Genomic DNA, 118032 nt, shown 5'->3' with positions numbered 1-118032 from the left:
TGCTGTTTGCTGTTTTAGGCTGTGTTTTAAGCTGTTTCTAGGCGGCTCTTTTAGGCTGCTTGATGCTGGTTGCTGGTTCTTCCTGCTTTCTGCCATGCCAGTGGAAAGCTTGCAGTTTGCTAGTCTGAAGATGTGACTCAGAGCATCTTCTGAATCTGGAGTCATGAGTTGAGAATCAACCCTAGGAGAGCATGAGAGCATAAACCAGGAGCTCTCTTCCAGTGGAACCTTTTCAAAGCCGGACCGGCCGACTCACTCATTAATACCAGATCCAGACTCCAGCTCCTCACCTCAGCACATCGGACTCCATTCTCTGCAAGAAGCCACCTCAGGGAGCAAGCAAGTATTCGTACAAAACTTTCATCAACTTGCTTAAACCCTGGTGCTTTCATGATTTGTAACTTCAATTGGCAATTTAGAACTAAGCTGTTGTACCGTTGATCTGACTCACTGCTTCTCAGGCAACAGTCAGCTCATCTGTTTATCAGGTTTTTTCATACTCATAACTGCACAATAGATAACTCTGCATCATGCATTTCAGTCATTCACTAGCCATAGCCTTGTGTACCAGTTTCCCTTTTCCTCTTGTGTCTTGTTTGTAAAATGTTGAGGTGTTTAGTACTTGTAGCTGTAGTATTAGAAATGAGCGTATATGTAACTAAAGTGAACTTGTTTGTGTTTTCTTGTGCTTGCATCTCAGTGACTTGACCTTAAAAGACCTATACCCTTAAAAAACCATAATTAAGATAAATAACAATCACAATTCTAATTGACCTCTCTTGTGTGTCCAACAAGGAGGACTATTCCCCTATTATTATACCTACTCTAATATGAGTTATGTCACTGGACGAATAATTTCATGGTGGAGTTGTGCACAATAATAATTCATAATTCACGCCATAAAATCATTAAGATATTTGAGTGCACAAATTCCTACACCATTTTAATTGCACATTTGTTATTCAAATACATTATTTTAATTAAATCATAGGTTTTACCCCCTATACCACTCCCTAATAATCAACAAAAGAGCCCATCATGCCAAATACAGTCAAAGGCCTTTTTGAAATCTAAAAACCATGAATACATTTTATTTTTATTTTGGTACACGTGTGTTAAACACAGCACACATACATTAACCAATCTAACCCCTACTCCTACTCTAAAGGTCAGAGGTAATGTAACTCCCATGAACACTTTACACAGCACTCATGTTCCTGTCCAAAAGTTTTTTAAAATCTATTTTAAGTTCATCAATCTGTGCACTCAGTTTATGATTTTGTTTGCAGAGTAAGGAAACAAGAAGCTGTTGTTTTTTTATGAGCTAGCGCCACCAGCAGGAAACAAACATGACCAAAACAGATATCAAACAGCTGATTTATTCATCTGACTCATAGAATAATGTTTTAACAATGATTACATTTTAAAGGTTTTGAAATAAACAACAATGAAATGTAAACTCATTAAAGCTTCACTTGAACAGCTGAAGAAGAAGAAGTGAATATTTAAACAAGTCAAAAGAAAAACCTGTCAAACATCTGGTTGCAGAAAAAGCTCATGCTTGGTCCTAGCAGCTGTGGTTGCCATGACGACACATCATCATACAGTCTCTGCTGATGGAAAGCTCACAATTTTAAAAAACAGGATATGTGGTGGCTGTGATGGGAAACCTGCTGGGTCATCCATCACTGTAGGACTGATTAAAATACAGTTTGTATGGAATCCCAGTCTGACCTCTGACATCATTGGCACCAAAGACATCACAGCACTGAAGTGGCTCTGTGTTTAAACTTCCAATTAACATAATTAAAATAGTAATAATGAAAAAGAAAGTAATGACCTGTCTGCTTAATGGAAAGGCAAAGTCATGATGGAAGGATGAAAGATAAACTAATTTTTTGTTGTTTCCTAAAAGTTTGGGAAAAGTTTTTATTTGTCCTAACAGCGGAGGATGCTCTTTATTATGCATCATCACAAAACGTTAAGACACATTCAGATGAATTTCATTGGTATCAGCTTATTTTCAAATGCATTCATCTTAATCTTCCTTGTTGCTTAAAACAATTCTTTGTTTCGCTCTAATCAGATCCTCTTTATGAATCTCTTTGTCTCCTTGGGAGTTGGTAACAATTTATGTTTCAGGCTCTTTCTGATTGGAATAATTTACCTGTATTTGTTTGTTGTCATTAAGTGGTTGATTTAAATATGATTGTTCTCTTAACACAAATAGCACGTTTTCAAAATCTAATTACCATTAAATTAAATTCAATTGTCTGTAAAACCACCAAAAACAAATCCTGAATCCACCTTAAACTCATTTAAACTAGTTTCAAGCTTTCTTTGAGTTACTTTAAATGCTGTTACTTTTCCCCCATTGACGATGTTACGCTACTCACACTTTCAGCAATTCCATGACTTGGATCAACATGAAACTCAAGTTGAAAAATGAAAACGCTTCCAGGGTAGAAGTAATCTACAACCAAGCACTGAGCTTAAAAATTGGTCACATGGGCCGCTAATGGCAAAGACACTGATTCTAAAGTTACAGCTGGCAGACCTCAGTTTGTAGAGAAACTCAGGATAGAACAACACTGTTATTAAAGGCATGAAGAGACGGGGGACACCACTGATCTGCCTCTAAAACATGTTCAACACAATGTTGAGTGACTGCATCGGTGGGATTTTAAGGACCTACCATGAGCAAAATTTTTCCCACATTGTTCACACCAGTACGGCTTCTCTCCCGTGTGCATGCGTTGGTGCCGTTTTAGATTACTGTCTTGAGAGAAAGTTTTCCCACATTGCTCACACCAGTACGGCTTCTCTCCAGTGTGAATGCGTTGGTGCCTTTTTAGAGTACTGTCTGTAGTGAAAGTTCTCCCACATTGCTCACACCAGTATGGCTTCTCTCCAGTGTGAATGCGTTGGTGCCTTTTTAGATTACTGTCTGTAGTGAAAGTTCTCCCACAGTGTTCACACCAGTACGGCTTCTCTCCAGTGTGAATGCGTTGGTGGCTTATTAGATTACTGTCTTTAGTAAAAGTTTTCCCACATAGTTCACACCGGTACGGCTTCTCTCCAGTGTGGATACGTTGGTGGACTGTCAGATGACTGACTGTAGTGAAAGTGTTCCCACACTGCTCACAGCTGTACGGCTTTTCTCCAGTATGAATGTATTGGTGGCTTTTTAGATTACTGTATTCAGAGAAAGTTTTCCCACATTGTTCACACCGGTACGGCTTCTCTCCAGTGTGAATGCGTTGGTGGCTTTTTAGATGAGTGACTGTATTGAAAGCTTTCCCACACTGGTCACAGCTTGGACGTTTCTCTCCTGTATGAACTTTCTGATGAATCTTTAAATATTTCGATGTCGTGAAGGCTTTGTTACAGTGCTGACAGCAGTGATGTTTGAGTCTCTGTCTTCTTGTTTGTTTCTATGACAACAGACAAACACACAGAGTAAGAGAGAGAGAGAGAGATGACATGGTGGAGCGTGTGATCTAAAACCATAAATAGAGTTGCATTATGGTAAATGTAGGACCCAGAGACAATCTGTGAAACTTCACTTCTTCTTTCCCGTTTGTTTCATAATTTGTAATACATTTTTTCGTAATAAATACCTGCCCAATCATATTTAAGAGAAAGATGATTGACGTGGCTATCTGGCCAAGCTGACTTCACAATACTTACTCTCCCCCATGAGAAAACAATGCACTGCACTTTGCTTTTAGCTAGAATGAGAATTCAAATTAGCCTGATATGGTTTGAAAGTTACTGTGTTAAGCTAATTAGCAGACTTGGGTACACCATCCAAATCTGTATTAATCACGGAGTGGATAAGTAGCTCAAAAGTGTAGCATAGCAATGCCAATGCTAACCGTTTCATGTAAGTAAATGAAAGATGCCAAAGCACTTAGTTTCGTAGTCTGGAAGGTATAGTTCAATAAAAACAGATATGTGTGGTCTACTCTAGTCTGCTAGTTAGCCAATTAGTCAAGATAACTAGTAGACCACTGGGGTAATTGATAATAAGCTCAAAAGTATTGAATAGAAAAGCTAATGCTAACCATGTCATGTAAGTGCATGGAAGACGCTAAAATGATTAGCATCATACTCCGGGAGGTATAGTTAAATAAAAACACAGATTTGGGTGGTCTAACTTGTTTTGCTAGTTAGTCGATTAGTCAAGCTTTCTAACCAAGTAGGGTCTATTTGATAAATTTGGTATTTTATTCCATATCAGCAAAACATTTTACTGAATGAATAGAAAATTAAGTGGTACTTAAGCTGAAAGTGAACTGACAATCAAACGTGATCTGAACACGCCCAAGCAGTCCTGAGAAATTGTTTGAGCAGCCAAATGAGCTGTTTTTGAGCTAAGTTTTCTAATTAGTTATGAATGTTAATTTTCATTCAGATTTTTGTGGATGCTTAATGAGACACTCAACTTTGATATCATATATGTATTTTTGTGATTTTTTTGTCTTTTGTTGTGCGCCGCTCCCACAAGAGGCGGGCTTTTACACATATGATGTACTGCGCATGCGCTGTGAAGGGAACCGCAAAAGTCTTTGAACATAAAGTAAACATTACAGCATTATTTTCTAACTTTGTTAATATTACTCAACAAGGTGAGACCAGGAAAAACTGACGAGGCTGAAGTTGGCTTCCGATTCACAGCCTCCGATTGTAATTTTCCAGTCCACCTTAACAGTGGCATAACACCTGTAGATGGCGTTGTTCGGTCATTTTCGAGCTAATTCATGAAGTGAATAACGTAACAAATAGTGGGGAATAAAATGAGGATGATTAGTAGACTGTAATTGTCCTAATTTCTGATCATTTTAACTGTAGCATATTTTTCTTTTTGCCTTTACTCAGGGTAAACTGCTTTTCAGTCTTATTGCTATCTCTGCCTATTTGCTGTGGTCTTATCTGCTCAATATTAAAACGCCTAAACAAAGTAATACTCCAGTATGACAGGAGATGTCAAAGGGTATCACAATCCTGAGTTTCATTCATTTTTACTGTAGTATTTTCTCTTAATGATCTCAAACCCTTTGTGAAATTTGTGAAAATGCAAAAAAAGGCGATTTCACTGCTTTTTTTCCCCATCCAGACCACATTAGACCAGGTCCAGATCAAAAACCACTAGACTTTGACCTGTCAAACCTGGACTAGATTATCATGGAGACTCCAGAGACTCATTAAAACACAGTTTCGGATTTGTGAAACTTTTATTCTATTTGTGAAAATGCAAAAAGGGGCGATTTCACTGATTTTCTCCCATCCAGGCCACATTAGACCAGGTCCAGATCACAAACCACTATACTTAGACCTGTCAAAGCTGTGCATCGGAAGCCAACTTTCGTAGTCTTTACATCCGATGAACTCCGTGAACACAAAGCCTAGAACTGTTTTAGTTTCCTTTTCTTCAGACTTTCTTTCAAACAACAAAATGAGACACACGGACCCTCGGGACTCATCCTCGTGTCTTTAGGCTCGTTATGAAGCCGTTTAATCATGAAAGTGAGCATCAAGTGAGTTGCTAGATTTACGAGCCCCACTCGCATTTTACAGGCCCTTGCAATCGGGCTAGCCTTATTGTTGAACCATGCAAGTTTCAATCGTGTGCTTTGACTTTTATTAGTGGTGGTGCCCTTTGGTGTACATTTGGATAACAGATTTAAAAATATTTACCAGAACAGGAACCCCGGGATTCCACCGGGCGTTCCGGCTCCGACGCGGTTTTGCTCCGTCCTCTGCACAGCCCCCTATTCCACCGGGAGCGTGTCAGAAGCGGAGCGTCTTCTCTATGGGGAAGTCTTCCGCCGTTTAAAGTCAGTTGCACTCCTACTACAGTAATTACAACAGCTTAGTCAAGGCTGATAAAGTAACTTAAGGCTACCGTAGTTACTGCAGTAGCAGGGCAACTAAACTGCTCAAATTTAACTTGCTCAGCTTTCGTTGATTTGGTCATTTTCCTTGATTTTTGTGCTTCTACTGTGGTTAATTAGGCTACGTAGTTAAATGGTTTCTTTGTTCGTCTGTTTTAATTGCGTTTATTGTTGATATACGACTAGGACTCTGCACGGGGTGTTTCATTTTGAAAATTTACCGGATGCTCAATGCCGCTTCGGTGTCTGACTTCCTGCCCAGCTCGATCCGCTCTGTGCTGCTTGTCGCGGCCTCCGTAAGAACCAGTCTAGACACCCATCTTCAGCTCAGCGGAGCGGAGAGCTGCTTCTGAATTTAGGGGTAAGTCATCTAGATACAGCTGTACGTTCCTTACCAGTTGACATGAGGCCGGTTTTATACGAAGGCATGAACACTGACCTGTTCATTGGTGGTAGCACAGGGTGAGCCCGATTCTTCCATTTTAACGGGGTTTTTGGTAAGGTGCTCCAGGTTCTGGTTCTCCTCCATTCTGCTCTTGTGGTCGCCCTGAACGTAGAAATCCAGCAGGACTCTCTGACTGAGGGACTGCGTTCCTGTTCAGTTATAAATATCACCTCCGTGTTCTCGCGATCTCACAGCATCTCGCGGTCATTTGAATTTAGTTTGAGATGAACTGCATAGTTACCGTTACTAAGGTGGCGGATTAAAAAAAAAAAAAAAAAGAAAAGAAAAAATCAAAATGGCTCTTTGATTTCCTTCAGATAAATCATACTGGACTGCAGCTTTGGGACAAAAGAATAATACAGAATAATGAGGTAAAAGAAGTTTCTTATAAACTAATTTCTTAGAATACCCCCTGTAAAAACATATGTTGTAGAAAGATTTGAAGTTTAACAGCATGTAATGTGTTTTTTGTAATTCCTGCCCTGAAAAACGTGAATTTTGGAAACTTCCCGTGGACTAAAAAAATCTTAAAATGTGAATTTAAGGAATTTAAAGGACTTGCCTTCTACTCTAATGACACTAGAAATAATGAAATGGTTTAATGTGTCCTTTTATTTGACTGGGAAAACGTTTTACTCATAAAAGTAAATATTCAGCAAACAAACCGTCATTTATTTATTTAAAAAAACATCAGCTAAACACATCAGAAACCTATTGAAATAAAGTCAAAAGAACAATTCATACCTTAACATTTTATTTGTATTGCTTGTCTTTTCTATTCATGTATGAATGTTTATGAACACTTAAACTAGAATAAAAGTACAGAAGTATTTGTTGCAAAATATACTTAAAAAGTCAAAAGTGCTCATTATACAAACTGGTTTTCTAATATTTATTATTAGTGCTGATTCATTGCAGCATTTTAATATGGTGAATGCAGAACTAATTTTAAAGATTTATACTGTACAAGTATACAAGTATTTGTTACAAATTTCTTTACTGCGACAGAAAACGATCCTTTAATGTCACAGTGAAAACAGATCTATACAAAGTGATCTAAATTCATTACAAATATAAAGAATATATGTAAAATACATGTAGTGGGGTAGAAAATACAACATTTCCCTCTGAAATATGGTGCAGTAGAAGTAACAAAAATTAGAAATACTCAAGTAAAGTACTTTTAAATTGTAGTTAAATGCAGTACTTGAGTACATGTGCTTATTTACATTTGTGCACTGAAGCAGAACAATGAGGAGATGTGGACGACTCAGACTGTAATGATCTAAACCTGTTTACCATCTCTGCTGCTGAGTGAACAAAGATCAGAAAGATCAGGGACATTAAAGTCCAAGTGTGCTTCAAACAAAGTATTTATCAGTAAACAGTAAACTGAATTATTTGGACTGTTGATCAGACAAAACAAGACATATTTATATTTTCTGACATTTTATGAACAACTAATTTCCTCAAAACTTATAATACTGATAGTGAACTATGCTGACATTGTTCAGTGTCAGATTTAACAGGCTGTGCAGATCTCTGCAGCTTTATACCAGGATGTTCTTTTTTATGCACCATCACAAAATGTTGGACACATTCAGATGAATTTCATTGGCATCAGCTTATTTTCAAATACATTCATCTTAATTTTCCTTGTTATTTAAAACAATTCTATGTTTCGCTCTGATCAGATCCTCTTTATGATTCTCTTTGTCTCCTAGGAAGTTGTTGAAAAAGCGCTAATGTTTCAGGCTCTTTCTGATTGGAATAATTTAACTGTAAATATTGTTCGCTGTCATTAAGTGGTTGATTTAAAAATATTTTGTTCTCTTGAAACAAATTGCACGTTTTCAAAATCTAATTACTATTAAACTGAACTCAATCGTCTGAACAACCACCAGAACGAAATCCTGAATCCACCTTAAACTCATTTAAACTAATTTCAAGCTTTCTTTAAGTTACTTTAAATGCTGTTACTTTTTCCCCCATTAACAATGTTTCGCTACTCACATTTTCAGCAATTCTATGACTTGGATCAACATGAAACTAAAGTTGAAAAATGAAAAAACTCCCAGAGTAGAAGTGAGCTATGACCAATCACTGTGCTTAAAAATTGGTCACATGGGCCGCTAATGGCATAGATGCTGGTTCTTAAGTTAAAGTTGGCATCTCTCAGTTTGTAGAGAAACTCAGGATAAAACAACACCGTTATTAAAGGCATGAAGAGACGGGTGGACACCACTGATATGCCTCTAAAACATGTTCACCATGATGCTGAGTGACTGCATCTGTGTTTTTTTAAGGAACTACCATGAGTGAAAGTTTTCCCACATTGCTCACACTCGTACGGCTTCTCTCCAGTGTGAATGCGTTGGTGGCTTTTTAGCCATCTGTCTGTAGTGAAAGTTTTCCCACATTGTTCACAGTTGTATGGTTTCTCTCCAGTATGAATGCGTTAGTGGATTTTTAGATCACTGCCTGTAGTGAAAGTTTTCCCACATTGTTCACAGCTGTATGGTTTCTCTCCAGTATGAATGCATTGGTGCCGTTTTAGATTACCTTCTATAGTGAAAGTTTTCCCACATTCATCACAGTAGTGCGGTTTCTCTCCAGTGTGAATGCATTGGTGGATTTTTAGATGACTGCCTCTAGTGAAGAATTTCCCACATTGGTCACACCAGTACGGCTTCTCTCCAGTGTGAATGCGTTGGTGGATTTCTAGACCACTGCCTGTAGTGAAAGTTCTCCCACATTGCTCACAGCTGTATGGTTTCTCTCCAGTATGAATGCATTGGTGCCGTTTTAGATTACCTTCTATAGTGAAAGTTTTCCCACATTCGTCACAGTAGTGCGGTTTCTCTCCAGTGTGAATGCGTTGGTGGGTTTTTAGATGACTGCCTCTAGTGAAGAATTTCCCACATTGGTCACACCAGTACGGCTTCTCTCCAGTGTGAATGCGTTGGTGGATTTTTAGACCACTGCCTGTAGTGAAAGTTCTCCCACATTGCTCACAGCTGTACGGTTTCTCTCCGGTGTGAATGCATTGGTGGATTTTTAGACCACTGCCTGTAGTGAAAGTTCTTCCACATTGCTCACAGCTGTATGGTTTCTCTCCATTGTGAATGCGTTGGTGCCGTTTTAGATTACCGTCTGTAAAGTTCTCCCACATTTGTCACAGCTGTACGGCTTCTCTCCAGTGTGAATATGTTGGTGGATTTTTAGACTACTATCGTGAGAGAAAGTTTTCCCACATTTCTCACACCAGTACGGCTTCTCTCCAGTGTGAATACGTTGGTGGACTTTTAGATGACTGACTGTATTGAAAGCTTTCCCACACTGGTCACAGCTTGGACGTTTCTCTCCTGTATGAACTTTCTGATGAATCTTTAAATGTCTTGATGTCGTGAAGGCTTTGTCACAGTGCTGACAGCAGTGATGTTTGAGTCCTTTTCTTCCTGTTTGTTTCTATGACAACAGACAAACACACAGAGAAAGAGAGAGAGAGATGACATGGTGGAGCAAGTGATCTAAAACTATAAAATGTTACATTAATGGTAAATGTAGGACCCACAGTGTTTGAAGCTTGCCACAGACTAAGTCAGGATATCTAGACCTCTCCTGACCTTTGTGTAAACAGTATTAGTTTTTCCCCATTCAGTAAAATGAAATATGAACATTGACAGTAAAAAAATGAGAAAAACAAAACAATCAGACAATTGCAGACAGATTGATAAATAGATCTAGGACAGCTAACATCAGAATTTGAGTACATTTTTGCCATTTTTTTCTGGAGTGAAGTAGAGACGACTAATAAATGTAAAGCGCTGCAAATGGAGGAGTAAATGCCATCAATAATGAGATCCTACATAGTGTCCATACATGTCAACATTGGGCTTTGAAAATAACGGTGACTTTCTTGGACCCCACCTGACCATCATTTTTGAATTATGAAAAGGGTTTCCTCTCTTGGCTTTTTGTAGGTGTCTCATCCGTTTCGTTAAGGTAGAATTACTGAGGTCAACATTTTAACAGCTTAAGAAATCATCATGTTAATTAAAGCTGCAAGCAGCGATGAACGGGCCTTCGCACCCTTGCGCACGTCAGGGCGTGGCGAAGTTGAAGGGCTTCTGTCACAGGCATCTAGATGTTTTCAGACCTGGGCTGACAGGTCGGACTTAAACATGAAAAGTTTGGTGCAGACTGGAGCATTTACAATAAAGTTATAGCAACTTCTTCTGTCATGGCGAAACATCAAATCTCAACAGTGCGAGGATGAGAATTTTCTGCAGGGTGAGACATGTCTGCCTTGCTCACACCTGTGTCAAAATGATGCAAGTTTTGGGCCCATTCACTTGAATATCAATTAGGAAATTGAAAACTCTTGATGAGTTTGTGTGTAAAACAAATTAATTTCCTAACTGTCATCAAGTCTATTTTTAGAAAAGACTTTTAACCCACATGACCTGGTCAAAGTTTGATTGACATGTGTACTGTCAGGTGTGTAGAGACAATAAGTAACTGCAGCTGGACACAGAAAAATACTCATATATTTGAATGGAGAGTGTGAGTGAACCACTAGGTGCTTGGACCCTAATAAAGGAAAAACTGCAGTACAGAGCTACAAATTTTAGTTTTGATTGTATTTTTCTACAGCACTTCATCACTAAACTGTCACCCTCACTCCATTTTTTTCCCTTCCCCTCATAGGTCATCCCCACTACTGAATTATAAATATAAGACCTATAATTATTGTAAAATAAATGATAATAACACCAAACTCATACAAAGTTTGTATTTAATGTACTGTGTGTACATAGACCTTTCTGCTGTATCCTACAAAAATGAGCTGCATTCAACTCCCACACCAGTGGCGGCTGGTGACTCAAAAAATTGGGGAGAACAGGAGGAAAACCAACATACCGCATCAAACTATATCACTGTCACCCACATGATGAAATCGGAGGGGTGGGGGGAAATTTTATATGCCAATAAAACAATTTGCTTGAGTGGTGTAGAGGCTGCTTCTTTAAAAGACATTTAGCATTTAGGCAACATATTGTTTCTAAACAAAGAAGTGCTCATTTTAGCCATGGAGTGGTTCAGGATGTGTCATTTTACCAACAAAGTGAAATTCAAATTCAAATTTAATCTTTATTTAAGTAAATGAAAAGGAACAAAGACACAGAGTGTCATAGAAGAGAAGCAACAAACATCCTTGTATACCGCAACTGCTTTGACCGATCCCGTATATTTCACCGAACACCATTCTTTTCATCAGCCCAGTTTCTTTCAAATAATGGAAAAATAAATAAACAAACAACAATATTTCACTAAACACTAGTTTCTTTCATAATGGAATAGACTGCCTAAGCTGATCTCAAATACATTTTTCAGACTCAGTTGTTCCACCTCAAAGCTTCCCTCTTTTCCTCTAATGATTCTCGTTGTCTACAGTATTCTTGACAGTGACAAATTATATGCTGCACTGATTTCTCTATTTGAGTGCTCATATAATCATGACGGATGTTTGCCTATTAGCTAGAGTTTTACTTAGTTTGGTGTGTCCAACTCTCAGTCTTGTTAAAGTGCAATGTACGACATTCAGCCCCACTAGATGTTGCATTAGAGCAACAGCATCCCAGACAAAAACAAATGTACGTGTGGTTTATTTAATAAAGGAAAGAAGAAAGCGGCATCTGAACACACAGCTCACAAAACTGCGATCAAACTGTCAAACTAGGCAGTGCTGATCAAATATGGATCAAGATTCTGTTCCTCCTTTTTCATATTTTAGTGTACTCTTTAGCTGTAATATGAGAAACTTTGTGACCCGGCTGCAGGGAGGACAGAGAGGGTTACACATGCGCTAACATGCCGGCTCATTCATTACCATACACGCGCAACGGGACCGGCTTCCAGATCAAAGAACAGAGAAGCGTGGATAACAACACACATGGACGGAGTGTGACTTCATTCTCTGCTCAGGACACCACTACTTCACTATATCTTTACATAGCAAATATTTGTTTGCTGACATTTAGTGGGGCTAAATATCATGTTTATGCTTACTGAGCCCATTTCTGGCTGCACTGCATAAAAGGTGTCATCCTGTTTGCTGTATCCCAACTGTGCTGCCACTCTTCAATGATCTTTCTTTTGATTATTCCTTTTGCTTCAGATTTACTGAGTGTACTGATATCCACATAAATGTTATCATAAAATTCATATTTTCAAATATGCACAGCATTTCATATATCTGAATATCTATAGTCTCCCTACTGTGAGGTGTAAATGACTGCTGTGACATTAATGCAGAACACAAATCTGTACACAGAATAACCTTCTTACTTGTAACTCATCTATCCACTGTAATGCTGTTGCTAGTGCCATCCTCTCGACTGTGAAAACTGACAAATGATCCGATGTTCTTCTTTTAACAGAAAATTGTAAGGCCGGTATACTAAAAGCAAAACCTGTGCTCCCTGTGTTCAGATCCATCTGTATGGGACCGATAATGTACTTTTACTTAAGTAGGGTTTTCCATGCAGGACTTTTACTTGTAATTGAGTATTTTTACATTGCTGTATTGGTACTTTTACTTAGGTAAAGGATCTGAATACTTCTTCCAACACTACAGATATGTTTGAAACATGGACTACATGCCACCTGTTAGCAGCGCTTAAGGCACAGTGAAGCTTAGTATCTGACATTAACTAGAAATCCTGTTCAGGAACATTTAAGATGTCTGATTTCAGTTTGTCTTTTGTTGTGTGCGCTCCCGCGAAAGGCGGGATTTTACATACGATGTATTGCGCATGCGCCATGCGCTGCGCGGGGGACCGCAAACATAAAGAAAACATTACAATATTATTTTCTAACTTTGTTCATATTACTCGCAACAAGGTGAAACCAGGAAACACTCAGACTTTTGTAGTTTTTACGCCCGAAAACTCCATGAAAACAAAGCCTGGAAGTGTTTTAGTTTCCTTTTTTTCAGACTTTATTTCAAACAAGATTGAGACACACGGACCCTCAAGACTCATCCTCGTGTCTTTAGCCTCGTTACGAAGCCGTTTTATCATGAAATCATGAACACTGACCTGTTTATCGTTGGTAGTACACGGTGAGCTTGATTCTTCCCTTTTAACGGGGTTGTCGGTTAGGTGCTCCGGGTTCTGGTTCACCTCCATTCTGCTCTTGTGGTCTTGTGGCGTCTCGCGGTCATTTGAACTTCGTTTGAGATGAACTGAGCCTTCGCTAAGCCCCGCCCTGCATGGTTACCGTTACTAAGGTGGCGGATTTTTAAAAAAAAAAAAAACAAAAAACAAAAAACAAAAGGGCTCCTTGATTTCCTTCACATAAATTATACTAGACTGCAGCTTTGGGACAAATGAATAATAAAGAATAATGAAGTAAAAGAAGTTTCTTAATAAAATAAAAACCTAATTTCTCAGAATACACCCTGTAAAACATATATTGTAAAGAGATTTGAAGTTTAACAGGATGTAATGTGTGTTTTTTGTAATTCCTGCCCTAAAACACTTTGAATTTTGGAAACTTCTTGTGGACTAAAAAAAAAAAGTGAATTTAAAGGACTTACCTTCTACTCTACTGACACCAGAAATAATGAAATGGTTTAATGTCAGTCCTTTCATTTTACTGGGAAAATGTTTTATTCATTGAAATAAATATTCAGCAAACAAACCACTATTTATTTCAAAAATGAACTAAAAACATCAGAAACCTATTGGGTAAAAAAGTCAAAAGAACAATTCATACCTTAAGATTTAATTGTATTGCTTGTCTTTTCTATTAATTTATGAATGTTTATGTACACTTACATTAGAATGAAAGTACAGAAGTATTTGTTGCAAAGTGTACTTAAAATGTCAAAAGTACTCATGGATTTTCTAATATTTATTATATATTATTGGAATATTAGTACTGAGTCATTGCAGCATTTTACTATGGTGAATGCAGAGCTAATTTTAAAGATTTATACTGTTGCATAGTCTCAATTAGTGTTTTACATTTAAAATGTTAATCTGAAAAGTGGCTAAAGCTGTGAAAGAAATGCAGTGGAGTAAAAATACAATAACACAATACAATACATAGAATTTGTTACAAAATTTAAAGAACTAATAGTAAAAAGGAACTCATCCTAGAGAATGGCTCTACTCAGGGTTTTATTTTATATCTTTTATGGTTTATTGTTTTACAACATTGAATTAAAGGATATTCGATGTGGATTTTTTTTTTTACTGTGATCAACAGAAAAAGATCATTTAAGGACACAGTGAAAACAGATCTCTACAAAGTGATCTAAATTCATGACAAATGTAAAATACATGTAGTGGAGTAGAAAATACAACATTTCCATCTGAAATATGGTGCAGAAGTCACAAAAATTGGAAATACTCAAGTACCTTTAAATTGTAGTTAAATGCAGTACCTGAGTACATGCACTTATTTACATTTGAACACTGAAGCTGAACAATGAGGAGATGTGGACGACCCAGACTGTAATAATCTAAACCTGTTTACCGTCTCTGCTGCTGACTGAACAAAGATCAGAAAGATCAGGGACATTAAAGTCTAAGTGTGCTTCAAACAAAGTACTTGTCAGGTCGTCACACAGAGTCTGAAAACTCCTCTAACATTTCACACCTTTCTGACCTCACAGTCGTTGAATCCAACAATTCAACTATTTCTGGAACCTTTGAAGTTTTTCTGTGTCACATGACAGTAAACTGAATTATTTGGGGATTTTGGACTGTTGATCAGACAAAACAAGACATTTGAAGACGACACCTTAAACTGCAAGAAATAAACATTTTTCAGTATTTTCATATTTTCTTACATTTTATGAACAACTAGTTGCCTCAAAACCTATATTACTGATAGTGAACTATGCTGATATTGCTAAACATCAGATTTAACAGGCTGTGCAGATCTCTAGGATTTGTATCAGGATGTTTCTTTTTTATGCACCACCACAAAATGTTGGACATTTTCAGATGAATTTCATTGGCATCAGCTTATTTTCAAATGTATTTATTTGAACTTTCCTCGTTGCTTAAAACAATTCTATGTTTCGCTCTGATCAGATCCTCTTTATGATTCTCTTTGTCTCCTAGGAAGTTGTTGAAAAAGCGCTAATGTTTCAGGCTCTTTCTGATTGGAATAATTTAACTGTAAATATTGTTCGCTGTCATTAAGTGGTTGATTTAAAAATATTTTGTTCTCTTGAAACAAATTGCACATTTTCAAAATCTAATTACTATTAAACTGAACTCAATCGTCTGAACAACCACCTGAACGAAATCCTGAATCCACCTTAAACTCATTTAAACTAATTTCAAGCTTTCTTTAAGTTGCTTTAAATGCTGTTACTTTTCCCCCATTAACAATGTTACGCTACTCACACTTTCAGCAATTCTATGACTTGGATCAACATGAAACTCAAGTTGAAAAATGAAAAAACTCCCAGAGTAGAAGTGAGCTATGACCAATCACTGTGCTTAAACTTTGGTCACATGGGCCGCTAATGGCATAGATGCTGCTTCTTAAGTTAAAGTTGGCATCTCTCAGTTTGTAGAGAAACTCAGGATAGAACAACACCGTTATTAAAGGCATGAAGAGACGGGTGGACACCACTGATCTGCCTCTAAAACATGTTCAACACGATGCTGAGTGACTGCATCTGTGTTTTTTTAAGGAACTACCATGAGTGAAAATTTTCCCACATTGCCCACACCAGTACGGCTTCTCTCCAGTGTGAATGCGTTGGTGCCTTTTTAGAGTACTGTCTGTAGTGAAAGTTCTCCCACATCGTTCACACCAGTATGGCTGCTCTCCAGTGTGAATGCGTTGGTGGCTTTTTAGAGTGCTGTCTTGAGAGAAAGTTTTCCCACATTGTTCACACCAGTATGGCTTCTCTCCAGTGTGAATGCGTTGGTGCCTTTTTAGAGTACCGTCTTGAGAGAAAGTTTTCCCACATTGTTCACACCAGTAAGGCTTCTCTCCAGTGTGAATGCGTTGGTGGATTTTTAGAGTACTGTCTGTAGTGAAAGTTCTCCCGCATTGTTCACACCAGTATGGCTGCTCTCCAGTGTGAATGCGTTGGTGCCGTTTTAGAGTGCTTTCGTGAGAGAAAGTTTTCCCACATTGCCCACACCAGTACGGCTTCTCTCCAGTGTGAATGCGTTGGTGCCTTTTTAGAGTACTGTCTGTAGTGAAAGTTCTCCCACATTGTTCACACCAGTATGGCTGCTCTCCAGTGTGAATGCGTTGGTGCCTTTTTAGATTACTTTTTCTGGTGAAAGCTTTCCCACATTGCTCACAGTTGTACTGCTTCTCTCCAGTGTGAATGTGTCGATGGATATTTAGATGAGTGACTGTATTGAAAGTTTTCCCACATTGTTCACACCAGTATGGCTTCTCTCCAGTGTGAATGCATTGGTGCCTTTTTAGATTACCGTCTTGAGAGAAAGTTTTCCCACATTGTTCACACCAGTAAGGCTTCTCTCCAGTGTGAATGCGTTGGTGGATTTTTAGATGATTTTTTCCAGTGAAAGCTTTCCCACATTGCTCACAGCTGTATGGATTCTCTCCAGTGTGAATGCGTTGGTGCCTTTTTAGATTACTTTTTCTAGTGAAAGCTTTCCCACATTGCTCACAGTTGTACGGCTTCTCTCCAGTGTGAATGTGTCGATGGATATTTAGATGAGTGACTGTATTGAAAGTTTTCCCACATTGCTCACAGTTGTGCGGTTTCTCTCTAGTGTGAATACGTTGGTGGACTTTTAGATGAATGACTGTATTGAAAGCTTTCCCACACTGGTCACAGCTTGGACGTTTCTCTCCTGTATGAACTCTCTGATGAATCTTTAAATATTTCGATGTCGTGAAGGCTTTGTCACAGTGCTGACAGCAGTGATGTTTGAGTCTCTGTCTTCCTGTTTGTTTCTATGGCAACAGACAAACACACAGAGAAAGAGAGAGAGATGACATGGTGGAGCGAGTGATCTAAAACCATAAATAGAGTTGCATTATGGTAAATGTAGGACCCAGAGACAATCTGTGACACTTCACTTCTTCTTTCCCGTTTGTTTCATTGACAGCTGTACAGACTGGTGGAGCAGGTGGTGAATTGATGAATGATGAAAGCAGCTGAATGTAGCACGCAACTATTGCTTGTTTGATTTTGTCATTTGAAGTATGAATTGAATTTATTATTTGAAGTTTTGCACTTGGCAGTTTATCTTTGCAATCGTTTTTATATTTGTATTAAGTATTCATTTAACCTTTGTCTTAGTAGAGAGAGACAGTTCAGAGTAGTAAATGTTTACATTTGATTCAGTATGATTTTTTTTCCCTTGAGACCTTAAGTGTCTATTGCAGTCAAATGGAAAGAGTAACTAAAAACAGCAATCTAGAATCAGATCTATGTATGTATTGAACTGAGAACTGATTATGATTCAGAAATCGGTTGTGAATCAAATCGTGACCCTGATAATTGGAATCAAATTGAAATGTGAAATTTCCTGAATGGTGCACCTCTAATAACTATATCCCGCCTACTGTGAGGTGTAACTGACGGCAGTGACATTAATGCAGAAGACAAAACTGTACACAGAATAATCTTTTTACTTGTAACTCACCTGTACACTGTAATGCTGTTGCAACTACCATCCTGATGACTGTGAAAACTGACAAATGATCTGATGTCCTTCTTTAAACAGAAATGTGTAAGGCCGGTATACTAAAAGCAAAACCTGTGCTCCCTGTGTTCAGATCCATCTGTATGGGACCGATAATGTACTTTTACTTAAGTAGGGTTTTTCATGCAGGAGTTTTACTTGTAATTGAGTATTTTTACATTGCTGTATTGGTACTTTTACTTAGGTACAGGATCTCTATCCTTCTTCCAACATTGCAGATATGTTTGAAACATGGACTATCTACCACGTGTTAGCAGCGCTGAAGGCACAGTGAAGCTCAGTATCTGTCATTTACGAGAAATCCTGTTCAGAAACATTTAAAATGTCTTATTACAGTTTGTCTTTTGTTGTGCGCGCTCCCGCGAAAGGCGGGATTTTACTACGATGTACTGCGCGTGCGCAACGCGGGGGAACGTAAAAGTCCTCAAACCTAGAACATTATTTTCTAACTTTGTTCATATTACTCACAACAAGGTGAAACCAGAAAACACCGAGACCTTTTGTAGTTTTTACGCCCGACAAACTCCGTGAACACAAAGCCCGGAAGTGTTTTAGTTTTCTATTTTTTTCTTTCAAACAACAGAATGAGACACATGGACCCTCGTGACTCGTTCTCGTGTCTTTGGTCTCATCATGAAGTCATGAACACTGACCTGTTTATCGGTGGTAGCACAGGGTGATCCTGATTCTTCCCTTTTAACAGGGTTGTTGGTAAGGTGCTCTGGGTTCTGGTTCTCCTCCATTCTGCTCTTGTGGTGGCCCTGGACGTAGAAATTCAGCAGGACTGTCTCTGACTGAGGGACTGCTTCTCTGTCCAGTCAAAAATATCACCTCCGTGTTCTCGCGATATCACAGCGTCTCGCGGTCACTTGGAGCTCGTGTGAGATGAACTGAACCTTCGCTAAGCCCCGCCCTGCATAGTTACCGTTACTAAGGTGGCGGATTTTTAAAAAAATCAAAATGGCTTCTTTATTTCCTTCAGATAAATTATACTGGACTGCAGCGTTGGGACAAATGAATAATAAACAATAATGAGGTAAAAGACGTTTCTTATAAACTAATTTCTCAGAATACACCCTGTAAAAACATATGTTGCACAAAGATTTGAAGTTTAACAGCATGTAATGTGTGCTTTTTGTAATTCCTGACTTGGAAAAACTTGAATTTTGAAAACTTCCTGTGGACTAAAAAAACTTTTACTGTGAATTTAAAGAACTTAAAAGGACTTACCTTCTACTCTACTGACACTAGAAACAACAACATATTTAATATTTTACTCATAAAAGTAAATGTTCAGCAAACAAAACAACTATTTATTTATTTAAATAATGAACTAAAAACATCAGAAACTTATTGAAAAACAGTCAAAAGAACAATTCATACCTTAAAATGTTATTTGTATTGCTTGTCTTTTCTGTTAATGTATGAATGCTTATGTACACATACATTAGAATAAAAGTACAGAAATATCTGTTGCAAAATGTACTAAACATATCAAAAGTAAAAGTACTCATTATACAAAATGGTTTTCTAATATTTATTTTTCAGTAATAGATCCAATACTCCAAAACTTGAATATTAGTACTGATTCATTGCAGCATTTTAATATAGTGAATGCAGAGCTAATTTAAAAGATTTATACTGTTCCATAGTCTCAATTAATGTTTTACATTTAAAATATTGACCTGAAAAGCAGCTACAGCTGTGACATAAATTTAGTGGAGTAAAAATACAATAACACAATACAATAAAAAGTGTTTGTTACAAAATTGAAAGCTTTAAAAGTAAAAGTACTCATTCTTGAGAATGGCTCCACTCAGTGTTTCACTATATATCTTTTATAGTATTGCCTTCTTGCCTTCTCTTTCAGCTCATTCAGAGCCATCCCAAAATGTCCCGTGGAATTGATATTCAAGCCTAAATATGTCAAATGTTTTGTATGCTCAATTTATATATTTCCTAATGTGAATTTATTTTTCAGGGAATTGGTTTGTTTTTCAAGGGTCAATATTTTGGTCTTCTCCATTTTTACAGTTAGTGCCCATGCTTGACTGAACTTGTGGAGGATGTCCAGGCTCTGCTGTAAGGCGGAGACAAGAGAACCAGGTCATCAGCAAACATCAGACATTTGACCTCTGTGTCCTGCAGAATCACACCAGGAGCTGTGGATGTTTGCAGTTGTTCTGCAAATGTATTTATATATATGTTGAAGAAGGTTGGGCTCAAATTGCAGCCCTGTTTCACCCCATGATACTATTTGATGGCTCTTTTGTTTCCATTGTAGGATAAAGTCCCTGCATGTTTTGAAGGCAGACAGCACAAGCCTCAAACAACAGATGAGCTCTTTCTTCAACGCCCCAGGAATGCTGGCCAATAAAGTGAGAGTCCCAAATGACTCACTGACCAGACCATCTAAACAACCTCCTGTAAACAGAAAGGATCAGATAAGGAACCCCCATCTCCTGCATGGTCACCAAACCAGGCCACTGACCCAAACCATCTTTGATCCTTCAAGCTACAAGACCCAGCAAGATAGGAAGACCAATTCAAACCACGGTGTGAATTGATAGTACCATTTGGATAAAAGAACCCCACCATTGGTTATTATAACTCACCTCTAAGAGCCAGTCTCACATAGAGACGAACTGGCACCAACTTTAATCCCACTTGGATTTTGATTTTGAGGACTTGAGTGACCAAGCCAAGAACTGATCACTGGGCAAACCAGCATAAGGCACAAGACATGCTGCACAGTATGCCATGCCCCAGTGACATACAGACACTCACAGACATTTACCTGAACACACACACACCCTCAAATGGCATGGACCCCTGCCGTTTGCAGTCAGACCAAAGAGGATTAAAATACAGTTTGTATGGAATCCCAGTCTGACCTCTGACATCATTGGCACCAAAGACATCACAGCCTCCTTCAGCTCTCTCCAACCTCTTGTTTAGATTAAATTAATTAAAATGAAACCATAACCTCCTTGTTAGTGATTTCATGATGCGTTTGACTTCTTCAGTCTGAAGTGGCTCCGTGTTTAAACTTCCAATTAACATAATTAAAATAGTAATAATGAAAAAGAAAGTAATGACCTGTCTGCTTAATGGAAAGGCAAACTCATGATGGAAGGATGAAAGATAAACTTATTTTTTGTTGTTTCCTAAAAGTTTGGGAAGTTTTTATTTGTCCTAACAGCGGAGGATGCTCTTTATTATGCATCATCACAAAACGTTAAGACACATTCAGATGAATTTCATTGGCATCAGCTTATTTTCAAATGCATTCATCTTAATCTTCCTTGTTGCTTAAAACAATTCTTTGTTTCGCTCTAATCAGATCCTCTTTATGAAACTCTTTGTCTCCTTGGGAGTTGGTAACAATTTATGTTTCAGGCTCTTTCTGATTGGAATAATTAACCTGTATTTGTTCGTTCCTGTTCATCACATCCGTGTTCTCGCGACCTCACAGCATCTCGCGGTCATTTGAATTTAGTTTGAGATGAACTGCATAGTTACCGTTACTAAGGTGGCGGATTAAAAAAAAAAAAAAAGAAAAGAAAAAATCAAAATGGCTCTTTGATTTCCTTCAGATAAATCATACTGGACTGCAGCTTTGGGACAAAAGAATAATACAGAATAATGAGGTAAAAGAAATTTCTTATAAACTAATTTCTCAGAATACACCCTGTACAAACATATGTTGTAGAAAGATTTGAAGTTTAACAGGATGTAATGTGTTTTTTGTAATTCCTGCCCTGAAAAACGTGAATTTTGGAAACTTCCCGTGGACTAAAAAAATCTTAAAATGTGAATTTAAGGAATTTAAAGGACTTGCCTTCTACTCTAATGACACTAGAAATAATGAAATGGTTTAATGTGTCCTTTTATTTTACTGGGAAAACGTTTTACTCATAAAAGTAAATATTCAGCAAACAAACCGTCATTTATTTATTTAAAAAAAAATCAGCTAAACACATCAGAAACCTATTGAAATAAAGTCAAAAGAACAATTCATACCTTAACATTTTATTTGTATTGCTTGTCTTTTCTATTCATGTATGAATGTTTATGAACACTTAAACTAGAATAAAAGTACAGAAGTATTTGTTGCAAAATATACTTAAAAAGTCAAAAGTGCTCATTATACAAAGTGGTTTTCTAATATTTATTATTAGTGCTGATTCATTGCAGCATTTTAATATGGTGAATGCAGAACTAATTTTAAAGATTTATACTGTACAAGTATACAAGTATTTGTTACAAATTTCTTTACTGTGATCGACAGAAAACGATCCTTTAATGTCACAGTGAAAACAGATCTATACAAAGTGATCTAAATTCATTACAAATATAAAGAATATATGTAAAATACATGTAGTGGGGTAGAAAATACAACATTTCCCTCTGAAATATGGTGCAGTAGAAGTAACAAAAATTAGAAATACTCAAGTAAAGTACTTTTAAATTGTAGTTAAATGCAGTACTTGAGTACATGTGCTTATTTACATTTGTGCACTGAAGCAGAACAATGAGGAAATGTGGACGACTCAGACTGTAATGATCTAAACCTGTTTACCATCTCTGCTGCTGAGTGAACAAAGATCAGAAAGATCAGGGACATTAAAGTCCAAGTGTGCTTCAAACAAAGTATTTATCAGTAAACAGTAACAGGAAACTGAATTATTTGGACTGTTGATCAGACAAAACAAGACATATTTATATTTTCTGACATTTTATGAACAACTAATTTCCTCAAAACTTATAATACTGATAGTGAACTATGCTGACATTGTTCAGTGTCAGATTTAACAGGCTGTGCAGATCTCTGCAGCTTTATACCAGGATGTTCTTTTTTATGCACCATCACAAAATGTTGGACACATTCAGATGAATTTCATTGGCATCAGCTTATTTTCAAATACATTCATCTTAATTTTCCTTGTTATTTAAAACAATTCTATGTTTCGCTCTGATCAGATCCTCTTTATGATTCTCTTTGTCTCCTAGGAAGTTGTTGAAAAATCGCTAATGTTTCAGGCTCTTTCTGATTGGAATAATTTAACTGTAAATATTGTTCGCTGTCATTAAGTGGTTGATTTGAAAATATTTTGTTCTCTTGAAACAAATTGCACGTTTTCAAAATCTAATTACTATTAAACTGAACTCGATCGTCTGAACAACCACCTGAACGAAATCCTGAATCCACCTTAAACTCATTTAAACTAATTTCAAGCTTTCTTTAAGTTACTTTAAATGCTGTTACTTTTCCCCCATTAACAATGTTACGCTACTCACACTTTCAGCAATTCTATGACTTGGATCAACATGAAACTCAAGTTGAAAAATGAAAAAACTCCCAGAGTAGAAGTGAGCTATGACCAATCACTGTACTTAAAATTTGGTCACATGGGCCGCTAATGGCATAGATGCTGGTTCTTAAGTTAAAGTTGGCATCTCTCAGTTTGTAGAGAAACTCAGGATAAAACAACACCGTTATTAAAGGCATGAAGAGACGAGTGGACACCACTGATCTGCCTCTAAAACATGTTCAACACGATGCTGAGTGACTGCATCTGTGTTTTTTTAAGGAACTACCACGAGTGAAAGTTTTCCCACATTTCCCACACCAGTACGGCTTCTCTCCAGTGTGAATGCGTTGGTGGATTATTAGATTATTAGCGTGAGTGAAAGTTTTCCCACATTGCTCACACTCGTATGGCTTCTGTCCAGTGTGAATGCGTTGGTGGCTTTTTAGCCATCTGTCTGTAGTGAAAGTTTTCCCACATTGTTCACAGTTGTATGGTTTCTCTCCAGTGTGAATGCGTTGGTGGATTTTTAGATCACTGCCTGTAGTGAAAGTTCTCCCACATTGCTCACAGCTGTATGGTTTCTCTCCAGTATGAATGCGTTGGTGCCGTTTTAGATTACCTTCTATAGTGAAAGTTTTCCCACATTGGTCACAGTAGTGCGGTTTCTCTCCAGTGTGAATGCGTTGGTGGATTTTTAGATGACTGCCTCTAGTGAAGAATTTCCCACATTGGTCACACCAGTACGGCTTCTCTCCAGTGTGAATGCGTTGGTGGATTTTTAGACCACTGCCTGTAGTGAAAGTTCTCCCACATTGCTCACAGCTGTATGGTTTCTCTCCAGTATGAATGCGTTGGTGCCGTTTTAGATTACCTTCTATAGTGAAAGTTTTCCCACATTCGTCACAGTAGTGCGGTTTCTCTCCAGTGTGAATGCGTTGGTGGGTTTTTAGATGACTGCCTCTAGTGAAGAATTTCCCACATTGGTCACACCAGTACGGCTTCTCTCCAGTGTGAATGCGTTGGTGCATTTTTAGACCACTGCCTGTAGTGAAAGTTCTCCCACATTGTTCACACCAGTATGGCTTCTCTCCAGTGTGAATGCGTTGGTGGATTTTTAGATCACTGCCTGTAGTGAAAGTTCTTCCACATTGCTCACAGCTGTACGGTTTCTCTCCAGTGTGAATGCGTTGGTGCCGTTTTAGATTACCGTCTGTAGTGAAAGCTTTCCCACATTTGTCACAGGTGTATGGCTTCTCTCCAGTGTGAATATGTTGGTGGATTTTTAGACTACTATCGTGAGAGAAAGTTTTCCCACATTGCTCACAGTTGTACGGTTTCTCTCCAGTGTGAATGCGTTGGTGGCTTTTTAGATGACTGACTGTATTGAAAGCTTTCCCACAAGGGTCACAGCTTGGACGTTTCTCTCCTGTATGAACTTTCTGATGAATCTTTAAATGTCTTGATGTCGTGAAGGCTTTGTCACAGTGCTGACAGCAGTGATGTTTGAGTCCTTTTCTTCCTGTTTGTTTCTATGACAACAGACAAACACACAGAGAAAGAGAGAGAGAGATGACATGGTGGAGCAAGTGATCTAAAACTATAAAATGTTACATTAATGGTAAATGTGGGACCCACAGTGTTTGAAGCTTGCCACAGACTAAGTCAGGATATCTAGACCTCTCCTGACCTTTGTGTAAACAGTATTAGTTTTTCCCCATTCAGTAAAATGACATATGAACATTGACAGTCAAAAAAATGAGAAAAACAAAACAATCAGACAATTGCAGACAGATTGATAAATAGATCTAGGACAGCTAACATCAGAATTTGAGTACATTTTTGCCATTTTTTTCTGGAGTGAAGTAGAGACGACTAATAAATGTAAAGCGCTGCAAATGGAGGAGTAAATGCGATCAATAATGAGATCCTACATAGTGTCCATACATGTCAACATTGGGCTTTGAAAATAACGGTGACTTTCTTGGACCCCACCTGACCATCATTTTTGAATTATGAAAAGGGTTTCCTCTCTTGGCTTTTTGTAGGTGTCTCATTCGTTTCGTTAAGGTACAATTACTGAGGTCAACATTTTAACAGCTTAAGAAATCATCATGTTAATTAAAGCTGCAAGCAGCGATGAACGGGCCTTCGCACCCTTGCGCACGTCAGGGCGTGGCGAAGTTGAAGGGCTTCTGTCACAGGCATCTAGATGTTTTCAGACCTGGGCTGACAGGTCGGACTTAAACATGAAAAGTTTGGTGCAGACTGGAGCATTTACAATAAAGTTATAGCAACTTCTTCTGTCATGGCGAAACATCAAATCTCAACAGTGCGAGGATGAGAATTTTCTGCAGGGTGAGACATGTCTGCCTTGCTCACACCTGTGTCAAAATTATGTTTCTTTTGATTATTCCTTTTGCTTCAGACTTACTGAGTGTACTGATATCCACATAAAATGGATATCATAAAATTCATATTTTCAAATATGCACAGCATTTCATATATCTGAATATCTATAGTCTCCCTACTGTGAGGTGTAAATGACTGCTGTGACATTAATGCAGAACACAAATCTATACACAGAATAACCTTCTTACTTGTAACTCATCTATCCACTGTAATGCTGTTGCTAGTGCCATCCTCTCGACTGTGAAAACTGACAAATGATCCGATGTTCTTCTTTTAACAGAAAATTGTAAGGCCGGTATACTAAAAGCAAACCTGTGCTCCCTGTATTCGGATCCTTGGATCCATCTGTAGATACTGGGACTGCTAATGTACTTTTATTTGAGTAGGATTTTTCATGCAGAAGTTTTACTTGTAATTGGGTATTTTTATATTGTTGTATTGGTACTTTTACTTAAGTGAAGGATCTGAATACTTCTTCCAACACTACAGATATGTTTGAAACATGGACTACATGCCACCTGTTAGCAGCGCTTAAGGCACAGTGAAGCTTAGTATCTGACATTAACTAGAAATCCTGTTCAGGAACATTTAAGATGTCTGATTTCAGTTTGTCTTTTGTTGTGCGCGCTCCCGCGAAAGGCGGGATTTTACATACGATGTATTGCGCATGCGCCATGCGCTGCGCGGGGGACCGCGAACATAAAGAAAACATTACAATATTATTTTTTAACTTTGTTCATATTACTCGCAACAAGGTGAAACCAGGAAACACTCAGACTTTTGTAGTTTTTACGCCCGAAAACTCCATGAAAACAAAGCCTGGAAGTGTTTTAGTTTCCTTTTTTTCAGACTTTATTTCAAACAAGATTGAGACACACGGACCCTCAAGACTCGTCCTCGTGTCTTTAGCCTCGTTACGAAGCCGTTTTATCATGAAATCATGAACACTGACCTGTTTATCGTTGGTAGTACACGGTGAGCTTGATTCTTCCCTTTTAACGGGGTTGTCGGTTAGGTGCTCCGGGTTCTGGTTCACCTCCATTCTGCTCTTGTGGTCTTGTGGCGTCTCGCGGTCATTTGAACTTCGTTTGAGATGAACTGAGCCTTCGCTAAGCCCCGCCCTGCATGGTTACCGTTACTAAGGTGGCGGATTTAAAAAAAAACAAAAAACAAAAACCAAAAGGGCTCCTTGATTTCCTTCACATAAATTATACTAGACTGCAGCTTTGGGACAAATGAATAATAAAGAATAATGAAGTAAAAGAAGTTTCTTAATAAAATAAAAAACTAATTTCTCAGAATACACCCTGTAAAACATATATTGTAAAGAGATTTGAAGTTTAACAGGATGTAATGTGTGTTTTTTTGTAATTCCTGCCCTAAAACACTTTGAATTTTGGAAACTTCTTGTGGACTAAAAAAAAAGTGAATTTAAAGGACTTACCTTCTACTCTACTGACACCAGAAATAATGAAATGGTTTAATGTCAGTCCTTTCATTTTACTGGGAAAATGTTTTATTCATTGAAATAAATGTTCAGCAAACAAACCACTATTTATTTCAAAAATGAACTAAAAACATCAGAAACCTATTGGGTAAAAAAGTCAAAAGAACAATTCATACCTTAAGATTTAATTGTATTGCTTGTCTTTTCTATTAATTTATGAATGTTTATGTACACTTACATTAGAATGAAAGTACAGAAGTATTTGTTGCAAAGTGTACTTAAAATGTCAAAAGTACTCATGGATTTTCTAATATTTATTATATATTATTGGAATATTAGTACTGAGTCATTGCAGCATTTTACTATGGTGAATGCAGAGCTAATTTTAAAGATTTATACTGTTGCATAGTCTCAATTAGTGTTTTACATTTAAAATGTTAATCTGAAAAGTGGCTAAAGCTGTGAAAGAAATGCAGTGGAGTAAAAATACAATAACACAATACAATACATAGAATTTGTTACAAAATGAAAACAGATCTCTACAAAGTGATCTAAATTCATTACAAATGTAAAATACATGTAGTGGAGTAGAAAATACAACATTTCCCTCTGAAATATGGTGCAGAAGTCACAAAAATTGGAAATACTCAAGTACCTTTAAATTGTAGTTAAATGCAGTACCTGAGTACATGCACTTATTTACATTTGAACACTGAAGCTGAACAATGAGGAGATGTGGACGACCCAGACTGTAATAATCTAAACCTGTTTACCATCTCTGCTGCTGACTGAACAAAGATCAGAAAGATCAGGGACATTAAAGTCTAAGTGTGCTTCAAACAAAGTACTTGTCAGGTCGTCACACGGAGTCTGAAAACTTCTCTAACATTTCACACCTTTCTGACCTCACAGTCGTTGAATCCAACAATTCAACTATTTCTGTAACCTTTGAAGCTTTTCTGTGTCACATGACAGTAAACTGAATTATTTGGGGATTTTGGACTGTTGATCAGACAAAACAAGACATTTGAAGATGACACCTTAAACTGCAAGAAATAAACATTTTTCAGTATTTTCATATTTTCTTACATTCTATGAACAACTAGTTGCCTCAAAACCTATATTACTGATAGTGAACTATGCTGATATTGCTAAACGTCAGATTTAACAAGCTGTGCAGATCTCCGCAGATTTGTATCAGGATGTTTCTTTTTTATGCACCACCACAAAATGTTGGACATTTTCAGATGAATTTCATTGGCATCAGCTTATTTTCAAATGTATTTATTTGAACTTTCCTCGTTGCTTAAAACAATTCTATGTTTCGCTCTGATCAGATCCTCTTTATGATTCTCTTTGTCTCCTAGGAAGTTGTTGAAAAAGCGCTAATGTTTCAGGCTCTTTCTGATTGGAATAATTTAACTGTAAATATTGTTCGCTGTCATTAAGTGGTTGATTTAAAAATATTTTGTTCTCTTGAAACAAATTGCACATTTTCAAAATCTAATTACTATTAAACTGAACTCAATCGTCTGAACAACCACCTGAACGAAATCCTGAATCCACCTTAAACTCATTTAAACTAATTTCAAGCTTTCTTTAAGTTACTTTAAATGCTGTTACTTTTCCCCCATTAACAATGTTACGCTACTCACACTTTCAGCAATTCTATGACTTGGATCAACATGAAACTCAAGTTGAAAAATGAAAAAACTCCCAGAGTAGAAGTGAGCTATGACCAATCACTGTGCTTAAACTTTGGTCACATGGGCCGCTAATGGCAAAGATGCTGATTCTTAAGTTAAAGTTGGCATCTCTCAGTTTGTAGAGAAACTCAGGATAAAACAACACCGTTATTAAAGGCATGAAGAGACGAGTGGACACCACTGATCTGCCTCTAAAACATGTTCAACACGATGCTGAGTGACTGCATCTGTGTTTTTTTAAGGAACTACCACGAGTGAAAGTTTTCCCACATTGCTCACACTCGTATGGCTTCTGTCCAGTGTGAATGCGTTGGTGGCTTTTTAGCCATCTATCTGTAGTGAAAGTTTTCCCACATTGGTCACAGTTGTATGGTTTCTCTCCAGTGTGAATGCGTTGGTGGATTTTTAGATCACTGCCTGTAGTGAAGAATTTTCCACATTGGTCACACCAGTACGGCTTCTCTCCAGTGTGAATGCGTTGGTGCCGTTTTAGATTACTGTCTATAGTGAAAGTTTTCCCACATTCGTCACAGTGGTACAGTTTCTCTCCAGTGTGAATACGTTGGTGCCGTTTTAGATCACTGCCTGTAGTGAAAGTTCTCCCACATTGCTCACAGCTGTACGGCTTCTCTCCAGTGTGAATGCGTTGATGGATTTTTAGACTACTATCGTGAGAGAAAGTTTTCCCACATTTCTCACACCAGTACGGCTTCTCTCCAGTGTGAGTGCGTTGGTGGACTTTTAGATGACTGACTGTATTGAAAGCTTTCCCACACTGGTCACAGCTTGGACGTTTCTCTCCTGTATGAACTCTCTGATGAATCTTTAAATATTTCGATGTCGTGAAGGCTTTGTCACAGTGCTGACAGCAGTGATGTTTGAGTCTCTGGCTTCCTGTTTGTTTCTATGACAACAGACAAACACACAGAGAAAGAGAGAGAGATGACATGGTGGAGCGAGTGATCTAAAACCATAAATAGAGTTGCATTATGGTAAATGTAGGACCCAGAGACAATCTGTGACACTTCACTTCTTCTTTCCCCTTTGTTTCATTGACAGCTGTACAGACTGGTGGAGCAGGTGGCGAATTGATGAATGATGAAAGCAGCAAAATGTAGCAGGCAACTATTGTTTGTTTGATTTTGTCATTTGAAGTATGAATTGAATTTATTATTTGAAGTTTTGCACTTGGCAGTTTATCTTTGCAATCATTTTTATATTTGTATTAAGTATTCATTTTACCCTTTGTCTTAGTAGAGAGAGACAGTTCAGAGTAGTAAATGTTTACATTTGATTCAGTATGATTTTTTTTCCCTTGAGACCTTAAGTGTCTACTGCAGTCAAATGGAAAGAGTAACTAAAAACAGCAATCTAGAATCAGATCTATGTATGTATTGAACTGAGAACTGATTATGATTCAAAAATCGGTTGTGAATCAAATTGTGACCCCGATAATTGGAATGAAATTGAAATGTGAAATTTCCTGAATGGTGCACCTCTAATAACTATATCCCGCCTACTGTGAGGTGTAACTGACGGCAGTGACATTAATGCAGAAGACAAAACTGTACACAGAATAATCTTTTTACTTGTAACTCACCTGTACACTGTAATACTGTTGCAACTACCATCCTGACGACTGTGAAAACTGACAAATGATCTGATGTCCTTCTTTAAACAGAAACGTGTAAGGCCGGTATAGTAAAAGCAAAACCTGTGCTCCCTGTGTTCAGATCCATCTGTATGGGACCGATAATGTACTTTTATTTGAGTAGGATTTTTCATGCAGAAGTTTTACTTGTAATTGGGTATTTTTACATTGCTGTATTGGTACTTTTACTTAAGTGAAGAATCTGAATACTTCTTCCAACACTACAGATATGTTTGAAACATGGACTACATGCCACCTGTTAGCAGCACTTAAGGCACAGTGAAGCTTAGTATCTGACATTAACTAGAAATCCTGTTCAGAAACATTTAAGATGTCTGATTTCAGTTTGTCTTTTGTTGTGTGCGCTCCCGCGAAAGGCGGGATTTTACATACGATGTATTGCGCATGCGCTGCGCGGGGGACCGCAAACAAAAAGAAAACATTACAATATCATTTTCTAACTTTGTTCATATTACTCGCAACAAGGTGAAACCAGGAAATACTCAGACTTTTGTAGTTTTTACGCCCGAAAACTCCATGAAAACAAAGCCTGGAAGTGTTTTAGTTTCCTTTTTTTCAGACTTTATTTCAAACAAGATTGAGACACATGAAATCATGAAATCATGAACACTGACCTGTTTATCGTTGGTAGTACAGGGTGAGCCTGATTCTTCCCTTTTAACGGGGTTGTCGGTTAGGTGCTCCGGGGTCTGGTTCACCTCCATTCTGCTCTTGTGGTCTTGTGGCGTCTCGCGGTCATTTGAACTTCGTTTGCGATGAACTGAGCCTTCGCTAAGCCCCGCCCTGCATAGTTACCGTTACTAAGGTGGCGGATTTAAAAAACCAAAAAAAACCAAAAGGGCTCCTTGATTTCCTTCACATAAATTATACTAGACTGCAGCTTTGGGACAAATGAATAATAAAGAATAATGAAGTAAAAGAAGTTTCTTAATAAAATAAAAACCTAATTTCTCAGAATACACCCTGTAAAACATATATTGTAAAGAGATTTGAAGTTTAACAGGATGTAATGTGTGTTTTTTGTAATTCCTGCCCTAAAACACTTTGAATTTTGGAAACTTCTTGTGGACTAAAAAAAAAGTGAATTTAAAGGACTTACCTTCTACTCTACTGACACCAGAAATAATGAAATGGTTTAATGTCAGTCCTTTCGTTTTACTGGGAAAATGTTTTATTCATTGAAATAAATGTTCAGCAAACAAACCACTATTTATTTCAAAAATGAACTAAAAACATCAGAAACCTATTGGGTAAAAAAGTCAAAAGAACAATTCATACCTTAAGATTTAATTGTATTGCTTGTCTTTTCTATTAATTTATGAATGTTTATGTACACTTACATTAGAATGAAAGTACAGAAGTATTTGTTGCAAAGTGTACTTAAAATGTCAAAAGTACTCATGGATTTTCTAATATTTATTATATATTATTGGAATATTAGTACTGAGTCATTGCAGCATTTTACTATGGTGAATGCAGAGCTAATTTTAAAGATTTATACTGTTGCATAGTCTCAATTAGTGTTTTACATTTAAAATGTTAATCTGAAAAGTGGCTAAAGCTGTGAAAGAAATGCAGTGGAGTAAAAATACAATAACACAATACAATACATAGAATTTATTACAAAATGAAAACAGATCTCTACAAAGTGATCTAAATTCATTACAAATGTAAAATACATGTAGTGGAGTAGAAAATACAACATTTCCCTCTGAAATATGGTGCAGAAGTCACAAAAATTGGAAATACTCAAGTACCTTTAAATTGTAGTTAAATGCAGTACCTGAGTACATGCACTTATTTACATTTGAACACTGAAGCTGAACAATGAGGAGATGTGGACGACCCAGACTGTAATAATCTAAACCTGTTTACCATCTCTGCTGCTGACTGAACAAAGATCAGAAAGATCAGGGACATTAAAGTCTAAGTGTGCTTCAAACAAAGTACTTGTCAGGTCGTCACACGGAGTCTGAAAACTTCTCTAACATTTCACACCTTTCTGACCTCACAGTCGTTGAATCCAACAATTCAACTATTTCTGTAACCTTTGAAGCTTTTCTGTGTCACATGACAGTAAACTGAATTATTTGGGGATTTTGGACTGTTGATCAGACAAAACAAGACATTTGAAGACGACACCTTAAACTGCAAGAAATAAACATTTTTCAGTATTTTCATATTTTCTTACATTCTATGAACAACTAGTTGCCTCAAAACCTATATTACTGATAGTGAACTATGCTGATATTGCTAAACGTCAGATTTGACAAGCTGTGCAGATCTCCGCAGATTTGTATCAGGATGTTTCTTTTTTATGCACCACCACAAAATGTTGGACATTTTCAGATGAATTTCATTGGCATCAGCTTATTTTCAAATGTATTTATTTGAACTTTCCTCGTTGCTTAAAACAATTCTATGTTTCGCTCTGATCAGATCCTCTTTATGATTCTCTTTGTCTCCTAGGAAGTTGTTGAAAAAGCGCTAATGTTTCAGGCTCTTTCTGATTGGAATAATTTAACTATAAATATTGTTCGCTGTCATTAAGTGGTTGATTTAAAAATATTTTGTTCTCTTGAAACAAATTGCTTAAAATTTGGTCACATGGGCCGCTAATGGCATAGATGCTGATTCTTAAGTTAAAGTTGGCATCTCTCAGTTTGTAGAGAAACTCAGGATAGAACAACACCGTTATTAAAGGCATGAAAAGACGAGTGGACACCACTGATCTGCCTCTAAAACATGTTCAACACGATGCTGAGTGACTGCATCTGTGTTTTTTTAAGGAACTACCACGGCTTCTCTCCAGTGTGAATGCGTTGGTGGATTTTTAGATGACTGCCTCTAGTGAAGAATTTCCCACATTGGTCACACCAGTACGGCTTCTCTCCAGTGTGAATGCTTTGGTGCCGTTTTAGAGTACTGTCTTGAGAGAAAGTTTTCCCACATTGCTCACACCAGTATGGCTTCTCTCCAGTGTGAATGCGTTGGTGGCTTTTTAGAGTACTGTCTGTGGTGAAAGTTTTCCCACATTGTTCACACCAGTACGGCTTCTCTCCAGTGTGAATGCGTTGGTGGCTTTTTAGAGTACTGTCTGTGGTGAAAGTTTTCCCACATTGTTCACACCAGTACGGCTTCTCTCCAGTGTGAATGCGTTGGTGGATTTTTAGATGATTTTTTCTAGTGAAAGCTTTCCCACATTGCTCACAGCTGTATGGCTTCTCTCCAGTGTGAATGCGTTGGTGACTTTTTAGAGTACTGTCTGTGGTGAAAGTTTTCCCACATTGTTCACACCAGTACGGCTTCTCTCCAGTGTGAATGCGTTGGTGGATTTTTAGATTACTTCTTCTAGTGAAAGCTTTCCCACATTGGTCACAGTTGTATGGCTTCTCTCCAGTGTGAATGTGTCGATGGATATTTAGATGAGTGACTGTATTGAAAGTTTTCCCACATTGCTCACAGTTGTACGGTTTCTCTCTAGTGTGAATACATTGGTGGACTTTTAGATGAATGACTGTATTGAAAGCTTTCCCACACTGGTCACAGCTTGGACGTTTCTGTCCTGTATGAACTCTCTGATGAATCTTTAAATATTTCGATGTCGTGAAGGCTTTGTCACAGTGCTGACAGCAGTGATGTTTGAGTCTCTGTCTTCCTGTTTGTTTCTATGACAACAGAGAAAGAGAGAGAGAGATGACATGGTGGTGCGAGTGATCTAAAACCATAAATAGAGTTGCATTATGGTAAATGTAGGACCCAGAGACAATCTGTGACACTTCACTTCTTCTTTCCCCTTTGTTTCATTGACAGCTGTACAGACTGGTGGAGCAGGTGATGAATTGATGAATGATGAAAGCAGCTAAATGTAGCAGGCAACTATTGTTTGTTTGATTTTGTCATTTGAAGTATGAATTGAATTTATTATTTGAAGTTTTGCACTTGGCAGTTTATCTTTGCAATCATTTTTATATTTGTATTAAGTATTCATTTTACCCTTTGTCTTAGTAGAGAGAGACAGTTCAGAGTAGTAAATGTTTACATTTGTTTCAGTATGATTTTTTTTTCCTTGAGACCTTAACTGTCTATTGCAGTCAAATGGAAAGAGTAACTAAAACCAGCAATCTAGAATCAGATCTATGTATGTATTGAATTGAGAACTGATTATGATTCAAAAATCGTTTTGAATCACAAATCGGTTGTGAATCAAATCGTGACCCCGATAATTGGAATGAAATTGAAATGTGAAATTTCCTGAATGGTGCACCTCTAATAACTATATCCCGCCTACTGTGAGGTGTAACTGACGGCAGTGACATTAATGCAGAAGACAAAACTGTACACAGAATAATCTTTTTACTTGTAACTCACCTATACACTGTAATACTGTTGCAACTACCATCCTGATGACTGTGAAAACTGACAAATGATCTGATGTCCTTCTTTAAACAGAAACGTGTAAGGCCGGTATACTAAAAGCAAAACCTGTGCTCCCTGTGTTCAGATCCATTGCTGTATTGGTACTTTTACTTAGGTACAGGATCTCTATCCTTCTTCCAACACTACAGATATGTTTGAAACATGGACTACATGCCGCCTGTTAGCAGCGCTGAAGGCACAGTGAAACTCAGTATCTGACATTAACTAGAAATCCTGTTCAGAAACATTTAAAATGTCTTATTACAGTTTGTCTTTTGTTGTGCGCGCTCCCGCGAAAGGCGGGATTTTACTACGATGTACTGCGTATGCGCAAATCTAAAGTAAACAATAGAACATTATTTTCTAACTTTGTTCATATTACTCGCAACAAGGTGAAACCAGGAAACACTCAGACTTTTGTAGTTTTTACGCCCGAAAACTCCATGAAAACAAAGCCTGGAAGTGTTTTAGTTTCCTTTTTTTCAGACTTTATTTCAAACAAGATTGAGACACACGGACCCTCAAGACTCGTCCTCGTGTCTTTAGCCTCGTTACGTCTCATCATGAAGTCATGAACACTGACCTGTTTATCGGTGGTAGCACAGGGTGAGCCTGATTCTTCCCTTTTAACAGGGTTGTTGGTAAGGTGCTCTGGGTTCTGGTTCTCCTCCATTCTGCTCTTGTGGTGGCCCTGAACGTAGAAATCCAGCAGGACTGTCTCTGACTGAGGGACTGCTTCTCTGTCCAGTCAAAAATATCACCTCCGTGTTCTCGCGATATCACAGCGTCTCGCGGTCACTTGGAGCTCGTGTGAGATGAACTGAACCTTCGCTAAGCCCCGCCCTGCATAGTTACCGTTACTAAGGTGGCGGATTTTTAAAAAAATCAAAATGGCTTCTTGATTTCCTTCAGATAAATTATACTGGACTGCAGCGTTGGGACAAATGAATAATAAACAATAATGAGGTAAAAGAAGTTTCTTATAAACTAATTTCTCAGAACACACCCTGTAAAAACATATGTTGCACAAAGATTTGAAGTTTAACAGCATGTAATGTGTGCTTTTTGTAATTGCTGACTTGGAAAAACTTGAATTTTGAAAACTTCCTGTGGACTAAAAAAACTTTTACTGTGAATTTAAAGAACTTAAAAGGACTTACCTTCTACTCTACTGACACTAGAAACAACAACATATTTAATATTTTACTCATAAAAGTAAATGTTCAGCAAATAAAACAACTATTTATTTATTTAAATAATGAACTAAAAACATCAGAAACTTATTGAAAAACAGTCAAAAGAACAATTCATACCTTAAAATGTTATTTGTATTGCTTGTCTTTTCTGTTAATGTATGAATGCTTATGTACACATACATTAGAATAAAAGTACAGAAATATCTGTTGCAAAATGTACTAAACATATCAAAAGTAAAAGTAGTCATTTTACAAAATGGTTTTGTAATATTTATTTTTCAGTAATAGATCCAATACTCCAAAACTTGAATATTAGTACTGATTCATTGCAGCATTTTAATATAGTGAATGCAGAGCTAATTTTAAAGATTTATACTGTTGCATAGTCTCAATTAATGTTTTACATTTAAAATATTGACCTGAAAAGCAGCTACAGCTGTGACATAAATTTAGTGGAGTAAAAATACAATAACACAATACAATAAAAAGTGTTTGTTACAAAATTGAAAGCTTTAAAAGTAAAAGTGCTCATTCTTGAGAATGGCTCCACTCAGTGTTTCACTATATATCTTTTATAGTATTGCCTTCTTGCCTTCTCTTTCAGCTCATTCAGAGCCATCCCAAAATGTCCCGTGGAATTGATATTCAAGCCTAAATATGTCAAATGTTTTGTATGCTCAATTTATATATTTCCTAATGTGAATTTATTTTTCAGGGAATTGGTTTGTTTTTCAAAGGTCAATATTTTGGTCTTCTCCAGTTTTACAGTTAGTGCCCATGCTTGACTGAACTTGTGGAGGATGTCCAGGCTCTGCTGTAAGACCTCTTTGGAGGGAGACAAGAGAACCAGGTCATCAGCAAACATCAGACATTTGACCTCTGTGTCCTGCAGAGTCACACCAGGAGCTGTGAATGTTTGCAGTTGTTCTGCAAATGTATTTATATATATGTTGAAGAAAGTTGGGCTCAAATTGCAGCCCTGTTTCACCCCATGATACTATTTGATGATTCTTTTGTTTCCATTGTAGGATAAAGTCCCTGCATGTTTTGAAGGCAGACAGCACAAGCCTCAAACAACAGATGAGCTCTTTCTTCAACACCCCAGGAATGCTGGCCAATAAAGTGAGAGTCCCAAACTCCTCACTGACCAGACCATCTAAACAACCTCCTGCAAACAGAAAGGATCAGATAAGGAACCCCCATCTCCTGGATGGTCACTAAAACAGGCCACTGACCCAAACCATCTTTGATCCTTCAAGCTACAAGAGCCAGCAAGATAGGAAGACCAATTCAAACCACGGTGTGAATTGATAGTACCATTTGGATAAAAGAACCCCACCATTAGTTATTATAACTCACCTCTAAGAGCCAGTCTCACATAGAGACGAACTGGCACCAACTTTAATCCCACTGTGGATTTTGATTTTGAGGACTTGAGTGACCAAGCCAAGAACTGATCACTGGGCAAACCAGCATAAGGCACAAGACATGCTGCACAATATGCCATGCCCCAGTGACATACAGACACTCACAGACATTTACCTGAACACACACACACACACACACACCCTCAAATGGCATGGACCCCTGCCGTTTGCTGTCAGACCAAAGACCAGAGGACTGTAAAACTCATGGATTAGTTTTAGATTTTGACTAAGGACAATTATTGTTGTATGTTGATAAGGTTTTTGTCATATGTGTGTTGTTATGTACTTTGGTTTGACTTCCACTGCCTTAAAGCCAAGACACGTACCACTAACATAATCCCATCATCCATGATAACACTATCATGTTTAGTACTATTCTGCTTGTTTCACTCTCAGAACACTAAAGCAACTATCCAAATTGCAAAAATTAGGAATCATGCAATTGTTAAATTGTAAATACTTTGATTAATGGAGTAAGCGTATTCAGGAACTGCACCCGCCTGTCCATGAACAGGAGGGGACTGACTCTGCTCCCCCAGAACTCTGTAACCCCTGGGATTGGCTAGGATGCACCTTCTGGGCAGGCAGACTGAAACTTAAAACTCTTATCTGAGACTCTGGGCTGTTTTTGAGCTGCTGTTTGCTGTTTTAGGCTGTGTTTTAAGCTGTTTCTAGGCGGCTCTTTTGGGCTGCTTGATGCTGGTTCTTCCTGCTTTCTGCCATGCCAGTGGAAAGCTTGCAGTTTGCTAGTCCGAAGATGTGACTCAGAGCATCTTCTGAATCTGGAGTCATGAGTTGAGAATCAAGCCTAGGAGAGCATGAGAGCATAAACCAGCTCTCTTCCAATGGAACCTTTTCAAAGCCGGACCGGCCGACTCACTCATCACTACCAGATCCAGACTCCAGCTCCTCACCCCAGCACATCGGACTCTTCTCTGCAAGAAGCCACCTCAGGGAGCAAGCAAGTATTCGCACAAAACCTTCATCAACTTGCTTAAACCCTGGTGCTTTCATGATTTGTAACTTCAATTGGCAATTTAGAACTAAGCTGTACCGTTGATCTGACTCGCTGCTTCTCAGTCAACAGTCAGCTCATCTGTTTATCAGGTTTTTTCATACTCATAACTGCACAATAAGTAACTCTGCATCATGCATTTCAGTCATTCACTAGCCATAGCCTTGTGTACCAGTTTCCCTTTCCCTCTTGTGTCTTGTTTGTAAAATGTTGAAGTGTTTAGTACTTGTAGCTGTAGTATTAGTAATAAACGTATATATAAAAGTGAACTTGTGTTTTCTTGTGCTTGCATCTCACTTGACATTAAAAGACCTATACCCTTGAAAAATCATAATTAAGAAAAATAACAATCATAATTCTAATTGACCTCTCTTGTGTGTCCAAAAAGGAGGACTATTCCCCTATTATTATACCTACTCTAATATGAGTTATGTCACTGGACAGATAATTTCATGGTGGAGTTGTGCACAATAATAATTCATAATTCACACCATAAAATCATTAAGATATTTGAGTGCACAAATTCCTACACCATTTTAATTGCACATTTGTTATTCAAATACATTATTTTAATTAAATCATAGGTTTTACCCCCTATACCACTCCCTAATAATCAACAAAAGAGCCCATCATGCCAAATACAGTCAAAGGCCTTTTTGAAATCTAAAAACCATGAATACATTTTATTTTTATTTTGGTACACGTGTGTTAAACACAGCACACATACATTAACCAATCTAACCCCTACTCCTACTCTAAAGGTCAGAGGTAATGTAACTCCCATGAACACTTTACACAGCACTCATGTTCCTGTCCAAAAGTTTTTTAAAATCTATTTTAAGTTCATCAATCTGTGCACTCAGTTTATGATTTTGTTTGCAGAGTAAGGAAACAAGAAGCTGTTGTTTTTTTATGAGCTAGTGCCACCAACAGGAAACAAACATGACCAAAACAGATATCAAACAGCTGATTTATTCATCTGACTCATAGAATAATGTTTTAACAATGATTACATTTTAAAGGTTTTGAAATAAACAATGAAATGTAAACTCATTAAAGCTTCACTTGAACAGCTGAAGAAGAAGAAGAAGAAGAAGAAGAAGAAGAAGAAGAAGAAGAAGAAGAAGAAGAAGTGAATATTTCTCATTTCAGGTCAAACTGAAAACAAGTCAAAAGAAAAACCTGTCAAACATCTGGTTAGAGAAAAAGCTCATGCTCAGTCCTAGCAGCTGTGGTTGCCATGAAGACGCATCATCATATAGTCTCTGCTGATGGAAGTTTGGGAAACGTTCTTTTTTTCGTCCTAACAGCAGAACAAAGTTTCAACACGTTGGCTAAAAGCGACAAGTGTTGTTCACTACAAACATAAAAAAATATATATAAAATTACACCATGTCTTATTCATTAAAGGTAGATCCAACAGTACAGTACTTGACTACACATAGTTATATTCCAGCACTGAAGTAGAACAATGAGGAGGTGTGGACGACTCAGACTGTAATGATCTAAACCTGTTTACCAACTCTGCTGCTGACTGAACAAAGATCAGAAAGATTAGGGATATTAAAGTCTCAGTGTGCTTCAAACAAAGTATTCGTCAGGTCATTACACTGAGTCTGAAAACTCCCCTAACATCTCACAACTGTCTGACCTCACAGTTGTTGAATCCAACAATTCAACTAGGGTAGGGAACTAGGGAATCCAACTGGGCTGCTTATGGCAAAGACACTGATTCTAAAGTTACAGCTGGCAGACCTCAGTTTGTAGAGAAACTCAGGATAGAACAACACTGTTATAAAGGGCATGAAGAGACGGGGGACACCACTGATCTGCCTCTAAAATATGTTCAACACGATGTTGAGTGACTGCATCGGTGGGATTTTAAGGACCTACCATGAGCATAAGTTTTCCCACATTGTTCACACCAGTACAGCTTCTCTCCAGTGTGCATGCGTTGGTGCCGTTTTAGATTACTGTCTGTAGTGAAAGCTTTCCCACATTGTTCACACCAGTACGGCTTCTCTCCAGTGTGAATGCGTTGGTGCCTTTTTAGATTACTGTCTTGAGAGAAAGTTTTCCCACATTGTTCACACCAGTATGGCTTCTCTCCAGTGTGAATGCGTTGGTGGCTTTTTAGAGTACTGTCTGTAGTGAAAGTTCTCCCACAGTGTTCACACCAGTATGGCTTCTCTCCAGTGTGAATGCGTTGGTGGCTTTTTAGATTACTGTCTGTAGTGAAAGTTCTCCCACAGTGTTCACACCAGTACGGCTTCTCTCCAGTGTGAATGTGTTGGTGGATTGTCAGGTGTCTGGCTGTGGTGAAATTTTTCCCACACTGCTGACAGTTGTATGGCTTCTCTCCAGTGTGAATGCCTTGGTGGCTTTTTAGATTACTGTCTGTAGTGAAAGTTCTCCCACAGTGTTCACACCAGTACGGCTTCTCTCCAGTGTGAATGCGTTGGTGGTTTTTTAGATTACTATATTGAGAGAAAGTTTTCCCACATTGTTCACACCAGTATGGTTTCTCTCCAGTGTGAATGCGTTGGTGGATTTTTAGACCACTGTAATCAGTGAACGTTTTCCCACATTGCTCACATGAGTATGGCTTCTCTCCAGTGTGAATGCGTTGGTGGCTTTTCAGACAACTGTCTCTAGTAAAAGCTTTCCCACATTGCTCACAGCTGTATGGCTTCTCTCCAGTGTGAATGCGTTGGTGCCTTTTTAGATGACTTTTTCTAGTGAAAGCTTTCCCACATTGCTCACAGTTGTACGGCTTCTCTCCAGTGTGAATGTGTCGATGGATATTTAGATGAGTGACTGTATTGAACGCTTTCCCACATTGCTCACAGTTGTACGGCTTCTCTCCAGTGTGAATACGTTGGTGGACTTTTAGATGAGTGACTGTATTGAAAGTTTTCCCACACTGGTCACAGCTTGGACGTTTCTGTCCTGTATGAACTTTCTGATGAATCTTTAAATATTTCGATGTCGTGAAGGCTTTGTCACAGTGCTGACAGCAGTGATGTTTGAGTCTCTGTCTTCCTGTTTGTTTCTATGACAACAGACAAACACACAGAGAAAGAGAGAGAGAGATGACATGGTAAAGCGAGTGATCTAAAACCATAAATAGAGTTGCATTATAGTAAATTTATATGACTGATAGTGAACTATGCTGACATTGTTCAATGTGAGATGTAACAGGCTGTGCAGCTCGCTGCAGATTTGTACCTGGATGCTCCTTATTATGCATCATCATGAAATGTTAAGACACATTCAAATGAATGTCATTGGTATCAGCTTATTTTCAAATGCATTTATCTTAATCTTCTTTGTTGCTTAAAGCAATTCCTTGTTTCGCTCTGATCAGATCCTCTTTATGAATCTCTTTGTCTCCTTGGGACTTGGTAACAATTTATGTTTCAGACTCTTTCTGATTGGAATAATTAACCTGTATTTGTTCGTTGTCATTAACTGGTTGATTTAAAAATGATTGTTCTCTTAAAACAAATAGCATATTTTCAAAATCTGTGGGAAATCTCAAAAACACACAGAGAAAGAGAGAGAGAGATGACATGGTAAAGCGAGTGATCTAAAACCATAAATAGAGTTGCATTATGGTAAATGTAGGACCCAGAGACAATCTGTGAAACTTCACTTCTTCTTTCCCCTTTGTTTCATTGACAGCTGTACAGACTGGTGGAGCAGGTGGTGAATTGATGAATGATGAAAGCAGCTAAATGTAGCAGGCAACTATTGTTTGTTTGATTTTGTCATTTGAAGTATGAATTGAAGTTATTATTTGAAGTTTTGCACTTGGCAGTTTATCTTTGCAATCGTTTTTAAATTTGTATTAAGTATTCATTTTACCCTTTGTCTTAGTAGAGAGAGACAGTTCAGAGTAGTAAATGTTTACATTCGATTCAGTATGATTTTTTTTCCTTGAGACCTTAAGTGTCTACTGCAGTCAAATGGAAAGAGTAACTAAAAACAGCAATTTAGAATCAAATCTATGAATGTATTGAATTGAGAACTGATTTTGAATCAAAAATCGTTTAGAACCGCAAATTGTTCATGAATCGAATTGTGACCCCAAGAAACGGAATGAAATTGAGTTGTGAGATTCCCTGAATCATGCAACCCTAATAACTATATCCTGCATACTATGAGGTGTAACTGACGGCAGTGACATTAATACAGAACATGAATCTGTACACAGAATAATCTTTTTACTTGTAACTCACCTGTATACAGTAATACTGTTGCAACTGCCATCCTGTCAACTGTGAAAACTGACAAATGATCTGATGCCCTTCTTTAAACAGAAACTTGTAAGGCCAGTATACTAAAAGCAAAACATGTGCTCCCTGTGTTCAGATCCATCTGTATGGGACCGATAATGTACTTTTACTTAAGTAGGGTTTTCCATGCAGGACTTTTACGTGTAATTGAGCATTTTTGCACTGTATTGTTTGTATTATATTTTAATATCATATTGATGTTTTAATTTAAGTTAAGGATCTGAACACTTCTTCGAACACTGCAGATATGTTTGAAACATGGACTACATGTCCCCTGTTAGCAGCGCTGAAGGCACAGTGAAGCTCAGTATCTGTCATTAACTAGAAATCCTGTTCAGAAACATTTAAAATGTCTTATTACAGTTTGTCTTTTGTTGTGCGCGCTCCCGCGAAAGGCGGGATTTTACTACGATGTACTGTGTATGCGCAAATCTAAAGTAAACAACAGAACATTATTTTCTAACTTTGTTCATATTACTCGCAACAAGGTGAAACCAGAAAACACTGAGACCTTTTGTAGTTTTTACGCCCGACAAACTCCGTGAACACAAAGCCCGGAAGTGTTTTAGTTTTCTATTTTTTTCTTTCAAACAACAGAATGAGACACATGGACCCTCGTGACTCGTTCTCGTGTCTTTGGTCTCATCATGAAGTCATGAACACTGACCTGTTTATCGGTGGTAGCACAGGGTGATCCTGATTCTTCCCTTTTAACAGGGTTGTTGGTAAGGTGCTCTGGGTTCTGGTTCTCCTCCATTCTGCTCTTGTGGTGGCCCTGGACGTAGAAATCCAGCAGGACTGTCTCTGACTGAGGGACTGCTTCTCTGTCCAGTCAAAAATATCACGTCGTTGTTCTCGCGATATCACAGCGTCTCGCGGTCACTTGGAGCTCGTTTGAGATGAACTGAACCTTCGCTAAGCCCCGCCCTGCATAGTTACCGTTACTAAGGTGGCGGATTTTTTTTTAAATCAAAATGTCTTCTTTATTTCCTTCAGATAAATTATACTGGACTGCGGCGTTGGGACAAATGAATAACAAACAATAATGAGGTAAAAGACGTTTTTTATAAACTAATTTCTCAGAATACACCCTGTAAAAACATATGTTGCACAAAGATTTGAAGTTTAACAGCATGTAATGTGTGCTTTTTGTAATTCCTGACCTGAAAAACTTGAATTTTGGAAACTTCCTGTGGACTAAAAAAACTTTTACTGTGAATTTAAAGAACTTAAAAGGACTTACCTTCTACTCTACTGACACTAGAAACAACAACGTTTTAATGTCAGTCTTTTTATTGTACTGTGACAATATTTTACTCATAAAAGTAAATGTTGAGCAAATAAAACAACTATTTATTTATTTAAATAATGAACTAAAAACATCAGAAACTTATTGAAAAACAGTCAAAAGAACAACTCATACCTAAATTTTATTTGTATTGCTTGTCTTTTCTGTTAATGTATGAATGCTTATGTACACATACATTAGAATAAAAGTACAGAAGTATCTGTTGCTAAATGTACTAAACGTATCAAAAGTAAAAGTACTCATTATACAAAATGGTTTTCTAATATTTATTTTTCAGTAATAGATCCAATACTCCAAAACTTGAATATTAGTACTGATTCATTGCAGCATTTTAATATAGTGAATGCAGAGCTAATTTTAAAGATTTATACTGTTGCATAGTCTCAATTAATGTTTTACATTAAAAATATTGACCTGAAAAGCAGCTACAGCTGTGACATAAATTTAGTGGAGTAAAAATACAATAACACAATACAATAAAAAGTGTTTGTTACAAAATTGAAAGCTTTAAAAGTAAAAGTACTCATTCTTGAGAATGACTCCACTCAGTGTTTCACTATATATCTTTTATAGTATTGGGAGGGGATTGGGGCTGGTGTGCCAGCTGTTGACAATCCTCACAGTTTGAGGGAAGAGGCTGTTGAAGAGACTGGTATAGGAGGCCCTGATGCTCTGGTGCCTCCTACTGGATGGTAGCAGGATGAGGAGGCTGTGGCAGGGGTGGGTGGGGTCCTTCATGATGCTGAGGGCCTTGTGGGTGCACCGTGTTTCATAGGTATGTTGTGTGAAGGGGAGAGAAGTACAGCATTTGAGAAGGAAGCTACAAAAAACGGTTAAAATGTGTGAAAATGTCCTGTAATGTTCAGTTTTCTGTGATTATTACATCTCTCTCAAATTCAAATAAGTTTTATTGGCATGACAGATCAGAAACCTATATTGCCAAAGCAGTACAAAAAAATTATTAACATTGACAGACGATTAGTAGTAAATATACAATAATATGCACACATCAACAATCATGTCAAATGCAATATAATAAAAGGCATTAAATAACAATTACATTCAATTCAACTCATGACCATATAGGACAGAAAAGCTGTCCATAATGTATGGAAGGAATGAGTCCAGAATTTTGAGTCAGGAGTGTCAATAGGAATTCAAAAGCCCTTCTTGCCTTCTCTTTCAGCTCATTCAGAGCCACCCCAAAATGTCCCGTGGAATTGATATTCAAGCCTAAATATGTCAAATGTTTTGTATGCTCAATTTATATATTTCCTAATGTGAATTTATTTTTCAGGGAATTGGTTTGTTTTTCAAGGGTCAATATTTTGGTCTTCTCCATTTTTACAGTTAGTGCCCATGCTTGACTGAACTTGTGGAGGATGTCCAGGCTCTGCTGTAAGGCCTCTTTGGAGGGAGACAAGAGAACCAGGTCATCAGCAGACATCAGACATTTGACCTCTGTGTCCTGCAGAGTCACACCAGGAGCTGTGGATGTTTGCAGTTGTTCTGCAAATGTATTTATATATATGTTGAAGAAGGTTGGGCTCAAATTGCAGCCCTGTTTCACCCCATGATACTATTTGATGGTTCTTTTGTTTCCATTGTAGGATAAAGTCCCTGCATGTTTTGAAGGCAGACAGCACAAGCCTCAAACAACAGATGAGCTCTTTCTTCAACACCCCAGGAATGCTGGCCAATAAAGTGAGAGTCCCAAACTCCTCACTGACCAGACCATCTAAACAACCTCCTGCAAACAGAAAGGATCAGATAAGGAACCCCCATCTCCTGCATGGTCACCAAACCAGGCCACTGACCCAAACCATCTTTGATCCTTCAAGCTACAAGAGCAAGATAGGAAGACCAATTCAAACCTGGTGTGAATTGATAGTACCATTTGGACAAAAGACCCCCACCATTGGTTATCATAACTCACCTCTAAGAGCCAGTCTCACATAGAGAACTTTAATCCCACTTGGATTTTGATTTTGAGGACTTGAGTGACCAAGCCAAGAACTGATCACTGGGCAAACCAGCATAAGACACAAGACATGCTGCGCAATATGCCATGCCCCAGTGACATACAGACACTCACAGACATTTACCTGAACACAAACACACACACACACACACACACCCTCAAATGGCATGGACCCCTGCCGTTTGCTGTCAGACCAAAGACCAGAGGACTGTAAAACTCATGGATTAGTTTTAGATTTTGACTAAGGACAATTATTGTTGTATGTTGATAAGGTGTTTATTAGACTTTTATTCCACTGCCTTTAAGCTAAGACACGTACCACTAACATCCATGATAACACTATCACGTTTAGAACCATTCTTCTAGTTTCACTCTCAGAACACTAAAGCAACTATCCAAATTGCAAAAATTAGGAATCATGCAATTGTTAAATTGTAAATACTTTGATTAATGGAGTAACCGTATTCAGGAACTGTACCCGCCTTTCCATGAACAGGAGGGGACTAACTCTGCTCCCCCAGAACTCTGTAACCCCTGGCATTGGCTAGGATGCACCTTCTGGGCGGGCAGACTGAAACTTAAAACTCTTATCTGAGACTCTGGGCTGTTTTTGGGCTGCTTGATGCTGGTTGCTGGTTCTTCCTGCTTTCTGCCATGCCAGTGGAAAGCTTGCAGTTTGCTAGTCTGAAGATGTGACTCAGAGCATCTTCTGAATCTGGAGTCATGAGTTGAGAATCAAGCCTAGGAGAGCATGAGAGCATAAACCAGGAGCTCTCTTCCAATGGAACCTTTTCAAAGCCGGACTGGCCGACTCCCTCATTAATACCAGATCCAGACTCCAGCTCCTCACCCCAGCACATCGGACTCCATTCTGCGCCAGAAGCCACCTCAGGGAGCAAGCAAGTATTCGTACAAAACCTTCATCAACTTGCTTAAACCCTGGTGCTTTCATGATTTGTAACTTCAATCGACAATTTAGAACTAAACTGTTGTACCGTTGATCTGACTCAGTCAACAGTCATCTGTTTATCAGGTTTTTTCATACTCATATACTGTGTTAAACACAGCACACATACATTAACCAATCTAACCCCCACTCCTTCTACTCTAAAGGTCAGAGGTCACGTAACTGCCATGAACACTTTACACAGCACTCATGTTCCTGTCCAAAAGTTTTTTAAAATCTATTTTAAGTTCATCAATCTGTGCACTCAGTTTATGATTTTGTTTGCAGAGTAAGGAAACAAGAAGCAGTTATTTTTTTTATGAGCTAGCGCCACCAGCAGGAAACAAACATGACCAAAACAGATATCAAACAGCTGATTTATTCATCTGACTCATAGAATAATGTTTTAACAATGATTACATTTTAAAAGGTTTTGAAATAAAACAACAATGAAATGTAAACTCATTAAAGCTTCACTTGAACAGCTGAAGAAGAAGAAGAAGTGAATATTTCTCATTTCAGGTCAAACTGAAAACAAGTCAAAAGAAAAACCTGTCAAACATCTGGTTAGAGAAAAAGCTCATGCTCAGTCCTAGCAGCTGTGATTGCCATGAAGACGCATCATCATATAGTCTCTGCTGATGGAAGTTTGGGAAACGTTCTTTTTTTCGTCCTAACAGCAGAACAAAGTTTCAACACGTTGGCTAAAAGCGACAAGTGTTGTTCACTACAAACATAAAAAAATATATATAAAATTACATCATGTCTTATTCATTAAAGGTAGATCCAACAGTACAGTACTTCGCTACACATGGTTAGTTATATTCCAGCACTGAAGTAGAATAATGAGGAGGTGTGGACGACTCAGACTGTAATGATTTGTTTACCAACTCTGCTACTGACTGAACAAAGATCAGAAAGATTAGGGATATTAAAGTCTCAGTGTGCTTCAAACAAAGTATTCGTCAGGTCGTCACACTGAGTCTGAAAACTCCCCTAACATCTCACAACTGTCTGACCTCACAGTTGTTGAATCCAACAATTCAACTATCTCTGGAACCTTTGAAGCTTTTCTATGTCACATGACAGTAAACTGAATTAGTTGGGGATTTTGGATTGTTGATCAGACAAAACAAGACATGAAGACGTCACCTTAGACTGTAAGACATAACAGGCATTTTTCGGTATTTTCATATTTTTCTGACATTTTATGAACTAATTGCCTCAAAATTTATATGACTGGTAGTGAACTATGCTGACATTGTTCAATGTGAGATGTAACAGGCTGTGCAGATCTCTGCAGATTTGTACCTGGATGCTCCTTATTATGCATCATCATGAAATGTTAAGACACATTCAAATGAATTTCATTGTTATCAACTTATTTTCAAATGCATTTATCTTAATCTTCCTTGTTTCTTAAAACAATTCCTTGTTTCGCTCTAATCAGATCCTCTTTATGAATCTCTTTGTCTCCTTGGGAGTTGGTAACAATTTATGTTTCAGGCTCTTTCTGATTGGAATAATTAACCTGTATTTGTTTGCTGTCATTAAGTGGTTGATTTAAAAATGATTGTTCTCTTAACACAAATAGCACATTTTCAAAATCTAATTACCATTAAACTGAACTCAATTGTCTGTAAAACCACCAAAAACAAATCCTGAATCCACCTTAAACTCATTTAAACTAATTTGAAGCTTTCTTTAAGTTACTTTAAATGCTGTTACTTTCCCCCCCATTGACGATGTTACGCTACTCACACTTTCAGCAATTCTATGACGTGGATCAACATGAAACTCAAGTTGAAAAATGAAAACGCTTCCAGGGTAGAAGTAATCTACAACCAAGCACTGAGCTTAAAAATTGGTCACATGGAAAAATTGGCTAATGGCAAAGACACTGATTCTAAAGTTTCAGCTGGCAGACCTCAGTTTGTAGAGAAACTCAGGATAGAACAACACTGTTATTAAAGGCATGAAGAGACGGGGGACACCACTGATCTGCCTCTAAAACATGTTCAACACAATGTTGAGTGACTGCATCGGTGGGATTTTAAGGACCTACCATGAGCAAAATTTTTCCCACATTTGTCACACCAGTACGGCTTCTCTCCGGTGTGAATGCGTTGGTGCCGTTTTAGAGTACTGTCTTGAGAGAAAGTTTTCCCACATTGCTCACACCAGTACGGCTTCTCTCCAGTGTGAATGCGTTGGTGCCTTTTTAGAGTACTGTCTGTAGTGAAAGTTTTCCCACATCGTTCACACCAGTACGGCTTCTCTCCAGTATGAATGCGTTGGTGCCTTTTTCGATTACTGTCTGTAGTGAAAGTTCTCCCACAGTGTTCACACCAGTACGGCTTCTCTCCAGTGTGAATGCGTTGGTGGCTTATTAGATTACTGTCGTTAGTAAAACTTTTACCACATAGTTCACACCGGTACGGCTTCTCTCCAGTGTGGATACGTTGGTGGACTATCAGATGACTGACTGTAGTGAAAGTGTTCCCACACTGCTCACAGCTGTACGGCTTTTCTCCAGTGTGAATGTATTGGTGGCTTTTTAGATTACTGTATTGAGAGAAAGTTTTCCCACATTGTTTACATCTGTACGGCTTCTCTCCAGTGTGAATACGTTTGTGGCTTTTTAGATGAGTGACTGTATTGAAAGCTTTCCCACACTGGTCACAGCTTGGACGTTTCTGTCCTGTATGAACTTTCTGATGAATCTTTAAATATTTCGATGTCGTGAAGGCTTTGTTACAGTGCTGACAGCAGTGATGTTTGAGTCTCTGTCTTCCTGTTTGTTTCTATGACAACAGACAAACACACAGAGAAAGAGAGAGAGATGACATGGTAAAGTGAGTGATCTAAAACCATAAATAGAGTTGCATTATAGTAAATGTAAGACTCATAGACAATCTGTGAAACTTCACTTCTTCTTTCCCGTTTGTTTCATTGACAGCTGTACAGACTGGTGGAGCAGGTGGTGAATTGATGAATGATGAAAGCAGCTGAATGTAGCAGGCAACTATTGTTTGTTTGATTTTGTCATTTGAAGTATGAATTGAATTTATTATTTGAAGTTTTGCACTTGGCAGTTTATCTTTGCAATCGTTTTTATATTTGTATTAAGTATTCATTTTAACCTTTGTCTTAGTAGAGAGAGACAGTTCAGAGTAGTAAATGTTTACATTCGATTCAGTATGATTTTTTTTCCCTTGAGACCTTAAGTGTCTATTGCAGTCAAATGGAAAGAGTAACTAAAAACAGCAATCTAGAATCAGATCTATGTATGTATTGAATTGAGAATTGATTATGATTCAAAAATCGTTTTGAATCACAAATCGTTCGTGAATCAAATCGTGACCCCGATAATTGGAATCAAATTGAAATGTGAAATTTCCTGAATGGTGCACCTCTAATAACTATATCCCGCCTACTGTGAGGTGTAACTGACGGCAGTGACATTAATGCAGAAGACAAAAACTGTACACAGAATAATCTTTTTACTTGTAACTCACCTGTACACTGTAATGCTGTTGCAACTACCATCCTGACGACTGTGAAAACTGACAAATGATCTGATGCCCTTCTTTAAACAGAAACTTGTAAGGCCGGTATACTAAAAGCAAAACCTGTGCTCCCTGTATTCGGATCCTTGGATCCATCTGTAGATACTGGGACTGCTAATGTACTTTTGCTTAAGTAGGATTTTTCATGTAGAAGTTTTACTTGTAATTGAGTATTTTTACATTGCTGTATTGGTACTTTTACTTAGTTGACCCGCGAGACTCGTCCTCGTGTCTTTAGCCTCGTTATGAAGCCGGTTTTATCATGAAGTCATGAACACTGACCTGTTTATCGGTGGTAGCAGAGGGTGAGTCTGGTTCTTCCCTTTTACCGGGGTTGTAGATAAGGTGCTCCGGGTTCTGGTTCTCCTCCATTCTGCTCTTATGGTGGTCCTGGTCGTTGAAATCCAGCAAGACTCTATGACGGATGACATGTGTTGCTGCCCGATTTGAATCGCTACCCGATTTATATCACGCATGGGCATCACTGCTCGATCTATACCGCGCATGCGCGTAAACTGACAGCTACGTACGGCAACTCCTTTGGACAAACAACACTAGAGTTGAGTTTAACGGTTTCTATCACTGCTCGGCACCTGACGTGACCACAGTACTACTACATCCACAAAAATGAAAACTTTCGAGTATCATCAACTTTTGAGAGATTACATCTGTAACGATGTATTTCACCCCAGTCTTTCCAGGATGGTGCGAAGTGAAATGCACCGTGCCGCTTCCAACTATATAATTAAAGGTAACTTAAGCTCATTCGGCCAGTATGCACAGTAGGTTAAGTTAACATTTTCCCGGGCAAATTAGTATATGGTGACCAGACGTTGTCCCGGTTACCGTTACTAAGATGGTGGATTTTTTAAATCAAAATGGCTCCTTGATTTCCTTCAGATAAATTATACTGGACTGCAGCTTTGGGGTAAATGAATAATAAAGAATAATGAGGTAAAAGAGGTTTCTAGAGTACACCCTGTATAAACATATGTTGTAGACAGATTTGAAGTTTAACACGATAAAATGTGTTTTTTAAAAATTCCTGCCTTGAAACACTTGAATTTTGGAAACTTTCTTCGGACTAAAAAAAAAACTTCTAATGTGAATTTAAAGAATTTAAAGGACTTACCATCTACTCTGATGAAACTAGAAACACTGACATTTTAATGTCAGTCCTTTTATTATACTGGGACAATATTTTACTTCTAAAAGTAAATGTTCAGCAAATAAAACCACTATTTATTTATAAATGAACTAAAAACATCAGAAACAGTCAAAAGAACAATTCATAAATTCAAAATTTTATTTGTATTGCTTGTTTTTACTATTAATGTTTATGTACACTTATATTAGTATAAAAGCACATAAGTATCTGTTGCAAAATGTACTAAACATATCAAAAGTAAAAGTACTCATTCTACAAAATGGTTTTCTAATATTTCTTTTATATTACTGGAATATTAGTACTGATTCATTACAGCATTTTAATATGGTGAATGCAGAGCTAATTTTAAAGATTCATACTGTTGCATAATCTAAATTGATATGTTTTACATTTAAAATATTGACCTGAAAAACAGCTACAGCTGTGACATAAATGTAGTGTACAATAACACAATTATTCACAAGTATTCGTTACAAAATTGAAAGTACCAAAAGTAAAAGTACTCATTCTAGAGAATGGCTCACATAATCCCGATGGATGTCTCCCTATAAGATAAGAGTTTTATTTAGTTTGGTCTGTCCAACCCTCAGCCTTGTGAAGGTGCAGTATATGACATTCAGCCCCACTAGATGTCGAACTACAGCAACAGTATATCGGACAAAAATAAATGCACACATTGTTTACTCAATAAAGTAGGAAAATAAAAGAAAGCAGCATCTGAACAAACAGCTCACAAAACTCTAAATTAACTGTCAAAATAGACAATGCTAAATTTACTGAGTTCACACCTACCCTAGAGACGTGTGTATAACTATTTAGTTGTTACTTAGAGTTATGTTTTAACTTATCTCTGTGGTGCAACTGCTTTATGATCTGTGCAGCTCTTTGGTAATTTACTGCTGGCTCTAATGTCTGCGTAGCATCTTGATATCTTGACAACGTCATAGCACAGATTCAATGTAAAGTGTAAGCTTTACGCTATATTCAGTGAGTGATAATGGTGGTGGGGTAATGTGTTTGGGGGGAAGGGTGAGGAGGGGTTTGATATCAATGATCAATACAATAATAATAATAATGTCTTTAAAATGGTAAATGTCATAACTGTTTCATGGTCAGACTTCCTTTTGTTCAAGTTAGAGCAGTCCTCTACATTTTGCTGAACATAATTTTACTGTGTGAGTGAAACATTGGTAATGATCTGGAAAAAAAGTAATTTCAAACTTTTCTTTCTATGTTGTGCTATCAAAATTATATTTACATGGAATGCAGTGGTAATGGTAAATTAAAATAAATCAATGACTACAGGAGTAAATTTTTTACATATTTACTATAAGATTATGCATGGTAGTTGTATTAAAAAACATTAGAACTGTGTTCCCGACGACATTCCTGTGCTTGCTTAAGAAAACAACAAGAGGTTACTTCAAGTCATGAAAACACTCTAAACCTATCTGCGGTAAGACATGAGGAGGCAGTACCGCTGCTCTGCATATGCAGAGTACGCAGAGCGTGTGGGGCCTCAAGTACCAGGCAGGGGCCCCCAAAATTAAGGTTGATAAAAACGTCATGATAATTATCACATTACTACATTTTAACACAAATTGTAGTAGTAAGTAGTAAGTTCTTTAGCGTGAGTGAAGACACAAAGCTCACAATTTGTAATACCTTAAAGTCCAAAAAATAAAAAATAAAAAATCCTATTCTTAATTCTTATAAGGAAAATCAGAATTGCCAAAAATCCCATAAAACTGCTATCAGTGCATCATTAATATTAATATGAAATCACAGCTGTGTCATTTTTGTTTTATGTAGACTTTTTTTATTTGTATGTCAGCTCTTTGACCTTTGGCCAGATTGGAGCACTGGAGCCCATCTTGGGACTTGACTCAGACTTGACTAAGGGCCCCCATGACCAATTATGCTTAGGGCCTCCAAATGGTTAGCAGTGGCCCTGTGAGGAGGAGCGGCGTCTCGAGCCAAAAGGGACAAGGCGTGAGGTGCTACAGGCCGCAGCCGGACCTTATTGCGTTATGAAGAACAGTTTTATCATGAAGTCATGAGCACTGACCTGTTTATTGGTGGTAGCAGAGGTTGAGCCTGATTCTTCCCTTTTAACGGGGTTGTCGGTGCATTGTTCCAAGTTATGGCTCTCCTCCATTCCGCTCTTGTAGTGGTCCTGGAAGGTGAAATCCAGCAGGTCTCCTCTGTAATTGCTGTACTGTTCCCCTTCTTCCTTGGGTTTCAACAGAAGCTTGCATCCTAAATGTTGCACTACTGCCATCTTCTGGACTTAGTTAGCTCCTACAGCCTCCAGTATGTCAGATAGCACTTTCTGCCTTGCCCCCTATCACCACACTCAGGTATATTTTTTACTCTTGCTCCTGTTAGCCCTAATCTTTTCATTTCTTCCGTCATGTCCTTTCTCTCAGCTTCATATTCCCTGCAATTAACAAGAACATGCCCTACAGTTTCTGACACCTGGCAATAAAACCAGTTGGATGCTTCCTTATAATGTGAAATGTACTATTCAGATTACTGTGTCCTATTCTTAACCTACTCATGATTGTCTCCTCTTTTGTATTTCCTTCCCTACTTCTCACAATACCAATTCTATTTTGAATGGAATGGAAATGTCTCCCTCATGTCTCCTGATTCCAGTGCTGTTGTCACTCTTTATTAATTTCTTTTCATACAACACCCTTTCCTTCTGATTTTGAGAGACTAATATCACAGGTGCAGGTTGAGGAGCTGGTCTGGCCAGAGCAGTATCATAGGTGATTTGATGTTGAGGGAGGGAGGCTCTGCTGACAGAAGGGGCTCTCTGGATGTGGGGTGCAGGAGGCTGTGGGTGGGGGCAGTGAGGTGGAGCAAGGTGAGTAGGGCTGGGCTGTGATGGTATGTTTCTTGGGCGTCTGGAGGTCCTATAGAGTGTTCTTGTGTACTTGTGAAACGTCATCAGTCACAGCCCAAGTACTTTTCCAATTCCAGGCAAGTACAAACCAAATGCCATGTGTCCGTCCTTCATGATCTTTTATCTTAAAACAAACTGCACATTTTCAGTAAAGCTATCACTGACTGTGTACCATTGATTTGACTCACAGCTTCTCAGTTAACAGTCGTCTCATCTGTCTATCAGGTCTCTCTCACCAACTACACAATAGATAACTTTGCATCATTCACTACGTGTGTGTAGCTAAAAGTGAAGTTGGTGTTTTCTTGTGCATGCATCTCAGTAACTTACCTTAAAAGACCTATCCCCTCACAGAATCATAATTAATCATCATTTTAATTGACCTCTCTTGTGTGGCCAACAACAGGGACCATTTCCCTATTATTATACATCGCTTGATTCACTCTGACTTTATTTCCTGGAACACCTGTGTGCCCAACAGTAAACCAACTTCCTGAATGTTTAACAAACATTTCATTTTAAACAGAATTTAATGAGCATATCTCTTAGCAGTAAATATGTTTTTGAGCCACTGCACAATGACAAATCTTCTCAGCTTTCACTGACAGGTTTTGTCGGCTGAGGGGAATCCTGCTGTTCATCATGAAGAAACAGGTAAGAAACAGAGAGATGGGAATGAGTTTTTATACTTTAATCTGAACATGAGAGAAATATTAACCAGTTATTGCAGTTAAGTCAGCTAAACTAAACTAATACCAGGACACAAGATTTTTATTTCTTTTGATGTTTTCACATCACAAACGATGAACAACAACATTAAAACAAGAGTCTTGCAGGTAAAACATGTGACTCACTTAAGCTGTTATATCAGTTTAGTGTGGGGTTGCTGTTCTGAAGGTGCGCTTGATTTGACTGTAACTGCAATAACTGGGCAGAGATAAGCCTCCTGAATTTGAACCCCAAATGCTGTCAAAACTTTCATTTACAAGTTCCAAAGGTTGGAACTCTTCTGTTATTGAGTTTGTTTTTATCCTGTTTGATTGATTGGTTTATCTCTTTGTTTTCATTTGTGTTTGTCTGACATGACACATCTCAAGGGGTTTACCCAGATTTAATACATTCACTACAATCAATGGTGGAAATAATGATTAGTTGCAGCCATGGTTAACTTTTTTAAAAACTATTTCTGTATGTGTGAACAACCAAGTGCAACATCAGTAATATGTTTGAGGAGAAACTGTCCAAAAATGTGTTCATTTAAAGACCATCACATCTTCTTCATTCTCTCTGGGCTCACTTTTGATTTTCTGACACAATCGGACAACACGTTGTACTAACACATTCTGTTGGAGCTTAAAAACACTAACAATATATAAAATACTAGAGCATGATATTGAAAACAAGACACAATCAGGTCAAATTGGAGCTTAGAACTAGGTGGACAGTTAAACGAGGAACATTGGGAAAACACATATAAAGCAATACATAAAACAACAATTGGATTTATTTGAGGGAGTACTCAAGGATAATATGCACAAGATTCTTTATCACGCCAAAAATACAATCAAAATTTACAATATACATTAAACCAGACTGTTGGAGAAGCTGTGGTGAAAAGAAAGATAAATCACTTGCATGTGTTCTTTTTCTGCCCATTACTAAAAGTGTCCAAGCAACTATTGGCCCAAATACACAAGAGACCTTGATTATAAGACAGGCTCCTTTCCAACACCTATTTTTGGAAAATATTTTGACTACTTGCATCATATTAGTTACATACTCACACAATCTCCTACCAGGCTCTTAGAAGCAGTCAAAGATGATTTCCTCCAGCAGTTAGCATTTATAAGACTGCCTGTTTGTCTTTTTGAGCTTCTTATCATCTGAAACAGTGGTATTTGACAGCCTGACATATTCCGTTTCTGCAGTAGAGACATTGGAAGACGCTTTCTTTTGCACAAGCCTTCAGAAACTCCTGCAGCTTAAACTGGACTAACCAAACACTTTTAGGGCTGACTGACTCTAACACACTCACTATAGACAGACTTAAAGACACTCACTAGCCTAGCAACATTAAGGCTACAAACAGCCCATAATGTAATGCTCTGTGTAGCAGTCAGTTTTACACCGGTGCTTTATCCATTCAAAAAGATCTGATGTTGTGAACATGTAATTGTCTAGACCCCAAGTTTAAGACTACCCCACTTTTTCAGACATATTTCCAGAAAAAAGAAGTCTTATATATCAGCACCAATATGGTCATTATAACCTCTTTCATAAAAAATTTTCAAATTAAACAGGCACTTGAACCAAAATGTATTATTTTAGGTAAATCACCATCTGAACTCACATTAGAAATAGACAGATACCTCTAAAGGATACTTAGAATTGCAGTTATGAAACAGATAATGAGGAACTGGTTAAAACCTACTCCACCATCATATAACAACTGGAAGTCAAATGTAAACAGCATTTTAAAAATGGCAAGAATAACTTGTTGAATCAGAAATGAAGAACTAGAATATTTGAAATGGTGGAATAAAGGGATTAAATATGTGGATCACAATTAAAAAACATTAAAGGATTTATTCTGAAAGGAGGCAGATGCCGAGCTATAAAATAAGGATTCAACCTTGAAGAGTTTGAAGAGTCAAAGACGTAATCAAATCAAATATTTGACATGGATAAATTACTTAAACAGTGAGCTAATTTCTAATTTTATTTATTTATTTGCTTTAACTATTTTCTTTGTGTATATCTGTTGGTTTGTACAGATGTGTATGTATATAAGTGTTTTTATACATGTATATGTACAGTATACTGGATATATGTATGTGCTCCATATTGCCTACGTTTTCCCCCTCATTCTTTTCCTCCTTTTTATTTTACTTCATTTTTTTACTGTCATTTTTTTCACTATAAAATATATAAATAAAGAATGCTTGTATGAATGAAAGTATGAACATATGTAAGCAAATGTAAATCTACGTAAACTTTTGCAATGAAGTATAAAAAAACACACTAACAAAAATGGTCAGATGCAATATCAGGTGTTTTAACTGCTTCAAAATAACATTCAATAATAAAAAATGACACCAATGTAAATTAATATAAATACTAAAGATCATTAAGAAAAACTTGACACAAGAAAGAAAACATTTACTGGTAGGTATATTTAGATGTCTCACTGGAAACCTAACAAGGCCCCTTACCAATATTCAATCCCATCTAACTATAAAGGAACGAATCTCTGTATGTCTGTCTGTTGTGCGTTATGTGTGCTTTGCGTATTTCGACAACCGTTCATCCAATCGACTTGACACTTGGCAGGTGTATTGCTGAGGACCCACGGAAGAGCAGTGTCTAGTCTGAAGTAGTTTGGATGAGGGATTCTCGAGAAATATATAAAAATACCTCATAAACAACACGGATTTGCTTCTTCTTCTGCCCGTGGAGTCAACAAGTGTAAATACGGACAGCACCACTCTGCCATTGCAACCCACATTGTGGTCTGAGGGGGGATGACATCGATAGTGATAAAAACTACTAAAGAGAATGCATTGAAAAAGTTCAGAGAGTGAAGCTCTACTATTCTCGTTCCTCACGCAAACATAGTGCAGGGTGTCTCAGGCACATTTTGAATTAGCACTGCAGTTCATCCAATCAACTTCAGCTCAGCTCAAAATTGTAGTCTCCCAATAGCCTGCATGTGAGACGTTTACCAATGTAAATTACCAATTTACCAATGTAAATTGTTGTGTCTACCGATAGTCTGCATGAGAATCGTTTAAGGAACAATGGTAAATTGTAGCATCTATGCATAGCCTGCATTTGAGGCATTTAGGGAACATCGGTAAATTGTTGCATCTACCGATAGTCTGCATGAGAGGTGTTTAGGGAACTGTTCTCTCGGGGTATTGAGAAATTGGCCCATTCCGAACAGGCAAGTTTCGAACGGGCACTGTACTAGTAAGTTTAACAACCAAAAACAAAATTATACATACATGCACAGAGCAGTATAGAGTAAAGATGCATCGATTGCAATTTTCTAGAACGATTCTGATTTTCAATTTTTTAAAAGTCAGACCTGCCGATTTTTGCCAATTCTGTTTTTTTTTTCCTTTATAAGAATTTAATAAGAAAGAAAGAAGATCTTTCTTGAACCATAGTGCAGCTATGTGCGTGATACGAATATGAGACTGTCATGGCTGATCAGCTGAAAACCTGCCATTTTCAATCGATGCATCTCTAGTACAGATTTGCAAGCTGAGAGGAACTATTTCAGGCATAAAAACGCTGTTAATTTTTCCCCATTGACGATGTTACGTGACTCACACTTTGAGCACTTCTACAACTTGGATCAACATGACAACTCAAGGTAAAAAATGAAAAAAACTTTCAGAGTAGAAGTGAACTATGACCAATCATTGAGCTGAAATTGTGGTCACCTGAGCAGCTAATGGCATACATGCTGATTCTAAACTTAGATTTTGTGGCCCTCAGTTTGTAGAGAAGCTCAGAATAGAACAACACGGTTACTAAAGGCATGGAGAGGAGACAGGAGGACACCACTAACCTGCCTCTAAAACATATTCAACACGATGCTGAGTGACTGCATTTGTGGGTTTTTACGGAACTACCATCATCGAAAGTTTTCCCATATTGTTCACACCAGTACGTTTTTTTCTCCAGTGTGAATGCGTTGGTGCCTTTTTAGATTACTGTCTGTAATGAACGTTTTCCCACATTGCTCACACCAGTACGGCTTCTCTCCAGTGTGGATGCGTTGATGGCGTTTTAGAGTACTGTCTTGAGTGAAGGTTTTCCCACATTGCTCACACCAGTACGGCTTCTCTCCAGTGTGAATACGTTGGTGGCTTTTTAGGTTACTATCTTTATTGAAAGTCTTCCCACATTGCTTACACCAGTACGGCTTCTCTCCAATGTGAATGCGTTGGTGGCTTTTTAGATTACTGTCTTGAGTGAAAGTCTTCCCACATTGCTTACACCAGTACGGCTTCTCTCCAATGTGAATGCGTTGGTGGCTTTTTAGATTACTGTCTTGAGTAAAGGTTTTCCCACATTGCTCACACCAGTACGGCTTCTCTCCAGTGTGAATACGTTGGTGGCTTTTTAGATTACTGTCTTGAGTGAAGGTTTTCCCACATTGCTCACACCAGTACGGCTTCTCTCCAGTGTGGATACGTTGGTGGCTTTTTAGATTACTGTCTTGAGAGAAAGTTTTCCCACAGTACTCACACCAGTACGGCTTCTCTCCAGTGTGAGTGCGTTGGTGGCTTTTTAGATTACTGTCTGTAGTGAAAGTTTTCCCACACTGGTCACACCTGTGAAGTTTTTCTCCTGTATGAACTTTCTGATGAATCTTCAAATATGTTGATGTCCTGAAGGCTTTGTCACAGTGCTGACAGCAGTGATGTTTGAGTCCCTTTCTTCTTGTTTGTTTCTATGACAACAGACAAACACACAGAAAAAGAGAGAGAGTTAGTGAGACGACTTGGTGGATGAGTGATCTAAAACCATAAATAGAGTTGCATTATGGGAAATGTAGGATCCAGTTTTGAAGCTTTGAAGCTCAGTTTTTGAAGCTTGACCCCGACCACCGACAGGTTATCTAGACCTCGCCTGACCTTTGTGTGAAGACTTTAGTTTTCTGTTCTGTTCAGTAAAATAAAATATTACAATCCAAAAAAAAAAGAAAAAGAAATACAAGACAGTCAGACTTGTGACTTCCGTTAACACACCATCAGTAGCGGACCATGTGTAATGCATTCTGGTTGTTGAAGGACTCCCCCTCAAAGGAAAAATTCACAACTGTGAATATGATGATTTCTTAAAACTAGGTCACCTATGTAGTAGAATTGTGAAGTTTTTTTTGGTTTTTTTTGCCCTATGACTAGAGAAAACTGAGAAAAGGCTGTAGATGTGTGTCTAGACCAGCAGAGTGCCAAAGACAAAGTTAGTGAACCGCGAATATCTTTTTACTAAGGTTTATTTTCATTTACGAAATGTTTCTCCTCTTCAAAACAAATGGCGTGCTGGAGTTATGTGGATCATTGCAAACTCACGAGGGCTGCATGGTCTTACAAGCCGTGTTCCGTTAACCTATTTTTATGCGCTTGATGGAAACGCCAAAATTCGAAAAAAGAGATTATACGCAAAATGGGCAATGGAAATGCGTTTGTCGAATAAATAATGATGTAGCGAATATTTAACTCACATGACTGATCAGCTGTTTCCGCTCCCAGCGTCTTCCGGCCTCTCCAGAAAGCCTGAAGCATGGCCGATACTAGCTAACATGAAAGAACAATGACAACTTGCCCAATTGAAACAAATTCTTGAAGACCTCTCCATTTTTCTTTCATCAAGGCAATATAATGGCAAGGAAATATTTATTTTGTTTCCGGTTGGCAACCTCTACTTCCTCTAATCTGTTTACTGGTGAATTATTTTGGCGTATACTGCCATCTACTGATGAAACTATGCGGTGCGTAGGCTAGTTTATTCGCTTCAAACCAGTTGATGGAAACGCACGTAATTCGCATTTTCCTTTTTGCAACGTTTCAAAAGTTTGCTTTAAATTATCTTGCGAATCTGATGGAAACACGGCTAAGTCGCTGTTGTTCTCTTCTGTACGCAGAGTTGGCAAAGTCCGATATAATACTCTGTGAGAAAACAAAGTCACGTTTACCAAAGTACTGCAAAGTTTGTTGCAGCAAAGAGTTTTCAGTCTCTGTTTTGTGTTATTCCATAACATTATATTCAGCCTGCTAAGTTGTAATAGTGGCGCCACATCTCAGCTCTGACATTATACTGTAAAGGTAGTTGTTTGTTGGTGTTACCATGGAGAAACTCAGCGGCTGAAGTCAGACTTTGGCTGTAACGTTGCTCTGGTGGTTGCTTATTCTTCCATACTCTGTTGTGTCAGATTCAACAGCATGATATTCGGCCTTGTATCATGAAACTAGTTTTCTTCCAAATATGCTAATATTTTAAGTATTTAGTAGTATGATATTTTAGTGTCTGCTTTTCCCTATCACTAGTAGAACATGGTAGGCATAGGAGTGTTTTGGTAGACCAACATTTTACCGTCCTGAAAGGCACCCAACAGAAAATGCGGAAACGTAGTTTGTAGTCCAAGGCAGATCTCTAAAGTGCTTTTGCTGGCAAATGAGCAGGGAGCTCTGGGTACAGGCAAGATGGCGGGAAGTTAAACATTGGTCATTTGCATATACTATTCACATTATAATGATACAATCTTGGTTTAAGGTCTTGCTTTAAGGGCAATATACAGCCTTTTTCTCAGTTTTCTCTAGTCATAGGGCACCAATTTCAAAAATAATTGCACATTTCCCCTACATAGACCTAGTTTTAAGAAATCATCATATTCACAGCTGTGTGTTTATGTACTTTTACTTAACTAAGTAGGGTTTTTCATGAAGGACTTTAACTTGTAATGGAGTATTTTTACATTGCTGTTACTTTTACTTTCAGTGTACTGTGCATGGGCCAGGTGGGAGAATTGTAAATTCCTCAAACAAAAAAAGTAAACAAAGATTATTTTCTAGCTTTTTTCATAACAATGTGAAACCAGGATACACTGAAAACAAAAAAACTCTGAACACAAAACCTGGAAGTAGTTTAATTTCCTTTTTTCAGACTTTCTCTCCAACAACAGAATGAACAAATGATACACAACCCTCGGCACTCGTCCTCATGTCTTTAGTGTTGTTATGAAGCCGATTTTATCATGAAGTCATGAACACTGACCTGTTTATTGGTGGTAGCAGAGGGTGAGCCTGATTCTTCCCTTTTAACAGGGTTGTTGGTGTGGTGCTCCGGGTTCTGGTTCTCCTCCATTCCGCTCTTGTAGTGGTCCTGGTCGCTGAAATCCAGCAGGTCTCCTCTCTGACTGATGGACTGTTCCTCTTCTTCTTCTTTTTCCTTTTTTATGTCGGGTGGCAACCAGTGTTGAGGTGCATTACTGCCACCCACTATGTTGTTGGAGTGTGAACCAGAGTTATCTATCCCCTTAAACAAAGAAACACAAGGAAAAAAAAAATCAATATTTCACTGAACACTAAATTCTTTTGTTCAGTCCAATTTTTTTCAAATAACGGAACAGACTGCCTAACCTGATCGCAAATACATTTTTCAGACTTTGTTTTTCAACTCAAAGCTTCCCTCTTTTATGATTCTCTTCAACAGTATTTTTGGCAGTGACAAATTATATACTGCACTGGTTCCTCTATTTAACAGTGCTCACATAATCCTGATGGATGTTGGCCTATTAAGTGCAGTGTTTTATTTAGTTTGGTGTGTCCAACCCTCACTGTGCCCACTTATGGCTGCACCTCATAAAGGTGTCGTCCTGTGTTTGCTGTATCCCAACTGTGCTGCCACTCTAGATTGCTAGTGACGTGCAAAGCAATTCAATTTTATTTATATAGCACCAAATCACAACAGAAGTTATCTCAGGGCACTTTCAATATAGAGCAGGTCTAGAGTGTACTCTTTAATTTACAGAGACCCTACGTTCCCCCATGAGCAAACATTTGGCACCAGCAGCGAGGAAAAACTCCCCTTTAACAGGAAGAAACCTCAAGCAGAACCGGGCTCTAGGTGGGCGGCCATCTGCCTTGGCCAGTTGGGTTGATAGAAAGAGGGAGGGGGAGAGAGAGACAGACAAGCACAATAACAACAATAATAATGATAGAAATATAGCTAATAATAGTAGCAATAGTAATAGCGGGTGTGGGTGAAGGACCACGGCAGTACAGGGTCCGCAGCTACGATCCACAGAAGCTTGTGATCTGTGAAATGAACCTTTGAAACGAGAAAGCACAAAAACTCCGGGAAAGAAGCCAAGTTAGTAACATGCATTAATGGTATGAATGTGTACAGATGGAGAGGGGGAGGAGGAGAGAGGAGCTCAGTGCATCATGGGAAGTCCCCTGTCAGTCTAAGCCTATAACAGCATAACTAAGGGCTGGTCCAAGGCCCTGACTATAAACTTTATCAAAAAGGAAAGTTTTAAGCCTACTCTTAAACATAGAGAGGGTGTCTGCCCCCTGGACTGAATCTGGAAGATGGTTCCACAAGAGAGGAGCCTGATAGATAAAGGTTCTGCCTCCCGTTCTACTACTAGACTGAAGGAACCACCAGTGATCCTGCATTCTGGGAGCACAGTGTTCTAGTGGGGTATTAGGGTACTATGAGCTCTTAAAGATATGATGGTGCCTGACCATTACAGGCTTTGTAAGTGAGAAGAAGGATTTTAAAATTCTATTCTGGATTTTACAGGAAGCCAATGCAGCGAAGCTAAAATGGGAGAAATAAGATCTCTTTTCTTAGTTTTTGTCAGTACATGTGCAGCTGCATTCTGGACCAGCTGGAGAGTCTTTAGAGACTTGTTAGGGCAGCCTGAAAGTAAAGAATTGCAATAATCCAGCCAAGAAGTAACAAATGTGTGGACTAGTTTTTCTGCATCATTTTGAGACAGGATGTGTCTGATTTTTGCAATGTTACGTAGGTGAAAAAAGGCAGTGTTCCAAATCATTCAGTGCTTGACCGGCGATCCGACTGCGAAGCCCCACTCACTGAGCTGAATCACGGCCGAACGGTGTATATTCTTTGTCATCCCCGGTGCTGGTGGCGCTAACAGCTAACCTCCACTCTAGAAAAGCCTCCCCTAAACCTATAGTGTATGATATCATATTTTGTTAAGCACCTTGTAACTCTTTGAAAGGTGACACACACGCTCCGTTCAGTGAGTGTATCCTTATATTCAATTCAATGAGCTTATGAAAGTTTCGAGAACAAAGCATCAAAATAAAATGTATCCAAATATTTCGACAGTACAAATAACAATAATATGATCATTAACACAACATTAAGATTGATGAGTGTCAAGTCATTCGTTTGCAGGAGGAATGGGGTGTGTTCAAGACAACAAATACACTGCTGATTCATATGGAATTCATAAACTTCCAGTGAACCCCGTTTTTTTTTAAAAAAATGCATAGAAATTGTATTCAAGTTGTAAGCACATGAACTTTTTTGCTTCCTTGGGACAGTTCTATACACTGTGTGCAAAAAGTAAAATCTACATAGCAGATGTGCAAAAGATATGCAATCACTTTTGTGCAAAAAGTATGTATCTCTCTCTCCCTTCCCCCTCCCTTCTTTCTCTCTCAACCCAAGGCAGATGGCCAAGGCAGATGGCCGCCCACCTGGAGCCCGGTTCTGCTTGAGGTTTCTTCTTGTTAAAGGGGAGTTTTTCCTCGCTGCTGTCACCAAATGTTTGCTCATGGGGGGAATGTTGGGTAAATTAAAGAGTACGGTCTAGACCTGCTCTATATGAAAAGTGTCCTGAGATGACTTCTGTTGTGATTTGGTGCTATATATATATAAAAAAAAAATCGACTACTGTGGTTGATGAGAGTAACTGCATGGAGGTGGGTAAGGTGACACGGGTTGGCCTTTACAAGCACACACTATCCTAAATAATACATTGAAAGCACATATATTCACATTACCTCCACGCAAAGCAAGGCACTATAACCAAGTATACACACAGCTTGATTTCTGTCAGCAAAAATGTTAATGTGCTTACAACATGATTAGAATTTCTATGCATTTTTTTTTAAAAAAACGTCTTGAACACATCTCATTCCTCCTACCAATGAATGACACGAATCACTCCTCAGTGAATGAGTGTATCCCTGCGAAGTGATTCAGGTTGCTAACATTTAGTTGTACTGAGTCAACAACATTGGTCTTGGACTGCAATCCAGATATATGACAACCTTATCTATACTGATATATGGATAGGCTAACATTTAACGTTATACGCACACAATATCATACAATAGTAGGTTTAGGGGAGGCTTTTTTTTTTTAGAGTAGACGTTAGCTCCAGTGTTAGCCGTTAGCTCTGCTAGCACTGGTTATCATGAGGAATATACACCGCTTGGCCGTGTTTCAGTTCAGTGAGTAGGACTACGCAGTCAAATTATGTTAATCTGAGCATCCCTGTTGGCTATTCAGTAGGAAGTACTTGTACCCGTAGGTTTGATTTGTAGCTGTAAACTTGGGATTCACACATACAATTGAGTTCTGTGTGAACCTTTTAGATGTGTAACTGCAAACCTATGTTCAAATCTTCTTTATGCACTCATACATTGTAAATTATATGTGCAAATCTTTTTGTTCACAAAATGTCATGTGCAGCTACAGATCTCCTTAAGGATTCAAAAGTTAAATCTGTTCGTTCAGATATTTTAGACATTCAAACATTTGAATGTATTCGTACAATACATACATTCAGATATGGTGATACACACAATACCTATGACGCTAATTTTATCCGATAGAAGACATGAACCCTGACCTGTTTATCGGTGGCAGCAGAGGGTGAGCCTGATTCTTCCCTTTTAACGGGGTTGTCAGTGCAGTGCTTCGGACTCTGGTTCTCCAGGTTCTGGTTCTCCTCCCTTCCGTTCTTGTAGTGGTCCTGGGCGGTAAAATCCAGCAGGTCTCCTCTCTGACTGACAGATTGTTCTTCTCTTTCCTCTTTTATGTCGGGTGGTGACCAGCACTGAGGCACATTACTGACACCTACTATGTTGTTGGAGTGTGAACCAGAGTTATCTATCCCCTTAAACAAACGAACACAAGAAAAAGATCAAATAAATAAATAAAAAAACAAAATTTCACTAAACGATAAATTATTTGGTTCAGTCCAGTTTCTGTCAATAATCTCAGACTTAGTTGTTCTGCTCCAAGCTTCTCTCTGTTCCTCTTAGATGATTTTCATTCTCAACAGTATTTTTGGCAGTGACAAATTACATGCTGCACTGGTTCCTCTATTTAACAGTGCTTGCATAATCCTGACGGATGTTTGTCTATTAAATGCAGTGTTTTATTTAGAGCACACCCAGCCTTGTTAAGATGTTCTCCTCTTTGGTGCTCCTTTAATTTGACCTCACTGTGGCTGCAAATGAAATGTCCACGATCTTCTCATGTTTCAGAGCCTGTTTTGCCAACGTGTCCACAATTTCATCGCCCTTTATCCCTCTGTGGGCTGGTATCCACATAAATGTTATCATAATACTCATATTTTCAATTCTGCACAGCGTTTCATATATCTCATTAACCATATCCTGCCTACTGCAAGGCGTAAATTACTGCAGTGACATTAAAAGGTATAATGTGCAAGATTTCGCCAGAATTTCAGTTTATAACATTCCAAAATTAACTAAAATTATCAGAATGTGAAGATGTAATAGTTTTGATGTTATGTCAAACACCTGTATGTATTGTGTTGCGGAGATATTACTAAAGTTAGCATGCGAACCACCTAGCCTCAGCCTGTACTGTCTTGTAATACCACTTTTTACCACTGGGGCGATAGTGAGTCACTGTAGCATCCAGTCTGCCCTCAGTCCAACATGAAAGGAAGTAGTGCCACCTTAGTTACAGCGGAGCCAGGCTGAATGCTGCTGAAATTTTCGTTGTAGAACTGTTAATATGTCACTTTATAACATCTTAATATTAACTATGTAGACTCCCAATATGTGGTCAGTTCATCCAACAGCCTATTTGAAAAGTTACACTGATGTTGGAGCAGCCGGCTGCTACTGCAGACGGGGAATCATCAGCTTTTCAGGTCACCTGATCTGACAACCTGCACTGGGTTGCACCAGCTATGTGAAAGCTGGCCATTTGGCATCATAGCACATAAGCTAGATCGATATTGAAATATTATATCAATAAATTAGGTTTCTACTGGATTACTGTGTTGTACAATGGCAGCAATTAATGATGCTGTGCAGCAGAAAAACTGCTTTAAAAACATTTTACGATTCACAACTACCCTAGAGACGTGTGTGTAACTATTTAGTTGTTACTTAAGAGTTATGTTGCAACTTATCTCTATGGTGCAACCGCTGTCTGATCTGTGCAGCTCTTTACTGCTGGCTCCATTGTCTCCGAAGCATTTTGATATCTTGACAACACCATAGCACATATTCACTGTAAACAGTAAGCTTCACGCTATATTCAGTGAGGTGGGTGATATGGTGCATCCTATTTGTTTGGACCAGGTGGCCAATTCTTACACATTGAACCTTTAATGCAAAACACGAGTCTGTACAAAAAAAAAATAACCCTTTTAATTTGTAACTCGTCTCACGACTGTAATGCTGTTGCAACTGCCATCATCTCAACTGTGTAAACTGACAAATGATCTGATGTTGGTTTAACAGAATCTTGTAAAAGCAAAACCTGTGCTTCCTGTATATACTGGGACTGCTTATGTACTTTTACTTAAGGTAGGATTTTTCATGCAGGAAAACGATTCATGGAAATGGGTTGAGAAATGTAAATGTTATAGTGCTTTTATCAAGAAAAAGTGCAGCTCCCCCCGTTTACTTGTATTTGTTTAAAGGCAATCTGAACCGGCCCAATATGGTGGCGGCGATGATGTATCAGAGAAATGGGCCAAAGCAGTTAATGCAGTGTCTATGTATATATGTATGTATAATCCTAAATAAAAAAAATGTAGTAATAAACAAATCTGTAATATCTGTGTAAAGAATAATATTCCCTCAATGCAAATGTTCTTGTCTCCTATTTATGGTGTCTTGAATTGGAAAAAGGAATGGAGAATGTCAAACAAATACTATATTAACAACAAAAGAGGTGTTATTTAAAATTTTACATAGAATATATCCTGTAAAGCTCATTCTGGAAAGGTTTAAACTGAATATTAATTATTATTGTGATTTCTGTGGTCTAAACAAAGGCACAACCTTTCACCTATTTTTCCATTGTATGTATTCCAAAGCATTTTGGATTGATATGCAAAACTTTCTATCTAGTAAAACAGGTAAAATGGAAATTCCATGTACATAAAATGAAAAAAAAAAAGAAAACCAAACTTTACCTTATTTCTAATTGATATTATGAATAAATGAACTATTACAATTCTCTAGTCAAACTCGAAAATAGAAAAGCAACAAAGACCTGAACAATATTTGAAACATATAAAATTATCGACTGTATTACTTAATTACTAATCTGTGCCCCTTTATTTATTCATCTATTTATTTCCCTATGTATTATTTTGCTTTTATTGTATGTAAAAAGCTTCTTGCACAATCCCTTTATCGAATGTTTTTTTTTAATTTTATTGTTTATGTCATAACTGGCACTTTATTTCCTCTTTTTGTTCTTTAAACTTGTTTATGTTCCTGTTGTTTAAATTTGACTGTTGTCAATAAAGTTGAAGGAAAAAAAAGTATATATGTCTATGAGCGACATTCAGTCCTCTTCTCTAGCGTCCTGAGATCACCATCGCAACCGCAGCCTCACGCACGCGGACATCACCCGTTAATTCAAACACCACTTAAACTATAACACCCTCGAGACTCGTCCTCGTGTCTTTAGTCTCGTTATGAAGCCGTTTTATCATGAAGTCATGAACACTGACCTGTTTATCGGTGGTAGCAGAGGGTGAGCCTGATTCTTCCTCTTTAACGGGGTTGTCGGTGCGGTGCTCCGGGTTCTGGTTCTCCTCCATGCCGTTCCTGTAGTGGTCCTGGTCCGTCAAATCCAGCAGGTCTCCTCCCTGACTGACAGACTGCACTTCTGTTCAGTCTCAAATACCACATCCGTGTTCTCGCGATCTCACAGCATCTCGCGATCATTTGAATATATCCTTCGCTAAGCACCGCCCCGCTTAGTTACCGTTGCTTAGGTGGCGGATTCATTTATTTATTAAAAAAAAACAAAATGGCTCCTTGATTTCCTTCAGATAAACTATACTATATAAAAGTAAATGGACAACAAACAAACAGCAATTTATTTGTTTCAAAAATGAACTAAAAATATCAGAAATCTATTGAAAAAAAAGTCAAAAACCAATTTAGACCTTAAATTTAATTTGTATTTCTTGTCTTTTCTATTAATGCATGAATGTTTATGTACAATTGAATTAGAATAAAAGTACAGAAGTACTGGTTGCAAAATGTACCTAAAGTATCAAAAGTAAAAGTTTATTATTAAACAAAATGGCTTTCTAATATTTAATATATTATTGATCTGAAAAGCTGCTACAGCTGTGAAATAAATGTAGTGGGGTAAAAATAAAACAACACAATACAATAAAATGTATTTGTTACAACATTTAAAGTATTAAAAGTAAAGGTAATTATTCTGCAGAATGGCTCCATTTATTATATTTATAAATATACGTTTTATATTTTTATGTTTTTGCTTCTACATGACGTTTTATATACCTGATATGCTTTTATAGATTGTTGCTATTTTATAAACATCAGTTTATTCTTGTGGTTTATATTTAATGCCAGCATGCAAGCCAAATCCCCTTCAGGCGAATAAAAGTTGAAGTAATACTTTCAAACCAAGTAACATTTTAATTTAATTAATTTTAATTTTTAAACTACAATTTTTACATTGTGGGCCTGATTTTTTTTACTCACGTGAAGAATATGAATTAGCAGTGTCAAAAATCCATGAATGACTTGTTTTAAATTGTTAAATCTGTGGTAGTTTCAATATTTTGCCAGTAGAGAGCAGCACTGCCATCTCTCTGTCTCAATCACGGTCCCAGCAGTAGAAAGTGACTGTCGAGGTCAGATATTGAACCAAAAAGCTCTTCTTACTCTGTGAAAAATACGCAGTAATAATGCCTGGACAGCTTAAAAGTAGCTAGTAAAGCTTCTTTTCCTACAGATTTGTAGCTGCTTCCTGAAAACTTAACACAAAACCGTTCACATAAATACACAAGCAACAAAACGTGAGCCGCACTTCACATCTGGAGACAAAATCAAGTTTCTTCGTGGATACTTGTGATGTAAAAATGTACCACAATGTTTAAATTTACTTTAAAGGACTTACCAAAGGACTACCATTAAAGAATCTGACTTTTTTATTAACAAATAAGGATGCTCCATATAAAAAATGTTGATGTGATGTTTTGCTAAAGGTATTTCTTAAAGGAGACAATAGTAGTGTTTAATGCAAAAACATAAAACAGTATAATTTCATTAGTAAGTACTTTTCATGATAGATGATTGTACTTTTTTTTTTAAAACTCCAACAGCAATGTATCCTACTTTTTAATTTAATTTTATCACCAAATTATCAACACCAATACATTTTACATTAAATGAGGTCACTTATAAACCAGATGATGATGATGATGATGATGATGGTTGGTGGGTTGGCTTGGATCCAGGTGACCTGTGTGAATTGTTTGAACAGCAGATTAACGGCTCCTGCTGTGTTGCCACACCAGCTGTTAACCTGCGTTTCCACGGTGATTAACGCAGCTTCGTTAACAATATCACTCAGCGGGAGGGATATAGTGTGTGTGTGTGTGTGTGTGTGTGTGTGTGTGTGTGTGTGTGTGTGTGTGTGTGTGTACTTGTATTTATCAGATTGTCGGGACAAAAATCTGTTCACACTGTCATGATGTTCCCTTTATTGGAACTATTCTACTATATTAAATTTTAAAGTAAAGACTTGGCTTTAGCATGGTAAATGTCAGGTTATGGTTAGAGTTGGGGTTCAAACTGTCCACCTTAAAAAAAAGGCCTGGAGGTCTTCTTCCTCATCAACCAACTGCAAATTTTACATACATGGTTTCACCGAACAACGACAGCCCTGGTTAGATAAACTGAACGACAGCGATGTAAAGAACTTCACATTTCAGATTTGAACTGCTTCAAAAACATAAGTACACAATCTGTATGTTAAACTATGATTCATATGATTTATAATATATAAGATGTTTTCTCTCTTGTTCTTAGATTCAAAATCAGTTTCGGTTTATTCATTTATTTGACAGGGACATTGCATACTAATTATATGTCTGAAAATATGCCAGAGTTAGCTAAAAAAAAAAAAAAAGGCTAATTTTCATCTGTATTCCCTGAGTACATACAAAAGATAAAACATTCTCAGTACAATAAAAGAGCATAATATCATACAATACAATACAATAAGACAATATTATATAATAAAACACTCCCAAATGTATTAAAAGAGCATGATATAATACAATGTAATATTATACAACAATACTATACTATAAGAACAACAGCATTATACTGGGAAATAACTTGACATAACTTGCACATTTAAAGTTTTGATTACTGGTAAAGCAAACCTGCACTACTACATTAATGAATAATTATGTTTTTACACTGGAAAACTAAACAGATAATCAAAAAAACAACAAAAATTCACGCAATTATCGCTTTATTCGAGGGGGCGTGCCCTGCCCCCTCAGGGGGCGGGGTCAGAGGGTTACCTAGCAGCCAGCAGCGAGCTGACTGACGGTTGAGCGGCTTAAAGCTTTAGAAACGGAGCAGCGGCCAGAAACGGGCTGCAACAACACAATCATCCGGTTTAAAACAAGAAGACAATTCACACAAGAGATTTATACAAGTTTTCTGGACTGTAACAGAGTTTACTTTTGGTTTTTTTTTGGGGGGGGGGGAGGCGAGGAGAAACAGTTGGGAGAGACTGACATTCCTTCATCTCTCAACAGCCGAGGTAAGATCTGTCAGTTAACTCACTGCAGGTTCATATTATCACCAGCTGTCTGTCTAAAGGAGTCTGTGTGTTTAATTCAGAGTTTTTCACATGGAGAATAACAGTTAAATGAAATACAAGCGTGTTTACAGAAAGACAACAAACCAGAAGAGTAAAGTGCGCAAAAATTCAATAGAAATGAGTGTAGAATACAAGATCTTACAGCTTTATTCATTGTAATATTTCAGTAGAAACACAATAGAAACATTTAAACAATAAACAATAAAGCAGAGCTGAACATTACAGAAGACAAACATAGTTATATCACAGATTTTGAGTTTAATTTCACAAAAAGTCAATTATAGTCTATTTAAGTGACTTTCTATCAGGTGTGTGTGTGTGAGTCTTGCTGAGTAATGCTGGTACAACAGTGAGGTGTGTGTGTGTGTGTGTGTGTGTGTGTGTGTGTGTGTGTGATGTAAGATGTATTAAGAAGTGTAACAGACACACACACACACACACACAGTTCAGTGACCCTGACTGACCTGCACTCACAGTGGTGGTGTGTTCAAGTGCATTAAGCTGTTAAACAGTGAGACTGTTCAGAGCTGTGACAATTAGTCGATCGACAGAAAAATAACCTGCAATCATTTTGATAAATGATAGTAAACAGTAACATTTCAGGCAAAACGAGCAAATTGAAGACATTATTGTGGCCTCTGAGATTTTTCTTTCACTAATTTTACATCATTTTGTTGACAAAGTAATCGTTAGTTGAAATCCAAAAGAGAAACAATATGCAAACGTTGATCTTCTCTTGCACCGAAAACGATGTCACTCAGCAGCTTAACCTCAGATCACAGATGTCAGAGCTTTGAACGCACGCCCTGCTCACAACTGCATGACACTTATATCACACTGAATTCCAGTGGTGTTAAGTGATACTTAACTGGTGCTTGTACTTCACTTTTCATTTTATGCTTCTTTATACTTCTACTTCACTACAACCGAGAGGGAAATATTGCGATTTTACTCCACTATATTATGCTATTACATAAACATATGACCAAACCAGACTGAACTACATAACTGTATAGAAGGTAGTTAAAACTAGCTGAACCTCGACCAGCTACAACAGCAAAATGATTGCAATCAGCTTCATTGTAGTATTGAAGTATGTTGACTCTGGTTTAGTAGCTCTCACGGTATTTACACACAGTTCCAAGAACAATATACTAGAGGATACACATAGATATACAACTAAAAGACAGAATAAATATAACTAAACATAAACATACAGTACAACTACTGTGAAAACCAGTAAATGAAAATACATAACACTGTTAAACTGTTTCTGTAAACAATCAGCAAACGAGTGCTGGAATAATTATTGTATGGTGTAATAAGTTATTTGTATAGATGTACATTATATTAGGACTGCAACTAATAAATAATATTGATCACTGTTTCCCAAAGTCTAAAATACAACTTTAAATGTCTTGTCCCGACTAACAGTCCACAACTCAAAGAGATTCAGTTTACTTTCACAGAAGACTTAAGAAACCAGAAAATATTCACATTTGAGAAGCAGGAATCAGAGAATTTGGACATTTTTTTTCTTTGAAAATGACTCAAGATGATTAATCGATTATCAAAATAGTTTAATCGACTAATTGATTAATTGACTACTCATTGCAGCTCTACTTTTAACTATGAGGGCAGTCTATCTCAAACTTTAGGTGAGTGGAGGTCAGAACCTTCCTTTCTTAGATGTATTGTAAACAAATAATTCAAAATATATATATATATATTGTTATGAATCAGGGGTTTAATCCCCTCAGCAGTTGGTATGTATGACAGTTGCTAATTCCACTTCTAAATATATACCTAATATATGTTAATAAACATGTGGTTCAGCCCCCCAGTAGTTATCATACAGGCCCTAAAATAGTACTTTTGACTGCATAAACCTGAAAAAGTAAAAGTAAAAAACTCATATTGCTTTTTTTTGGAAGACACTGATAAAAAAACAAGTTATTTTGTTGGTTTAGGACTTCTGAAAACTGCAAACCAAGCAGTTTCTGTGAGAAACAACCAGCTGTAAGCAGGACTGAAGGTTTAGTTTGTTTGTCTTATTCTTAAAAAAAAAAAAAATCCATGAGATCGCACCGACTGTGCAAACACTGAAAAAAAAAACACATTCAGCTCCTTCAGCGACAGCATCGACCTGGACAGAGACGTTTCTCTGAAAGGTTGCAGGTTTGATATCTGTGTGTCTCCTGCTGAAGTGCCCTTGAACACTGAGGTGAAGTTTGTCATCATCATAATTAAATCTCAATCAGCCAAATGCCTGAAAAAGTGAATTAAAAAGCAGGTCAGAAAATCTGAACACCTCCGACCCGTGTGTGTGTGTGTGTTTAATCCCTGGTTTATGTGATGGCATGTGATTGTCTGACTTAAACTGGGACAGTATGAGACACACACACACACACACAGTGGTGGTGGTTTGGGATTAAACATCACTGTCTCATCTCAGATTACTGCCCTCGCTCGCTCTCTCTCTCTCTCTCACACACACACACACACACACACAAACAGTCGTGTTTCCATCACTTCAGAGGACATCACATTGACTTTAGAGCTGCAACAATTAATTAATTAAGTCGCCAACTAGTGAATTAATCAGCAAATATTTATACTTATAAATATTTTTAAATGTGAATATTTTCTGGGTTCTTTAGTCTTCTATGACAGTAAACTGAATATCTTTGGGTTGTGGACTGTTTTTAACCATTTTTCACCATTTTCTGACATTTTATGGACCAAACAACTAATTGATTAATTGAAAAAAAGAATCAACAGATTAATAGATAATGAAAATAATCATTAGTTGACTTACATTCCTTTCCTGGATGCTTAACCTAACCTGCCTTTAACCTTAAACCAAGTCTTCACCCTAAAATTGAATGATTTATGTTATCGGGGATTTGCTTTTTGTCCCTGCAATGTGACTGTTTAAAGAGATTTATGTCCCCACAACATGATTAATACCTGGTACACACACACACACACACACACACACACACACACACACACACACACACACACACACACACACACACACACACATGCAGATTAGAGTCCCAGATGGTAAAAGATGGATTTGTAAACTGCCCAAATATATATGTTTATAAAAAGAATTGGGTTAAGGTTCAGTTATGGTGAGGGGTTAAGGAATGTGTTACGTCAATGAATGTCCTCACTAATAGAAGTACAAACATGTGTGTGTGTGTGTGTGTGTGTGAAAAAGAAAGAAAGCAAGGGAAGTAATCTGAGATGAGACGAGATGAGATTATTAATCCCAAACTACCACCACTGTGTGTGTGTGTGTGTGTGATCAAGCCAGACAGTTTACAACCTTTCAATCACTTCCTAACTCTCTCTCTCTCTCTCTCCCTGATAGGACAACAGCCAACAGGCTCGCTCGTCCATGTCGCCGCAGCAGCACAGAGGTAGGTTCAGGGATTTCTTGGAGAGCTCCTTGGGAATTCATGGAATTTCCGGGAACGCCCAGGGTGGGACTCGGACGAGTTCCCATTTTTCCTGTTTGCTTGTTTCCGCTGACGACCGTCACTTCCTGGCTCTTGTCAGATTTTGGACAGAGAGAGAAGGAAAGGGAATAAATAGCTCTCTGCTTTTATCGTTGACTGATTAATTCGGTATTGATCCCCCGGCGAGAGAGGATTTCCTCACTTTCCTCATTCAGGCGTCAGAAATGTTCAGGATGCTGCTCATAGATTCGGAGGTTCTTTCAAATAAACAAAATATAAAATAAACTCCCTGTAGGACTGCATAGCTTTGTTAGTTTGATTTCAGTTCTCTGGCAGCAGAAACAAGACCACATGACAACGACAAACCCACAAACATGAAACAAGTGACCACAGACAGAGTTTGAGGTAAAAGATTATAGTTTTTAGTGTAGCTTTGTATGTTTTAGGACATTAACCTCAATCACAAACTTGTGCATTTTAAGTGAATACCGACAATTTTCTGAAGCATATTTCCTTCCTTCCAGACAGCCGCTGTGGCAGTTAATTTCATCACACTTGCTTGAGATAAGATCAGATTCATTACAGTAAACGTTTACTTCTTTATTTTCAAAGTTATACTGTTTTTGAGATGTGAACTCAGAGTCTTTTTGGAAACTTCCCTCCATTTTTAGATTCACTTTAGTAAAGATTTAAGGCTGCAGAAGTTTTTAATGCATTAACGATGAACCCCTCATTAAGTTTGATTGGGCTATTGTTTGATTCTGGATTGGATTTTCCAGATACTGTAGCTCATGAAAACACTGCAACTGATAATTCAATTCTCTAAATGTGAGCTTATATATCTATCTATCAATCTATCTATCATGTATATCAGCATGCTTGCAATAAAATTGATGGGAATGTCATTAGTTTTGCATGTGTTTGGTCATAAACTATTGGCCAAATTAAAGTTTGACCTGATGATAGTGCTAGATGAAAAGTCAAAGGATCACCATATTCAGTCGGATTCATCCTCAATAAATGCAAAGTTTCAGAGCGATCCATCCAATAGCTGTTAAGATATTTTAGTCAGGTGATTAACTGACCGACCAACACTGCAATCCTTAGCGTCACGCTGCTAGCATGGCTAAAAATAACGTTTGTTGTGATGGATTACCTTCCTGCAACCTCAAATCTCTGCAAGCTGATTTTCAAAACGCAGTGAAATGAATTAAAAGCAACGGCTGCCTGAAAGGAAAGAAATCAAGCTAAAAACATGCTAATGTACAGCAACAATATATATCTATACTTAGCAATAATTGTCAATAATGTAGTGAATGGGCTAAAATATGCTGGTGTTCTCCTGGAAGTGGAAGCATGTTGCAGAAATAGTGAACTGTAACTGTCCTCCTCCTGCAGGCCAGCAGCTGCTCACAGAGCCCAGGGACAGAGCCTGATCCTGGGCTGAGAGAGCCAGCCAGTATCCCTCCTGGTCCCAACTTTGACACTTGCTGCTGGAACATGCTATAGCCACCTGACCGCCAGTCAAAATGATGGCCTCAGTGGTCGTCAAGGGCAACCGGAGGAAGTCCCTCACACTGCAAGGGGTGGACCCGGAGACCTGTATGATTGTGTTCAAGAACCACTGGGCACAGGTGGGTCAGTGTGTGTGTCTTCTGAAAAAAAAAAACAACTCACTTCCCTGTTGTTCTGTCATCGCTGTTTTCTGTCTCTCGATTTCAGTCTGTCCTATTTTTCTCATAATGGTTGGCAAACACAGTGTGTGATTGTGCGTTAATGTGTGTGTTTGTGTGTGTGTGTGCTTCGTAGGCCCAGACTTTGGCCCTTAAACACAGGATCCATTTAGAACAAAGCTCTCTCTACGCCAGCCAAGAAAACCCACACACACTCTGTGTCTGTCTGTATGAGTGTATTGTGTGTGCGGTCCTTGTCTGAAGCAGCTGAGGTCAAAGGTTAACACAAGTCCAGACAGTGAATTACATTCTTCTCTCTCTTTCTCCCTTTTTTCATTCATGTATTCATCCCTTGTTCTGCTGTATCTTAAATGTCTGCTGTATCTTAAATTACCTTTAATGATGAATTAGGCTTTTCTGTTTACATTTACAAATTAATTATGAATATAATTAAGAGGCTAACTCCAAATGCCACCGTTTTTAGAAACATAATGAACAAAAACCTAATAAATTAACATTAATATTAATATTTTACCAAATTTTGGCAAAAGGGATGGACCGTAAATCTAGTCCAAAATGAAAAAAATGAAGCTAAAATATCTCAGTCGCCCCCTGGTGGCCGGTTGCAGTATAGGTCATAAACTCCGCCCCCTCCATGTTAGCGGATGGGACGTGTGCCAAACTAAAAAAATCAAAGTAAACGTCAAATAAATTTTTCCCAAAGATGGATTCTGTCACAATACGTAGTTCTTATCACAGTGATGTCTGTATGTACTGTATGCAGCTTCTTTATATTATGTATATTAAGTCCATCTTTTAATATACAGTCTATGGGATGGACGAGCAGGCAATGACCACCATCAGTTGAACACATTGCCCAAAATTTCTTCCTCTTTTTAAGCTTTAATATCTTGTTGATATAAAACACAATTTACAAAATTGCCACCAAGGCGCAAATTAAGACTGAATTTAGGTTTTTAAATTTGGAACTTCTTGTAGGAAACATTTAATTGACTGTATTTCTAGAGCTTTATTGGAGGTTGTTCCCATTCACTTCAACATAGTCAAAATTTTTTAAGCACCTGGTGACCATTGGATGAATTGCAGCCTAAGACAGTTTAACATTTCCTTTAATGTGTAGCTATGGTGGTATTGTTTACCCTAAATTGGCTATAATCAATATTTTAAGTATGAAATGACAGTGTGTAATGTAGAGAATTATCAGCGACTCTGCAGCTCCCCTCGGCTTTACGGAGATTTATAGTGAGTTTCAGCTCATTGTTTATCTGTCTGGCTACAACTTTACTGTTTTGGTTCACTCTCAGGGCTCTCATAGCGTCGTTTTTGGCCGCAGCAGGCAGCTGTTTTCAGAGAAAAAGCTCTAAAAAGCTGCTGTACACTACCTGCTCAGCACCAAACAGCAAACAGACATAGTTAGCTGTAGACTAGCTGGTGAACACAGTGGAGCATTTAGCAGCTAAAGAGCCAGATATTTCCCTCAGGAGTTGGTAGAGAGCAAAAACAGAGCTAAAAGAGAGTGAATATTGGATTTACATTCACCAGGTGGACAGAAACACGACTCCAAATGAACGATAATGTTGCTCCATAACTGCTGGATGTGGAAATAAGTAAATGTTTGCTAACAAGTTCAACATATCAACTTAAAAGTTAATGATATGTCAGTGTTGTGTTCACTTGTTCCTGCTGCCCCCAGTGGCCAAAAAAATCAGTTGTTGCAGGTTTAAAAATAAAACAACATTCAGAGTAGAGGCCACTAGAGGTCTGGTTCAGTGTCTCTAATATCTGTCTCCAGGTGGTCAAGATCCTGGAGAAACACGAGCCCGGTCGTAGCGGTGCGTTGAGTTTCCTCTCCAGTCATACTAGTAGCAGCAATGGTGGCTCAGGAACATCACGTCTTGGTCCGATCCCGGCTGATGAGGCCAGTGCCGTCCAGAACTACGTGGAACACATGCTCTTCCTGTTGATGGAGGAAGAAGCTGGGCAAGGTGAGATAAACTATTACTATACTTCCACCGCAGCTCAACAGGGAAACACTGTCTGAGGAAACACAAAGAGGGAATTTGATGCTAAAAAGACTGTAAATGTGTCAGATATCCAGATTTTAAATGACTGTGTGGACACACTGTGGATTTTGGCCTCCATCACTTACATTGTAAGTGCATTATGGAGGGATCTTCTAATGGTCAGTATGAAAAGGTCACAATAAAAATTTGTTATAATGCTGAATACAGTAGCTCAACACTTTTCACGTTTATGCATCTTTGAAGCAGCTGCAGCGTGTGTCTAAATCTACTTTAGTGTCATTAGCTATTATGGTCATTATATTTGCCTGATCTCAGGAGGAGCGATGGGTCCCATCCTGGAGTTTGTGGTTCTGGAGGGCGTGATGGAGAGGCTGTTTCTGTGGAGCCTGAGGAGACAGTTTACTGAGGACATGAAGCTGGAGCAGCTCAGGATGTACCAGATGCTTCTGTCTCAGGCCAGACAGCCTCTGCTGCACCATAAACCTGTTCTACGGCCGCTCATGATGCTGCTGGCCTCCTGTGCCGGAGCTGGAGCTGGTAAGTTCATGTAGAAATGGTTATATCTATACTTACTGCTGCTCTAAAAACTAAAAGCCCTCTCAGTGCAGTAGAGGTTTTGTCAGTGTTAAATGGGATTCTCAAAGGAAACATACTGTTTATGCCAAATCTAAAAATGAAACTTTCTATAACTGTAAGCAATATTTCTCACTTCTGATATTTTATACTCTCGTTTGGCATGCCAATTTTGTTAGTTTATTTATTTCAACTACAAGTACTCAATTTAATAACTGAAGAAGTTACATTTTCAAAAGAACATTTAAATATGCTCATTTAAAGTGAAAAATAAATGTTTTAAAATGTACAATGTTGTATTGGAGCGACAGTAATTTTGACACACTTAAACAAGTTGTAGAGTCAGTTTGGGTGTAAGTTTAAATGTGTGCTATAATAAATAATAATAATAAAGAACTTTATTTGTACGGGACCTTTTATACATGAAATGCAGCTCAAGGTACTTCACATAAATTGCATTAAAGAAACAAAACATTTAAGGCACTTTAACAATAACATACAATAAAACGGAGTTCAATACAATAGGCATGGCAATAATAATGTAAACAATCTCCTTAAAAGCAAGATTTAAAAGGTCTTGAAATGTTTCTAAACCTGTTAAACGACACTGTCCTATCTGTAACTTTGGTTCAGGATCACTTTTACTCGTTCTGACTTTTGGTTGTAAAATTTAAAGAGTTAAATGAGACCGGGGTTATGAACAGTAACCTCGTTATTTTGGGTACTCTATTTTTGGGCTTGTGTATAAAAATAAGGGTGACTGGTATGAGATTAAAGGAATTCACATATAGCTTTAGTCCATAATAAGAGAAAGCTGCCTCTCCAGTCTTGTCCAGACTGTCGGTATATTTAGCGTCGTAGTATTTAATGAGCTAAGCGTGTGGGTGTGTACAGAGAGAGACAGTTAACCAAATGTGGTGCTGCTAAACCATTCAAGGGCTGCAAACTAGTAGTAAAATTTTAAAAATCATTTCTAAAAGTGACAGAAAGTCAGTGTAAAGATGCTAAAATGGGTGTGATGTGCTCTCTTTTACTTGTTTTGGTTAAAACTCTGGCCAGCTGAGGCCTGTTTGTTGATTTCTTGGGAAGTCCAGTTAAAAAGAGCATTGCAATAGTCCAGATGAGAAAAGACGAGGGCGTAAATCAATTTATTTGCATCATCAAGTGCCAGATATTGTCTGACTTTAGAAATTCTTCTTTTGCTTTGTGAAAATTAAGTCATGATCTACCTTCTGTCTCTGATTGAACCTGCTTTTCCAGAGTTTTTAGTGGTTGACATATCAGTTGAAGTGTAAGTGATGAAATGACATTTCAGTGTTTTTGTAACATTTAGTACAAGTAACAAAGTAAATTAATTGAGACTGGAGTGCATCTTTGCTTACATCTCTTTTTAATCTTAATCAAACTCTGACTCTGGTTTCTGGAGTTTCTTTAGCCATCTAATGACATGTCATTAATTTGAAGTGGTTCACTAGAAAACTGGGTGATGCTGGTTTCATGTGCTTGAGGAAGAACTTGTGAACTGGTTAATTAATCACCTTCGTCCCTTCTGCAGACAGCGGCGGTGTTGTGGAGGCTGAACTGGTCCTCCTGTTGAACCAGCTGTGTGTGGCTCTGGTCAAAGATCCCTCAGTGCTGGAACTGTTCTTCCACACCAGCGAGGACCAGGGAGCCGCCAACTTCCTGCTCTTCTCCTTGCTCATACCGTACACTCACAGGTAGGTACAGTATATACACACCAAAGACGTAAGCAGATGTAGGTTTTGGGTGCAGAATGGGTTCATTGTTGCCTCTGCAGTGAGTGTTCACATCAACCTCCAAGTCCTAATTACGACTGGGAAACTGGGATTTTTATAAAAGATTGCTTCATAATAAAAAAGTATATGAAAACCAAGCAGACATGGTCGCCTCTCGTCAACCAAAGTCAGCTGTTCAATTTAATTGAACCCAAATTTAATGGATATAATGTAATTTTGTCAGTAAATCCTCATACAATCCCTTTAAACCCCTTTCATACAACCTTCCTGAGTTGTCAGATGTCCTGAACACTCACAAGTCCATAAGAAGGGAATCTTTCTGATCCCCTCCGACATGATGTGAACACATCATAAGCATCTCAGAGGATGACTGGTTGGGGTTAGGTAACAGATTGGGGTCAGGTTATGGTAAGGGGAAACACAAATTAACAGAGAATGTGCGAGTAACAGGAAAAACAATGTAATTACTTTATTTAAAGAGTAATTAATTGTATTTTCCAAGTAACTGGCCCAATACTGCACACATTTAGGGTATATCACACGTACAGACAGAGCCATATTGGTAAAGCAAAAAGTCTAACCTTTATTATCTCTCTATCTCAGACAGGGGTCAGTCGGTCAGCAGGCCAGAGATGCTCTGCTGCTCATCATGTCTCTGTCGGCGTCGGAGCCTCGAGTCGCCCAGCACATCGCCCAGAACACATACTTCTGTCCTGTAAGTGCAAACACACAAACATACGTCAACCACTGGTACATTTCAGCCCGCCAAAACCCAACATCTCTCTAGAATGAGGAACACGTTGATCTGTTTTACAATGTTGATTCACATTCAGGACAGATAGTGTAGCTCCGTCATCACTAAACCTTGATGGCTCATCATTCCACGACAGCCGAGGAGACAAATGACGTCTCTGCTCATTGTCACAAGTTTCATGGTCATCTCATGTCTGCCTGAGTGTCTGTAACTCTGAGGAACTTCAAGGATCAGTTTGACTCAGTAGACTTGAAATGCTGAGATAAACCTCCTGCTGTCTTACTGTTGCATTCTGCTTTCTTCTGCTGCTGCTTCCAGATTTCATTAAAAACAATGACAGGAAGATATATACATAAACATAAAGTTTGCTGCAACTAGAGGGCCAGATTTATCCTTTAGGGTAATCAGGTTTGTGGTTACTTGATTAAGCACAAATTAATTTAAGAATATGCACTATGAAAGCACAATATAAACTGAAATATTGAAAGTATTTTAAATATTTTAACTCAGGGTTCCTCTACAGAAAGGGGTGTGAAGATTAGGTACAGTAATAATGCAGGTCTTGCATTAAGGCCCCTATAATTTCAGATTATAACATGCTTTAGTGGTGCATAGAGTACTTCCAACTAAATTAGCAATTAATTCAGTCAACTCTAGAGTGTGTGCAGCCGTGGTGCAGTTGCCTGCTTTGCCTGGTTGGTAATTCAGCCTCAATTAAGCCTTAATTTTTTTCCTAAATGTTTCCTAAAATTGAAAATAAATCCTTGTTGTATCTTCATTGAAAACTACTGTTTTTGCTACAATGAGAGGAACCAGATTTTTAATGTAAATTAAGATAAGATTAACATGCAGGGGCATTCAAATGTCGCAGCACACATGCATATATACATAATCTAAAAAAAACTTGAACAATAATAATATAATACCTTTAATTTAAATAGCATCTTTCATACATGAACTTCACGTAAATTGCATTAAACAAACCTTTAAGATAATTACAAATCAAAGGTTGCAAACAATCAATAAAAAACAATAAAACATCTATATAATACCATCTACTATATGCAAATGAAGCTTGGCAAAAATAAATAAAAAACTAACCACTAAATTCTACATTCACCAACATAAATAGCATCCAAAAAAACTGTCTTGAATAAAGTGAGGAGACGAGGAAATTACAGTAAAAAATTACATGCATGACTTTCTGCTGTTTTACTACAGCAGTCCAGTTTTATATGTGATGCAGCCATACATCTGTGAGGAATCTGTAGGTATATTTCACAAACACATCTGCTAGTTTATCCCTCATAGACCTCCATTAGCCGAAGCTAAACTAGGTTAATCTCTACATACTTTCTGTCTGCAGGCAGAGAAATAAAAAAAAAAGGCTTTCATGTGTTTTGAGTGTGTGTGAGATGGAAAAATCATTAAAGTCTCCAAAATATCAGTGAGTAAAATATCAGTGAGCACTGATACACCAGGTGTTGAGGCCAAAAAAACTGTAGACTTCACAAAGAGCCATTTTTGGCTTGAAATGTACGATTTTTGAAGTAATATAGAAGAATATTATTTAAGGGTATTTGAGAAACAGTAAATTCTCAAAAAAACAAATTGTCCTTGTTGTACGTAGGTATTTCTATGCTATTATTATGATTATTTTTACTTTGTATTTAATTTGTGGTGATTTCATTTTGAGTTTCAGGCTTTTATTGGTTAGTTTTATGTTGTATGTCCAGTGTTTGTCTTTTAACATCTTAATATTATGTTGGAAATAAGTGTTTTCACTTTGACATGTTATCCCTTGAATTTATTTCTCTGTCTGTGATCCATAAATGAAACATATCACATCATATCATATCATATCATATCATATCATATCATATCATATCATATCATATCATATCATCGGTTTAACAGGATAAAAACGCCTGTTAAGAACGCAGTCCTTGATCCCTTTACTGATTTTTTTATTTTTATGAATGAGATGGCTGTTTAAATGAGTGGAATCTGTAGCTTTTCCATTCATCTCCCCTCAGCATTGTAATCTCATTATCACAAGTTATGTAATTAACTAATGAGCTCATACTCTTCCTCTGGGAGTGTTTGTGTTTGTGTGACAGGCAGACAGAGAGAGAGATACAGTGGAGTTAAAAATGGAGGAGGGGGGAGGAAAAGTATTATGAAGTGACTGGCAAATGTATAAAAGGGAAAGTGTTAGATGAGGACACTACAGAGTAAACACAAGATGTAGAAAGCTATGAAAGAATTAGAGAAGATGAGGAAACAGAGAGGAGTAGAGCTGCAACGACTAGTCGATTAGTTGATAGACAGAAAATTAATCTGACTACTTGTTTTTTAACGGGAAAATACAAAAAAAAAAAAAAATGCTGGTTGTAGCTTCTTAGATGTGATGATTTTAAGCTTTTAAGCTTGGATTTCAGACTGTTGATCAGACAAAACAAGACATTTGAGGACATCAGTATGAGCTTTAACAAATTATATCGGGCATTTTTTGACTATTTTCATGTCCTTATCAGGATTAATTGTGAAAATAATCTGCAGATTAATCAATAAATAAAATAATCGTTAGTTGCAGGTCTAGAGGGGAGACACAGCGAGTAATAAAAGCCTTAATGTCAAGAAAAATAGTAAAAACTACAACAAATAAAAAATGCAAAAATATCACTCTATTTAAAAACTGAGGTAAAAATAAAACACCTTAAAAACAGAAAAAATAAAAAAGATATAAAAATATTAAAAAATACCAGAAACAAAAAGGATACATAATGTTATTGAAAGAGAAGAAGCACATAGTTTGTTTACTTGTCAGTTGTTGTCGGATCACTACCAGTGTGTACTTTGACTGTGTGTGTGTGTGTGTGTGTGTGTGTGTGTGTGTGTGTGTGTGTGTGTGTGTGTGTGTGTGTGTGTGTGTGTGTGTGAAAGTGAAAGGGTGGGCAAAGACACATAAGCATGTGCTACCTCTGTGTGTGTGTTTGTGGTCTGTCATAGGCTACTTTTGGGGACAAATTTCAGATTGAGGACCAGCTAATTGGGGACAGCTTGTGCAACTGGGGACAAAAGTCGTGCCCCAAATTGGAGAAAAGCTGATTTTTGTGTCAGTAGTTAAGGTTAGGGTTAGGTTAAGTCTCCAGGAAATGAATGTAAGTCTATGTAATGTCCCCAAAAGTCATCATATGTGTGTGTGTGTGTGTGTGTCAGATTTAAACCCATGTGACCACCCTCTGACCTCAATCTTTATGTAGAGAGCAGATTAGTAAATCAGCGTGAGATTGGCTCGAACACAGAGACGGATTAGTAAGCCTGCACGTGATTGGACGGCTGCCTGATTGTTAACAAGACTTGAGACAGCCGGCGCTGCTGCTGCTGTTGTTTATGTTGATGTTGTTGATGTTACTTTCTCCTCTTATCTTTCTTTTCCTTCTCTTTCCTCCCTGTTCACTCATCCTTCCTTTCACCTCCTTCCTCTCTCATCTCTTCTTTCCTTTTTCTCCAAATCATAGGTCCAATCTTTAATCAATATCTTTCTCCACTCTTTCTGTCCTTTCTCTCTCTCTCTCCATCTCTGCTGCTTGTAAAAGAAAAACTAATCTGTGCTGGAATTTAATTTCCACAAAAAACCTGGATGTGTTTATGTGCATGGCCGGATTAATCTCCTGTGGGGCAAAAGTTTGTTGTTTGGCCGCTGTTGACGTCTACTATACATGCTAGTACTCCAAGCTGAAGCAATTGGACAAATCAATTGACAGAAAATTAATTGACAACCATTTTGATAATTGAAGAATCATTTAGGTCAATTTTTAACACAAAAATGCCAAAAATTCACTAGTTGCAGCTTCTCAAATTTGAATATTTTCTACTTTTCTTTGTGTTTTTGACTGTTGGTCAGACAAAACAAGTCATCTGAATATGTTCAGTTGGGCTTCAAGGAATAAAGATTTTTACTACTTTCAAACATTTTATAAACTGAATAATAAATAAAGTAGATACTGATTGACCTATTGCAGCTTATAGTACTCCTTTGATGGAGTAATACTACTTTACTACTTCGATACAAACACAACTTTACAACAAATGAGCTCAATAGAAATGAAAACAATGAATGACATTTGACACAGAGTCCCTCTTCAAGATGACGACCACAAGATTAGAGTTAATATCGTACTTCAGTGGTGCATTTCTAACAAACTTTGGTTCAATCAATTACGAAGACCCAAATAATATGGAGTAAAACCACAATCCAGCATGTTTCAGTGTGTGTTCCTGCATTCATGCACTGTATGTGTGATTCTGCTTGCATAAATACTAATAAACTAGTGTGTGTGTGTGTGTGTGTGTGTGTGTGTGTGTGTCTGTGTGTGCTCACAGGTGCTGGCCACAGGTCTGTCTGGTCTGTACTCGTCTCTTCCAGCCAGGCTGCAGGTTTACAGTGAAGACTGGCACTGTCTGGACCAGGCCGACTGGCAGCAGGTACTGTAACCATGACGACAGCACAGTGACCAAATGAATGAAATGTAAAAAATGTTGGGATGGATGCTTCATACCTGTGTTTGTAAACAAATGGATGGATCCATGAGAGTAATTAATTCTGTCTTAACGAATGAATGAGATTGAGTGAATAAATTAAAGACAGAAGAGGGAACAAAGGAATCTTTGTGTGTGAACATTTGAGTGAATAAATAAATGAATGATTGAGGCAAAAAGCTGGTGAGTGAGTGAACTAAATCAACCAATATAAGTGACAAGTCTACAGCCATGCTACTGTGCTTTAAGCTATGTGTGAACAGATATAATGTTCACCATCTTACTTTCTTACTTTAACGTGCTTATTGGCGCTAAACACAAAGTACAACTGAGACTGATGGGAATGTCATTAGTTTTGCAGATATTTAGTCATAAACCAAATTAAAACTTTGACCAGATGATGGCATTAGATGGAAAGTCAGGAGATCACTAAAGTTATTACAATTTATCCTCATGAATGTGTGAACCTAATTTCATGCCAATCCATCTTGTGATTGTCGAGATATTTCACTCAAAACCACAAGTGTCAACCTCATGGTGGCGCTAGAGGACAAGTCAGGGGGTCAATACAGATGTCTGTGCCAAATTTAATAGGAATCCATCAAATAGTTGTTGAGATATTTCAATCTGGTCCAAAGCGGCGGACCGACAGCCGCGCTGCTAGCTAGTCTAAAAAATACATACATTTGTGAGTGAATGAAAACAATAAAAGAATGAATGAATAGCTCCATGAATGACTGATTAACTAACTAAATTACTGAATGAATGATTGATGATGTCAGTCTTACCTTTTTGTTCGGCTCAACAGGTTCCAGCTCTCGTCCACTTCCTGCACTCACTGGACTTCTGTAGCGCTGTTACCAAGGTAACATACATACACGCACACGCAATAATGATACAGCTAATTAAAAAAAAAGTGTTAAACTCTCTGCCTCTCTCTCTCTCAGGTTGCTCATCCGTCCATCCGGTCTCAGTTGCTGAGTTACATCTATAACGGCTTCCTGGTTCCTGTACTGGCTCCTGCTCTGCACAAGGTATCGAACACGTCACTGTAGAGTTGTGAAGGTGTTTTGGAAGTGTTTTTCCCAATTCTGTATTCCCATTTAACACTTTTTAAAATGAAATCCTCAATATTATTGAACACAGACACACAGGACACTCCCAGATAATGTAAAGACCCTATAGGTTAAAGTTATGGCCATAAGTTTTAATTATGTCAACTTTGTTTCCAAGAAGTCCGTCAATTTTTGCACAGAAGACGGCTAATAATACTACAATACCCATGAGCCTCAGTCACCCTTGCCCCATAATTGCTGAATTAATCTTAGAATTTAACCAAAATTTTAATTAATTTAAGCTGCAGATTGTGTTTTCAGTTTTCCCAACATCATAATCTTTAGCTTTTTTTAGCAGAATTTTAAGCTTTGTGATTGGATGTTTCTTGCTGAAATGCACCTTGGCGATCATATTAATTGATGTCTTGGATTTTTTTATGTACAGTCTTGCACCTTCGACTTTTTATCAAAGAACCAGATATTTTCTAACGCAGATGTTCATCTTTTGTACTGATGATTTAACCTGGAGAGTTTCATGGCGATCCAAGCCGCAGAAGTGCTCAAACTGTGACGTCACGTAATTTTGTTAATTGGAAAAATGAAAGTGATTTTTACTGCAGGAACCAAGGGAGCCTGAAATATCTCCTCCCACCTCGCAGCTCTATTGACCTCTGTCTTATTGTCCTTTTTCCATGTCTCTTACATATTATCACCACAAGGGGCCACATATGAAACTCGTACAGTATTTAATGTAATTCCAGGAGGATCTGAATGCAGGTTATGTACAATTTGAACCTGTATGTAGACAGACTAACTTCTTATTTAATCACATTCATGCTTACATGAACATATGTGTGTGTGTGTGTGTGTGTGTGTGCAGCTGACAGTGGAGGAGGTCATGACCACCACCGCCTACCTGGATCTGTTCCTGCGCTCCATCTCTGAGCCCGCCCTCCTTCAAACCTTCCTCTCCTTCATCCTGCTGCACACACACGACAACGTGCACATCCTGGACACACTGGTCAGCAGGGTCAACACACCTTTCCAGGTAACACACACACACACACACACACACACACTTCTACAATCGGCTGTTTAATGATCTATGAATCAAAAGAAGATTTCCCCTTTTGTGTGTGTATCAGCTGGGTACGGTGTCGCTGGCTCTGTTCAGGACTCTGATTGGTCTCTTCTGTGAAGACGTCATGCTACAGCTGGTGTTCAGGTCAGTCTGAAAGAGTCAGAGGTCAAATTGTCTTTTGCATGTAATATACTAACTCTACTAGATTTTGTTTAATCTGCTCTGACTGTATGGTGGTGGTTTATCAGGACAGTCCAGGTAGAACTGGTTGTCGATGGTTCTTGGTCTGCTTGATCTCACCAGAGATTCATATTTCAACAGAACATATAGATAAAACCAAGCAAAACCATGACAGAAACCCTACCAATATAGTTGATGCTAACATTAAACCAAAACATTTTATCTAAGCCTAACCTAACCTGCAAGAACGCAACAAAATACAGAAAAAGCAGCAGCATTGAGTTCATGTTATACAAAATAAATTCATCACTGTTCATAGGAAATGATATGAAAATAGGTGGTGCAGTCATGTCAGCTAATGCTCAGACTTACAGGCAAAGGCCACACATTTAGCACCAAGGTCAGGGTGATAGAAACTGTCACAGAATTTTCTGGTATAAATATAGATATTGACACTGAGTTTCTCTGTCAAGTAGTTTTCCAAATCTTTCCAGAATCTCAGTATGAATGAACAATAATTAATTATGAAAGCGACATTCCTTCCCTGAGCAGCGTGTGTGTCTGTGTGTTTTCAGGTATCTGATTCCCTGCAGCCACCTGAGCAGGAGGCAGCGCTCCTGCCTAAAACAGAGAGATTGTTATTCCTCTAGTGCCTCCTCCTTCCTGCTCCTCATGCCCTCCTGGTGCCCCGTGTACCTCCTGAACACAAACACACACTCTGAGCACATCCACTGGCCCAAAGGAGCAGGTCAGTACAACCAGGGCTGCAACTAACAATTATTTTCATTATCGAAATCATTATTTTGATTGATTGATTAGTTGAAAATGGTGAAAAATGTTGAAATGTTTTCTAAAGCCCAAGATGCAACCAAAATGACCTTGTTTTGTCCAGCCCAACAGTCCACAACCCAAAGATATTCAGTTTACTGTCATAGAGGACTAAAGAAACCAGAAAATATTCACATTTAAGAAGCTGGAACCAGAAAATGTGGACATTTTTTCTGTACACAAAACGAATAATTGGTTATTAAAACATTGCGATTAATTTTCTGTTGATTGATCAAGTGAATCCTCTTTAACGTGTGTAAAGTCTACTAACTTTAACTCTCTTTTTCAGATCTTTCATTGTCAGACAGTGTTGGTTACTGTCGTGGTTCAGACTTTATGATGGATGTAAACTACCTCCACTACCTCTGGGATGCCCAACAGGCCATCTCCACTTCCCACAGGTCAGTCTCACCTTTGTCCTTTACAATGAAACCACAGAAGAAGAATATGGTTCCGCCTGGTCCTCCTGCACATAGCATACAGAGTTTCTGCAGGTTCACTAAATTAAATTTAAGACTTTTTAAGACCTTTTTAATAACACAGAGAATTAAAGTTAATACCTGTTTCCTATAATCATACTGGCAATTATGATGGAAAACCAGAAGGGAAAATATGGCTTATAGTTATTTATTCTTTCTTTATTCTTCCCAGCAGCATATAACAATAATTCATAATGATATAATTAATTCAATTAATGTGACCCAGATAAGCAACAGAAAATGGATGGATGGATTAAGCAATTAAAAATGATTGACACTTGCCCATTATGAGTGGATTAGCTTCCTAGTTGCTGTAGCTGGCAGTAGTGACAGTGTTTGCTGCAGGTGTGATGGTGCTGACTAAAACTCCACAAAAAAGGATTAAATCGCTTCCTACAGCACAATTTACTGTCGAAACAATCCCACTTTTAATTTATAAATAAAAGACTATTAATTCCTTATGAGGCCTTTTCTTGAAGAAACTGAATTTTTAAGACCTGAAGATACCAGATACCTTCAAAGTATCTTAGATGCTGCTGATTATGGTCTTTAGATTTAGAGGGAAATAATTTCCTTTTACTAACTCTCAACCAGTGTTGTGCAAGAAAAGGCTCCAGAATCAAGTGGTTTGAGAAAATGGTTGGATAAGTGGTTTTAGTCCATATTTCTGGTGTTAGGATAACACATTACTCAACAGATTTATTCTAGAAACATGGTGACGCAATGACTCCAAACAGCTTTGCAAAGGAGTCCACGCCACATCAGAGTGACTGAGCACTGAACTGAACTGAGCTGAAAACAGTTGTTGTTCTTTAAGTATTTGGTGACATCTCCTGGGCAACCTGTGGTAGTGCATTTGTGGGGATGGATTAAATTCAAGACCTCATGATGCAAGAAATGAGGCAGATTGACAAGCACGTCCTGACGGAACAAAGCCCTTTTTTGTGGCTGTGATTTTTGTCACGTTGAAGCGATACATCGTTGTGATACTTCTGCTTTAAAAGGTTCGATGCTGTATTGAAACCACTTATTTGGAAGTGAAACTTTATGACACAGAGAAAACTCAAATCCTCACATTTGAGAAGCTGAAAACAGGAGTATTTTGCTTAAAAAATTACTTAAACAAATATTTGATTATAATTTCTGTCAACAAATTGATTAATCGACCAATTGTCGCAGCTATACTTACTTATGTGCAACAGAAGGCCCGATTATAACGGAACTGGTTGGTTTATGTTTGTTGTCATGATCACATAAAGGTGACAACATTGCATTTATGTGGCATGCATGTACATTTATACATTTTATGGCTGACAATTAATATATTTCAGCAAACTCAAATAACTACAAAAACAGTGTGCATGTCCTGTCAAACACTTACTTTTTTACAGAAAATGGTGAAAAATGTTGATCACTGTTTTCACAAAACCCAAGAAGACGTTCTTAAATGTTTTATTTCATGCACAACAGTTCACAACTCAAAGATATTCCAGTTTACTGTCATAGAAGACTAAAGAACCCAGAAAATATTCACATTTGAGAAGCTGGAATCAGGGAATTTGGACACTTGTTTCTTAAAAAAATGACTCAAAACGATTAATTGTAAGAATTAAAATAGCTTGCTATTAATTTAATAGTAATTTAATAGCCAAATAATTGATTAATTGTTGCAGGTCTACTGGAATTGAGAGATATAAGAGTTGATAATAAAGCTCAAATTACAGCATCAGAGCTTCAACTATTAGACAATTAATTGATTAGTCTGTCGACAGAAAATTAATCTGCAACTATTTTGATAATTGAATAATTGTTTAAATCATTTTTTAACAACAAATGCAAAACATTTTCTGGTTCTCTAGAGGATTTTCTCTGTCATGATCTGAATATCTTTGGGTTTTGGATTGTTGCTCAGACAAAACAAGACATTTGAAGACGTCACCATGGAAAACGTGATGGTTTGTTCACTGTCTTTTGACAATTTATAGACCAAATGATTAATCGAGAAAATAACTGTCAAATTAATTGATAATGAAAATAATTGCAAGCCACAGCCTTTGTCTTCAGTTCTGATGAGTTCTGTTTTCTTGCAGGGCGTGTCGGCTCTGGTCGGCTCCATATGACGGGACAGACCCTCCGCCTCAAGAATACCGATCTGACACACCGGGTGACGATATAGACGAGGAAGAGGAAGAGATCGTACAGCGAGTCAAGAGTGACTCCATCTGCTCTGTGGTCAGCACTCCTCCGCCCTCAGCCCTCTCTCCGACTCCTTCCTCCTCGGACACTGTCTCCACGGGCAACCAGGCAGGCAGAGCCAGCTCTGCCCTGGAGCTGGAGTGGGACGATATTTTTGCAGATGAAGATCCTTCTTCATCAGCGGTGCTAAACGCGGCGCTAGTAAATGGCGGTGGTGACAGATGCACTACACCTGCACCTCCTCGACACATCCAGGAAATGCGACGCAGTGCGACGAAGCTTGTGCACGGCTCTTATGTGGAGGAATCTGAGTTTCAGGATGACATTCTGGTCTATGATCTCGTCGCACAGAAAGACACAAAGGCAGCCATTCTGGAGCGGATAACGGCAGCAAATCGACGGGCACGCGGAAGCTTTTCATATGGGCAGCAGGTGTCAATTCCAATAACGATGACAACGTTATCAGCAAGATTAACTACAACAGGGAGGACGGTAATGGAAACAGTTAACAATATCATGTCAACAAGGAGGAGGAGCGAAGATGGAGGGAAAGAGGAAAGAAAAAGGAGTGAGGATTATGGGAAGGAGGCGAGGAGGAGGAGTGTGGACTGTGGAAAAGCGATGGAGAGAAGGAAGGAGGATGATGACGTACAAGCAGAGCCAAAGGCACATCAGCTTTTTACGAACGGTTTTAATGCAAAGAATCACATTATCGACGAATGTGATGACGCTGATGAAGACAGCACGCCATTTATGCAAGACTGCAACCTGAGTAACTTCACAGCTACTAGCAATCACACACACCCAACATACCAGCAGCACACACACCCCCACACGCCATATTTAGTGACAAACACTTTACCCAATGGCCATTCTGTATTCGAGCCACATGACCCTTCGGTGCCTGCAACCGATGCCAAGTCTCAAAGTCTGCCTGAAAACAAAAAGTCTCATAAAGTCTCTTATAACGGGGACTTCTTGTCCCAATACCAAGAGCTCATGCTGTCTTTAGGGGTGGAGCCAGACTGTGAGGACGTCACAGACGACATCAGCACATTTAGAAGGCGGGTCCGAGCGCTGAGGCAAAGATTGGAAGAGGAGGAAGGGGGGCTCGGCCAAGAATTTGTTTTTAGCTCCTCATGGGATGACAGGGAAGAGGAAGGAGAGGATGAGGAGATGGAAGAAGAAGAGGGGGAGGGGGAGGAAGAGGAAGGAGAGGAGAGGAGCAGCAGTAGTAAGAAAGGCAGCAGGAGGCATGGAGTTCCATTTACAGGTTTGTTTTCTCAAGTACATGTGAATTAGATGGTGAAGTAAATAAAGAAGCAGAAAACACCTATCAGACAGCAGACTCTGTATCTATAGTCATCAAAGAACATTAGAAAATTTGTATTGTCATTTTAATAATAATATCTAAATATATAAGAACCAGGCTCGAAATTATACAAAATATGTCTGCAGATGAAAGTCTTGTCAAGTCTAGTTTTTGATGTATCTCCAAAGATAACTTTTTTATAATGCATCAAATTAAAGCTATAGTTTTTGTGATTTTCCATCATTTATATACTGTCATAATGTCAGATGTTAAACATGGTCAAAGTTCCAAAACTTGAGGTGGATGTATTTAAAAATGCTCCCTGCAAAGTAACTTCTACTTTCTGCTTGTGATGATGTCAGATTATTCATGCATGCCCACAAACAGACGTAAAGGAGAAAAAGAAGTGAAATCCACCTACTACTGTTTGTTTACGTGGCCTCCGGAACCAGAGGAAGCTTCCTGAAACAAACCTGTCAGAACAGAGTAGGCTCAACAGGAAGGGGGCCTTAAAGAGGCAGGAGCTAAAACAGCCTCTTTCATACAGAAGTTGAAATGATAAGATAAATAAGGAGTTTTTGAACTTTAAATCATGCAACGATATTACAATAGAGCCCCAGAATACAAATATAGAAATTCCTAACAGTATTTCAGTGACATCTTGAGGCAGCAGTTTGCATTTTGGATCAAAAAAAGTTAAAAAGCAACAAACAGCTGCATTCAATAAACTTAAATTTATAAACCATAAATGCTGAAATGTTACTATTAATTATTCACTTGCTTTTTGATGTATATAATGGTTTATATTGTTTCCAGGTCTCTCTCCCTCACTTACACTAACCTTTAGTTTCCCATGATGCCACAGGTCCGTTCATCAGCGTCCTGTTGTCCCGGCTGGAGAACCTTCTGGAAAACTCCATCGCTGTGAATCTGCTGGTGACGGGCATCCTGGCTCAGCTGGCATCGTACCCACAACCTCTGCTGAGATCCTTCCTGCTCAGCACACAAACACACAACCAGCACAATGTCCGCACACTGTACCAGGTGACACACACAGGCATCATAAATGTCTACTTTGATTTCATACTCCGCTGTTTCAGGGTTTCTAAATATGGTGCTTTCCTGTATGTATGTGAAGGTGTTGGTATCCGTGCATGCTCAGATAGAGCGCTACGTATCAGCCAGACCAGACTATCCTGCCCTGGTCACACAGGCCTGGAGGTTCCTGCTAGCTAAGGACCAAGACAGCAAGCTCAGAGGTTAGTGAAGACATGCATTGCACGTACTGCACATGTTATGTCAAACCACCAAAGCGAGACCTGACAAGGGACTGTGGTGACTGTGTGAATTATTACTCTTGTCTGTCAAAAAAGCATGTAATTTTGACAAGGGTCAGCATTTTTTGTAACCATGACCGCAATAAGTGGTCATGGTTTTTCTGTCTAAACCTAACCACATCCTAACCAGAGGTGTAGCAGATACAGGAAACTGTCTTTACAGGAAATTGTTGATAGAGCCATCAGATAAATAAATGCTCATTTTGACAACAACAAATAACATATTTTGTTGTGTGTTTGGAGGACTGTATGTTAAAAGGGGGCATAACATGCTTTTTGTGATTTTTCTGTTATTTTTATACTGTTATGATGTTGGGTATCTATGTTAAACATGGTCAAAGTTCCAAAACGTGAGGTGATTGTATGTAAAAATGCTCCCTGCAAGTCAAAAGCCAGGGCTTCAGACACTCCGATCGCTTCATTTGTAATGTTACCACTACTTCCTCCTCGTGATGATGTCAGATTGTTTGCACATGGCCACAAATTATTACAAAGTCTTATTTGTAGTCTTTGTTGCTAAGGTTGTTCACATTGTCCACTCTCGTATTTCAGATCAGACTGGGGCTTGAGCATGTGTGGATGTATTTGAGAAGTTTCCATTTCCGAACAAGAAAAAGAAGTGAAATCCTGCTTCTATAGTTTGTTTTTTGTATTTCCGGAGCTTGAAGAAGCTTGCAGGAGGGGGGCCTTAAAGAGACAGGCGCTAAAACGGCCTGTTTCAGACAGAGGCTGAACTGATGGGCTGCATAAAGAGCCAGTATAAGATAAATAAGGAGTTTCTGTAAATCATGCAAAGATATTCCAGTAGAGCCCCAGAATATAAATAGGGACCTGGAAATGTGCAGAATATGTCCCCTTCAAGTTTTAGTGGCTGAAGCAGCAGTTCCTCTAATGGCTACTTAGGTATTGTCGGTTCATCACTAACACTCAGTGATGAGTGATAACACACACTAACACAGAAAAGAAAACTGAGTGCACCAGCCTGTTTTTAGTTGCAGTGATAGTAGTAACAGATGTACCATTTGTAGTAGGAGTAGAAGTAACAGCAGTGGTATATTTCTACCATACTCGTGTCTTTCAGAGTGCCTCCAGTCTCATGGTGGGGAAATCATCTTGGACGCATCGCTTCCTAATGGCTCAGTGAGGAACGCTCTGGCTCCACCTCCTCTTGGTGTCCTGCCACCCTGCCCTTCCATTCCCCCTCAAGCCAAGAGCCGAGTGTTTGCCATCGTCCTGTACGCTGAGTTTCTAAAAGAGCTGGCTGCCATCGCACAGGAACACAGTATTGCCCCGGACTCTACTGCAGAGGAGTGGGGAGGTGTATGATCAGCTTAAACCATCTGTGAAAACTAATGGAATGCACCAGCAGAGGACTGAGGGCTCCGAAGTCCTAAAAATACAAAAACAAAACATGCAATACAAATTATATTACTTATTCAAGAGTACTACTGGATATTACAATAAAATACAAAGTAAATTATATTACTCATCCAAGAGTACTACTGGATATTACAATAAAATACAAAATAAATTATATTACTCATCCAAGAGTACTACTTGATATTACAGTAAAATATTGGTTTTATTCATAGATTTGTATCTACACTATGTATATTTTCCTGGCAGCACTTGAATATTTTGATGTTTTCCCGGTGAGAATATGGAGGATATTTATATGAAGATTATTTTGTAGATAAATCATTGTTCTGTTTTCTATGCATTTGTGGGATCAGTGCAAATAGTTTTCTACATTGTTTTCTGGAATAATTGCACTTATATGTTGATATGAAAACAGTTTGAAAATACTGAATAATTAATAATTATTCCTGTGGCAGCCATTTTAAATCAACCTCCTACGCTGGATTGCATAAACTAGTATAACAATCAAACTATTCTTACTTAATCACATTAAACTTTACATGAGATAGATTCAACAACATCACAAACAACACCCACAATGCGATTTTAGCCAAGTCAGCTAGCCTACTAGCTAGCTGCTTCAGCTAAAGATTTGTAAATTTCATTTGAAAGTCATTAGTTAATGTTTAAAAGCAAAGATGTACACCTGCTTTGCTTTTAATTGGTAACTAATGACTATGAAATTTGAAATGCAATGTAGCAGCCATTTTAAATCAACCTCCTACTCAGGATGGCACTTGATGCACACACTAGCGTAAAAATAAAACTAACCTTACTTAAACACATTAAAGTGACTTTATATTAGATAGATTTAACAGTTATTACATTTATCAAAAATATCAAAACAACCACGACATGACTTTAGCCAAGTTAGATAGGCTACTAGCTAGCCCATGCTGCTAGCTAGCTAGCTCAAGGTTTGTGAATTAAATTTGAAAGTCATAAGTTAACATTTAAAAGCAACGCAGATGTCATTCAAAATTTTACTATTTCACAACACAAGACAAAATGACCTTTAACCTTGAAGCCCAAACGTGCTTTATTACGTCAACACCAGCTGTGATGGAAATGTTCATTTTCATTTGGAAATATGTCTTTTATTGATACTGTGATGAGTGAAATGAGGCAGGAGATTATTACCTGCTCAACTTTATCCCTTTTTTTACATTTATCTTTTAACAAACAATTCTACAGAGCCTGGGAGTGGCAATGAAGAAAACAACTAATCTGTGCTCTCGATTTAAAAATTTGTGCTCCAGTTTAGTAATTTGTGCTCCCAATTGCCAGTCCTCACTATGGGTTGCTTGGATTTAATATGGTTTCATTTTGATCTTGGACTAAGATATGTGGAAATACTTCTGGTTTTGGCTTGTAAGCACAACACTGTGTTATCTCTTAAACATATTCCACAGTATAACAGACTTTTTTGCCATTTCGCCACTAATGAAGTAATATGTGGACACAAATTATTAAATCGAAAGCACGATTTCTTCATTCGTGGCTAGTTGAGAGTTTAAATAATAAGAGTTTACATAATTATTTAAATAATGCAACAGCTACTCATAAGATTTCTCAACACTGAAAAAAACCCATAAAAAAAACACTACAGGCAGTTGTTAATTTAACAGCTGGATTTTAAACAAACCAAACAAAACTGGAGGTGTTTTTCAGTTATGCATCTTATACTTGTACTTCCTGTTGTGTTATTGCGCATCTACAGGTTTCCCCTGTGTTTCAGTTAAACTTGGAGCGCATTTTTTGAACCAGATGAATGAAATTTTAATGCTGAGAATGAAAAAGATGAGTGACAAACTTTGAATCTGAATCAAAAGGGGCAGAGCCTCTGTGATTAGTTTTGTCAATGTGTTTATTGTGTTTTTCTGTTGTGTCTTTAATGTTTATGCACACAAATACACGCACACACAGAGTAATGACTAAGCCTTACTTCAACTGACAGAGATTTTAGTGCAATACGCCAAGATGCAAAAATGAAATGAAGATGTATGTATGTCTAATGCAAATATCAGGTCTGGATTTGTATATTTTAAACTTGGGCATTTCATTATTTTTGATGTTAAGTGTGTGATTTTTATTGACAAATTTGTGTCACGTTTGTCCACGTGGTTTTCACTGAAAAAAGTGAAATGATTTGCTTGTACACTCCACTAGTGTTCACCTGTGCTGTGCTGTGCTGCAATGAAGTCAAGTTGGGAAAGAAGGTAGATTTGAGTTCCTGTTTATGTGAGATCATTCAGCTGAGCTCTCATGAGGTAAACACAACAGGAAATAGCTGTTGACGTGCTACACTTTTACATCGAAGAAGAAAACTGCTTTCATCTTCACAAGGTGTGAAGAACTTGGTCAGGCACCTCATCAAACCTACAATGAGCAAGTTCAAGGAACAGTGACATTTTTTCCATTTTGATGTGAATGCAGTGTTCACACTACCAGCCTCTCTTCATTACACAAACTTATCATGATGATATTATGGGATGGACAAACCTAACCGAACTCTGAAGCATAACGGCTCTCGGCTCAGCACTGATAGTGAGGCCTGGTCGTGAACCACAACGGGGACACTTCTTCTTTTTACTGTTTTCTCATCTGTTCTTTCGGAGTAAATTATTGCCAAGATGAATTGAAATTATTAAACTGATTTTGACAGTCAGAAGGCCATAAACTATTCTGAAGATCAACTGTTCGTTTGTGTCTTTTTGTATTTCTTATATGATGCAAATAAAAACAGCATCCAGGGACTGATTAGCTCGAGGAACATCGGAAGTAAGATCATTGAATGTAGGGATTTTGACAGCATGAGGAAGTGAAAATAAATAAAAAAACACAGAATAGAATAGACATCTTTATTGTCCAATCACGTGGAAATTCTTTGGTTTCACAGACACTCACTCAAAAACTTCCTCTGCCTTGAGTTAAAATACATGAGATAAAGACAATAAATAGGTGAGCCTGTAATAATAAACGGTTGGGAATGTAAGGGACTGAGCTGGCAGACAAAGGAGATTCAGGTGGTTTCAAAAAAGAGGGTTTTTATTTTACCCAAAAAAATGCAAAAAAGGTACAAATGACAAAAATATGTAAGTAAAAGTTCAGGGCCCATAAAAGAGGTCAAATAAACAGAACTCAACTAAAGTGAACTTAACCCTACTAACAGACCTTTCAAAATGAGGACAAAGGGGAACATATATACTGGCTGATCAGACCATAACACAAGAGGGATAACTGACAAATGACAAACACTACCAACTAAGCAATAAACAACAGAATTCCCCCATAAAACAGGTTAAGTCAACTAAATCAGCTAAACCAAAAATACCCAACTAAACATTCAATAAAGAGAAACAAACAATATGACTAGAAATAAACAGTTCCTCCCTATGAGGTGGCAGGACTTGGTCCTGGTGCACATCCTTAGTACTAATGTACTGCCAAACTGTAAAATAAGTATGATGTATGAAATCCAATGTGTTGTTATTTATTTGTATGTGATGTGAAATGTAATTAAAATTAGCTAACTGAGGAAAAAATGAACTACAAATGTAAAAGAGACCAAAGTGTGAGTGCCAGCTGGGATACAAACTTCAATGCAGCTGTGTGGCTGCAGGTGTGGCCATCACAGGGATGAAAGTGCTAAATAACAATAAATACATATCTTAAATAGACATCATAAAAACAGCAGCAGTCACTAATAAGTCATTTATTTAGTAAGATAACAGAGGATGGAATGAAAGATTTCTTAAAGACGTTTCTCATTGCTCATCATCTTACTGAAGGGAGTTTTTCAAATTCATTAAACAAAGGATGTGACGGGTCCTGAACTATTTATGTTGTTTTCCTCCTGGTTTGTATGATGTACAGCTCCACCAACTGTCTCTGGGGTTTCTTTATGATCTTGCAGACTATTTTTGTGAGCTTGGTTTTGCTCCAAGTCTCTAAATTTCTGTACCGCCATGTGATGTTGTAGGAAATGATACTTAACACTAGACCGGTGTACACCATCCTCAGGAGTTCTTTACTCACATCAACGCCATTTAATTTCCTTAAAAGACACAATCTTTGCACTGCCTTCTTAAAAATGTAGTCTGAGTGTTCATCAAAATTTTACTTTGTGTCTAAAATCATTCCTAAATATTTAAAACTACAGCTTGGCCCTCAATAGTAATTGGCCAGCACATTGGTTGCCCACCCATATTATTGACAAGTTCCTTAGTCTTGTTAGCGTTTAAGAGCAAAGCACTCTCTTGAGACCATGTTAATAGATTATGTGATTAATGTAGAAACTCTGGTTTATCATTATCATTAAATACATGAAGAAATGAAAGTAAGAAGTGAAATCTTCCTTTTTGAACTTGGGTCAAAGCTTCATTTGGAAGTATCTGTGGTCAACATGTGACATGAAATTTTCCGCATCATGGTTGTTTTAGGTGTAACACCCTGCGGTTAGGAACTTCCGCACAACCGTAGAAATAATGATTGTATGCAGCAAAAACTAAAGGACTTCAGGTACCTGTGTTTCTATCAGAAGCTCAAGATTCACAGGGCCATTAAACCTCTCTCAGTTGTACACACTTAAGTGCCAACAACCTATGGATGTCTTTTAAGATCTATAAGCTCTTATCATATGCAACTACCACGGCTTGAGACTGAAGCTGATGTAGTAGTACCTTAAAGTGCCACTAGATGCTGGCTCCAACTGATTCCTATTTAAAAAATACTAAGAAAATACTAAAACTCAAGTCAAGTCAATCATACTGAAATGGTGCAAACCATAAGCAGCAACTCTGGGCTTCAATGCAAACCAACAGGTGATGTCATGCCTTGCTGTGTCCATCTCTATATACAGTCAACAGTATGTTATTGGCTGAGGCTGAAAATCTGCTGATGTGACAAACAGCCTTTAACCACAAAGAGTTTAGCTATTTCCTCTTTTGCTGGCTGGCGCCCACTCACAAATACACTTACAGAGAGGTTGTAACTGGTGACAGCTGTTGGTTGGAGTTTTTTTTTTTACATGCTTAAGAAATAAAGACCGAAGATGATGATGAAGGTTTACCTGCTGATGTGTGCAATTGGTGAGTCAATGACAAAAACTAAATGTGATTTACTATGTTCGCTTTCCAATGGCATCCTAGATCCTAGACAACAATGATCTCACTAATCTTGTTGAACGTACAAGGGTAGGGACTGAATTCAATACTAGCCTTTATCATGCTTTTATTGTTATGAACACAAACAACCATGAACATGTATGAAAGACACAAAGCAAGTTTCAATTATATATGTTTTCTTCAAACTACAAAAAAGAAGAGCCTCTGGACTTAAGTTTCAGACAAGCATGCTGGCAAATCTGCTAATATGCTGATCATGTTTCTTTAGAAACTTAATTTAATCAGTTGTGTGAACTTGCAGAGGTACATTATTGTAAACTCATCATTTTAAGTCAAAAGATTTCAAGTCTGTAGATTAATGAACATAAAACATAGAACTTATTTCTGGAATTAAATGTTAAATAAGGAGTGTATGTTAAAAAATTCACATAATTTCCTTACATGTCAACATACTTTTTGCCATCTAGTCTATCTTTTCTTTTCTTCTGCTTCACTCATGCATCTATGATGGACCATGCAGCGAAAATTAGACATCACACCATACTTCCTTGTCTCTGTGGTCAGCTCTTCACAAAATGCATGTGATCTCTTTCAGTTTTCGGAACGTTACTGTAAGCAGAAAAAAAATGCAAATTTTTGAGAATCCACAATTAATAGAGTGAAAGGTTTTTGTAAATTGTGTAGTTTAGAATCAATAATTATTCCTGTGGCAGCCATTTTAAATCAACCTCCTACGCTGGATTGCATAAACTAGTATAACAATCAAACTATTCTTACTTAATCACATTAAACTTTACATGAGATAGATTCAACAACATCACAAACAACAACCACAATGTGACTTTAGCCAAGTCAGCTAGCCTACTAGCTAGCTGCTTCTGCTAAAGATTTGTAAATTTCATTTGAAAGTCATTAGTTAATGTTTAAAAGCAAAGAAGATGTACACCTGCTCTGCTTTTAATTGGTAACTAATGACTATGAAATTTGAAATGCAATGTAGCAGCCATTTTAAATCAACCTCCTCCTATCCACTTGATTCACACACTAGCGTAAAAATAAAACTAACCTTACTTAAACACATTAAAGTGACTTTATATTAGATAGATTTAACAGTTATTACATTTATCAAAAATATCAAAACAACCACGACATGACTTTAGCCAAGTTAGATAGGCTACTAGCTAGCCCATGCTGCTAGCTAGCTAGCTCAAGGTTTGTGAATTAAATTTGAAAGTCATAAGTTAACATTTAAAAGCAACGCAGATGTCATTCAAAATTTTACTATTTCACAACACAAGACAAAATGACCTTTAACCTTGAAGCCCAAACGTGCTTTACTACGTCAACACCAGCTGTGATGGAAATGTTCATTTTCATTTGGAAATATGTCTTTTATTGATACTGTGATGAGTGAAATGAGGCAGGAGATTATTACCTGCTCAACTTTATCCCTTTTTTTACATTTATCTTTTAACAAACAATTCTACAGAGCCTGGGAGTGGCCATGAAGAAAACAACTAATCTGTGCTCTCGATTTAAAAATTTGTGCTCCAGTTTAGTAATTTGTGCTCCCAATTGCCAGTCCTCACTATGGGTTGCTTGGATTTAATATGGTTTCATTTTGATCTTGGACTAAGATATGTGGAAATACTTCTGGTTTTGGCTTGTAAGCACAACACTGTGTTATCTCTTAAACATATTCCACAGTATAACAGACTTTTTTGCCATTTCGCCACTAATGAAGTAATATGTGGACACAAATTATTAAATCGAAAGCACGATTTCTTCATTCGTGGCTAGTTGAGAGTTTAAATAATAAGAGTTTACATAATTATTTAAATAATGCAACAGCTACTCATAAGATTTCTCAACACTGAAAAAAAAACATAAAAAAAACACTACAGGCAGTTGTTAATTTAATGGCTGGATTTTAAACAAACCAAACAAAACTGGAGGTGTTTTTCAGTTATGCATCTTATACTTGTACTTCCTGTTGTGTTATTGCACATCTACAGGTTTCCCCTGTGTTTCAGTTAAACTTGGAGCGCATTTTTTGAACCAGATGAATGAAATTTTAATGCTGAGAATGAAAAAGATGAGTGACAAACTTTGAATCCGAATCAAAAGGGGCAGAGCCTCTGTGATTAGTTTTGTCAATGTGTTTATTGTGTTTTTCTGTTGTGTCTTTAATGTTTATGTACACAAATACACGCACACACAGAGTAATGACTAAGCCTTACTTCAACTGACAGAGATTTTAGTGCAATACGCCAAGATGCAAAAATGAAATGAAGATGTATGTATGTCTAATGCAAATATCAGGTCTGGATTTGTATATTTTAAACTTGGGCATTTCATTATTTTTGATGTAAAGTGTGTGATTTTTATTGACAAATTTGTGTCACGTTTGTCCACGTGGTTTTCACTGAAAAAAGTGAAATGATTTGCTTGTACACTCCACTAGTGTTCACCTGTGCTGTGCTGTGCTGCAATGAAGTCAAGTTGGGAAAGAAATTAGATTTGAGTTCCTGTTTATGTGAGATCATTCAGCTGAGCTCTCATGAGGTAAACACAACAGGAAATAGCTGTTGACGTGCTACACTTTTACATCGAAGAAGAAAACTGCTTTCATCTTGTAAGTTGTGTAGTTTAGAATCGGGGGGCTGGAAATAGGGGCCAAGAGCTGAATCTAAGGTGTCACAAGATGATTATCTTAGCTAATATTTGCTTTTTAGTCCTTTTTCTTACTATGAAGTTAATTCAATTTAATTCAGAAGAAACAGTCTGAAAAAGATAAACTGCTGTTTTATACTTGCAATTTTAATGATTTGTGATCACTCTCTCCTTCTCTAGCTGCAGCAGTCACTGTATCAGCGCAAGACGTGGAGGAATCGACAGAATTTTCTGGTTCGTTTTTATCTTCAACTCTGTAATGCACATACGGCTAGATTTAATAATTTTAGTATGGCATTGCTGTCTGTCACAGTGTACAATCACCAGATTTACCATCATAATCTAGGCCACAATATAAAAAAGGCCTCTAAAACTCATCCACAGTCAAAAAAGAAAATCTAAATTCTGCTACAGAAATGATTTTTCAAAATTTTTTTCTTACTGTGGAGTTAATTTAGTTTAATTTAGATGAAACAGTCTGAAGAGGGAACAAATAACAACTGCTGTTTTATATTTGCAAATTTAATGATTTTTAATTGCTCTCTCCTTCTCTTGCTGCAGTAGACAATACAACCATGACTTACTCCTATGACTATTACGATGATTACGACATAGATGAATGGACAGACGCTCATGGTTTGTTTTTAATCTTCAACTCTGTAATGCACAAATGATTAGATTAAATAATTTTAGTGTGGCATTGCTGCCACAGTGTCTGTCTTAGTACTACACACTAAAAATCACTGGGTTAAAATTTTACCTAGTGAGGGTCAATATTGCACCAACATAATACTGAGTTAATGTTGCCCAGAAAGACAAAGAGTTGATTTGAACCAGTTTCAATGTTATTTTTTATTTTACTGTTGGGTTATTTATCCAAACCAAAGGTTGTTATAATCTACTCTACTCTTTATAAACTTACATTTTGACAGTTTGCTATTGATTGTTAATATTTTTTGTATCTTTTGAATGTAATATGCACATTGTTTTGAACAAGAAACAATAAATTTGAGATAGTTTCTAGCTAAAGCTTGTTGTGTGTAACACTGGGTCAAAATATTTTAATTATTTTAATTGAGATTTTAATTGCTCTCTATGCCTTTCTCTCCATGTTGCCATCCCCACTACCAATGACGAAGGCAACGGGACCTATTCCAGCTCCCCCACAGCAAAACTCATCCTTCTCTGTTTGGTCTGGACGATCTCTGTTCTCTTCATCCTGGCATATTAAACAACATTTTATATTATGTCTGTTGAGATTTCATTTGCAGATATGTTATTTTTGATAGTTCATCAAATCTGTTTAAGACTCGTTTTACATTTTCTTGTTGTGATGAAAAGTTTGCCGTGATGTTCCAACGTGTCTGTAAATGTTTTTTCAGATCTCTGATCAGTTTCTGACAAATCAACCACTAATTAAAGTGTTATAGTTTTTAGTCCTCTGCATGTGTGTTATGACTAAGAAGTTACTGTAGATTCCACATGAGATTCAACGGTTTGGGGCATGTTCAGTTTATACCTTTCCTTCACTATATTTTAGAAGCTTTACCCCACTACATCTATATATTGGCTGTAGTAAATTCAGGGACATATTTTACCTTTATGACACAATGCATTTTTTTTTTTACATTACCTAAGGAGTTTCAGATACTTTCAAGCATTATTACTATCATTTAAAAACAGAATAATGTTAAAAATCGGATCCAAAGTCTTTTCATTCAATTTAACATCTCATTTAATATCATTTTCATGATGCAATAGCAGGCTGTTCCGCATGTTATTGCATCAGGGACAGTGAGTTGTATAAAATGTTGATACTTTAGGTGATAATCCTTACAAATAGAACATAATGATGTTTTACCATGGATGCTTTAGATCGCAGAGCCTATTACTGAGACCTTTAAACAAAATTAGCTGCTGTAGAGGTCATATCTATGTATCTGTATCTGTAATTGTCTGTAATTATACAGTGAAAGTATTAGTTAATAGCAATTCATCACTCTTTTCCTGCAGAGAATTGTGGATAATTTATGACTGTGCTCTGATATCTGTTAGATTATATGATAATACTTTCATTAAAAATCTTCTTGTACACTTTTGTCAGTGGTGGAAAGTAACTAATTACATGTACTCTAGTACTGTACTTTTTTTTTTTTACAATTTTGAGGTACTTGTACTTTACTTGATATCTGTTGTGTTGTCTTGGTTGATACACATAAGTTCCTTTAGCTTACATGGGCCAAAATCTGGTTGATTAACAAATATTCTAATTTTTGTAGGTGTTGTATGATTAGAACTCCTTCCAGGACTGTGTGGGTGTTTATACTGTGTTTGATTGACATCTCCCTCATTTTTGTTAGTTTAACTGCAGCTGGACAACTTAAACTTCTATCATTCTCATTAGTACACCCTGACAGTGATGGGAAGTAACTAAGTACATTTACTCAAGTACTGTACTTAAGCACAATTTTGAGGTTGAATGGGGGCATCCAGCAATCATCACATCTGGGTTGTTAAGTCATAGAAAATATGAGACAGTGTATTAAATATATTGATATTTTACTTGCTGATATACTGTATATATGATTAAATATAAAATATGATGTATAATATGTTCATATGTAAGTAGAATATATCAAAATAAGAAATTAATCAAATTATGGAGGAAGACAGATGAGTTTTAGTTCACACCAACTTTACAGGCAAACAATGGCACAAATGTCAAAGGTTAGAGGTCAGATAAGATGGAACAAGTGTGGTAATATATAATAAATATGCTCATACATAGTGTGATGTTTGACCGGACTTCTGCCCTCCTTTTCTCTGCTCACATTCTCACACCAGCTATTGTTTTTTTCACACATTTGAAGACTTGTTGCAACAGCAGTTAAGCAACATAAAATATTATTAGACCTCAGCAGTCAACAAGAAGGCCTGCTAACTACATTTGAGAATATATTCAGAAGTCTGTTGTGTTGTCTTGGTTGATATACATACATTCCTTTAGCTTACATGAGCCAAAATCTGTTTAATTAATATATATTCTAATTTTTGTAGGTGTTTGCATTTATGTTATATAAATAGAACTCCTTCCAGGACTGTGTGGGTGTTTCCATTGTGTTTGATTGACATCTCCCTCACTTTTGTTACGGTAGTTTAATTGCAGCTGGACAACTTAAACTTCTATCATTCTCATTAGTACACCCTGACAGTGATGGGAGGTAACTAACTACATTTACTCAAGTACTGTACTTAAGTACAGTTTTGAGGTACTTGTACTTAACTTGAGTATTTCCATGTGATGCTACTTTATACTTCCACTCCACTACATTTCAGAGGGAAATATTGTACTTTCTACTCCACTACATTTATTTAACAGCTTTAGTTACTTTTCAGATGAAGATTTGACACAATGGATAATATAACAAGCTTTTAAAATACAACACATTGTTAAAGATGAAACCAGTGGTTTCCAACCTTTTTGGCTTTTGACATCTTACAAAAAGCAGTGTGTAGTCGGGGTCACATTTCACATGTCTATGAGTTGTTAACAGCTCCACCAAATAGTGATTTTTCCCTCTAAACTTTTCACATGCTTTCATTTCAATAAATGTTCAAATGATCCAATATTTCACCAAAAATCAAAGATTAGAGAAAAAGTCCAAAAACTGAAAACAGATTTGTGTATCAGAACTTTGTTTTTTCTTCTTTCCTCTCCCATTAATCATCTCACGACCCCTCAGATTTATCTGGTGACCATTTGGAGGGGCCCCGACCCCTAGGTTGGGAACCACTGGACTAAACTAGCTAACTGTATATAAAGTAGTTGAAACTAGCTCCACCTCCAGCAGCTACAACAGTAACATGCTGCTCTAACACTGATACTTCACTATTAATAATCTAATTCATTAACAGATGATAAACAGCAGAATAAAAGAGAAACTAACTAAAACGGAAACACAGACTGGACTGGAGGCAGGCGTGTGGTCACTGTGTTCACATGTTTGTTTGTATGTTCGGGTGTGTCAGCAGGTCATATGTGGTGGCGGACAGCAGGGCTCCTCTCAATGGGATGAGTACGAAACTGGCGCACTTTCAACACCTCCACTGCCCACCTCCTCTGGAGGCTGGAGTCAGAACTTGGTTAGCCTAACTTAGCATTAAGACTGTCCAAAGTTAAGAAATACACCTACCACCACTTCTGAATCTCAGTAATCATCTTAGATCTAATTTCTTTAATTTGTACACAAACTGAAATGTGAAGACAACATTTTGTGGTTTTAGGGGTAGTTGCATTAATTGCACTAGTTTCCCCCTGCTTCCAGTGTTTATGCTAAGCTAGGCTAACCTGAAGGTTCATATTTAACATAAATATGGAGAGAGGAATCAATCTGAATGTCAGTGGCTATGTTCACATCACATGCTAAAGTGGCCCAAATCTGAATTTTTTTGCCTCCAAGTGACTCAGATCAGATTTTTTCATGTCAGTTCTGGGCAAATTGCATCGCAGGTATTTTAACCCAAACCATGATCTTTTCCTAACCCTAACCTAAGCAGACCTTAACCACAGCGTTGTCACAACATAAAACATAATTATTAAACATTTAATGTGATCTTAAATTACATGGGAAAAGCCATTGAAACGTAGAGATTCAACGTATCTGTGGTTTGCAGAAACATACAATGCCATTGTTTTATTCTGGCGATTGGGTTGCATTATTCTATTACACCGCCTTCTGTTTTCTTCTGGAACAACTAGATATAAACTAGATTTGGACTCCACTGTTTTTCCACATAAATGTTTTGTCACAAAGCTGAAGTGTAAGCTGACATTTTAGCATGAAACGTATTTATAAGCGTGTACTTGAGTATTTAGTTTGAAGAAGGCATCTTTGTTTCATTATATGCTTTCCTTTGTGTAGGGAAAAGATAATCTGTAAATACCTGGACCTCCTGTTTAGCCAGGTCTCCGCAGACAGAATAAAAATACACCAAACTACTAAATGGAAAGCAAAGTTCTGCACCAAAAGCTGGCTTTTAAGCCCATACTTTTCAATTAAGTTCCAAAGACTTTATTTTTTCTTTAAAAGGTGACTGATTGTATGTTTTGGGTTTTATGACAAAGTGAGAACTGCTTCTACTGAGATTAGAAGCTGAAAATTGAGTTAGCATCGTGTTGATCTAGAGCTAACAGTGTTTACTGAATCAATTCCTAAATACTGACTGAAACTGAGAGCGAGTTAGAGGGTAGTGAATGTATGTAGTATGGGGAGTGGAATAAAGAGAGAGAGAGACAGAGGGCAGTAGTGGTTAAGATGTTGAGAAGCAGAGAAGTTGGGGAGGGTAGAAAAAGATCGAAGAACAGATAAATAGAGAAAGAGGAAGTTAGATGGAACAGTCAAGCAAAGAGAGAGAAAGAGAGAGAACAACCTTGATCTCTTAAATATCAGATATTGATTTACCACACTTAAATTTGTGTTAATGTGTACTGCATTATTGTTAATGTAGTACTTTAATTTTTCTCTTATTTAATATTTAAAAAATAAATGACTTGCTTACATGCTCCTGCAAAGACACAAAGACATTTGAATTTCTGCTGAACTGAACTGAACTAACAGATTCACAATTTTTCAAATCTGCCTTAAAACAACAGTCAGGTACCCAAATAGAGTTGGGTTGGTTTCTAGTTTTGCCAGTTCGGTCCTATGTATGAGCTTAGAGTTAAAGGACATATCGTGATCAAAGATAACTCTCAGATTCCTTACGGTGGTGCTGGAGGCCAGGGTAATGCCATCCAGAGTAGCTATATCATTAGATAAGGTGTTTAGGGCCAAGCACAATAACTTCAGTTTTATCTGAGTTTAGTAGCAGAACATTGCAGGTCATCCAGGTCTTTATGTCCTTAAGGCATGCTTGGAGTTGTGTTAACTGATTGGTTTCATCTAGCGTCGTCGATAAATATAACTGGGTATCATCTACATAACAATAAAATTTTATGGAGTGTTTCCGAATAATATTACCTAAAGGAAGCTTATATAAGGTTAATAGTATTGGTCCAAGCACAGAACCCTGTGGAACTCCATGTCTAAACCTGATAAATAGGATTTAAACCAGCTTAATGCAGTTTCTTTAATGCCAGTTAAATGTTCAAGTCTCTGTAATAGGATGTGATGGTCAGTGGTTTCAAATGCAGCACTAAGATCTAACAAGCCAAATACAGAGAGAAATCCTTTGTCAGATGCAATTAGGAGGTCATTTGTAACTTTCACCAGTGCTGCCTCAAATAAACTATTGTTATGTAGAAAGTCACACAACTGATTGATGACCGCTTACTCAAGGATCTCAGAGAGAAAAGGAAGATTAGATATAGGTCTATAATTGGCTAAAACGCCTGAATCAAGTATAGGCTTTTTAAGAAGAGGTTTAATTACAGCCACTTTAAAGGACTGTAGTGCATAGCCTGTTACTGAAGGCAGATTGATCATATCTAGTAAAAATGCTGACTAAGAGCTTCCCTTAAGCAGCCTAGTTGGGATGGGGTCTAAGAGACAAGTTGATGATTTAGATGAAGGAATTGTTGAAGTTAGTTCAGGAAAGTTGATTGGAGTAAAAAACAATCTAAATATATGTCAGGATTTACAGCTGTTTCTAAGGTTCCTGTGTTTGGGGATAATTGGTTCGTGTTGAGGGCAGGAGGTGATGAATTTTGTCTCTAATAGTTAGAATTTTATCATTAAAGAAGCTTGTAAAGTCGTTACTACTGAGAGCTATAGGAATACATGGGTCAATAGAGTTAGGACTGTTTGTCAGCCTGGCCAAAGTGCTGAAAAGGAATCTAGGGCAGTTTTTATTCTCCTCTATTAATGATGAGTAATAGACAACTTTGGCCTTACAGTACATATCTTACCTTATCTTGCCAGACTAAGCTAGATTGTTCCAGTTTGGTGGAACGCCATATCCTTTCAAATTTGCGTGATGTTTGCTTTAATATGTGGGTTTGGGAGTTATACCATGGAGCTAACCTCTTTTGTTTTGTTATCTTCTTTTTTTAAGGGGCGATGGAGTCCAGTGTCATTCACAGTGAGCCTGCAGCTCTATCAACAAGATGATCAATTTGGGAGGGACTGAAATTAGCATTAGAGTCCTCTGTTGAATTGAGACATGGCATTGTATTGAATGCTGATGGAATTGCTTCCTTAAATTTAGCTACAGCACTATCAGATAGACATCCAGTGAAGACATTTTTGTCTAATGGTGTGTAGTCCAGTAATAGGAATGAGAAAGTTATTAAGTAATGGTCTGATAAAATAGGATTTAGTGGAAAGACTATTAAATGTTCAATTTCAATGCCATATGTCAGAACAAGGTCGAGGGTGTGGTTAAGACAGTGGGTGGGTTTATTTACAATCTGAGAGAAGCCAATTGAGTCTAATAATGAGATAAACACAGTGCTAAGGCTATCATTATTGACGTCCGCATGAATATTAAAGTCACCTATGATAATTACTTTATCTGTACTAAGGACTAAGTTTGATAAAAACTCTGAGAATTTAGATAAAAATTCAGAGTACAGGCCAGGGGGACAGTACACTATAACAAATAGAATTGGATAGGTCTGCGGATCACAACGGTTATTAGGATTCATTATTTGGGAGCCATGAATGTTTGCACAGGATTTTATGGCAATCCATCTAATAGTTGTTAAAATATTTCAGTCTTGACCAAAGTTGTGGACCGATAAACCGATATGTCAATAGTACGGCTAAAAGTCTTAAATGTACAAACAATGATTTCATGTGTACGTGCGTTTCAAACAGGAGGTCAAAATTCCCTGTGCCCCTAAACCTCACACATCCATCCAGCTACAGTACCTACACACAGGAGAGTGTGTAGTACAGTCTGTAGGGTAGAAACATACTCAGTGAGACGGTAGTATTATATTGCAAAGTAGAGTCAAGTATATCAATATATCACATCACGTGTATCATCTCTCTGCTATCAGTCTGCTGATGTGACAAAATGTTTCCTATATCCTCTGTGGTTAGCTAGTTCCTGTCTTGGTTTTTGATTGTACAAGTGCACATGCACAGACAAATTTGAGGTAACAGACGGCAGTGGTGGAACTCAGTCAGCTGGAGAAACTTTGGTGGTCTGAGTTCTTCACTTGAAGTTTGGAGGAGGAGAAGAAGAGGGAGACAGAGGGTGATGATGATGGCTAGAATGAACATTTACCTGCTGATGTGGCTTGTCGGTGAGTGAAAACTACTTGTGGTTTACTGTGTTTGCTTTGAACTGGTATACCATTAGGGACCGTTTGCTTCACACGCACATTGACTTTAATTCATCAGTCTGATTAATATGCAAAAATCTAAAACTGAGTCTGTCATACTGTTGTCATCTTTGCCAACTTCATACTGAATATTCCCAAAATCAAATCCAGTCAAGAAATAACAGAACATTTGAGCATGAATACATTTTTCCTCATGTTGTGTGGATTCATTCCTATAATCATATTTCTTTTGTTTGTTAGTTTGTTTTACATCAATGAATGGTTAAAAAAAAGATCTTTCTTGTTCATGTTCCTGTTAAAAGTTCCTATTTCCCCTCGCTGTCTGCAACACTTTGCTTATGCAGCTTAAGTAAATACATGAGCCAGGAAATTATTATCTAAAGGGAACATATTATGTTCTTATTCTTATATCATCATCATCTGTATATTTATTCTGGGGCTCTACTGGAATATCTTTGCATGATTTAAAGTTCAAAAAAATATCTTATCCTGGCCCTTTATGCAGCCCCCTCGGTTCAGCCTCTGTCTGAAACGGTTAGTTTTGGCTCCAGTCTCTTTAAAAGATAAGTTCACAATTTTCAAGTTTGTCTTAAAACAACTGTCAGGTACCCAAATGAACATTGAAACAGGTTTTTCTTGCTGTAATCATTCCTCCTGTTCACACTGACTATTAGCTCCCCTCCAAATGTGCTTACAATATAAGGGATGAGTGATGGGGGCCAAATCCACAGTCCTCGTTTTGAGCAAAAATGCATTTTAAAGTTTATCTGAAGCTTATATGAGGCTTCAGCCCTCTGAGTTAATCTAATAAAGTGGATATCTGCCACATTTAAAGTCTTTTTAGCGTCAAATTCCCTCTTTGTGTTTCCTCAGACAGTGTTTCCCTGTTGAGCTGCGGTGGAAGTATAGTAACAAAAAGAGGAACTTTGGCACTAAAGACTTAAACGTTGAAAGATATCTACTTGATTTGACTCATTTGGACGCTGAAGTTTCATATTAGCTTCAGATAAACTTTGTAGTTGTAGCAGTAATTTACTTCTTTTTCTCATTCTTTATTCGAAATGGAAACTTCTAAAATACATCCGTACATGTTTTAGCCCCAAAACTGATCCGAAATCTGTGAGTGGACAACACAAACAATCCGACAAACAACCAGGGACGGCTGCTTGTAGGCACGTGTGAACAATCTGATGTCAGTTCGATGAGAGAAATAGAGTTAAGTTTGCAAATGCAGCATTCAGAGCAGGCTCAAGCCCTGGCTTTGACTCTCAGGGAGCAGAAAAATCTGCCAACTCGTAGGTATTTTGTATCATAACAGACGAGCAGAAATAAGAGGCGACTTGGGGACAATAAAGCTATTTAAATCAAAATCCAAAAGGAAGAAGGTGAGGGCTTTTAGTGTCAGACTTTAGAGTGTGAGTATACAATATGGCTACTTGCTGGAGACAGTTCGTATCAGTAAAGATCTCTGTCTGTCTTTCTCTTCCTGTAGCTGCTGCAGTCATTTTATCAAGGGGAGATGACAATGAAATGGATGATGAAGATATGAATGGCAGTGGTGAATCAATTTCCTCCTCAGGTAACCTCAACCTCCTTTGGTGTGTGTTCACTCAGTTGTTTCTTTATCAGTGTGCTTACGTGCACTTAAGCCACCCGATTATTGCGGGTAATTAGGGAAAGTGTTTACGTTCACTGTAGTAACCTGGTTATGGTAAATCTGTGTTGACATGCAGCAGATCAGTAACCAGATATCTCCCCAATCTACAGTATTATTATAAATGTTGCACACTGATTTTAACCGTTCAGTGATAGAAGACACTGTTTTATGACTTTTTTGGTTTGGTGCAGTCAAATGTTCAGTGGTGAGAATGGCACCATCTTTTCCGTTTGGAGCCACGATCTTCGAAATAAAGAGTTCGGGGTGTTGCCTCTCACACTTTGGAAACACGCCCCGCTACTTTGGACTAAAGTGAATGCTAGCTTACGGGGAACACCTACTTTAGCTAAATCGTGCGAACAGGGCAGGTATGGTAATCAAGTAACATTAAACTTAGTGAAATATTGCGACAATAGTCTGACTCAGTGTGAGTCCTGGAGCCAAGGAGAGCAGCGGGTGAGCCAACTGTCAATCACAGCTGTTAGTAAACACCCATACAGCAGACATCAAAGATACTACAAGTCTTCAAATCTTATTAATGGAGCAATAATTCCCAAAATGACCACCAGCACATTTATTACTATCTATGTGACCATGTGACTAAATCAAGAACAGCGCAACTCAGATTCTGACCTGAAAAATCCAGAAGTTGAACTATAAGTAATAATAAGTGTAATACCTATAATAAGTGCCTTATTCTGGTGAAATGTTCTATTATGGTGATTTTCTTGTGATCTCTCTCTGTTACAGACATTTCAGCGGGGGAAGATGATAAAAATTTAAAACATGACACTTCCACTGATGCCTTGGTGTCGCCTTCCTCTACAGCTAACCGCAACCAACATGTGGTTTATGCTCTCATTTGTGCTCTCTTAATTTCTTGCATGTTCACATATTAACAAACACATATAACATATTAAAGAGCATTGTATGATGATTCTTGTGATGCTATTTTCTGGAAATGTATACTTTTATATAAACAGTAACATCTTAAAACTAGTTAAGTGAAAAAGCTGATTTTATACTGTTTGCAGATGATGTCACATATTTTCTCTGATCAGTCTCTGATAAAACATTGCAAAGTCACTCTGTAACCACAAGTTAAAGCACTTCCTTCAGAGGAATTGAAAACTTCTCTCTGTATATAAGCAAAAACAGTAGATTGAATTTTGTTTTAAGCTTGATCTCATTTCTGAGTTTATATTTTTAATTTTGAAAAGTAAATTAGAGTAGTTTTTGGCACAAATTTGACTATTTCCAGTTTGAAAAATGAGGTCGTAAAAAACTATTTATAATAATAATAATAAATAATAATAAATAATAAATAATAATAAATTGACCAGATGTGTACTAATGCTAATCAGTATATCTCAGCTCAGTGACTACAGGTCTGAGTGTACTTCAACCATGTTTTAATTTTCCATCTCCAGTTTGGGGGGGGGGGGGGGGGGGTTAATTACTGATGCATTTACAAATTCCACCTTTTAATAGAATGTGAAGTATGGACAGCACCCATAGTATGAGTTGTGTTATTTTGGATACTTGATTATCCTTACATATACAGTAGTACATATGTAAATTGTGGTATTGCTGCTTTTACTTAAGTGCAGATCTGAAGACGGCTGCTGACTCTAAAATCTGTTTACTTAAAAATTTTGCATTTTCAGTCAAAATCAATCTCCACTGAAGCTTCTGTGTACATCATCTTCTATGTTTGTCGACAAAAATACACCAAACCTATGAGGTTTATGTAATTTTCTTGTATCCTCAGCCTATCTGAAATTACTAAAATCTTCAAAAAGACATAAAATGCAAAACTTGTAGAATCTGAGAGTCTGCCATTCTGTAGTTGTAGGGGCTTCATTTTGCCATAAAGCAGTCTGTTATGTAGATTGTGGCTTTAAAAATGACAAAGTGAGAATTACATGCAGCTCTAAACAGTTTATACTGGTGTGTTATTGAGGTAAGAAGCCAAACACTGAGCCACGGTAGCATCCTGTGTCAGTCTGGAGCGACGCTATGCGGTCGATGACTCAGTTCCTGAATACTGACTGATACTGAGAGAGAGAGCAGAGGGTAAGCAGGGTAGAGAGACATGAAAAGTGTGGTAGAAAGAGAGCGGGGCTCGAGATGAGAGATAAAGGCTGATGCAGAGAAAAAAAGTGGGTGCAGCGCAGTGGGTGGCAAGAGAGAGAGAGAGAGGTACCAGAAGAGTACAAGAAGCAAGAACTAGAACGAGGTAAGAAGTAAAAAGATAAAGAGAGGGGTAGGTGAACATGAAATACACTGCACAGCCAAAAGTATGTGGACACCCATATGTGGTTGTTGAGCATCTTACTCCAAAACCATGTTCATTTATCTGCTGCAATAACAGCCTCCTCTCTTGTAAGAAGTCTAGTTTCCACAATATTTTGGAACCTGGCTGCAAGGATTTTCTTCCCCTTCAGCCACATGAGCGTTAGTGATGCCTGTCTCATAGTTTCAGTTCACAACCAGTTAAGTTCCTCCACACCAAACTGGGAAAACCCTTTCTCTACGGTCCTAACTTTGTGCATGGGGTCACGGTCATGTTGAAACAGGAAAGAGGCTTCCCTGTGGGTTATAGTATTAAGATTATCATTGGATCTAAGGCCTACTAGTCCAAATCATATGTGGATATCCACTTTTAGAACACCTCCATTGTTCCAATTTTATTGAAATTTACATAGTTTAATGTCCAGTATACTGAAATTAAGGCATTGAACAAATAAACAATGGGAGATTCTTTGTACAGTGGAAATTAAATATTGTTGGGAAAGTTCTTCCCAACACAACCCTTCTGTCAAGTTCATCCCAACCCAGTCTTTCCATGATTTGAGGCCTACGTTCTTTTCTTCTAAGGTAGCTCTAACAGCCTGGAGGTATATTTTGGGTCCTTATCTTGCTGTAGAATGAACCCCTAACCAACGAGGAGTAGACCAGAGGCTCTGCAGGATTCTGTGGTCGTCCTTTTGGTTCATGATATCAGTCACCAACTGTGGATCCAGTTAAAGAGCCCCAGACCGTCACACTTCCTCCTCTGT

At 37.7% G+C, this 118032-nt stretch overlaps 2 protein-coding genes, 6 long non-coding RNA genes and 2 pseudogenes across 11 annotated transcripts; 4 read left to right on the top strand and 6 right to left on the bottom strand.

The window, feature by feature from the left end:
• Positions 1 to 1363: 1363 nt before the first annotated feature.
• LOC137174740 (zinc finger protein 729-like) lies at positions 1364 to 18953 on the bottom strand (annotated as a pseudogene).
• Positions 6119 to 6424, bottom strand: LOC137174743 (uncharacterized). The gene is made up of 2 exons (XR_010925453.1): positions 6337 to 6424; positions 6119 to 6246 (listed from the first exon to the last, which is right to left on the bottom strand). It is a non-coding gene; the product is annotated as an uncharacterized lncRNA (long non-coding RNA).
• On the top strand, positions 6155 to 21661 carry LOC137174742 (uncharacterized). The gene is made up of 2 exons (XR_010925452.1): positions 6155 to 6258; positions 20103 to 21661. It is a non-coding gene; the product is annotated as an uncharacterized lncRNA (long non-coding RNA).
• Positions 21662 to 22079: 418 nt separating this feature from the next.
• On the bottom strand, positions 22080 to 35820 carry LOC137175189 (zinc finger protein 420-like). Its single transcript, XM_067580894.1, has 7 exons — positions 35620 to 35820; positions 33414 to 34285; positions 31717 to 31727; positions 31232 to 31410; positions 29151 to 29849; positions 26745 to 26921; positions 22080 to 24912 (listed from the first exon to the last, which is right to left on the bottom strand). Exons 1-7 carry the CDS (start codon positions 35707 to 35709, stop codon positions 23623 to 23625), a joined length of 3318 nt encoding a protein of 1105 aa, XP_067436995.1. The 5' UTR covers positions 35710 to 35820; the 3' UTR covers positions 22080 to 23622.
• A 3810-nt stretch (positions 35821 to 39630) lies between these two features.
• On the bottom strand, positions 39631 to 69540 carry LOC137175188 (zinc finger protein 721-like; annotated as a pseudogene).
• On the top strand, positions 44032 to 46044 carry LOC137174741 (uncharacterized). Of its 2 annotated transcripts, none has more exons than XR_010925450.1 (2): positions 44032 to 45713; positions 45892 to 46044. It is a non-coding gene; the product is annotated as an uncharacterized lncRNA (long non-coding RNA). The 2 variants fall into 2 exon arrangements; XR_010925451.1 differs by having other exon boundaries at positions 44032 to 45798.
• Positions 69541 to 72050: 2510 nt separating the features above from the next.
• LOC137175262 (FHF complex subunit HOOK-interacting protein 1A-like) lies at positions 72051 to 99920 on the top strand. Of its 2 annotated transcripts, none has more exons than XM_067581019.1 (18): positions 72051 to 72460; positions 75903 to 75951; positions 77389 to 77624; positions 79477 to 79669; positions 80024 to 80245; positions 81837 to 81999; positions 82642 to 82753; positions 87182 to 87283; positions 88146 to 88202; positions 88285 to 88371; positions 89273 to 89440; positions 89538 to 89617; positions 90229 to 90401; positions 90771 to 90882; positions 93051 to 94429; positions 95334 to 95512; positions 95607 to 95727; positions 96887 to 99920. In XM_067581019.1, the coding sequence occupies exons 3-18, from the start codon at positions 77520 to 77522 to the stop codon at positions 97129 to 97131; spliced, it is 3498 nt and encodes a 1165-aa protein (XP_067437120.1). In that variant the 5' UTR covers positions 72051 to 72460; positions 75903 to 75951; positions 77389 to 77519; the 3' UTR covers positions 97132 to 99920. The 2 variants fall into 2 exon arrangements, with proteins under 2 accessions (XP_067437120.1, XP_067437121.1); XM_067581020.1 differs by having other exon boundaries at positions 75903 to 75955; positions 77407 to 77624.
• On the bottom strand, positions 82598 to 88213 carry LOC137175264 (uncharacterized). The gene is made up of 3 exons (XR_010925592.1): positions 88126 to 88213; positions 87180 to 87286; positions 82598 to 82751 (listed from the first exon to the last, which is right to left on the bottom strand). It is a non-coding gene; the product is annotated as an uncharacterized lncRNA (long non-coding RNA).
• On the bottom strand, positions 89538 to 96958 carry LOC137175265 (uncharacterized). 2 transcript variants are annotated; one of them, XR_010925593.1, is made up of 4 exons: positions 96869 to 96958; positions 95310 to 95461; positions 94890 to 94941; positions 89538 to 89623 (listed from the first exon to the last, which is right to left on the bottom strand). It is a non-coding gene; the product is annotated as an uncharacterized lncRNA (long non-coding RNA). The 2 variants fall into 2 exon arrangements; XR_010925594.1 differs by having other exon boundaries at positions 94890 to 94930.
• A 13142-nt stretch (positions 99921 to 113062) lies between the features above and the next one.
• On the top strand, positions 113063 to 115907 carry LOC137174281 (uncharacterized). The gene is made up of 3 exons (XR_010925325.1): positions 113063 to 113274; positions 114806 to 114892; positions 115721 to 115907. It is a non-coding gene; the product is annotated as an uncharacterized lncRNA (long non-coding RNA).
• The last annotated feature ends 2125 nt before the right edge of the window (positions 115908 to 118032 follow it).

The sequence above is a fragment of the Thunnus thynnus genome, chromosome 22 (genome assembly GCF_963924715.1).
Source record: "Thunnus thynnus chromosome 22, fThuThy2.1, whole genome shotgun sequence".
In the NCBI taxonomy this organism is placed as follows: Eukaryota; Metazoa; Chordata; class Actinopteri; order Scombriformes; family Scombridae; genus Thunnus; species Thunnus thynnus.
This window is presented reverse-complemented; position numbering and strand designations above follow the sequence as displayed.

Bases quoted from the DNA above. Each gene is read 5' to 3' on its own strand.
- LOC137175189 (XM_067580894.1), bottom strand. From the start codon at position 35,709: ATGGAGGAGAACCAGAACCCAGAGCACCTTACCAACAACCCTGTTAAA. The intron at 34,286-35,619 runs GTCAGTGTTCAT...CTGTTGTCATAG, and splicing joins GTGCTACCACCGATAAACAG to AAACAAACAGGAAGACAGAG. The intron at 24,913-26,744 runs GTCAGTGTTCAT...CTGTTGTCATAG, and splicing joins GTACTACCAACGATAAACAG to AAACAAACAGGAAGAAAAGG.
- LOC137175262 (XM_067581019.1), top strand. From the start codon at position 77,520: ATGATGGCCTCAGTGGTCGTCAAGGGCAACCGGAGGAAGTCCCTCACA. The intron at 82,754-87,181 runs GTAAGTGCAAAC...GTGTGCTCACAG, and splicing joins AGAACACATACTTCTGTCCT to GTGCTGGCCACAGGTCTGTC. The intron at 87,284-88,145 runs GTACTGTAACCA...TCGGCTCAACAG, and splicing joins ACCAGGCCGACTGGCAGCAG to GTTCCAGCTCTCGTCCACTT.